General features: G+C 40.6%; 1 protein-coding gene and 1 long non-coding RNA gene across 9 annotated transcripts; one reads left to right on the top strand and one right to left on the bottom strand.

The window, feature by feature from the left end:
• Positions 1-58,542: 58,542 nt before the first annotated feature.
• LOC141937861 (uncharacterized) lies at positions 58,543-74,577 on the bottom strand. Of its 7 annotated transcripts, XR_012627095.1 has the most exons (4): positions 74,504-74,577; positions 62,880-73,317; positions 62,193-62,291; positions 58,543-62,060 (listed from the first exon to the last, which is right to left on the bottom strand). It is a non-coding gene; the product is annotated as an uncharacterized LOC141937861 (long non-coding RNA). The 7 variants fall into 7 exon arrangements; XR_012627093.1 differs by having other exon boundaries at positions 62,193-73,317; XR_012627094.1 differs by having other exon boundaries at positions 58,543-64,292; positions 64,777-73,317.
• FAM174A (family with sequence similarity 174 member A) lies at positions 74,574-96,912 on the top strand. 2 transcript variants are annotated; one of them, XR_012627091.1, is made up of 4 exons: positions 74,574-74,944; positions 90,967-91,101; positions 91,208-91,320; positions 96,449-96,912. XR_012627091.1 is itself a non-coding variant. In XM_074856130.1 (3 exons), the coding sequence occupies exons 1-3, from the start codon at positions 74,667-74,669 to the stop codon at positions 96,468-96,470; spliced, it is 435 nt and encodes a 144-aa protein (XP_074712231.1). In that variant the 5' UTR covers positions 74,576-74,666; the 3' UTR covers positions 96,471-96,912. The 2 variants fall into 2 exon arrangements, 1 of the variants encoding a protein (XP_074712231.1); XM_074856130.1 differs by lacking the exon at positions 91,208-91,320 and having other exon boundaries at positions 74,576-74,944.
• The last annotated feature ends 47,267 nt before the right edge of the window (positions 96,913-144,179 follow it).

The raw sequence follows: 144,179 nt of genomic DNA, 5'->3' as shown, positions 1-144,179 counted from the left end.
TTGTTGTCAGTGGAAAATGTGTCAAGGGTTTTATTTTGCTCTACTGGTTACTGTCTGCTTATAATGGGCTCGTATCGCTGCTTGTGGGGGTGAACCGGTACCTGTTTGCTGCCTGGGCTTTTGTTTGGGGTCTCACCCCCTCTATGGGTGAGCCAGGGGAAGAGATTCTCTCAGTTTTTGAGAGCTTCAGCTATCCCTGGAGCACCCAGGCCAGTGTGCTTGCAGCAGTGTGCTTTCTAAACGTCTGCCAGATCTTGTTTTGGGCCATGCGGTATTTCTCCAACAGTAGCACACCCGGAAACCTGCCCCGAGGGCAGATAGTTATAAATGGCAAGGTGTGTGGGAAAAGATGGGCAAGTACCTGAGTCAGTGGTCACCCCCAATGCTTTGGGATTTCACTCCTGAACAAGTGCAGAGTCCTGACAAACTGGTGGAGTGTTTGGAAAAGGTGTGCTGCCAATCTGACAAACCCCGGGAGACACAACTCGCTGCGATGTGCTGGGGGCTTGTCCATGCTTACCGCATCACCGTTAACACTGATCACTGCCCTCAAGGGGGAGAAAGCGCTGCAGGGTCTGAAAGTGAACTTACTGGTGCAGCAGCTGGGCCAGTACCAGTCGCCTCCACCAGCACAGCAGCAGAGCCAGAGGCACAAGCAGTACCAGTATCAGTTGCCCCGATACGGAAAACCAAATATACCAAAAAATCCCCTCGCAGTGTACAGGGTGAAAATGAACCAGGCCCATCACGAGAACAGGAGGAAGAGCTGGAGGTAACCATCCGATCTCTATCCCTGAGTGAATTGCAAGATATGCGGAAGGATTTCAGCCGCATTCCAGGTGAGCAAATTTGCACCTGGCTGCTCTGATGCTGGGATAGTGGAGCTGCTGGTTTGGAATTGGAGGAGAGAGAGGCCAAGCAGCTGGGACCTTTAGCCAAGCAGGCTGGTATTGACAAGGCAATAGGGAAACAGGCTCAAACCCTCAGCCTTTGGAGGCAACTCCTGCTCGGTGTGAGGGAGAGGTACCCCTATAAGGATGATGCTCTATGTCGGTTAGGCAAGTGGACTGACATGGAGAAAGGCATTCAAATCATCAGGGAAATGCCTGTGTTTGACATGGTCTATGGTGATCTGAATGATGAGCAGGCACCCCTGGATCCAGATGTGGCGGAAGTTCCTGCAAAGTGCACATTCCAAAGCATTAGCAGTAGCGTCCTGGTGGTGAGACACCCAGACTCAGACAGTGGACGAAGTGATTGTCCAGCTCCGGCAATATGAGGGAAATCTCCCTTCCTCCCAACATGCTTTGGTTTCAGCCGTAGAGGAACTGTCTCAGAAGCTCCAGAAAGTGGAAGAGGATATGTCCTACATTCCACCTGCACGGGCCAATGTCTCAGCTAATAGAAGCAGACGCTTCCCCACCCAAGAGAAGCGCAGTGGAAGACACACACCGTGGGGCACGCTGTGGTTCTTCCTCCGCAGCCATAGGGAAAACATGAGAAGGTGGCATGGACAGCCCACTTACACCCTAGCTGCACAAGTACAGCAGCTGAAAGGGAAGACCACCATGAAAGGAGAGTCTTCCAAAAGAAACGCAGCTCCAGCGTCCAGTCAGAAATCCCCCAGACAGAATAGAATGGCCAACACTATGCTTGACCCTCTTGAGGGGACCAGGAAGTCATTGTTGCAGGAGTCACTCTTAGGACAAGTGAGTGATGGTGAGCAGGATTAGAGGGGCCCTGCCTCCAGCCAGGTGGAGGAAAAGGATAATCGGATTTACTGGAAGGTGTGGATCCGATGGCCTGGCACATCAGACCCATAAGAATATAAGGCCTTGGTAGACAGTGGCGCACAGTGCACCCTGATGCCATCAAGCCACAGTGGGGCTGAACCCATCTGTATCTCCGGAGTGACAGGGGGATCCCAACAGCTGACCCTATTAGAAGCTTAAGTAAGCCTAACTGGGAAGGACTGGGATAAGCACCCCATTGTGACTGGCCCAGATGCCCCGTCCATCCTAGGTATAGATTACCTCAGGAGAGGCTACTTTAAAGACCCAAAAGGGTACCAGTGGGCCTTTGGTATAGCTGCCCTGGAGGAGGTTGAACAATTGCCCACCTTACTCGGCCTCTCAGAGGAACCCTCAGTGGTGGGGTTGCTTAAGGTTGAAGAGCAGCGAGTGCCAACTGCTACCAAGACGGTGCACCGGCGGCAGTACCGTACCAACTGAGATTCCCTGGTCCCCATCCATCAGCTGATCCGTTGCCTAGAAAGCCAGAAGGTGATTAGCAAAACTCATTCATTCTTCAACAGCCCTATATGGCCAGTGAGAAAACCTAATGGCGAATGGAGACTGACCGTGGACTACCGTGGCCTGAATGAAGTTACGCCAGCGATGAGTGCTGCAGTGCCGGACATGCTAGAGCTCCAGTATAAGCTGGAGTCGAAGACAGCCAAGTGGTACGCCACAATTGACATCGCTAACGCGTTCTTCTCCATCCCAATAGCACCAGAGTGCAGGCCACAGTTTGCGTTCACTTGGAGGGGTACCAGTACACCTGGAATCGATTGCCCCAGGGGTGGAAACACAGCTCCACCATTTGCCATAGACTGGTCCATACTGCACTGGAGAAAGGTGGGGCTCCAGAACACCTGCAGTTTATTGATGATATCATTGTATGGGGGAACACAGCTGAGGAAGTCTTTGAGAAAGGAAAGAAGATAATTGAAATCCTCCTGAAGGCTGGTTTTGTCATCAAGCGACAAAAAGTTAAGGGGCCTGGAAGGGAGATTCAGTTCCTCGGAATAAAATGGCAAGATGGGCGTCACCACATCCCAATGGAGGTGATAAACAAGATAACAGCCATGACCCCACCAACCACTAAAAAGGAGACTCAGTCCTTCCTGGGCGCTGTGGGGTTCTGGAGGATGCACATCCCAAACTACAGCCTGATTGTGAGCCCTCTCTACCACGTAACCCGCAAGAAGAACGATTTTAAATGGGGCCCTGAACAACAACAAGCCTTTGAACAAATTAAGTGTGAGATTACCCAGGCAGTGGCCCATGGGGCCAGTCCGGGCAGGGCAGGAGATTAAGAACGTGCTCTACACCGCAGCCGGGAAGAACGGCCCTTCCTGGAGCCTTTGGCAGAGAGCACCTGGGGAATCCCGAGGCCGACCTCTAGGTTTTTGGAGTCAGGGATACAAAGGCTCTGAAGCTAACTATACCCTGACTGAGAAGGAGATACTGACAGTGTACGAAGGAATTCGAGCTGCCTCAGAAGTGGTCGGCACTGAGACACAGCTCCTCCTGGCATGCCGACTGCTGGTGCTGGGATGGATGTTCAAAGGAAAGGTTCCCTCCACACATCATGCAACAGATGCCACGTGGAGTAAATGGGTTGTGTTGATAACACAACGGGCTCGAATAGGGAACCTCGACCCCCCCAGTATTAGTAGAAATGATCATAAACTGGCCAGAGAGCAAAGATTCTGGGATGTCACCAGAGCAACAGGTGACACTTGCTGAGGAGGCCACACCATATAACAAGCTGCCAGAGGAGTAGAAGCGATTTGCCCTGTTCACTGATGGGTTTTGCCGCATTGTGGGAAAACATCGACGATGGAAGGCTGCGGTGTGGTATCCCACATGACAAACCTCTGAAGCTGTTGAGGGACAAGGTGAATCAAGCCAGTTCGCAGAGGTGAAAGCCATCTAATTGGCTTTGGAGATTGCTGAGCGAGAAAAGTGGCTGAGGCTCTATCTCTACACTGACTCGTGGGTGGTGGCAAGTGCCCTGTGGATGTGGTTGCAGCAATGGAAACAGAACAACTGGCAACGCAAGGGCAGACCTGTCTGGGCTGCTGAAGTATGGCAGGATATTGCAGCCCGGGTGGAGAACCTCGTTGTGAAGGTGCGCCATGTGGACGCCCATATACCCAAGAGTCGGGCCACTGATGAACATCAACATAACCAGCAGGCGGACCAGGCTGCTAAGATGAAAGTGGCTCAGGTGGACTTGGACTGGCAGTGTAAAGGTGAACTGTTCATAGCCTGGTGGGCCCATGAGACCTCGGGCCACCAAGGCAGAGATGCAACATACAGGTGGGCTCGAGATCGAGGGGTGGACCTCATCATTGACACCATCCCAGAGATCATCCACGGATGTGAGACGTGTGCTGCAATCAAACAAGCCAAACGGGTGAAGCCCCAGCGGAATGAAGATCGATGGATGAAATATAAGTATGGAGAGGCCTGGCAGATCGACTACATCACACTGCCACAGACCCGCCGAGGCAAGCGCCACGTGCTCACAATGGTAGAAGCAACCACTGGATGGCTCGAAACTTATCCAGTGTCCCACACCACCGCCCGGAACACCATCCTGGGCCTTGAAGAGTGAGTCCTGTGGCGACACGGCACCCCAGAGAGGATTGAGTCGGACAATGGGACTCACTTCCGAAATAACCTCATAGATGTCTGGGCAGAAGAACACGGCATCGAGTGGGTCTACCACATCCCCTACCACGCACCAGCCTCTGGGAAGATTGAGCTCTACAATGGACTGTTAAAAACTACATTGAAACCAATGGGGGTGGAACCTACAAACACTGGGACACACATCTGACAAAGGCCACTTGGTTAGTCAACACAAGAGGATCTGCCAACTGAGCTGGCCCGGCTCAGTCAAAACTTCTACGTGTTGTAGACGGGGATAAAGTCCCTGTGGTGCGCATGAGGGATGTGCTGGGAAAAATGGTCTGGGTTAGTCCTGCGCCGGGCAAAGGCAAACCCATCCACAGGATTGTTTTTGCTCAAGGACCTGGGTGCACCTGGTGGGTGATGCAGGAGGATGGAGAGGTGCAATGTGTACCACAAGGGGACTTGATTGTGGGTGAAAGCACACCATGAATTATACTGTGTTTTTGTTAATTTTTCTTTGTTAATGCTAATTGCTAAATGGCAGCTGGATGTGACACACATGGTATAGAATGAAGGGGTGGATTATGTCCTGGTTTAGCCAGGATAGGGTTAAATTTCCCCAGCAGTGGAGGGGGGAGCTCTAGCCGGGTTATTCAGATACCATGCGGTCGTCACATCCTGGTGCCGAAGTGAGACCGGTCGGTTAACATGTGTGTTATGCCATTGCACTTCTCACTGCTGTATTGGTAGATATTTTGCTCTGTTCATTGTTATTACTGTTATTCTTATTGTTATTGTTGTTGTTTTTTGTGTTGCTGTTGCACTGTTGTATTATGCTGTATCATGGCATTCGCCTGGGAATTTCCCCCATCCTGTGTAGCTGGTCATCCCTATTGACCCTCTGGGGTATGTATTATTGCAAGTTTGATAAGCCCCCTTTTTTGTGCCTAAGAACTGGACCGAATTACTTCCCCTGTTTCGCATCATTATTGGTTGTCAGAGTGGCCATGTGCTTTTTGCCCACATTTGTTCAATGGCTTTGGATTCATTATACAAGCCATCATTTCGGTCAACTTGATCTAATATCCCTTGATATTCTAGCTCAATTTTAAAATCTAGTCCATAAAGACAATACCTGTTATAATTGCCATCGGGTGGTCTCCATACTCCCGTCAGATCATGAGGGGTGGGTCCCCCTACCCAACCTGTTGTATTTGTAAACCGTGGGATGTTAAATTTGGGAATACCTAGAAAAGGAAATTGACCTGATTTTGGTAATTCTGTGCATACCCAGCAATCTGACAAATTATATCCTTGAGCCATCCCGTGAAGAAGGCTTACAAAGAAATTCTGATTCCATGCTACCACAATGGTATAGATGTTGACAAAAATTATCATGAAAAATACAATTTTCCTGGCCGAATTTGTTTAACCTTCCATGGAAATCTATGGGCCTTCTTCACTCTGGTATGATGGATCCAGGTGCTCTGCTTCTTGATCTTAATTGCCGTAAAGGAGGTGAGGAGTACTTGGAATGGTCCTCCCCATTGTGGTTCCAGAGACTTTTCTGCAAGAGACTTAACATACACATAATCCCCAAGCTGTATATTATGCACAGGTCCATCTAACCCTCTACTTCGGGTTCCAAACATATGTTTTCCAATTTTATTGAGCTGTTTACCCAATGCCACCAGATATGAAGTTATAGTCTTATCCCCTGCCTGCATGGATATGCCCTTTTGTATGCTATAGGGTTGTCTGTACAGAATTTCAAAAGGACTTAACCCCTCTCTTGCCCTTGGCTTAGTTCGTATGCGCAGAAGGGCCACAGGAAGAGACTGAGGCCAAGCCAAATTAGTCTCCTGTCTAAGTTTCACAATCTGCTGTTTGATTAAATGATTCATCTTTTCTACTTGGCCACTTGACTGGGGATGATATGGGGTATGAAGCTGCCAATCTATACCTAAATGGCGGCTAATTTGTTGTACCACCTTTGAAATGAAATGTGGCCCTCTGTCAGAAGATATTGTTTCTGGAACCCCAAAGTGTGGTATTATTTCTTGTATTAATATTCTGGTCACCTCCCGAGCTTTGGCAGTTCTGGTAGGAAATGCTTCCGGCCAGCCTGAAAAGGTATCTGTTAATACCAATAGGTATTTATACCCTCCTTTTCTTGGAAGTTCTGAAAAATCAATCTGCCATTGTTGCCCAGGCTCATTACCTTTCCCAATTTGGCGCATTTCCAATCTGGGGGTATTTTTAGGATTAGTCTGGAGGCAAAGATCATACTGTTGAGTCACTTGTCTTACTGTACTATATAAATTTCTAGCTCTAATATCTTTAATTAAGTGTTTATATAGGGCCTCTGATCCTCAATGTCCTTTCTTGTGTTCCTCCCTTACCAGGGACCATGTTAAAGAAGAGGGAATGACTATCTTTCCTTGTGGGGTGAGGGCCCAACCTTCCTCATTATATGATCCTTCCAGATCTGTGATAAGTTTTTGGTCTTCTTTAGTATAATTAGGCTTACCCTCTAGGGAAATTCGCCCATCAGGGATTAAAGCTCCTTCTACTTCTACCTCTCCTTTGGCTGCTCATTTTGCCTCTCTGTTTGCCAGCTCATTTCCTTTCTCCAAATTCCAGTTCACCTTTTGGTGTGCCTTGATGTGCATGATTGCCACTTTTTTAGGAAGCTGGACTGCTTCTAACAGTCTCAAAATTTCCTCTGCATGTCTGATGTTTTTACCCTGTGAGTTCAATAGTCCTCTCTCTTTCCAAATTGCTCCATGTGCGTGTACGACTCCAAAGGCGTATTTTGAGTCCGTATAGATATTCACAGCCTTGCCTTGGGCCAACTCCAAAGCGCAAGTCAGGGCAATTATTTCTGCCTTTTGCACAGAGGTATTCATGGGCAAATGCCCTGATTCTATTATTTCCTGTCTGGTAGTAATGGCATACTCAGCATGTCTTTTACCACTTATGACATAGCTGCTTCCATCCGTGAACCAGTTCTCTGTGTTCTCCGTAGGGCTGTCTCTCAAGTCCGTGCGGCTCGAATATGTCGCTTCAATGGTCTCTAGACAGTCATGTCGTACTGGTTCTCCTGTGTTCCCACTGAGGAAAGAGGCTGGATTGACAATGTTAGTAACCACAATCTCTACATCATCTTGTTCTACCATTGCAGCCTGATATTTTAAGAATCTTTGCGGGCAAAGCCAATGTCCACCTTTCGCCTCCAGCACTGCAGACACTGTGTGGGATACTAACACAGTCATTTTCTGGCCCAAGGTGAATTTTCAGGCTTCCTGGATGTTTAATACCACAGCCGCGACTGCTCGCAAGCATCCAGGCCAACCCTTGGCAGTTGTATCCAACTATCTGGAAAAGTAGGCAACCGCTCGATGATAAGGGCCCACGTCTTGTGCTAATATCCCCAGGGCAATCCCCTGCTTCTCGTGAGAGAAAAGGAAAAATGGCTTACTTACATCTGGGAGTCCCAAGGCCGGAGCCAACATCAGAGCCTTTTTCAGTAGTTCAAAGGCCTGTATAGTTTCTTTATTCCATTGAAGGTGTTTTTGTTCAGTGGTCGTCAATGCATATAAGGGTTTGACAAGCAGTCCATAATTATAAATCCATAGTCGGCACCACCCAGTCATTCCCAGGAAAGTCTGTAACTCTTTCACTGTTTGTGGCCTTGGGGTCTGACATATTGCTTCTTTTTGAGCTTGTCCTAAAGTTTTTTTTCCGGCACTAATTTCATAACCCAGATAAATAACGTCACGCTGCATTACTTGGGCCTTTTTCTTAGACACTTGGTATCCCTGAAGCCCCAAAAAATTTAGCAGGCTTACCATCCAAGTCATGCAAGTGTCTTTTGGTGGCAATCAAGATATCATCCATGTATTGTAACAGTTTCCCTTCCTCAGGTGGGGTTGGGGCTTCCCACGACTTGAGGTCTTTTGCGAGTTGATTGCCAAATATAGTAGGGCTGTTTTTAAACCCCTGTGGTAACACCATCCAAGTCAGCTGGGTTTTACGTCTGCTTTTAGGATTTTCCCATTTGAATGCAAATATTTTCTGGCTGGCTTCGTGGAGAGGGAGGCAAAACAAAGCATCCTTGAAGTCTAAAACAGTAAACCAGGTTAGTTCAGGGGTCAATACAGTCAATAAAGTGTATGGATTTGCCACCACCGGGTAGAGGTCTTCAGTTATCTTATTCAGTGCCCACAGGTCCTGAACCACCCGATATGACCCGTCAGGTTTACAGACAGGTAATATGGGAGTATTAAAATTACACTCACATTCTTTCAGTAATCCTAGTTGTAGGAACTTCTCTATAACTGGCTGAATCCCTTCCTGATCCTCTCTCTTCAGAGGATATTGTTTGATTCTTACCGACTGTTGTCCTTCTTTAAGTCTGACCTCAACAGATGGGGCATTCTTTGCTTTCCCGGGCACATCAGTGGCCCATACTCTGGAATATACCTGGTCAATAATTTCTTTGCTGATTTTTCCTTCTGTGGGAACACTAGTTAGGGATAAGCTCATTATTTGTATAAACTCTTGGTCATTTACTTGCAGAGTAATCTCTCCTTCTTTAATTATTGCACCCAATTGTTCTAATAAATCTCTCCCCAGAAGTGCCTTCGGGAAGTTAGACATATATAAAAATTTGTGTATGCCCCATTGTTTTCCTAATTTATACCTTAGGGGGTTGCAAAAATATGCCTTTTTACTTTGGCCAGTCGCCCCCTTTACCATAATATAGTCATCTTCTAAGGGTATTAGGTCTTGATTTAAAACTGAGTATGTTGCTCCAGTGTCCACGAAAAATTCTACCTTCTTTTGTTCTTTCCCTAGCTTTATTGTAACCAGCAGATCCACTAGGGTAGATTCCTCAGGTCCCCGTCAATCCTCCTTCATATGGGCCACTGCCCTTCCTTTCTGATTACTTCGTCCCCTTTCCTTAACTTTCCATTTTTCCGGACACTCATTTTTCCGGTGCTCAAACCATTTGCATATTGCACATTGATTTTTTCTTAATCGAGGCAGTTCTCACCTAGGTTTCCTTTCTTCTTCTTCCCTAACAACTGCCAGTACCCTTCTCTGTCCTCGTTTATAATCTTCTCTATTTCTGAACACTCTCCATGCTTCATCCAGTAATACTTCCATGTTTCTACTTTCTGTGGAACCCAGCTTCTGAAGCTTGTGTCTAATGTCCCCTGTAGATTGTCCTAAAAACAGAGAAAGTAATTGTTGTATTCCTACCTCTGACCCCTAATCCAATGGTGTGTTGCGACGCATTACGTCCCTCAGTTGATCCAGGAATTCTGATGGTGAGGCAGAAGGGCCTTGTTTAATTACATATAATATTGACCAATTTATTGTTTTGGGAATAGCCCTCTCCATTCCTTTTACAATCCACTCCTGGTATGCCTGCAATCTTTCCATATGTGCAGACCTGTTTGCCTCCCATTTTGGATCTTAGAGGGGGAGATATTCTTTAACGACTCTTCCCATAGTTTTATAATAATCCTCAGCCAAATTCCCTGCAGTTTTTAAAACTAGTTGCTTTTCCGTCTCAGTCAAATGATCTAACAATAGCTGTATAACATTCCAATCTGGATTATGTTGTTTTACAATAAACCGAAAGTATCCGGTCACGCTTGTCGGATCGTTACGGTAATCCCTGGCAACCTTTTTCCATGCCTCTAAATCAGTAGTAGAGAAAGGTACCTTAATTAACATTGTCCCTCCGTTAGGTCCTACTGCCTCTCAGAGAGGTGCCTGCAAGACCATTGGAGCAGACTTTTTCCTGGTGTGGGAGGATACTGGACTACCCGGGTGGGGGGGGGGGGGGGGGGGGGGGGGGGGAGGGTCCATCCGAGTCCTTATCCTGTTCCTGTGGTCGAGGGGGAGGCTTAAACAAATCAGTTAGATCCTGCTCTGGTGCCTGATGAATCTTATCTGTTCTAGTGCATCTTTGCCCAATACTGCACGCTGAACAACACCGTTTCAGTTTGCCTTTAAATTCCTTTTTATTATCTTGTTCAAGGTCGAGTACCAAAGGGTCCTGTGATGGTACAATCCCGCAGTCCCTTTGCCACTCTGGATGATTTCGGAGAGCGAAAAACATGTCTGCATACGATACCTCATCCCACTTCCCTTCTCTCCTCAAAAACAACACTGGTTGTAAAAGGGTGTTATAATCAAGAGTCCCATTAAATGGCCACTTGGCTTCATTCTCTAATTTATATAGTGGCCACCATTGATTACAATATTTAACAAGATTTCTTTTGCTTTCTGTGTTTCCTGTCCCAGCAATATCTTTCCAGTGGGCTAATATGCATCCCAGAGGGCTGCTCTTTATAACTCCCCCTTGTGTGTTTCCCATTTTTTTAAAAATTATTTGCTTTTTAATTTCCACTTAAAGCATTTCTTACACTGTATCTTAACTCTGTCCCAGTTCTTTTCCCATATGTCCCAAAGCTCTGGAATTAAGCTACTCTTACCACATACAAATTTTGTTATTGTTGACTCCTGGCTAGCCCTTTCCCAATTATAAAGATTCGGAAGTGCCGTTTTGGGTAAGCATTTAGGGCATTCAGGCCTTCACCTATCAGATGCACAATACCACCTTTGTTTACAGAGTTTACACTCCAGCAATACCCAGGCTTGATGGTAACCCCCTCTATTATAAAAGTTATAAGGTATTAATCCACAAACAAAACAAGGAATTCTGTCTTCAATTGGGGGAAGACCGATTTCAGAGGGTTGTTCCCAATCTAATGCTACAGGTCTCGCTAGAGGGGTTACATATAATCCCTCCAATCGATATAGACCGTTTTATCCACTCACCTTCTTATTCACTCACTCTCATCATTCAAATAATCACTGGGTTCCAGCCCAAACCACCGGAGGAGAGACTCACTATTCCTTCTCCTCCTACTCATTCATTCATTCCTGCATGCTTCAGAGGCATTCAACACAAAGATCAGATTATAAGAAAAACCTCAGACTTGTATATGGGGGCACCAAAAATTAATCACAGGCTCAAATAACACTTTTTACAATCTGACATACACTTCGTTCGCTTCATTCGTCTCCGGCCGCTCTCCTTGTGGAGAACATGGAACCACGGATCAGAACTCCACACTCGCTTCGCAGCTGTGCTGCGTCTCATACACACACACAGATACTCATTCACTTGTCTAAAAGCTAGCTTCATATAATGTTGTTTATAACTGATCTGAGTTGTTTACTCTTGGATCCACAATTTGCTGATGTTATATCTCAGTACCGGGCACAACATACAGACGTTTTTAGGTGGTAATATGGTTTCCTAAACATACATAAAATTCCTAGGCATTTCACAAATTAAATACACAGTTACTACATTCCAGTTGATATCCTTCCAACAGCTGTTAATGTTTTACCAAAACCACTCAAGAGGTTCCGCTTACCCTTCTCCTGCTTCTTACACAGTCATTAGCAGGTCCATCCTGGCTCCCAAAACTGGGATGCAGCAGTGACCTCATATTCACTCGATCTACTCCCAAGATTGCTAGCGGCCGCTCTATCGGTCAGCGAGTCCCCTTTACCAATATACAGGGTACCCTCTTCCCATACGGGGACTATGCTGTACGCCAGACGTCTCTGTGTGATTTATCAGCAGCCCCAGCCAAGCGTACGACTTACTGGCTTCCCTCGTTAAACATACCGTTTGTCCGCAGCTGTAGATGGTCGTTGTTTGTCCCCGCAGTGAGTGGCTGGGAGTGGAGTTCCTCCGAGAAAGGACTCAGGGCGCGCCTAGGATGTCCGCTCCTCAGTCTATCCTGCAGCCGAGCAAAGCACGTCCCATCTGGGTCACCAAAATGACTTGCGGAAACACGACCCCACAACCTATAAGTTTATAAAGTAGGTATGTTTATTCAGCGCTGAGACGCACAGGGGAACGCACCTCTCATGGCACCTTGTCTTGGCTTTATGCTACAAAGCATCACATATTCATAATACATTTGCATGACCTATTCCCGCTTTGTATTATAATGAGCCTGAAAGTGTTTTTCATATGTTCCACCCCGGTCTCCTCCTAGTCGCGTCTGCACAGTGTGTCCTGGTGGTCGTGGGCTGGGGTCGCAAAGATGAAGTAGCTCCTCTTCCTCACTTTTGAACTTTTTACCTCCGTTCCTTGTGCAGTCTCTGTAGTCTCCTGGACTCAGGCCGGACCATAGGGTTGGTTTTGACCAGTTTTTAGCGCTGTCTTCCTATTCCATCAGGAAGCATTCCCTTGCAGCTTCTGTTAATCAAGGTTTCCATATTGTTCTGTTCTATGGCCCATCGACTATGATCTATTATCCTATTCAATCTTAGTTATCTTTTAAGTAATGGGCCTCTAGCCCCTAGCCTGATCTCTAAGTCTTCCATCTTTATCTCTAAACAAAGTTATACCTTCATTTCTTGAGTGCCTAATTTCTATATCCTATTTTAATTTCCTAGCTCCTCATCTCACATGCCTCATTTCTTTAGATCATCAAAAAAGAAAATGTTTTCATCCCACTAAAGTTGGATGTTGCAAAATTGTAAATTGTAAAATCTGAGGTGTTATTTACTATGTTTTTTTTCTTCAGTTAGACACTGCCTTTCAGGATGCATTTACAGAAGTTAGTATTATGATGAAGAGAATAAGGAAAAAAATATTTGTCATGGTATAGGGTAGAAGAGCATACTGGTGTTAAATTATATGTTCTTCATTTTATACTTCTAAACCTAATTTTTATCCATCCTGCACTATATTGTGGGTTAAGAAATAGTTTAAGGTTGAGAAGATCTGATCTGTCCAGGTCATTATACCCTCAAAGTTCTTCAGTGAGATTTTATACAAAAAATTCCAGAAGAAGGTCTGTGTGTCTTCATTAAAAAAACAAAAAACAAAACCCAAAAACTTTTATAATTAAGGGCAAGTGTGAGAGAAGATAAGAGATACGGTATTATCTTACTTTCAAAGGTTTTTCCTGTGTTGATTTTTATCTGTCTCTTTGTAGCAATGACTAAATGATTCTCAAAGTGTTTTCTGATAACTGTTCTGTTTCTAGGAAAAATGCAGCAGAACAAGTGTTTGCAAATGAGTGACAAGATCTCAATGAGATACATGAAATAAGAAGCATTTACAGTAATTAAATACTTCTTGTAAGGAAATATTGGAAGGTCTAGCTAAACTAGTGGGGCCATAAACAAAATGCTGGTTACCTGACTGCTGTTAAAATGGTACACTCAACAGTATAATTGACAGTCCTGTGGCATTTTTAAAACTCCATATGTACATCCTTGGGCATGCAAGGTCTACAGGGTAGAATAGAATAATTCACATCTCTTTCAGCAGTTTTTGTAAACTCAGGAAAAGAGTATTGCATCTGCTTTACATGAATCCATTTGAGGGCAATATGGAAGGATCATTATTTGTGTGCAGGTGATTCTTGCTCTGCTGTTCTACCACATCTCCAGCATCTTGTTCTAATGATTCTTACAATCTTTACTGTCCTATTTGTGTCAAAAATTTTAACTGCTTTTTAATTCCAGTTCCCTTTTTGGGGTAAGTTATTAGAATTATATTGCCATTGGATTTCTGTGTCCACAGTCATATTCCTTTTGTGAGTCTTATCTTTTTCTGTACATTTATTAGAGGGTCAATAATTATGTAAATTGGTTTTGGTCTGTAAATGAATAAATAATCTATTACGTATCCAGGTTTCACCTATTTGCTTCATAGACTTGTTCTGCCTGGCTACACTGCTGCATTGCATTTCTGCTCATTGCTGATATAATGTTACCTTTTTATATTTTAGATATGAGTGTGACTAATTTATATACTTTATAATTATTTTATAAAAATAGTCTAACAATTGCTATTAATGTATCTGGATCTTCCACGACTATGTCATTAGAGGATATTCTGTGGAATATGTACATAAAACAGAACTGAAGAGAAATTGGACTGAATAATTTCTCTTTCTCCCAGTGGGAGAAATATCAATAGAAAAAACTAAGGTGTTCATCTTGCTCCTATGCTCACTATCAGCACCTTTATTCACAGAATGACAGAAATTCTGCCAGTAAGGGACCTCTTGGTCCTAACTCCCTCCTGAGGAATGACCGTGAATAAGTCATCAAATTGTATGCATGTTCCATGCCATAAACATACACATTGCCTTGTTAAAAGCACCTGGTGGCTATAATATGAAGTAGGCAAGAAAAGCATAAACATATTGATCAGTGTATATAAACAGCTGATAAATGCACTGACCAGCAGAAAACTTGTGCTTTGACTCCATTATGAGAAAGTCTAACGTTTGTTTATAATGTGTTTCATAAGATGATGACACAGTGTCTTCGGTCCTAATATAGACAGACAAACTATTTTAGTAGAAAGCCAGCATAAGGAAATAAAAAAAAATAAATTCATATGTTCTCAATAGATTTCAACCAATATAGAATTTGATTCTTTAAGAAAGAATAAAATTATGTTTGATATTTTCAATCTATGAAAAAAATACAGTTCAAGAATTTATTTCTAATATTATGCAAACATTTCATTACCTGTAAAGCTCATATTTTCGATTAAACTTTATATAATAAAGTCAGACAGGAAAAAAATGGCTCTAACAGTTTAATGTCTTATTTCTCTTTCAAAGTAGCATTTATATAATAAACTCAACCCAGTCAGTGATGAAGCAATCAAAGCCGTAGATTTTCATAATCTGTTTTTAGTGTTTAACAGATTAATTTCTTTTTTTGTTTGCCTCAGACACTGAATTTTAATGGTGTTTGATGACTCAATAAGTGCAGGAACATAGTTTTACTACACCATATATCTATGAATAACATATGAGCTTCTACAGCATGTAAAAAATGACTGATCATGTGAGAGACAACTTGTAAAAACAGGTCCTGAAAGAAACAGGCCTGTGAGAAACAAGGACGGAGAAAAACAGCCTGAGAAAGAGATAAAGGATAGCGAGGGGAGTGGAGGCCCTCTGAGCTAAGGAATGTCTCAAACACTCTCAGGTAATGAAACTATAGTCATGGGGTGGACAGTGTGGAGGTCAAAGCTGATAAGGCTGCCAGAATAACACAAGATGCAGCTGGAGGAGGGAGCCCTGTGGAGACAGGACGGTTCTGCTCTGGTGCACCTGGACAAATTTCAAGGGCCATCTGTCTGGTGAATGACCTTTGCTTCATTATCCACAAATGCATATTAAAGTTAACACCCCTGAATATGATAATGAAGACTAACAAGATCATGATATCATTCATCATCCCATGAAACACCTTACCCCTCCCCATACATGGGATACGTAAGTATGTGGATCAACCTAGGGACGGACCCAAGGCAAGTGTGTATAAATCGAGGGGAGGCAAAGAGGGCAGGGGCGGGGAGGGGAGGCCTGGAGAGTGAAGTGAAGCAAAGAAGACGGATACATCCTGGAACTCTTGCTGGCAGGATTGATGCAGGAACCCAGACTGGTGATCTCTATTCCTCTTTTCTCTCCATCTCCCTTCTTTCCTTTTCCCCCTTTTTCCTTCACTACCATTAAGAAATGCAAGGCATACTGTATTGCTTCCACAACTCATTATATACTTAGCCAATTATCGAGTATACAATTAGTACATTGTGGGAAGTTAATAAATGTTTGCAGTTTGAGATTTGTCTCACTGTTGTCTACTCTGTGGGGGATTTACGAATCTGAGTCACTTGTCTCCCTTGTCTGAGTGAGATGTGACAGATCACAATGTGTTTTGCCATATTTACTTTGGGTTTTGTTTTCCAACCAGAAAGTACCCATAGTGTTTAAATCCCACATGCTAGTAGCTTATGGTTAGCAACTGTGCATTATTATATTATTCATTTTGGATGTAAAGCATGACTGAACTCTTCTTCTAAGACCTGAATGGTTAGTGAGTTTTTTCACTTTACTGAAGCAATGCAAACAGCTGAGGCCAGTCACATGAGGGAACAGCCATGATAGAAGTGACAGAGCATTTGCAAGAATGGGTGTTGCTAAATTTTGTCTTACGCTTACTAGTGTAAGAATGAAGACACTTGCAGTGGAATATCCCACATTTTTCTGGGGAGTGTGTGATGTCAGTGGAGAATTTGGTGTCATCCAGGTGCCAAGACACCATGTTGGTCATCCAATAATTACTAAAACTGAGTGAAGAATGATCATGGTCAGAATATGTTGTAAACATTTGATTCAGTGCATCATCTCTAATATCCTTCAGATCTTTACACTGAAACAGTGGGGGCTGAACTGCATAGCTTGCACATAGCCAGATGAGTGTATCAGTGGAAACATCTCCATAAAAAATTATATCACCATTTGGAAACATATGAGAACATGCTGCTATTGAGAGATGTAAATTGTCACAGTAAAGTTCATCTGAGCCATCATACAGTTCATGGGTTATATTGTCACTAATGAGTTGTGAGGCAGTATACAAAGCTTTCTTTATATATGAGCATGGCCAGCTACTGAAAAAGCAGTTTTCTTCATTTTTACATAGAATAATCTCTCCTTCCTGACTGAAATCTGAGGTGGAGTTTTGATAGGCTAAAACCTAAGGTAACTTTTGTAACTGACAGAACCATAGGTTGACTGCTAGTCAGACTAAAGGCAGAGTAAGATATAATAACTATTCCAATAAAAATTTGTAGTTATCTCAACAGATAAACACCTCGACCAACTTCCAAAAGTTGGTTTTTTTAAGGATTGCAGGTCTTTATAGTGATATTGTCATTAAAAGAATCTTTAAAAAAAAGGATAAGGGAATGTTTTTGAGGTATTTATTCAAAAAACCAGTTCACCAGAAAAGACTTTTGAGAGAGAAAAATACAGGTACTTATTAGAAATCACAAAGGGTAAACCATCACACCACAGGTGATAGTAGTGCAGCTGCACTTCCCATGACTACTACCTGGAAATGAATTATTTTTAGAACAGAAAGTATAAAAGTGATAATTTTAATAAAATGCATTTTTTTTAAGTTATAATTTTCAGTACGTGCTTGGTATCAAACTGTCATTGTTCCAGATTTGAATGCTTTGATATTTACATGAGAGCAATGAAATTATGGAGAAAATACTCAATGACAATAGGCTGTGGTGTGGTTTTTTTATAAGTGTGAACATGCAGGCTGATGAAACAACAAAAACCACTATAGTTGCAGCTAACAGTCTGTGATTAGTATTATTTATTATAAGATTATGTAGCTTAAAGACAGAGTATCTATCTCATACATTGTATGTAAGCAATGTGTAATATTCAATACTAGCATAAGACTACTTTGGTTTTCAAACTACTGTAACACTCAATTTTGAAATAGTTTTGGCAGATCTTTTGCTTGTGGGAGTCTTTTTTTCACTCAAGAAATACAATAAAAATGGAAGAAGCTATCATCAGTTCATAAGCACGGCTTTACGTAGAAATACACTGAGTTATTTGTACAGCAGTGTTTTTTGCTTAGGACTGGTAGTTGATACACATATCATTGTGGTGGTTTGACCTTGGCTAAATGCCAGGTACCCACCAAGTCACTCTATCACTTCCCCCCCTTTCCCCCTTTTTTCTCAACATGGCAAAGAAGGGAAAGAAAATAAGATAGGGGGGAAAAAAAAAAACCAACAGCCCTTGTGGGTAAAACAAAAGCAGTTTTAATATAAGCAAAGCGAAGCAAAGGTCCGCGCGTGGAAGCAAAAAAAAATAACCCAAACCAGATTTATTCTCTACTTCCCATTAACAGGCGATGTCGGGCCTTCTCAGGAAGCAGGGCTCCAATACGCGTAGTGGTTGCCTCGGAGGACCAAGGGTGACCCCACCCCCTTCCTCCTTTTTCCCAGCTTTATACTTGAGCAGACGTCATATGGTCTGGAATATCCCTTTGGTCAGTTCAGGTCAGCTGTCCTGGTTGTGTCCCCTCCCAAGATCTTGCCCACCCCATCCCAGTGTGGGGGGAGAAAATGTTGGAAAGAGCCTTGGTGCTGTGTAAGCACTACTCAGCAGTAGCCACAACATCAGTGTGCTATCAACACCCTGCCAGCTCCCAACATAAAACACAGCACTGTGAGGGCTGCTATAGGGGAAAACCAATTCCGGCTCAGCCAGACCCAGTACAATCATTAATGCAATTGTTTTAACTGTGTTTTCTTGGGAATAGGATTTTGTTTTTAGTAACAATTGAAAAGTTATCTATAAAAAAGTGGTTGAGAATAGCTACAATTACACTTACAAATCAAGTAGAAGTGTTGTTTGAATGTACAGATTTTTCTCTCTTGGAGCCACACAATTCAAGCATCCAGTATACAGCGTTAGATGGTAATACCTTTACACATTTTGAAATTGAAATCACCATAGTGAAGCTAGCAGAGCTTGAAGTGAAGTAGTATTCCTTATGAGAAAGTGTAGCAGTCAAAACCAACATTAGTTTCATGTATTCTTGGCAGAGACCGAGGCAAGAATCCTTATGATTTGTACTACCTGGTCTATGGCTCGCCTCTCTCATCATTTAGCCTGATATCTTGGGCAAATTGCCCTGATTATTCACCTCTAAAGCTAACTTGATATGCATTATGTGCATTAGAAATTGCTTATTTCTAACTGTGTAATTTGGCTTAAAACCAGCTTCAGCCTTTACAGTGTAACCCACAAAACATCTCTGCTTTATGCTGTAGAGCAGAGGATTTGAAATATCCCCAAAATGCTGAGTCACATTATAATGCTACTTCTTTTGTTGTAAGATTGATAGAAATGTTATGTTGTTTCTGTTCTTAAGTAAATAACCTATGCCAGGAAGGAGCTTTATGTGAGCTTATGCTTAGCTGTGATTAGCTATTACTCTTTGTTTTATAATTTTACTGTGAAATGTCAGAATTCCTAATTAAATTATGAATAAAATAAGCATGTTCAGTCCTCAGTAATACACTTCTGAAATATCTATGGCTAAGTATATAAGTATATAGAGTAGAGAATCCTGTTTCACATGCTAGATCAAACACTGCAAAAATGTTAGAAGACTAGAGAAATTCTCAACAAGTTGCAGAATTGCTAGCCTTCATCAAATTGTGGCCTGTATGACAGACATCTTGTTTAGTAGAGTCTACACCTTTAGAGTGATTCTGATGCTTAAACATGTCTCATCCCACGTGGTGGGTTATGAGGGGGGTGAATTTGAATTCCCTGAGAGCCTGAGTGCTGATGGAAGAGCCAGTCTCTGCTTGGCAGGGCTGCAGGGCAGGCCGAGTCACCACAATGACTCAGAGGAACAATTGTGCTGGTGACTTTATTAACTGACCACTTTAGTAAGTGAATGGAGACAATTTGGCAAGCATCTACTAATAACCATCTGGGGAACGAATAAAGGCACTTTGGTGATGAGACTATTTTCCTAATAACCCATCAATGATCAACCAATCGCAATTCAATTCCTACAAAACTTATATATTGATTATACGTAAGAAAGAGAGGGAGCAGAAAGAGGAAAGAGAAAAGAGGAGGAGGGGATAGGAAAAGGGGAATTATCACCCTTGGATCCTGCATTGTCGCAGAGTAGTCAGCTTAGTCAGTAGGTGGTGGGTTGAACAAGATACATGTAGGGTGTTGCCTTTATATAGTCTTTCTTATGCATGTGCAATAGGTTGTTCCAGAAGGTTCTCATTTTCTCTGACTTGTATCTGCACAGTTAGGCAAGTTCTGTCTCTGAGCAACCACAAGAGGGAGGGGGAGAGAAACGGCCCACTGGCCCACCTCCACAGAGCTTACTCCGCTTCTCCCCCACAGGGCATCCCACACAAGTTGTTTGAGACATTCTTTTTATGAACAGTTTCTTGTTTATGAACAGTACGTGACAAAACATATACATTAGAGTCGACATAGTGCTTAGGGATATGGTGTAGTTGGGAACTGTCAATGTTAGGTTAATGGTTGGACAGGATGATCTTCAAGGTCTTTTCCAACCTAGACGATTCTGTGATTATTTTTAGTGTTAGTCTAATTATCCTGCCTGACCTCTATGAAGCACTGAGGCATATTAGTCCTTTGTCATATCTGTCATACTTGTGTGGATATCTAAAACCTCTAAAGTGACACAGAGCACTTGTGTTTTGCCAAATTAATCAGTCACGTGCTCCACAAGTGAACATAAATGAACTCGTCTCTCCTCTCCTCTCCTCTCCTCTCCTCTCCTCTCCTCTCCTCTCCTCTCCTCTCCTCTCCTCTCCTCTCCTCTCCTCTCCTCTCCTCTCCTCTCCTCTCCTCTCCTCTCCTCTCCTCTCCTCTCCTCTCCTCTCCTCTCCTCTCCTCTCCTCTCCTCTCCTCTCCTCTCCTCTCCTCTCCTCTCCTCTCCTCTCCTCTCCTCTCCTCTCCTCTCCTCTCCTCTCCTCTCCTCTCCTCTCCTCTCCTCTCCTCTCCTCTCCTTCCTTTAATATTGAAAGGCCACAATAAGACCTTCTCAGAGCTTTCTCTTCTCCAGGCTGAACAACTCCAACTCTCAGACTTTCTTCATAGGAGAGATATTCCAACCCTCTGATCATTTTCATGGCCCTCCTCTGGACCTGCTCCAAAAGGTCCATGTCTTTCCTGTACTAAGGACTCCAGAGCTGGATGCAGTACTCCAGGTGGGATCTCACCTAGGTGGAGAAGAGGGGCAGAATCACCTCTGTTGACCTGCTAGATATGCTTCTTTGATGCAGCCCAGGATACAGTTGGCTTTTTGGGCTGTCAGTACACATTGCCGGCTCATGTCCACCTTTTCATTCACCAGTATCCCCAAGTCCCTCTCCACAGGGCTTCTCTAAATCCCTTCATCCCCCAGTCTGTATTGATACCCAGGGTTGCCCCAGTCCATATGCAGGACCTTGCATTTGGCCTTTTTGAACCTCATCTGGTTCACATAGGCCCACTTCTCAAGCTAGTCCAGGTCCTTCTGGACGCTATCCCCATCCCTCAGGCATGTCAACCACACCACTCAGCTTGGTGTCATCTGCAAACTTGCTGAGGGTGCATTTGATCCCACTGTCTGTGCACTGATTAAGATATTAGATAGTTATTGTCACAGTGCAGACCCCTGAGGGACACCACTTGTCACTGATCTCCATCTGGACATTAAGCCACTACTTTTAGGATGCAACCACCCAACCAATTCCTCATGCACCAAATAGTCCATCCATCAAATCCATTTATGTCCAATTTAGAGAGAAGAATGTTGGGGGGGACTGTGTCAAAGGCCTTTAAGAAGTCCAGAGAGTAGCTCTTCCTTTATCCACTGATGTAGTCACTCCATCATAGAGGGCCACTAGGTTTGTCAGGCAAGACATGCTGACTGTCTTGAATCACCTCCCTGTCCTCCATGTGCCTTAACATAACTTCTAGGAGGATCTGTTTCATGATCCTTCCAGGCAAAGACATGAGGCTGACAGGTCAGTAGTTCCCAGGGTCCTCTTTCCAACCCTTTTTAAATATGGGTGCAATGTTTCCCTTTTTCCAGTCAACAGGGACTTCACCTGACTGCCATGACTTCAAATATCATGGAGGGTGTCTGGGCAACTACATAAGTCAGTTCCCTCAGGACTCTGGGATGCATCTCATCAGCATATCTAACACAGATTTTAACTAAGCATGCAAAACTTGAATGCAATGTGGTCTATGTGCCACAAAAGATGAGACACAAGGAAAATGCATGTGCATTTATCTAGGAAAAGAAAAGAAGAAAAACCCCAGAAAAAACCCTGAAATGTAGATATACGTCAATTAAATAGCAGATGTAATATATCCACATATCCATATCTGTATGCATACACAAACCAACTATTTTTTTCAGTGTAGCTTCTGAGACAGTGTGGAGGATTATTTGTTTTCATTATCCCAGGTAGGTAATATTGGAATTTTCTCCAGATAAAAATATCTTTCTGAGACTCTTACTTCTTTTAAACTCAAACTCCTGTAGGAATTAAAAACACTGCATATTGAAACTAGGTTTGAGCAGACTGCAACCCCAAAACACAAATTGAGACTTACAGGAACATACACCTTTGCACAATGTATTTGTTTCAAGCTCCGTACTTTTTTATTACCAACATTGAACCTTTTTTAGGGATATGTTCATAAAGCGGTAGAGAAAAACAATCATCGTTTTTGTCATCCACTCTTTACTAATGTCTATAACAAATCTTATGTTTATATACAGCAAATGAATGAAAAAATGAATATTATCTTCTATTTTGTCTTTGATCTACAAATCCAAACACATTACCAGTATTATGAGTCATATGTTCCCATGGCAATTTATTTGTTTTCTGCATTCCCTTTGTGATTGGGCTGAATCACAAAATCCCTTTTGCAGCAGTGGAAAAATTAACTTGCGTGAAAAATGTGACTAGTTGCAAAATATGGGACATCACCACTAAAACTAGCACACAGTCTCAGTTAAGAGACCAGTGATTCTGAGGATTTAGAAAATGAAACAATCTACTTCTAGATGGCTACTTCTGGTCAGATTGGAAAGCTGTTAACAATGACCTTATAAAGGAAACTGAAACTGCTTCCTGTTCTGTATTTCTGGATACAACCTTTTGGTGCAAAAATTCTTCAACATGATGGCAAATACTAGGATAATCTCTATAAAATGCACAGAACCTCCTTCAGTTGAGATAGTCATAGTGTCTGTTAATGTCAGCTAGTTCATCTCCTAAATCTATTACAGAGATCTGCAGCATTTGAACATGTTTGGCTTGGTTCTGTTTCAAGAAATAGCCAAGTTGGGGAGGCACTTGCAGAACTCTGTTTGCAAGAACTGAATTTATCTGCTAGGGAAGGTTGAAACCTAGTCTGAAAATATTAAGCCTTGTTCCACTGAAATGATTTCAAATTTATTTGAATTTTCAAAGTGCATAGCAGTATTCTAGTTCCTGCACCAGGCTCTGTGTATCTAACCCAGCTGAAGGCAACTTCACGAGTCATGGAATTGGAGACATTTTCAACAATCATTTTTTTCCCATTTCTGAATCCATTAGAAATGTGAATACTCACCTGGGAACTAAAAATATTAGCATCACCGCAGCATCTTCTACCAATGTAAAGGCTGTCTACTCTCAGCATTTTCTTTTGAAAGCAAGAGTAGAATAGGGTAGAACTGTATTGTTCCTTTAGACAGATTTAAATTCTCTCAGTATTTTCAGTTGCAAATTTGTCAACAGCAATGAAGTGATGCTGCCAGACTCCAATGAATGGAAAAATAAGTTTTGGTGTCAAAAACCCTAAAAATATATTTTAAAATGTTCGTTGGATTTGATTGGATGCAGCTATGTCTAGTGTATGCTAGATGTTTTCCTATGTGTCAGAAGCCACTGTTCTTGACTGGAAAACAGACATTCTGAGAACCCTCTTACATTGCTTTTTTGGGGTACCATAGCCTAGAATGCTGAAATAATGGATTCTAGATCTGAGCTGAAAACAAATTTTGTGTAAGACACCAGATCTGTGTGATACCTGTATAACTAAGGCAAAAGAACTTGTCACTGATTTTTTTAACTGTATCACTCTTGATCTGTACTGATGTTACACTGTATTTTGTTTTTCAAATTACTTTAAGAAACAGTGAAGACATAGTTTGTTCCTTCACATTTTCTGAGTGCTAATATGACCCCAAAAAGAGTTGGAAGGCTTTTAGACACATTTAATCTGATCTGGTATTGAGACATTACAGTTGATTCTAGTAAAGAAAGTAAGAATGGTCTTTCTACATCATAAAAAGAAAGGTGTGCGCTTGTTGTAGGTCTACGCCAGTCAGCAACTGAGAACACACACAGCAGCTTGCTCACTCATACACACACACCCTGCAGTGGGACAAGGTAGGGAATAGGAAGAGCAAAAGAAAGAAAACTCATGGTCGAGATAAAGACAGTTTACTAGGTGAAAGAAAGAGGAAAAAACACATGATGCAAAGGCAATCACTAGTCACCTCCTACAAGCAGAATTATGCCCAGCCAAACTCCAGGCAATGGCCACCTTGGAAGCCAAAAAGTCCCCACCCCTTCTTTCTTTACCCCAGTATTTATTGCTGAGTTTTATTATATGGTATGGTACATCCCTTTTGCCAGTTCAGGTCGACTGTCCCAGCTGTGTGTCCTTCCAACTTCTTGTCAACCCCCAGACAACTCACTGGGAGGTCAGAGTAAGAAACAGAGAAAGCCTTGAAGCTGTGCAAGCACTGTTTTAACTCCTCTTACAAATCACAGCACCATATGAGTTGCTATTAAGAAAGTTAGCTTCATCCCAGGCAGAGCACAGTGCTTAATTTGAATTGATCCTTCACTACAATGGATTGAATTTTCCTTGGTCATGTAACTGAAATCTGAAAAATGTGTCACTCATTCTCTGAAGTACTTTGGGGTACAGGCCTCCTTTCAAAGACTCCTTACGGGCAGATTTGGCTGAATTGAGTGCAACTCTACATCAAGTTTGCATGACTAGCCTTGGTCTGTCAGTCCCTCACGAGAGCAAACCTTCTCTGTCTCAAATGTTGTCCCTACTCTTCTGTGGCTTTTCTCTGAAAGAAGACAGAAACTCCTCTTCAAAGTAACTTGTTGCCAGCCTGGTAGTTGACTCCAGAGAAGTACTTTCTACCCTTGTACTTCCATTTTTCCATTTGGCCTATAGGGACAGTCTCGGTGATCTACTTTGCAAAGGCTTCTCACATCGAAATGAAAGCTATAAAAGAGCTAGGCTTTATTACAAATAGAACATGCTATCTTAGTCTCTTCTCTGTGATAATGCATTGTGTGTCAGGACCAACCATGTCTTTCAAACAGCAGGTCTTATTATTGGCCCTAGTCCTGGCCAGCAGGACTAGGGAAGTAATAATCTCCCTGTACTCAGCACTGGTGAGGCTGCACCTTGAATACTGTGTTCAGTTTTGGGCTCCTTGCTACAAGAAAGACATTGAAGTGCTGGAGTATGTCTGAAGAAGGGCAATTAAGCTGGTGAAGTGTCTAGAGAACAAGTCTTTTGAGGAGCAGCTGAGGGAACTGGGTTGTTTAGTCTGGAGAAGAGGAGGCTGAGGGGAGACCTCATCGCTCTCTACAACTACCTGAAAGGAGGTTGTAGCAAGGTGGGTGTTGGTCTCTTTTTCCAAATAACAAGTGATAGGGAAAGAGGAAGTGGCCTCAAGTTGCACCAGGGGTTTAGATTGCATATTAGGAAAAATTTATTCACCAAAAGTGTTGTCAAGCATTGAAACAGACTGCTGAGGGAAGCGGTGGAGTAACCATCCCTGGAGGTATTTAAAAGATGTGTAGATGTGACACTTAGGGATATGGTTTACGGGTGGACTTGGCAGTGTTAGGTTAACAGGTTAACTCAATCTTAAAGGTCTTTTCCAATCTAAATGATTCTATGATTCTACAGTAACAAAAATGCTTTCAACACCTTTGACTTTTTGAAAGCCTTAACAAGAAAGTCTCCAAGAATTTGAGTGTCTTTTTTTTTTTTTTTTTTTTTTTTTTTTATATATGAAAGAGGTATCTACATTTATTACTGCTGATTATCATTCTGTGTTCTTTCAAATGAAATTCTCTTGAAACTCATTCTTAGAAACTGCTATTACTTGCCTGTCACCTGTTTGGGTTTTTGGTTTTTGTTTGTTTTTTTTTTTTTTTTTTTTCCCCTTGGCAAAAGACTGCTTATAACAGGATGGGGACACAGGGTCACTTTTATCTGTCTATAAATCATAAGATGAATGTCAGATTTGTTCACTCATCCCTGTGTCTGACTCCTAAAGAAAGATGAAAGTGAACATACAGGTTTCATTAAAATAAGCTAGGAACTTGATTATATCTGTTCTGGTAGTCATGCTGTGGTAAATATATTGTCAGTTTATATTATAAATTAAGCATACATTAAAGCCTCTGCATCTCTCTGCATTGTCAGAGAGCTTCTAAACATTGCATTCTAAACACTGTGTGTGAAGATCTTAGTCTACAAGAAGGGCTCCAGCTGCAAGTTTTAGCTGGACAAACTTGGAAGAATCAAGGGTAGCAATCTGAAAATGAAGTCATTGGTTTCCCTGCAGAATATCTGCTTTCACCTCTCACAATGATCTTTGGTTCCTGACTTCATGGGTTTTTTTACATTTCTTAATGCACTCATTCTAAAACATTAATGTTTTCTTTAGTCATTTTTATCAGTAGAAAAAGGGTGACACTGTGAGTTGGAACTGAGTGAAGACTGCAAGATCAGAGACCATTATTAGCCTCCAAAACTGTAAGATGATTAAATTTTCATTCATTATATATAAATTACTGAAGCAATTTCATTTCACTTATTAATTATGTTCATTTTAGTCACTGAATGGCCAATAACTTCTGCTTATATTTTACTGTGTAAACTCATCCACTTACAAATATCAAAATTTTCTATGAAGAACAGATAAAACTGCAGCACTTTTATTCCTGGCCTAATTAGAAAAATGCTAACATTGAAGTCTTTCTAATCCTCCAAGGAGACCTCTAGGTTTTCAAGGCTTCTAAACTTCAGGTATTGATACACATGCCTAAAACAGAGATACAGAAAAACATTATATGCTGAAGTTTGAATACTACACAGCAAGTTCCTTATGTGAAATTCACTAGGAGACTTCTATGTCAATAGACTACTCAACAAGGGAAAGTTGATGAATTTATGTCAAGAGCACTGACACTGGCTGAGATGAATAGTAATCCTCTAGTTCCTTGTCTACTCACTCTCTCCCATGCTATTCTGTTATCCAACTTCCAAATTGGAAAGTTAGCTCTCATTCTCACCACTAACCATTCACTTTTCAATGGGAGGTGGAATTTGCCAGGAAAAATAAATAACCTATTGCTATTAAATTATTGATTGGAACTTAAGTCTATTCATTATGACTGAAATATATGCATTACAAATCAAAACAACAAAAACAAGCTACAAAGGGTTACTATTTAAAAATATGAAAACAAGCAATTATAGACAGCTTTTGAATATTGTAAATGCCACCTGAATTTGTGCACTCTCTTAAATCTTACAGTAAAGTATATTTTATACCATTGATACTATTAAATGTCTTGCTGAACAGGATCGCAAAGAAAAAAAGATAAAAGAGAAACAGGAAAAAAGTAAGAGAAGAAAAGCCACGTGGAAAGCTCTTCTGGCATCCCAAGGAAATTTTATAAAAAATAAGAAATACTATTTTTAGAAAAGATGAGAAATATCAATGACTGAGATGAGAAATGCCAGGGGTAAAAAATGCTGCACCTAGTTACTGCACAATCCATAGAGGGTGGGAAACTTAAATTAGTATGTGTAGTGGAGTAGGAAGAACATGGTTATTTTGAGGTGTCATAGTCCATACATTTGTAGAATATAGGTGTGAAGTCTCCTATAAGTTTCAAGCAATCCAGCTTTGTTCAACAGAAGAAGAATCATCTTCTATCAGTCTTTGTTTTACATATAACAATGATGTCATAAATATGGAAAGTGAAACATGAAATAAGGGTTGAGAAAGAAGATTGAATAGACAGCACCATGTAGTTTTCTTGACAAACTAGGCAAACTATCAAAATTATGGCTGCAGAGATCTGCCAGGATTAAATCCAATTAAATAAAAATATAGTTTTGTATATAGTTTATTTTCATTTTCCACTAGTCAAAAAGAAATGTTGCAGCACCTTACACTCACACAGGTTACTTCAGTTATGATAAGTATCAATTGAGCAACATCTGTGTTTCTAAGGAGAAAACTGGAGAATTTTTTAAAATAAAAGGAAAAGTTTAAAATTTACACATGAAAGTAGCAAAACAAGTAGTATGATAAAGGACTCAGTCACATGTTAGCAAGAAGCCATGGACTTTGTCTAGTGTCTACTTTTTGTCTGTTATATGGTATACCTTGAGAAATATTTACATTTGTATGACTAATCATGAACTATGAAGATTCTCTGATCCTTGATCCATGTTTAGCAGGCAGAAGAGGAATGACTGGCTGACTAGGAAGAAGGGAAGAGAAACCCTTTCTGAAGTGGCAGAGGTGGATTTTCCTTGCTGGGTATTCTCTTACAACCTATAAATCCAATACAGCATTTTCTCTACTATAATTCCTTGCAATCCCTAGTTTAGAGGTGTGTCAGGGAAAGGAGGTGCAGTGTGTGTGGAATGAAGTATCCTTGAGATGTCTTGGATATGACATATCTTTAGCTGCTGCTTAAATTCACAGTGGAGTGAGACAGGGACCAATGCAATTACTGTCATGCAGAATACATTTAGGTTGCTGGACCAGGAAAGAAGGGAAAGAAATGTAAAGACAATTGTGATCTGATAAGCACAGTTCAGGCAATAAACCCACCTGCATAATGTGGTGAGAAATTTCACAAGAAAATCTTAACTAACTGAAAGAGACTTGAAAAGCCAAAATTTTAAATAAAGCTATTTTAAATATTTAGTTTCCTTGCTTGGACATCTATTTCAGCAGCAGCAAAATGTACCTATGTAAAATGAAGGGGTGGGAGTAGGTAGGACTTTGGGAGCATTTAGATCAGCTTTGCAGTACATGTTAGAAAAGTGCTGATGCTTTAACATTCTACATAATTTTGCTCACAATCCACAGAGGATTTCTCATGCTTGTCTGCATAAGTGGCATATCTCTTCCTCCCAGTCAGTTTCCCTTTATACAGATATTCTGTATCACCGTTAACATGTTCACAGGGACTTGTTTCCTACAAGGTATCAAACAGGACTTGCAAAACACTGCTCACATTCTGCATATTAACATATATCTTTTAGATGTTCTGCTAGTAACTCATACCCCAGAGAGTTCCCTGTGATTCTGCATATTATTCTTCTCCCATGAGCCTCATGACACAGATCTGTACCTCACTTCTAACCATTACCAACCCTACAGTGCCAGTATGCCATATGACAAAGGACTTCTTAATGGTCAATTCTGACATACCACATAGCATAATGTCATGGCTCTGTCATATATTTCAGGCTTCCATATTCCTCAGATTACCTACTATTTCCATGCTTCCTAGTGCAGTGCAATACTTTCATATCTACAACACATCCACACCACTTCCAAGGACACCAAGGCCAAATTGCCTAGTTCATGGCTCCTTGCTCCAATGCAGCAATTCCCCCTAGCCTTTCACAGTATCCTCAGCAATATTTTGTGTTCAGCCCTTAATATCCTGTAGTGCAGAGCTTTCCCAACACAGAGCATCTTGGAACCAATACCCCTTTGACAGAACTCCTTCTCAACACACGAACTTCAGTAGTTTATGTGGGAGTGTTGAGGAGAAGGCCCAGAGTAAAATAGGAAATGCAGAGAAGGAGGCAAAGTTGGTTGACAAGGATTGATGAGGACTTGAAGGAGAGGAAAATAAAAGATGTGCTTGGACAGAGAGGGAGCTTCTTTGGATCACAGAAAACTGATATGGAGATCTATATGTTGGCTAGAGGCCAAACAGTCCCTGCTTTTCCTTCCTTTTGAGAATGTGAGTAAAATCCTGACAAATTCTGACAACATTTAAGCACACAAGTACTCTCTACCGCTCTGTAATACCACCACTGTCTAGGAAAGAGTTTGAATGTATTCAAATGTCTTCACAAATCAACTGCAGATTTCATGTTTGAGCTCAAAGAGAGTCTTCATCGCTGCAGTACACAGCCCTGAAAATCAAGATTTGCATGGTGAAAAGCTGTACATATCACTTGTTGCAATGGTCTTGCAGAGCACAACTATAATAAATGTTTCTGTTACAGTTCAAGTCTGCACAGGCAGTTGTTGGCAGAAAACCACCAAATATGTATTTGCTGAGACTAGTTTTAATGTTATTACCCATTTTCCTTTTAGGTACTCAAATACACTGTAAAATCCACTTATAATTAATGATCTCTTGTCACTCCCTGTCCCCCTTCCCTGTTTTATAGTAATTTATAAAATAGGAGTTATTTCTCTTTAATAGTTCTCATTTCCAACATAGACTGTGAATTGAACTAAATTATGGATCACAATGTCAAAACATAACTAAGTTATCAAAAACACAGTATTGTAGATTCAGAAGTGATTTTGCTTGTTATATGGGTTCAGTTTACACAGCTTTCATGCTGTTTTCAGAATTTTAAGTTAGATCCTTACCACTGAGCTTTACTACATACCTGATATTCTCCAGTGCTTTGTCCAGTCCATTTTTAAAATACTTGAGCTTCTAGGATTTCCCAATAACATTACCTGATAGCTTCATAGCTTCAGATACCTCATCCATGTAAGTCCAAGAACTTCTGTTGATTTCTGTAGGAGCTGTATTGGCTGTCTAGACCACAGCTGGAAGACATGTTCTTGACCATCACATTGCATTTTGCTTTTTTTATAATTCTATTACTTCTAGTTCAAACATATATTGATCATGCCAACCAATGAAGAAAGCATGTTCCTCCTATTGAAGTCAAATGGAAATTTGCCTTGAGTCATTTTTTTTTTCTCTCTGTTGGGAAATCTCATTGTCAAGTTTCTGTGCTGCCTCATCTTTTCTACACATGCAATAATTAACGTTTTCTTATTTATTACTGTTTTCTAAAAGTGCTCTATGGTTTATGATTTTTGGGGTGTGGGAGAGGAAGAAAGAGAGAAGAAAGTTGATATGAGCTCCTTGCTCTTGTGTGGTTACCTAGGAGAATGGGAAATACAATTCAGGTGTCAACCATTCTTTCATCTGATCTACATTTCTGTTCCAGTTGTGGCAATACAGGAAAGTGCAAAAAAAAAGGAAATTGGTTAAAAATACCTTTAATGTTTTTCCCTAAAACCTGCTAGTAAGTAACTCTTGCTCAATAACTAACTCCCATTGTTTTATATGTGCAGACCTTTACTACATATATATGCTGCAATCTTAGAAGCAGCTATGAATACATATTTTTTTGATAATAGTTCTTTACTAAATACTAGGTTCTTCATGTCAGAAACATTTCAGACTTTTACTTTAATGGAATTATTTTTGTTTGGGCAGGTTTTTAATACTTTTTAAACTATTTTATCTTAAAGAAGCCCTTTCTTTTCATGCAGATCCAAGTCAGTGTTATAACTCTGAGGCTCATTTCCAGTGAATTTGGATGCCTAATTAAGATACCTCCGTCTATTATATTTCACATACTTTCTGCTCTACTTCCTTGAGTTTTAGTGTGGCATCCTAAGAATTTGCAATTTTCACTGGATGAATTCCACTAGAGGAATGTACATTAGAATCTTGATTTTATTTTGAACATTGTCAGCTTTTGATACCTTCTTTATTACACATTTAACTTTTAGCATTGCTAATCATATGGGTAACTGTCTTCATATTGCAAGAATTCACTTTTCACTTGCTTGAAACCTTGACAAACTTTAATCACTGGAGGTGAGATTTTTCATTCTGAAAATATGTGGTTACATTCGGTATGTAACCACAATGTAACAGGAGGTTAAATACAGTGTTAAGCTCAGACAAAAACTACTATGAGTTTATGTCAATTATGGGACAACACAATCACTCTTTTTACACCATAAAAAACTTAATTCTGACATATGTTAAATCAGGTGTCATCTGCTACCTGGAACTGATTTAGAGCAGTATAAATGTGTAAAGTGAACATAAGTTCTATTATTTCATGCTCTGATGGAACAAAAATATCATCATGTGCCCATACCAAAACCAAATCACATCTGTACTATCAGTCTACTCAGTAAGGTCTTGGAACTATAGACTAAATCTTATTAATGCAGTTACTGCTGAAAATGAGATCAGAGGCGAGAAGTTTCTCCCATTTACAAAACTATGGAAATTTCTACTTTGAAATAATATAGAACCTTCATTTATAAGTCTTAAAATTTGGCATGGGTGACCTTTGTGTCAGCCATGCTTTGCCAACTTTGTGAACATTTTAATAAATTTGACCCATTTATAAGACTTTGAAATACTGTGCAGACAGAAACCCGCACATGCCCCTTAGGCTTTGGTTGTTAAATCTCAGCATAATTCATCTTTACCAGTTGAACAAGAAGCTTAAAAAATGACATGGTAGATGAGAAAGGTAAAGGAACTGATAATTTAAGGCTACTGGAAGACAGTTGGTTAAGATGAATCACTAAAGTGGGTTTGCTATATAAGGCTTATGGTGCTGGGGCTATGACTGAATGTTAGACAGGAAGCAGACAAGCAGAACTAAGATTGGCAAGAGAAGAACTGAACTGGCCAAGCAAAGATACTGAGATAAGATGTTGATGATGGTGAGAACGACTGAGCGGAGAGCCAGCAGTGAGCAAGCCAACAAGCAGTGTTGAACTCTCCCCCTTTTGCAGTCTTGAAAAGAGCTGAAGATTGTAACATTTCATCACTCTCTTGTTTTTTATCATATACTGTACAACATGGAAATCCCTTTACTTCTTAAAACCCCATGCACAGCTGTGTGCTCACACATTAGACCAAGTATCTGAGATTAGGAAATGACAAATGGATGTTGCCTTGCAACTTGAATACACAAGAATTAAACAATTTTGAAAAAAATAATTTATTTCCCATAGGACTTTGTCTCAGTCATGACATAGACTGGATGCTCAGGAGATGAATCACTCATTTTCTTCATTTATTGAAAAACTTGAAAGGTGTCTAGTGAATGAGGAGACTTAAAATGGATGATCTCAACTTTAGGGAATGTTAAGTTTTGATTGTGAACAAATCTACAATAATATGAGCGCTTTTGGAAGGGGAGATAAGCAAACATTTTACTGTGGTATTTTCATATGTCATTTTTTAACTCATTCACTTTGTAAGATACTACCAATTTTTTTTTTTTTTTTAAAGAATGTTAACATACAAGGTGCTTTTGTTACTTGAAACCAGTTTTTTCCACAAAAAGCTGACAAGAATTTAATTTTGGTTTAATCTGTACGGCTATTTTTCAAATTTTAATTCTTGAGCTCTGAAAAATAATCTATTACAAATCTCAAAAAGATGTATAATACCTTGGAGTATCATATTCTACAGTTTTCTCTTGCACAGGTTGTATGAAGATAGGCAAGTCATTTACACCACATTTTTCTAAGGTGTTCCATAGTTATATATTCTTTATTTTCTGAGTGTTTGACATGAGACCTGGAGTCTGATTTGAAAAATTGTTGAGCAACAACTTTACTTTGAACTTTTATTTGAATTTGTAAGGTCTATAAAATGCAAAGTGTTCTGTAAAATCAAATCCTACATCTCAGATGTAGACGTAGTCTTACATCTTCCACCCTCATCTCTGTGTCTCAGATTGACATCAGAAAATAAGCATAATACAATGCCTTCCTCTCACATAAGTTTTGTGAAGATAAATTAATATAGAAGTACAAAAGTACCATACAAATAACCTGTTATTATGAGTTATTATGTCATGAATTCATGAAAACAGTTGAATATTTGATTCTACAATGAGAAGCTTCTAGTAGTTTGTCTTAACGAATGCTTAGAACCATTAAAAAAAAAAAAAATTCAAAAACCCTCTGAGTAGCAGGCCAATAACCATTTATATCAGTCACACTGAATATGAAGGAATCCTGTAAGGAAAAAATATTGTGCTGAGCATTAAATGAAGGCAAACTTACTGTTGCACAGAAAACTTTCTCTCTGACGATTCCCTGTGTTTGAGTTTTTGCTTACAAAGTATTAATTATTACTGCTGCGTGCATATATGAATATTGTTTCCTTTCTTGTTTAAATCTATTTTCTGAGTAAATCCTAGTCCAGTCCACTAGAAAATCCTTCTGTAATAACATTTCAGATTTATTCATAATTCAGGATTCTTAGTTAACAGATGTGTGTATTACTAATCATCTAAATGCAAAGAATAACAATAATGGTCTCATATGTTAAAAATATTTTTCAGAATGCTATTGAACTGGAGCCACTCAAAATATGTGTCATCCTTAATTGTTGTTAAAATTTTTAGATGCTTTATATCTCTATTAAGCCATGATACATCTGCGTAATTAAAAAAAAAAATACATGCAATCATTTTCACTTCTTAAGTTGTCTCAGTTTTAGGATTGCAAGACTGTGATAAAGTGGAGCAATTAGAATTAGCATATACACTAAAGCAGTGAAAATAATGGCTTGGCTGCTTTGTGTCAGGTGCTGGGGCAATGAAAAGACTATGTAATCCTTTCTATTCGCTTGTATAAATTGGCTTCAGGGGAATATAGTTAAGTGGGAATTTCTGTCACTAGCCTAGGTTACACAAGTGTGACAAAAAACTGTTACAGTATCATCTGAAACTCTGAAGACATACCCACTCATATCAATTGAAACACACCGACCAATTAAAGAAAATGTAAAATAGCTGTACATTTAGGCTTTGTTATACTTGCAACAGGGAATTATCTCTTGTATCAGCAGATGTACAAGGTGAAATTTCCTCCCAGAAAAAGACAAAAAGAAGGTTCCAGGTGAAAAAAAATTTTTATGAGTAGGATTACCATATGTTTATCCATGATTTTTCAGATAGAAATATGCTTGCATGCAGTCTACAATCAAGGTAAGAGGACATATACAATAGTAAATATTGCATATAGAAATAGTAAATATGGCAGATGGATCAAATTTATGGGCTGTGGACCATATGAACTGATTATCTATGCAAGTGCAATTGTTATTTGTCTGGAAAATCCTAAAGCTCTGCTTGTATGAAACAACAAGACAGAAATTTTCTTTTTCTAAAGGGGAAAAAAAAACTGTCCAGAGGAAGCCAAATTTAGCATCTCCCTCTTTTGGAGGAATTCCTATGAAGCTTGAATGTTATACACTAGAGCTCTAAAGCTTCTCCCTTCTACCACCAGGAGCTAGGTTAAATATATCAAAGAATCTTTAATGAAGTTACAGATCTAAATGGTGAGAAATTAAGATAAAAAATCACTGAGGAAATCTCAAGAATAGTGACAGTATTGTGACATGTGCAGATGAGGTTCTAATGTGGCTGTCAGGTAAGGACCCAGATGGTTTTTATTTTGAAAAATGTATGTTGAAAAGTGGATTTAAGATAGTGTGCAAAGTCAGTGACCTTGTCATAAAATATTCTGAAAAATCAAAATAACGGTAATGCCATTTGAATTCCATTAAATTCTGGACTATTTCAGCTTGGAATTTGTCTGACATGTTATGACAGTGTAGCAGGCAATTAACCAAAGTTTAGGGACACTGCTGTGGGATTATTCACAACTGTGGTTAAGGCTGAGAAGTAACGTTGCACTAAATGGCAGTTTAGTTGCCTGTGAGAAGAAGTCAGTTCCAACGTTGTTCAATGTTTTGAGGCCACTCCTGTTTAACATCTTTATTGATGATATAGACGAAGGGATTCAGTGCACCCTCAGTAAATTTGCAGATGACACCAAGTTGGGTGGGAGTGTTGATCTGCTCGAGGGTAGGGAGGCTCTGCAGAGAGATCTGGACAGGCTGGAGCGATGGGCTAAGGCCAACTGGAGGAGTTTCAATAAGGCCAAATGCTGGGTGCTGCACTTTGGCCACAACAACCCCCAGCAGCGCTACAGGCTTGGGGAGGAGTGGCTGGAGAGCTGCCAGTCAGAGAGGGACCTGGGGGTGTTGATTGACAGCTGGCTGAACATGAGCCAGCAGTGTGCCCAGGTGGCCAAGGCCAATGGCATCCTGGCTTGCATCAGAAATAGCGTGGCCAGCAGGGACAGGGAAGTGATCTTACCCCTGAACTCGGCACTGGTGAGGCCGCACCTTGATTACTGTGTTCGGTTTTGGGCCCCTCACTACAAAAAGGACATTGAATCACTTGAGCGTGTCCAAAGAAGGGCAATGAAACTGGTGAAGTGTCTGGAGCACATGTCGTAGGAGGAGCGGCTGAGGGAACTGGGGTTGTTTAGTCTGGAGGAGGCTGAGGGGAGACCTCATCGCCCTCTACAACTACCTGAAAGGAGTTCGCAAGAGAGATGGGGATGAGTCTCTTTAACAAAGCAACAAGCAATAGGACAAGAGGTAATGGTCTCAAGTTGCTCCAGGGAAGGTTTAGACTGGATATTAGGAAGCATTTCTTTACAGAACAGGTTGTTAGGTTTTGGAATGGGCTGCCCAGGGAAGTGGTGGAGTCCCCATCCCTGGAGGTGTTTTAGAGTCAGCTTGACATAGCACTGAGGGATATGGTGTACTTGAGAATGGTCAGTGTTAGGTTAATGGTTGTACTAGATGATCTTCAAGGTCTTTTCCAACCTTGATGATTCTGTGATTCTGTGAACACTGTCTGCATCCCCAAACAAATTGCCATTCTATTGTAGTTGACACCATGTTAATACATTTTATTTAAATAATATGTGTATTGAGTTTTGAAGAACTAGTGTTTTGTGTAGAAGAGTAAATTTGAGGAAAATATTCAGAATTATATGAAGGAAACAATTTAAAACTGCATGAGTAATGGATTTAGGTGTTACCTATTGAGAAAAAGAATTAAAACAGCTCCAGCCTTGTTTCCAATTAAAAGTAACAAAACCCATTTGAATTTTGAATATTAATTACTTCCAGTAAATTACTTTTATAATCATCAATCATTATTTCATAAATTATTCTGAAAATAAATTAAGCAAATCAAGCAATAAATTACGTTTGATATAATCAGAAAATGTTTCATGGTGGTTTGCAAAATAAAGCCTATATTGTTTAGATAAATCATTGTTTATGAATTATTAGCCCAGATGTTACTCCTTTAAAGCTTAAACATTATAGGGGTTTCCTCAATAGTTCCAAGTTTTGAAGATGCCTTTTCTCAAGCTATTTGTCATTTATATGATTTTGAAGAAAAAAAAGTTATATATAAGTTATATATCTATATATCTAAGATATATAGATAAATGTATTCTACTGATGTAGCATTTTGAGACCTGTGTCCTTGAATTACCGGTGGAATTCATTGATCTCTCCTGGAATCCCTGAAGAAAGAGCCCCTGCAGAGATATGCAGTGACAGAAAGTGGAGATTCACTGGAGATAGGAACTATCATCTTTAAGTGTAGTGATCTATACTACGAAGAATTATATCATTTGACCAGAGGTAACTCACACATAACACTGATGGGGGTTACCATATGCCATAAGCTGTGCCCTATGACAGCTGGACCCATCAAAGACTATCAGGACCCATTAGGGAGAAAATGTTGAGTGTTGTGTTAGATGTAGATTAAAAATGCTGAAAGCCACAAGTATCCGTCTGCAACCACCAAAAAGCCACAGAAGCTCATCGGCCCTGTCTGACCTAACCTGTCCAAATGGTCTGTGTTTATTTGCCTTCCTTAGCTCTTATATTTTATGTCAATTTGGTATTGTTAGTACTTCTCAATATACAGTCGTTAAATAAACCAAAGCCACTACAGTTAATCTGAGTGAGCGCAGGCCTGTGCTGTGCTGCACTGCATGTATGCGGCGGCCTTCAGGTCAGTGTTGTGCTGCACAAATCCCTTGGCCTCAGAAAAAACTCGGACAGCTCACTGTAACAGAGGAGCATGCGGACAGCACCCACTGGGTACCAGCGATCACGCCTCCTGTGTTACCCTGCCTTTATCGAACAGTGCAGCAAGAAGTTCCAATGTGAACAATCTTTCTGTTTGACAGTAAAAATGATGAATAGGGTTGTTGCCTTCTTAGAAAATCCCATAATAGCTCAAGCAGTCAGAATGGGAGAATTTCTTCTATTGATGGTGGCTGCCCAGGGGGGATCAGAGGCCTGTGTGAGACTACACCACCTGGAGTACTCAGCATCTAAGGGGACATACGTTACCTATACTTTCTCTCCTTATACTGTTAGATCTAACAAACAGCATTTGAAATTTTACATTACAGATTCCGAGAGCATTTCTTACTGGGATTATAATGGACTAGCACCTCCTGCTGCAATACACCAGACCCCTGTGATGTCCGCTTGTGCTGACTAGCTCTGCATCTATGTGGGCATGGAGTGTTCATAAGTGCATGTCTGTTTGTAGGCTACTCGTTCCGCCTTCAGCTATAACTCACCCTTATTCTAGAAAGCATCAACCTTCCTTAAGTATAATTATTCTTTTTATTTGATACACTGAGGTTCTTGAAAACAGAACTTGTAAGAATTTCTTCCTGTTTTTTGGCTTTGTTTTAGTTTTTTTTTTTTTTTATATCAGCTAGCACTTCAGTGAAAAATACTGTGAGTGTAGCAAAGTAGCACCAATAGCCAGACTATATATATAACATGTTTCATTAAAGACTCCCACATCTTTCTTCATCTCTTGTTAATCAGCTAGTCAGAAAAAACCCTACAGCCTAAAACAAGCATAAATGAAAACTCATAGGAATTTCATGTTTGTTTGTGGATAGTTTCAGGTGCTAGTGAATCTTAATTCAAGCTTTTTAGACAGAAATAAGGCTTCGGAGCTCTGCAGGAAAACTGACCTTACAGCACGTAACTGTTAAATAATTTGTTTCCCTCAATTCTCAGTATGTAACTTTTCTTGTCAGTGGGGTCTAAATAAAGGATTATAGAATAAATATCTCTTGATATTCATGACGGTGACAGATCAGGTTCTCACTGGTGGAAAATATGCCATACACTTTATTTTTATGCAGCACCACAGCCTTCTTTCAGGTGCAATTCAGGGAATAAAAAATCCAAATATCTACTGGTAGATATTTGGTATATTATAGACAGAATATCTAAAAAAATATTTCACAAGGGTTCTGTAGGTATAAGCAGAGATTTATCATCCATACGGCATTGTAATTGTCATGACTTTCTTGTGTGATTATCTGTCCCTCAGCACTATATTTCTCAGATCAAGAATGCGTAACTGAATCAAGCCCTGCATCTTTCTTCCAAAATGAAATGGTCAGAATTTCAGACTGAGAAGTTGCTGTCTGAAATTTTGAAGTTCTCTGCACCAATTTAGTGCCTTATTCTCCAGGATTTGATGGGATTTTGATGCCTAAACTTTTTGACAAATCCCACAAGGCACCTACATAATCTTTACTTGGATGTTTGAAACTCTTCATATATGCAAATAAAGAAACACCAGATTACCCTGACAATACAATGTGTAATGACACAGAATTGGAGAAATTTACAAAATGCTACATATGATTTTTACTTGCAGAACAGGAGAATTTTAACACAGAACTGCAAATAGAAAGAGATCATACTAAACAAAGTTCTTGAAAACTAACACAGGATATTAGCAGTGTTACAGTATTAAAAAGGACCAGTAAAGAGTTTTTGATCAAATAGCTACACACTCTTTCTTCTGCAAACATGTGGAAATGCTGAGGTTTTAAAAATACTCTCATGGTGCACTTCAGTGAACAGGATACAGCCATATTTGTAGAATCTTCATTTTATGAATCTACGGATGACTTACCTATTTTCCCATGTGCACAGGGACATGTTCAGACAGCTTACAGGATGCCCAGAAAAACAATGTAGATATGAACCGTAGATTTGCAGAGAGGTATTTTATGTTATGCTTTAATAATTTTGAAATTTGTTTTTGCAAGTAACATATTCATTAGATTCTTTAAAAGGGCCAGCCAGCATGTCAACTTTTATTTAGTTATTAAATAATTACAGAAACATTATTTTGGTTCAGCATATTAAGTAAGAATTGAGAAAATAAAAAATGTAAGAAAAAAGTCAATGCCTGAAGCATTCTCTAAGTAAAAAGGTTTATGCAACACATTGTCATTGGTCAGACCCTAAATACTGGTCTGAAATTTCAGTCACCATTAAAAAATGTAAAATGGAACCAATTCTGCTAATTATGGACTTTCTTTCTTTTATATCGTTTAGTCATGCAGATTGGTGGCTAGTAAATTTTCCAGAGTAAATACATTCTAACTTTTCTTGAAGGAAATGAGTTACACATCCAGGAACTTTGGGAATATTTTATTGGATTTCATTATTGGTGGATACACTTAGGTGTCTGAATACTTTAGAGTATCTATGTAAACAGTCATGACTTTTTTTCTATTTCTTTTGGAAAAGGGAACAAATTTCCATTAACAAGAACATGAAAAAGAAGTTTCAAAAAATTTCACGTATTACAATGCTTTTCCTTTTCTGGATTTCCAGATCCTGTGCATTTGCCACAGAGTGAAGGAAAACGGACTGGCCATCTGACACAGAGTTGACTCTTTAAACTTTTAGCGAAATGGTTGGATCAGTTTTGATCTATTTCTAATACCAGCTTACTGAAAAGCATGGCAACTTTTCTCTTAAAAGACCTGTCCCCTATAAGAGACCTTATAGTTATGAGTTCTGACTGATATTTTACATCAACAACGTTGAAAGACCGCTGCAATAAATCAGGCAGAAGTTTTGGCTTATTCTTGCCAGGTTTTTTTCTGTCACAATGCAGGCTGCAGTTTCATGGCAGCCAAAGGTAATACGTCATTTTTGGCCTCACGTTCCTGAAAGTACCCGTGCTTGTATGACCCTTCACTGTCCTATTTTAGCACACAAATTCAACAGAAAACTATTTGCTTTTTTTGGTAGGTTGGCTTTCTGACAGAGCACTGATGAGTAAATGGTTAGACAAGTGTTAGAGACAGCACAGGAAAGGTGGCAAGAATCCAACACTGGGACTAAGAGAAAAGTCAGGACTACAACAGCCAGATGCTACATTAGCTTAGACTATGAATGGCCTATATCCTTGGTATGCTTCAGACTGAAAACAGCTGCTTATTCCACCTTAGACCAGCCACACATTAAGCAGAGCACTATCTAAATCAGGAAAGGAAAGGCCAAATGTTCCAATTGTCTACCTGGCAGCAGATTGCTCAGAAAGAGCACACATTTCTTCAGAGAATAATTTATGTGGTACAGACCATTAACTGAAATTAATAATTCATATGGAATGGGTGAGCTCAACATGTCATGTTACTTTGTCAGTTCTTGGACTGGATGTTATAAGCACAACACATCAGAACAGCATGAAAACTTGTCAATTTTATAATCAAATATATAATATAAAATTCATTGTAAGGATATCTTCAAGCAGCCAAGCTTAACAATTTCTTTTTATGGGTATTTATGCAGTTAGATCTCAAGCATTTCAGCATTTCATAGCTATTGAACACAAAAGGGTTATGAACACAGTCAAATTAAACTTTACTTTTAAACTGGAGGAATGTTTGCAGAAAACATACTGTGGTCAGTACACTGTGGTATGACTTCGCTAGTGAAAGAAATAACCTGGAAAGTAAAAATATTATTTAGTGTCAACCACTATATTCTTCTGTAGAAGTATGAAAAGAGGAAGAGTGTGGGATGATAATGGAAATAGCTGTTGCTTCTCCAAAGAAATGCCTGGAAAAGATTGAGTGGCTGTTTCTGCTGTGTAAATTTGTAATAAGAAGAAATATAAAATATGAGTTAAGCACAAAGAGGCTAGTTAGCCTAACTAGAACTAACACAGCAACTCTATGTAACAACTTGAAAAAGATTTCTCTTTTGCACAGAATCTATTCTCCACAATGAATGCTCTTAACAGCTGGCTAATTTTTCAAATTTAGGAAGTGTCACATCAGTTTGGATCACCTGCAAGCAATTGAGTATCAATTTGACAAATTTGGGTGACTCAGTACTTCTGAGGGTTTGTGAGCCTATATACAAGAGTACAATCTGCACTTTCTAGCCACAATATTATCTACATTTATGCCCTGTCTTTGAAAGTACATTTGCAATTCATTTGTACCTCTCAAAATACAAATTGTGTTTATAAAATTCATAGATTCTCCTCAGCAGAACCTTGAAAGTGTTTTCCAAATCTGAAATATAATTTGATTTCAGTGTTTACTGTATGTTTTTGTTCTTAACTAAATGTGAGAATTTTTTTAAAGTAAACAAAATGTTTTAGCAGCTTAAGAAATCATTCACAACAGGTATTCCTTACTATGTCAAAATCGTTCTCCAGAACAAAATTAATATTTCCTTTAGTGGTTATTTCTTCTGTGGCATACTAAATATATTCAACTGCTACTGATGTAATAAAAACAAATGAGAAAGGATCAGCTGCTACAGCAACTACAGATCGCTTTAAAAAGAGCATCTGTGTGTCTTTTGTACCTGTTATCTTGAGCTAGGTAAGAAGTTAGACAGGACCTCCTTTGTTTAGACCTGTGTTTTAAAGACTGCAAAAGCAATATTCTTAGCTGAATATTTCTTCACTATTTACAACTTAATATTGCTAAATTTGACTCTGCATCTTTAATGCCAATCAATCTCATGTGCAAGTATTGTGAACTTCTTTCTTTAACATTCCTCAATTCTGCTCATTTACATTGTTCTTGAAAGTTTTTCCCAGTCTGTTAATTTGAATGAGGTCACCAGAAGCAGACAGACTCTCTATATCCTCTGCTTAATGTTTATTTTGCATACAATACATATTATTGTAGATGTTCAGCCTTTTGTTCTTAGCAAAGTAAAAAAAGGTCTCAAATTATTTGAATTGTTGCTTGTGATGTAGTGGGCTGTATAGTATCTCTAACTTTAAACCATTTGGAACAACTAACAACACTGGTTCCATCAAGAACTTCTAGTGATCATTTCAGAGGCAGAAACTGAAGATTCAAAATTTTAATATAAAATACATTTGTCACACCTCTGATTCACTAATGAACATGCAAAATAGTACAGTAATCAATGAGGGATATGTTTAGAATTATTAGAGCAGAATGTGAATATTTATTTTTTTTTTAGATTGGAAAATTTAATTTTGTCAAAACAAATGTAATAGGAAAATACCAGGATTAATAAACATGACACTGTGAAATATCAAGTTTCTGAGATTTTTGTTATATGAGCATGAGATCTTAGTGGCCAATGGCATGGTGCTTTCTTTACACATCAAGTTCTTGCTTGATCAGTCTCTTTTACCCTAGAGAACTTTAATGATCAAATTATTAGCTATTTTGCAATATTACTCTTTCTGAATTTCCTTTAAAAACTTTGAAAGGTCTCAGTTTTATCCTGGTATAAACAGGGAAATATATTTTTCAGTCTCAGGATTTCAAAGCCAGTAGAATACATTTATGACCAAACCTAATAAGATATATCAAGAACAGTGGCTAACATTTCCTTACATTTTTCTTTTTACCGTCCTAAATACATTGTCCATTTTCACATCATATGTCAAAGATCAACTTTTGTTAATCAGCTGCCATATCTGGTGCTAGCTATTTCTCCAAAGTTGCCTCCTTCTGAATCTTATTGATTTATATTTAACTTTTTTTTCTGTTTCACTTACACAAATCTGTTTATCTTTTCCTGCTCTGGTTTTTTTTTTTTTTTTTTTTTTTTTTTTTAGTGCTTGATTCACACTGGGTATCTCTGGGAAACAATGAAATATGTATTAAAATAAAAAAAAACTAGAAGGAAAGTTAAAAGTAAAAAGAATTATATTAATGCTGTACTGATTGTATTGATAGACCGATTGACAAAACCTTTCTGAAAAACAGATTTCAAATGTAAATATACAGCAGTGTACAGTTAATTGCAGTTTGATTTTTTTTTTAAAAACTACAAATCTAGCTGGCTAGAATGAGGGTCATGTTTCAACATCACAGTGTCTGTATAGTGGCAAGAGCCACTATTTATTAAAGTAACTCTCATTTTGAAAAATGGGTAAAGTGGAACGTAGATGGAGAGAGTGGTTGATATATGTTCCATCAAATGTCCTGTGTTTTGCAATGTCTCTAAGCATTGCTGAGAAAAGAATTTCAGGGTTTTTTCCCTCAGGTTTTAACGGATGGAACAATTCAAAGAAATGAGTAAATGACCATGTGTAAGTGACACCAGTGATTCGCCACACCTTCATTGTCTTCCAGGCTGAAAATAGTAGCAGAACCATTTTTTTAATGTACAGTATTACCACAATAAAGATCAATACTGAAATGATCCCTAAAATCAAAAGAGTATATTATCATGCAGTTAGGAGAGAATGATCACTATCCAATAGTATGAATACAAATATTCTCCAGGACTGTAAACTGTCTTGGAATTATAGTTAGTTTTACTTACTAGAGAGTAATATTTGAAATAAACAACTCTGTATTTTGTGGGTTGTTGGTTTCATAGAGATAAATGGGCTTTGATGATGGGAATAAATTGGATATTTGTATGAAAACTGAAATGTTACAGTTGACAACTCTCAAGGATGTGCTCTGTGATGACTTGAACAGCAGGGTCTCTGAGGACTTAGCTCTAGGAACCCAGCTGCAGTACACTTTAGAGAGGCTTCAGGGGTGCTGTAAATTATACCTCACTGGCAAAGGTCTTTGTCTACATTCTGCATCTAGGGAACAGTGCGCAGTATCCACAACATCTCTTACTTCGTGTTTTTCCCCATTGTATAGATTAGCAGTACTGATGATACAGTGCAAGCCAATTCCTGAGAGTCTTTGGCACTCATTGAATGACAAAAAGATTACAGTGGTAGGGTATGGTTCATCTGGGAAAATGGGGTGGTGCTGGGTAGTATTTTCTCATCAGGACGTTTTGCAGCTACTGTGCAATACCCAAGGCTTTTGTTAAGGGAAGCGATAACCCTAGGGACTGAAAAATGTGTACAGAAGAGAAAGTCTTTCCTGTGGTCTCCATACAAGTGCTGTTATGGAGAGTAGCACAGAGAAATCATAATCAGTTCAGTATTTCCTCTGTAAATCTACAGACAGCCTGAAACAAGAGGTCTGAAGAGGAGTTACATACTCTATCCTCTAAATAAAGAGTTAAGGGGAAAATAAGAATTACAATGCAATGCCTGTCTTAATGATGTAGTTGGTGAGTATTCTAGTAAAACCAGCCAAAGAAGATATTTATATTACAACTCAAAAGCTCCCTGATATCATCTCTATTATGGCCCAACTTTCCCTTACATAGCCATTAAATCTTGCAGATCTGAAGGAAAGATGCTACAAGTATAGCTGAGATTGCTAATGTACAGGGACCTGTAAAATAAGACATTTAGTTTTAACGTTAGACATCACTTATGTTTTACTAGCTTTTTTTTTTTTTCCTGTATTTTTCCTGTATTTTACTGTAATATATAAAATTTCATTTATACTTTTTCCTAACTACCCTCTGCAGTCGTTACCCAGTTACCCACTTATAAGATGTTTTAAAAGCTTTAACTCCTTGCCTAGTAAACATAAGACAGACCTTGGACAGTCTGAAAAAACTCCCTGAGTACATCCCTAATAGCAGACACCTAAAGAAAACAATTGCATAAGAAGACACCAGTGTCAGGATAAGTGACTGAAAGCTGGAACAAACAGGAGCTGAAGGACGGATGAAGTAACTCTATGACCATATATGGACACAAGAAACCTAAAGTTCACTAACAGACAGTGTGCAAAAGTCTATGTGGTCCCCTAAGGAGGGGAGAAGACCCTCACTCTATTTTTACTATGCATGCTCAGACTATGTAAATGAATTCTAAGAATCCATTAGCATAAGACTGCCTTTTCTAAGAAATCTAATGCATATGTATGCTTTTTTGTGTATATTAGTCAGAGTGTTTTGTTAGTAAGCGCGGCACTTGTGGTGGAGCGATCCCCAGTGCTGCCCAGTGCTGTGAATAAAGAAAACCTGCTTAACAATTATACTCAATTCTGACTGCTGAGTGAAGCTCTTTGTTTCAGATTTGTGGTCCTTATCAGTGCAGCTTTGTGTTACCAGTCCAGAAACCTCCAGCATACAAAAAACTGGAAGTGTGGTGATAGTTTAAGATAAACTGAATTTAATCTCAAAGAAAATAACACAGGAAGTACTGACTGATGAAACAAATAAGAAAATGAAAAATACAATCAATTTCTACTTTATAGTGTATTATTGTCCCAGTCTCTTTAGTCTGAGTCAGTATGCAGCCAAATTTAGTTCTGATGCTTTGCAGCATGTAAGACATGAGTATGACTTGGCAAACTTAACAAAATACTGAGGCTTTGTATTAATAATGATGATTTTCAAAAGTTAACACTATAAGAGACAAGAAAAGTTCTGGCATAGCAAATACAATGAGCCAATTAAGGTTCTATAGATCAAATACTCATGTGTAATTCTGACAGCTCATGGTTTCTTCCTGAAGTTAGGTAACCGTCTGCCCCTTTATTTGGCACAGATAAAAGTTTAATTAGTAAAACCAGCCTTGTTTCCAAGCCAGCTTGTACTAACATAGCCATGTATTAACCATATTATTAAAATCAATCTATTAAAATGCCTTTTCCCCATTATTTGATAAAAGGATACTACAGCTGATCACAATTTCAGTAGCTGGTGGTACTTTGAATGTCCCCAAATTCCTTACCTCAGATATTATTTTTGATGGGTTTCTATCAATCTTCCAGCTGACAACTTTTCATTCTTAAGAGGACCATCATTCATTCACAAAAACTGACTTTTTGCATTAGAGAATGGAAGGACTTGCAGTGCTAATATTAGCTACTGTTTAATATATCTTTTTCTCTTTTGCCTAGTTTCAGCTTCTATTATCTTTTCTCTTATGTTGATTTTCTATTTTTATTACCATACCTATCTCTAGCAGCTACTGCCTTTGGAAGTTTATAACTTCCACTGAGATTAATTTACATAAATTTATTTAACCTTTAAATGACTGTATGTCTTCAGTGATCATTACCAGTGATCATCATGATGAAGTGGGGCTGTAATTAATCCTACTATATTATTCTTTCATTGGCTTTTTTATTCTCCCCTCTTTCTTAATCAAAATGTATACATACCTAATGCTTGTCTAACTTTTACAAATTATTTTAATTTCTCTGGATTTAATTTTTAGCCCTTACTTGTGTTGTTTTGTTGTTTTTTTTTTTTTTTTATTTCTGTCCTGTAATAAGGTTTAAATAGGCCTTGTGGAAGGATTCACTGAGGAGAAAATGTAATAGCTATGTATAAAAAGTAAGTTTATAGTCTGTATGAATAAATGCAGAAATCTTAATTTACCAGAAATGAACAAAAAAGGATGACAAGGCCCAGTGTGGTGGACAGGGACTGGCATAGTAAGAGGGAAAAATAAAAAGGAGAAAAATAGCAAGTAGGGAGTGGGCACAAGCATCAAGATTTTGAAGGCAATCAGAAGATTTAGTGTATTGCAAGGAAGAAGGTGTTTCTAGCGAAGGAATTCAAAGAACACAAAATAGAGCTGACTGAAAGTCCAGGTGGGTGTAGCCATGTGTCCGGCGCATTTAGCTATCCAGGTCTGGATGCAGTCAGGGTGCATCCTCACTCCATATTAGGTCACAACTTATACTACATCTAGCCTGTGAGGTAGGTGTGCTTCATGGCTGTATTTATTTATTCACAAATTAAAGCAGCATTGAGAATATGGGAGAAATTGAAAAGGAATAATGCATGTTAAAGTGGTTATAAAGAAGGATTTCTGGAATCCCTGAGCTAGTGGAAAGGAAAAATAACAAAGCCTTCATTAGGTATTTCCAGCAGAGTGAAGAGAGAGAGCTGAGTGGAATACCATAACTGCATTGCATAGCATGGTATCCAAAATAGTTGTTCTCAGCAAGACAGACACCTGTTCTCTAGCCATTGATCTAGCTTCTCTAATGTAACCTCTGGTATTTTTGTAATTCTTTGTCAGATTTTGAATTGGACCCCATGAAGTATCCTGTCCCTAACAATGGGCAGCAGCTTAGGAAAAACTGCATGAGAAAGAAGTACAGGATATTCTTTTTCTATGTATGTCTTCCCAGTTCTCATCATGGAGCTCCTGACCCAGAGACTACAGAATGCACCTTTATGACTGAAAGACATATTCAACAATGACTGAAAGACAAATTCTTAATGAATTTGTCTAACAGTTTTTTTAACTTATTAATATTTTGGGTGTTTAGAATATACTGCAGCAATGAGTTCTACAATTTAATTATGCACAGCAGATCTATTTCTAGATATTCTGAAGGAGAAAAGCAGATCTGAATGTTTCTTGTAGGTGAAAGCTGAGTGAGAGAAAAGTCAAGTATTGAAATCCTTTCAGTTCTCCCTCATGAAAGGTCACACAATCATGAATGGTCCAAAAGTGACTAATAATGGAGGAAGAACCAGACTATAGACACCTGAATACTGGCAGGAGGAGAAATGATCAAATAATGTAGCGTTTGGGATAACAACAATATGACTTTTCTGCCTTTAGCAACCAGGCAAGAAGTCAGATGCGATATGGAATAGTTTAGTACTTCTAAACAGTTCTGAACATTAATTTTTTTCTGTGCTGTAATGACTAGAGAGTTTTTACAGTTATGATAAAATGCATATATTTCTGATCCTCTGTGAAGTAAACTAAACTTTCTTTAAGGATTGATTTGTTAAAGTGGCATATGGACATCACAGATTGTGTGTCTATATCTTAGTGATTTAGTGAAAGAACACTGCATAAGAGTGAATTCTAATAATAAGCTACAGAGTAAGAGACTAAAATAATCAGTGACACTTTAAATCTGGTAACATACCCAAGATAAGAGACCAAGGGGAACCATCTCAATTTAAAGTATTGAAGAGCAACAATTATTACTGTATCAAATCACCATTTTTTGAAACTTCAGATAATTGAAATTCTAGGTATAATTTTAAAGGAATGTCTGTAATAGTGGAGAAACATTACAGTCATAATTCATTTCTTTAGCATATATTGCTTCATTTAAACTTAGAGATGACAAACATTAAGCTTTGAAAAGGACAGTACTCTTCATTTGTGTAATGCTTTTGATATGATTAGCTATCTCCTTTTGTCAATAAACCAAGCTTCAGTTCATTCTTCTGAGTGATTTTAATTCTTTTTATAAAAAAGATAGATCATGTCTATGAAACTGATGTGCTAGAGAAAACTATGTTATTTGCTAATGAACTTTTTATGATCGCATAATGGATGCAGAAGACAGTGCTTTTTTAATGACACACAGAATGTGACAATTATGAAGTGTTTGCAATTTGTAAGATTGCATGCCAGAATGTTTTAAACAGTATATTTTAATATGATGGGTTTACATGGAAATAAAACATGCTTTTTTGGGACAAATGAAAAGAGGGCACTTTATAATCTAGACTTTTTGATATTTTAATTTTAAATAGCAGAAATATATTCAGACATTTTTAAAATTAAAACCTGTGGAAATGTGACTGAACAACCTGCTATATTGTCAAATCTTTTTTTTTTTAACTTTGTCTGAATACAAGGATACCACGTGATCTGTGCAATCCCAGCAAACAGTTCAGTGATAGCTGCAAAGCTTCCTTAACAGATAGTTGATATTGTACACTCTCCCCACTGCCATTTATGTGGCACTTTTCCTATTAAAACTACAAGTTTTAGCATATCCTAAATGAAAAGGAAATTAAAAGTTGGCTTACTGGAGAACCTTTCTAAAATATAAGCATGAACATTTCTAAATAATTCATCTAAGTATTTCCTTTGCTTGGATCAGCTAGCTTAGAGGTCCTTTTTGCAGAAAGTTCAATGGCAAATAGCAAAACAAAAACATTTTGAAAAATTATGTACTGTGTTTTGCATTCACTCCTCTGACTGCTAAAATGTATAATTTGGGGGAAAAAGCAAAACTCTCAAGACCCTTTATATTGCAGAGAGCTGGATACAATAGCTGTGACAAGGAGCTTTTTCACTGGAAATCTTTTCCTGGCCTTTGACTGATAAGCAAACACACTACAATTTTAGAAAGATCTCCTCCACTGCTCCTCCATGAATAGCACTGACTCTGAGCAGAACCACAGATCATAGCAAAGAAACATATTGATCTGCTATGAGAAAGGGCAATAAGAACACCCTGTTTCTTCCTCCCTCAAACTGTCATGGTCATCAACAACAAATAACAGTACTTTTATTATTTCTTCACTATTTATGTATTTAACAGATTAATCTATAACACTTACTTCATGATGAACAATTCCCTCCTACCCATTTGCCAGTGATGTCTCATTTCCATCTCTGTTTTTTTGTTCTTTCATTTCTTAAAGCACTTACCAGAAAAAAGAAATTGAAATCACACAGAACGTGAAGATCTGTACTGCAGATCATCTGGTGCCAGACAGATTTCCCCGTGAGATTCTTAGACTTTGGTGGTGCAGGTATGCCATTCTGTTTGCAGGCTCATGCCTGTGAAATACGCCTGCCTCTCAGCAGCCTGGCAGCCATGGAGATAAAAGGTGTTTTGGCTCCCATAAAAAGCTAATAATCTTTAAAAAAAAATTACTCTGCCAAAAGCTAAGCAGAGTTTAGCACTTGAGCCAGAACTACTGCTGTAGCTGTCTGATTATTTGTTGCTTATTTAATAAAACACTAAGGGTGAGACTTTTCTGATGCCTTTCTAATATGCTTCATGTTTTGGGTTTTTTTTGTTTTGGTTTGGTTTGGTGTTTTTTTTTTCCATTTGAATGCAGTTTTTGAAAAGGTTACTATTAAAAAGATAATTTCTGCTGCTACATTTGACATCTAATGAGCTCTTCTTTACTTGGCATGTACAATTCTTTAAGGTAATGCTGTAAGGGGCTTCTTGCTATAAAGAAAAACTCAAGTCCTGACTTTAAGAAGAAATACCAAACCACCTTATCATGTATATAGCCAACACAAAGCACTGGATTACTTTTCAGAGGTGTTAGAATTTCATGAACAAAAAACCATAATTGTATTTGAAGCACATTACAGATTTGGACTTTATACTCCTTTCCACCTTCTTGTTTGTAGGAGATAACACCTGCATGGAAATAAGAGCAAGAAGATAAGCATAAATGAGAGAAAAAGATGAAGAAACTGCAGTATGTTCTTTTTCAGCCTCTGTTCTCCAAAGCTAGGGTTCACAGGGGTGTATGGAGTCACACTGAAGTGCTGGGAAGGCAAGAAAGCTTCTGACTTTGTACTGGCAGTCTGAGGTACGCCTGCATTTTGACCACCAGAGATCTCACTGCAAATTACTCAGATCATAATCACTGCTTCCAGAAACATACACTCCTCAGAAACATTAAAATTCTCATTTCAAAGTGCCCACACTTAGAAAGCAGATAGTAAGTGCACACTAGAGGGAGTACAAGGATACTCCTCAGATAGCTGAACACGCCTCCAGGGGTTACCTGGTAGAGAGGAGGCCATGCTTTACTTAGCCTGCATCATGACCTCTGATATCTGTTGGTGGTTTATCTTTGCCTCATAGAGCAAAATTCAGAGAACATTTCAGGAAATGGTCTCAGCATTTTCCAGAGCAGAAGAAAACTGCAACTTAGACTTTCAATTTAATTTAGAGTAATTCACATAAAGCATATGACTTAACTAAAAAAAAAGAAAAAATTTTTTGCACATCATCATTTTATTTTCTCAGTCAAAATTCACTGGGGCATAAAATCTATTCCAAGTCAGATATAAAAATTGTTTTACAGTCTTTCTGGAGAAGCCAAGTATATTCTTCTTTCAGCCTCCTGTATCAGATAAATATATTATTTATAATATCTCTGCAGGCACTCAGCAAGAACTCAAGAACTTTCACCTTGATTCTACAACCTATAAGAATTTAGGAAAGTGCTAAAGGTCAAGCATGTCCTTAAGTACTTTAATGAAAAACACTGGACATGATGTGGCTTTTGAATAGAACTTCACTGAACAAATAAATAATTAAAGGTTTTCCTTTGCAAAGTAAGTATTGCAAGTTTTATTATCAAACAACAAATGTAAACTACACATTTACAACTATCAGTTGAAAAAATCCTACCTTTTTCTACAAGTTGATGGAAGAAAATGAGCTATATTAGTTAAGTGAAAGAGAACCCAAGCTGAGAATAAGACACTGACCTGAATTCATGCAAATACCAGTTTGTAATTTTTAACTATTAATAGAAATCTTACTATTTCTTTAGCTTTATTATTCACCAGAATAAGCTTTGAAATTGCTGGGTGTAACTACCTTTCACATCAGATACATATAAAATGAATTGTCTGCCATTGTGTAACCAGGTATATGAATCAATAGCATATTCTATACTGTAAACAGGCACTGAGAATTTCAGAACCTTTGAAAATTTGATTGGAAGGGACTAATAGAGATCACTTAATCCAATCTCTCATTCAAACCAGGAATATGACCAATACTAGACCAGGTCAGTTATGTTTTTGTCTAGCTGAGTCATGGAAATGTCCATGGATGGAGATTCTACAAACTCTTGACTTACCTGTTCCAATTCTTACCCTTTTGGTACAATGGTTTTCCCTGACATTCAATCTCAACTGTCCAAACAGCAAATTGCAGGTGTTGCTAAACCATCTTATTATACTGTCCACTACCAAAAAGTGTTTGACTCCATTACCTTTGTAATTAACCTTTAAGTAGCTGTAGGTTGCTATTACATTTTCCCTTTGCCTTCTCTTTGCTAGACTGAACGAGCCCAGTTCTCTCTTCCTCTCCTACGTCATGTGCTCTATGCTCCTAAATATTGACAGTCCTCTGTTGGACATACTCTAGCATCTTAAATGTACTGTTTGAACTGGTGACCCAAAATTGGACCAGCATGCCATTGGTAGTCCCACCACAGTCAGGCAGAATGGAATAATTACTTCCTCAATATCTTAGACCATCCTCATGTACTCCTTGATGAACTTCACAGTGTTGCAGTTGACCTAATCCTCAAGTTTATCAAGGTCTGTCTGGATTGAAACTCTGCCATTTGCATGTGTCAACCATGCTCCCATAATTCAGTACCATCCACAAATTTACTAAGAGAGCATTCTATCTCATTATCTATACCACTGATGATAATAACAGTATTTGCCCTAGCACTGACTCCTGTCTCCGTTTACTGCCAGCTGCCAATCACATATTGCTGTATTGGTTATTAACCTTTGAACCAGGTGCTAAAACCCATTTTTATCCCATCTGACAGTCTGCTCATCTAGGCCATACTTCCAAATGAGAATGCTGTGAAAGATGGCATCAACAACTGTGCTAAAGTCAAGGCACATGACAATTATTGCTTTCTGTTCAGCTGTTTCATCAGTGACAGCAATCAAGTTGTCAGGCATGATTTACCCTTAGCACATCTGTGTTGACTGTTCACTATTACCTTCTTGTCTTTCACATGTGTGGAAATGGATTACAAGAAGACATACTTCATAATCTGTCTAGAAACTGAGATGAGACTAACTGGCCTATAGGCCCCAAATCCTCCTTTTTAATTTTTCCTAAAGATGGGTATAGCAATTGCTTGTTTCTATTTATCAGGGACCTCCTGTGATTTCCCTGATTTTTATTCAATGATAGACAGCCACAGAGACACCAGATTGCTCCATCAGCACCCTCACCTGCATCCTACCTGGTCCAAATACATTTAACTTCTACAGAAGATCTGTTGTTTCCCAACTGTTAGCTGTCACACTCCTCCCAAACATTGGTAATACATGTAGAAATCAGGAACAAGGTTGTCCGTGAAGTCTTTGGCAAAAATGGCATTGGGTACTTCAGTGGTTTTTATGTTGTCCACCCTAAAGTTGTCTTCATGTTCAAAACCAGATCAGTTTTCGCTGAACCACCTTTCATTATTAGTGTATTTGTAGAATCCTCTTTACTTCCCTAGCCATTTCCTGTTCAGCTGGCTTTCTTGATTTTGTCCCTGAGTGCTTCTGTGATCTTCCTTAGCTGGCTGTCCATGTTTCCACTTCTTGCACACTGTCTTTTTTGCATTTTAGTTAATTAAGAAGTTCTTAACTCAGACAAGCAGGTTTTCTGTAAAAATTCCCAGTCTTCCTGCATAAGACAGTTGTTTCTTCTTGAGATTTCAATAAGTTCAATCAATTTGATCTGAGCACTCCGCCTTTTAGGACAGCTTCCTAAAGGAAGGGTTTGCCTAACAATTTCCTAAGGAACACAAAGTCTGCTCTTCTGAAGTCCTAATTCTACTGCTTGCCTTCCTCTGAAACTGAAATTCAAACATCTTGTCATGACAATCCAAGTTGCCTTTTATGGCTACTTTTGTTACCAACTGTCCCCTGTTTGTAACAGGTCAGGCAGAGGATGACCCATTCTTTGCCCCTCTATCATTTCCATTAGGAAACTGCCACTAACAGAGATTAGGAACTTCCTGGATTGCTTGTGCAAATTGTTGTCATCCTGACAGATATCTGGATGGCTATATCCCACATGAGAACAAAGAGGATGAGCAGACTTGGGTTATTTGTTTGTCCACTTCCTCCTAGGTGGTCTGTAACAGATCCCAACCACATTTTTGTATTACGTCCCCCTCTAACCTTGACCCAGACATCCTAAGTAGACATGCCCTCAGTTTCAAACCAGAGTGATGAAGACACAGAGCTCCTTCACATATAGCATGAAACTCTCCTCTCTTCTTCCCTCCCTATCCTTCCTATACAGCAACCTGTTATTCGCTGTCAATGTGTTGTTGTGGCATGTGGAGAACCTCTGAGGGTGCAGGCTGGGAACACCAGCACCAGTGCCAGCCCATGGTTAGGTGCTGTGGGAATCTGAAAACGCCAATCAAGATTGCATATCCTCTACCCAATCTCTTGACGAAGTTGTCTGTCATACCAGAGAGACATCTATAAGAGACCTCAAGACACACTGCAGTCAGAGAATGGGGAGATGTCACAGGCATCTGAGATGGAACAGAAGGAACACCCAGCCCTGCCCTAAGACAATGCACTGCAGAACTGGAACTGCCTCCCTGGCGTGCCCCAGCCTGCCCTGGCCTGTGCCATCCCATAGGACAGGGAAGTCTTATAATTAGTAGCACTGTGCATCCATCTGTGACTTAGGTATCCATGTCCAAGTCCACTTAGTTGCATTAAGTCACAACACCATCCACCCCCACAATGAATATAACTGAAAGCTCTCCTTACCAAGTTAGCAAGTGTTCACATTGGCATCATCCAGTAAGAAGAGCACATGTGAACTGTATGAGTCTGATACAAAAAACTTACTTCTGACCATCAGCCTCATTCATGTCTTTAAATTTCCACAGCTAGAACGAAGTACTGCTACACAAAGTAACACATTCGGTATATATAACAAAGAAAACTGACAAGAAACAAACAATGAAATATTTTAATTAAATGCCAGCAGTATGAAAAAATGATCACAGAAAAGACTCATAAATATTTTGACTCTAGCCACAAAGATCAATTAGTCCAAGACTGGAAGTGAGTGGAAAGCAAATGGAAAGATGGGATATGCAAGAATACACAACTGCTCTATTTAGTCTAGGGCACTTGCACAGAAGTATGGAGCATTTAGGTATTATAAGTACAATGGGATTTTTTAATAGAAGAGAATTAACAGATGCTAGCTCAGTCATAAATTGTTAGGTCAGATTCTCTAAGGCAATAGGTCATCAAAAGTCTTACTAAATCTGGAGGCTTATGACTGAGAAATTTGTTTCCAATATTGGATTTCTGGAATTGGAGCTTAAAATTCTGGGAAGCTGAAACTGTGCAGGAACTAGTAATTTGCTTGGATTTAACTTCATGGCATTATAGTTGGGTACTAGAAGCTATAAACAGCATATTTCCAATCTGAAGAAATTCCCTTGGCTCATGATAATTTGTACAAAAATCTTTTTCTAATTGTACAGAAAAAAAAAAGGTCACATGTTCAACACAGAAAATGACAATGATTGGACAGACTGCCAGAAAGGATGGGAACTGGTTGAAATGTATTAAGGGAACTGTTAAGGCTTTTTTCTTTTCCTGTATATTTATTCAATGTTTCTGAAAAGCAGAAAATAGCAAACAAGGAACTCTGGTTACAAAATATTAATTAACGGCTTTAGAAAAACTAATCTGCAAGAAAACTACAGAGACTTTGCATTTAACTTACCTACTGGCAACTGGATAGTGCTCTAAATTTAAATGGAGAACAGTCCAACACAGAAGGTAATCAAACTTTAGAGATCACTTCAAAATTTCCTTCCTTTCCCATATACATAGTCATACAATGTACCCTAAATCAATACACTGCATCCCTGAGTCTTTATCTGTAGGAGTTCACACTACCTAACCTACACCACCCTTGTACCATAAGATCTAGAAAAGCCATCCTCATCCCTGTCCTACTAAGCATTTTCCCTAAATCCTTGACCTCCAGTCCTGTCCTACATTCTCTTAGTCACTTTTAGCTATAGTACTCTCAAAAAAGCCCTTCTATTCTTTCATCATGTGTTAATTTTCCTAAATTCCTGTACTCTGCATCTTCAAGGACTCCTTCCAGAAGAGTGCTTTCATAGAAATTAAGCTTCATAATACTTTTGAGAAACATTAAATATTCAGGAACATTATGGACAGTCCTTTGCCCAAAAAGCAAGGAGAAATGTCTCACCGAGATAATGCTGAGCACTGAGATGAGTTATTCAGAAGAGGTCCTTTTTCAATCCAGCCTCAGTCTCACTCACATGGAATTTGTTTCTTATGTTACACTTATTTGGTCCAGCAAAAAAAACTCCTTTGGGGAAAAATAAGTGTTAATGCTATCAAAGCATCCCAAAAAGGCAAGTGCTACCTTTACAACTTAAAATTCAATGTAACTTTAGAATTCTCTAGAGCTGATTTTGGGCTAATTTTAACAGCTTTTCCTGTAAGGCTTTGTTTCACTTTTCTAAATTAGCTGCACCATGAAGGTGGCAGGCCATCACTGCTTAACAGCAGTTACTAGGCTTGTGAGGAGGAAACACAACTAATACAGACTGTGTTGTAACAGGCATTACAGCACCCAGGCAAGTCTGTACTCTCAACATTCTTCTTCCTTACCCTTCTGCACCCCTTCATCCCTCAATCATGACTTGGCTCGATATACCCAGGCTGTCAGTCAGGCACTTGTGATGAGGACATACAGGAGGTAGCTCTTCTCTTTGGAGGTCTCTTCTTTACCATTGTTGCCTGTACTGCCACCAGCATCTTCCTCCACCAGCCTCTCAGAGTTAAGGAGCAGATTGCTCTTTATTCACCTCTGTGGCTTCTCTGTCAGAGACAGGCACAAGGACCTGGTCCCAGCCCTCTGAGGCAATCAGAGAAGGGAAAAGACAGAGCTGATAAATGAGGTATGCAATATGCACACCATGTAGAGGAAAGGAGAATGAATGATGTGTTACTGATTTGTTATTAATTTGAGCTGATTTTAATGATTTTTGATGATTTGGATTTAAATAAGAAATAATTTAGAGTAACTATATAACCAGTTATATACTGCTACAAAGTTCTTCAGTCCCAGGTTGAGGCCATGTAGACTAATGATAATCATTAACTAGATTTCTATACAAAGAATAAGACTCTTGATGAGGTACCATTATTAGACTGTCTGGTAAGGACGATTTATTGCCCTGTAGACCAGGTACTGTAAAAGTTACATTGTGAAAGGGCCTCAAAGCATGTTAAAATTGCACTGTAAGCCAAAAATCCTTGGGTCAAGGGCATTGGAGCGTCTTTCTTTTAGGTCAGTAGTCCGTGGTGGTCGCAAAAGCAGCCCCCCGACTCATTTCAGGACTCAAGTGCACATGACTGGAAAGAGGTGGAAATAAGAAAATGAATTATGGGAGTTAACATGTTTATGAATGAGAACTTGATTAATATGTATTACTGTATCAAATACATCCAATCATCATGTTACACGAGTTAGGTGTGCGTTGTTGGTGAGATGACTCCCCTGTGCACCCAGCCGTTAATAAAGGAATGTCTGCTTATCTACATCACATTGGTGTCAAAAAGTTCTTTTATCCAGTTTTGGTGACAGATGCATGGAGGTGAAGAAGAACCAAAGACATCATCACCATCTACTCAGCTTTCCTGCAGGCAAAAGAGGCAACAGCAGTGGGGATTTGCCTCTCATACCAACCCAAAAAATACTTTTCAAGTCTGTATGTTAGCAAGTATTGATGGCGAATTATATTGGCTTCTAGTAGGTTCCTGATTGCTGCAGCACTAAATTTTTTTTTAGGATGCTGTTCTTTCCCTTTTTTGTTATTCGAAGCTTTCATTAAGAAACACAAACTTCCAATTATGTTTTAAAATTATATATTGAAATTTGTATCATGAATGTTATACACATATATAAACTGTCACAAGTTTCTGAGAGGCAGACATTCATCTGACAAAATAAGGAAGTAAAATGGAAATTCTGACTTCAGTGTGAAGTATGGTCTGAAACACAATTCTACTACAGGCATCACTTACAGTCAATATACTTTTATATTTCCTCCAGCTGACTTGCGGAAAACAGACTCTACAACTCGAATAGAGTTATAAAGCAGGTATGTTTACTCTGGCGCCGGGGTGCAAGGGGATTTCTCCACAAAGCTTGCACACCCACAGCACATTTTACCAAAAACTTATAGAGTGTGGATATACATATTCATTGGATTACATAACACAAACATACATATGCATGAGTAAGGCTGGGTTAGTTCTAGAGGCTGGTGTCAGCAGTTTATGTTATCTTTGCACCTGCGCATTGCCTCGTGGTGGTCGTCTTCAGGGATCTTTGGGAGGAAGGCTCGTAGTCTTTCTCACCTTGTTTTTCCCCCGGAGCATGCGCAGATTCTCTTAGCCAATTTCTTGAACAACAAAAATGTTTTTCAGCCGGTTTACTCATCCTATCTTATTTAAGGGAACCAATGAAACTTCTACAATCCGTATATGGCTTTCTTTACTCATTACCGAGGTCCAACTAGTTAGAGCACACCTGTTCCTCAAGGACAAAAACATGGTATTTTGCTGAACACTGCAGTTCTTGGTAGATTTTCACAATAAACTGCTTTGTTCTGATGGACAGAGTAGTCCTTGGTAAAATTCCACAGAACAGTCTGGGCAAGCAGGATTCTTAGCAATATTAAAAAATACTGTAAGTAATACTGTAACTTGCTATAAGTAAGTAAATAAGTTGCTAAGCAGTTTTCTATAAGTAAATAAGTAAATAAGTCTTAAAACAAGTAATCATTTCTCTGTATCACAGCCACAGAGAAAACTTATGCAAGATGTCCTCTCACTTTCCTCCTAAATCTCCTCTGATACAACATGATCTCTTACATAGGAAGAAGTAGGTATTACAATATTAATTTAAATGTGGCAGATAATTGTTAAAAGGTTGCAAGCTTCATTTTCTATCATAAAGTATTAGATTCAAACACATGGACCACTATTCTCCCCTGACGTTAAAAGATTACTAATACATTACAATTTTAAAGGTACTTTCAACACTCCTGTGAGGCACATTTTTGGAATAAAATTGTACATAAGTATAGTTTGAATGTGTTCTTTTTTTCCCCCCTTTTCGTAAGTACTCTGCTAATCTACTTTAGGTGGAAAAGATGGATGTTATCACTCTAAGAACCTAATTTAGCAACGTCACCTGTCATCTGCCTCAGCTGGTTTTACTCATTCTATCTTATCTAAGAGAACCAATGGAACTTCTACCATCCATATATGGCTATCTTTACTCATTACCAAGACCCAACTAGTTAGAGCACATCTGTTTCCCAAGGACAAAAACATGATATTTTGCTGAACACTGCAGTTCTTGGTAGATTTTCACAGTAAACTGCTTTGTTTTGATGGACACAGTAGTCCTTGGTAAAATTCCACAGAGCAGTCTGGGCAAGCAGGTTTCACTGTAAGTAATATTGTAAGTTGCTATAAGTAAGTAAATAAGTTGCTAAGCAGTTTGCTATAAGTAAATAAGTCTCAAAACAAGTAATCATTTCTCTGTATCAATTCCCCCCTTTTTTTTCCCTAAGCAAATTCTTTTGCAGTCAAAAGGGTTTAATTATATTTTACTACTCTTTGTAAGGTCCATATCTGTTTTGTTAGGTTCTCCAATTTACACCAAAGATAAACTTTACTGTCGTTAATATTGTTGTGATTATTAGCAATATCAATATTGGGTGAGTCAGTATATTTAAGATTTTGGTAGCTCATAGGGAATAGCCCATAAACACATCCCACCAATAGTGTTCTCCATCTGACTTCACTCGTTTCATGATTTGGTGTATTCTCTCTGTATCATGCTGAACAATAATTAAAGTCTTTTGTCCACTTTTGGACCTGTTCATCAATCTTTTTAAATTTTCATGATGCAAAAGTTTTCTTACTAGGGTCAGATCCATTCCAATAGGAGTGGGCTGCCAATCTTGAATTAACTCATAATTAGATTGTAACAACTGATAAGTTGTGAGAGGAACAGTATAATTGAAATCACACCCTGTAAGACTAATGAAATTGAATCATAGAATCATAGAATCATTTAGGTTGTAAAAGACCTTTAAGATCATAGAGCCCAACCATAAACCCAGCAGTGCCAAGTCCATGTCCCTAAGTGCCACATCAACACATCTTTTAAATACCTCCAGGGATGGTGACTCAACCACTTCCCCAGGAAGCCTGTTCCAATCCTTGACAACCTTTCCGTATTTTTCCTAATATCCAGGCTAAATCTCCCCTGGAGCAACTTGAGGCTGTTTCCTCTTGTCCTATCGCTTGTTATTTGGGAGAAAGGACTGACACCCACCTTGCTACAACCTCCTTTCAGGTAGATGTAGAGAACGATAAGGTTTCCCCTCAGCCTCCTTTTCTCCAGGCTAAACAACCCCAGTTCCCTCAGCCGCTCCTCACAGGACTTGTTCTCTAGACCCTTCACCACCTTCGCTGCCCTTCAGACATGCTTCAGCACCTCAGTGTCTTTCTTGTAGTGAGGGGCCTAAAACCGAACACAGTACTCAAGGTGTGGCGTCACCAGTGCTGAGTACAGGGCAACAATCACTTCCCTAGGCCAGCTGGCCACGCTATTTCTGATACAAGCCAGAATACCATTGGCCTTCTTGGCCACCTGAGCACACTGCTGGCTCATATTCAGCCGGCTGTTGACCAACACCCCCAGGTCCTTTTCTGCCAGGCAGCTTTCCAGCCACTCTTCCCCAAGCCTGTAGCATTGCACGGGGTTGTTGTGACCCAATTAAGCATAAAATTATTAATTAAGCATAAAGAATACAGAAGATAATGTAGTAATCACACTTATCTAGGTTACGTTTGGCAGGTTTTTTAGTACCTAGGCCCATGTACCCAAAAGGGAAAGTCACCTGCATTTGGCTCACTAAACTAAAAATATGATGCAGCTGAAAATATTGCTGACAACAGCTGTAAACAGTACTAGGGTAACTTTTTGGATCTGTTTGTATCAAAATGTGTATGACAACAGAGCAATGATCATTTTAATTCTCCAAATCCTCTTTCTTACACTATTACAGAACTGTTTTATTTGATAAGTGGACTGAAAACATTCAGAAATACATAAAATTTAGCTGTGGTTGGGCAAATAAAAAAAAACAAAGACATCTCAACACACACTTACTATTCAGAAATCTCCACACTTGGCAAATAAAACTCACCAAACCTGTACATTCAAGGAAAGGTTGTGCTAATTGAAGTAATGAATGTTTGATGAAGTAAAGGAAGTAATGAAGAGCCTTCTTCAAAGGTATGAAAAAGAGGGTAAGATGTGTTGCTGAACACCAGTCTTCCTCTAGCACTAAAGAAAACAAAAGTGTGCAGAAAGAAGTTTATACTGAGTCTTATGATAAAAGTACTACTTTAAACTGTGTGGGAAACATGTATATGAAGGATTGCAGAAGAGATGTGGGGACACATTTACATCACTTACAGGAATGCTGATGCACACCAATGTATCTGTTCCCTTGTTCTTTTTCTGTGAACACTACATTTAGAGCAGAGGGGACGTTTTCTTGTTTGGCAGCCATCACTAGCCCAGCAGAGATAAGCAGAGGTTACAGATCTGACTGTAGTTAGGAAAATATCATCCTTAATAGAAAACACTGCACTTATACTAAAATGCTAGTTGTGTTTCCCCCTTACAAAGTGTGGTACTTAGCACCTCACATTTTAAAAGGGAGAAAAAACCAAAAAAGCTAGCCCCACAGTGCTGGCAGAAACCAGCACCCCCAAAGGAGCAAATCTAGGTTACAGTGAGTATTTGCTTACAAGACAATGTAAGAAATGGTGCCTGCATTCCACACATTCGAATGATTACTTGTATCTATTATAAACTCATCTACTTGTACAAAGTCACACAGGCTTCTTAAACAAATACATCCCATACCCATGTAAATTATACTAGTCTCTGGGGTTTCATTAGGGTGAATCTCAAATTGGCAGACGTTTTGTTTGGTGTCCAGACAAATGTCATGTTGTCATATATTATAACAGTTGCTAAATTCATTTCCTATAGATTCTTTCCCATAATGCCTGTATGTCCAAAATAAGCATCTGTCCAAGGCCATTCCCAAGCACTTGTTAAATTACAGTTCAGCAAAATTATAAGCACCCATACCCGTATCACCGTTTTTGGATGCGAAGCTTTAGCAGTCCCACAGGTGTCGATTCCCATTTTGGCTTACGGGCTTTCTTCACCCTAGTGTGGTGTATCCACAATGTCTGTTCCTTAATCTTGATTGCTGTATGGGAAGTTAATAACACCTGACACGGAGCTTCCCATTTAGGTTCCAGAGGTGAATCTGAAAAAGATCTGATATATACATAATCACCAGGTTTAATGTTGTGTACAGGCCCATCCAGACATCAAGCCCTGGTCCCCAGGACCAATTTCTCTATTTCTCGCAGCTGCTTTTGTAGACTTATAACATAATCTGTTAGTATTTCATCTCCAACCTGGGTTGATATTCCTGCTTGTATCATATATGGTCTCCCATACACTATTTCAAAAGGGCTTAATCCCTCCTTAGTTCTGGGTTTGGTTCTGATTCTTAGAAGGCCTAAGGGCAATGCTTGGGGCCAGGACAATCCAGCTTCCTGGCCTAGTTTTACTATTTGTTGTTTAATTAAATGATTCATTTTTTCTACTTGACCACTGGCTTGTGGATTGTACGGCGTATGTAATTATGTAATCGCCAGTCTATTCCTAAAAGTTTACTAACCTGCTGGACAATTTTTTTGCCACAAAATGTGATCCCTGATCTAAGGATATTGTTGCTGGAACCCCAAACCTTGGTATTATTTCTTGTAACAATACCTTTGTTACTTCTCTGGCTTTATTAGTTCAGCAAGGGAATGCTTCTGGCCACCTGGAAAAGGTATCTGTCAAGACCAAAAGGTATTGAAACCCCCTTTTCTTGGGAGTTCAGAAAAATCAATTTGTATCTTACCATCTGGAACCAAAGACTGCACTTCTACTTTACCTTCTTTACCACTCTTTTGGCCTCATGATCTGCCATAGCATTGCCAAGTTCGTGGGTGGAACTTTCTCTTTGGTGAGCCTTACAATGCATTATAGCCAGCTTTTCAGGTAGTTGCACTGCTTCCAGGAGTTTGAGGATTTCTTTGTCATGCTTTATATGTTTTCCCTGTGCAGACAGGAGTCCTCTTTCTTTCCACACTGCCCCATGAGCATGGACCACTTTGAAAGAGTATTTAGAGTCCGTTCATATATTCATTTTTATACCCTTGGCCATTTCTAGTGCCTGAGTTTAAGCTATTATTTCTGCCTTTTGTGCTGAGGTATTTGCAGGAAGAGATTTAGACTCTATTACCTGATCTTCGGTGGTTATCACGTATCTTGTCTTGCGTATACCTTTTCAGAACAAACTGCTCCCATCTGTATACGAGGATTCATCACCTTCCTCTAATGGCTCCTCTTTGAGGTCTGGCCGGCAGGAATAAACTGCTTCAATCGTTTCCAGGCAGTCGTGTGTCACAGGTTCTCCCGTGGTTCCACTAAGAAAAGAAGCTGGATTGACAATATTAGTAAATTCTATTTTTATATCATCTTGTTCCTCTAGGAGAGCTTGGTATTTCAGGTACCTTTGGGGTGAAAGCCAGTGTCCTCCCTTCATGTTGAGTACTGCAGACACTGTGTGGGATACTAGTACTGTGATTTTCTGGCCCAATGTGAATTTTCGTGTTTCTTGGATATTTAGAACTACTGCTGCTACTGCTCTCAGGCAATTAGGCCATCTCTTGCTTACTTCATCAAGTTGTTTAGAGAAGTATGCCACTGCCCTTCTATCTGGTCCCAAATTTTGGGCCAGGACCCCTAGGGCTGTTCCCTGTTTCTCGTGGGAGAATAACCAGAAAGGCTTAGTGATGTCTGGTAAACCCAAAGCAGGGGCATCTATCAGCTTCTCTTTTAGCTGACAGAATGCTCTGTTCGCCCCTCCATTCTAAATGAGGGTTTTCAGATTTGATTTTAATAGTTCATAAAGGGGTTTTACCATGAGTCCGTAGTTATATATTGACAGGCGACACCATCCGGTCATTCTTAGGAGCGGAGCTCTTTAGCTGTCTGTGGCCGAGGGGTCTGACAGATGGCCACCTTCCTTCCAGTTCTAGGGTCTGTTGACCAGCTGTAACCTTGTATCCAAGGTAGGTTACTTGCTGCTGAGCTACTGGGGCTTTCTGCGGAGAGACTTGATAGCCATTAAGTCCCAAAAACTTAATAAACTAATAGTCCATGTTATGCACATTTCTTTAGTCTCTCTGGCTATTAATAAATCCTCTACATACTGCAGAACTTTCCCGATTCCATGTGGTTGCTCCCATTGCTCCAGGTCTTTAGCTAGTTGGTTTCCAAAAAGAGTGGGGCTATTTTTAAACCCCTGGGGTAGCACAGTCCATGTTAATTGCATCTTCCTTCCGGACTCTGGGTTTTCCCATTCAAATGCAAACAATAACTGACTACTTTTGGCACTCAAAGGCAAGCAAAAGAAGGCGTCTTTTAGGTCCAGTACGGTAAACCGAGACAATTCTGGTACTAATCTAATTAATACTGTATATGGGTTTGCTACAACAGGATGCAAATCTCCTCCTCTCTTATTGCTATATACTCTCTATGCTCTGTCCAACAAGGTCTCCAAATTCCTACTCTCTGACAGTTTCAGCTTTTGTAACTTCTTTTGAATGTCACATGCTGGTTGCCCTATAAATAATGCCACTAACTGTTGTATTCCCACCTCTGATCCTGGATCTAAGGGTGTGTGTCGTCTCATGGTATCCCGGAGCTTCTCCAGGAATTCTGATGGAGTATCTTTAGGTCCCTGTGTATAGGGCCACACAGTTAATTGCTTTCAGTATAGCCTGCTCCATGCCCCTTACAATCCAATCTCTATATGCATTTAGCAATCCCATATGGGCTCCTCTGTTGGGGTCCCAGTGTGGGTGTTTTATTAGAAACTGAAAATGCTTGGTCACCCCAACAGTCACTGCAATACCCCTTCGCTGCACTTTTCCAAGTTGCAAGATCAACGGAAGTGATCGGGACTTTTATTCTGACAGGGCCCCCCCTATCCCGCCCTGCGGCCTCTCTCAGAGCAGCTGGCACCACCGCTGGCTTCTCCCCAGATACGGGGCTGTGAGGCAGGGAGCCTGGCTCTGGCTCTTCCAAACTTTCACTCTCCTCCTGCTGGCTTCCTACCAGTGGTTTAGGTAAATCCTTTATTTCGGCCCCTTTCGCTCTCCCTTCCTTCTTATTTTCTTTTTCCAGTGCCAGCACCAGTGGATCTCGTAGGGGTGCCAGACCACAGTCTGTTTGATATTCAGGATGGTCTTGGAGGGTGAAAAACATGTCTGCATAGGAGACTTCATCCCTCCTTAAAACAGCATCACTTGTAACAGGGTGCTATAATTCAAGGACCCATTAAGGGGCCATTTTCCCCCTCATCCAATTTATATAGGGGCCACCACTGATTGCAATATTTGATTAGTGTCTTTTTATTCACACTTGCGCCTGGAGGTCCCCTATCTTCTTCCAGCGTTTTAAAATACAGCCTAGGGGACTCTTTTTGACTATTCCCCCACTCTGGCTGCTTCCCATCTCATCTACTTTACCTTAAAACGCTACCCGATTAAGCTGACAATATCCCCCGCAGGCAGATGGTACAAGGGTGCACTCTCCCCACAGAGTGTGCACCTAAATTCAAGACAACAATTAACAGAGAATTACTGCCTTCTGCTAGAGGAGATATTTCACCTATGACACTTAAAACAGGCAGCACTGATGACCCAGCGGGCGGGCACTAGGGCGCTCTGTACTAAGGAATGTTCACTCGTCCTGCACTACCGCCCACTGGTACAGAGTCTGCCCTGCGCTGTGGGTCAGAGAACTCCGCACTCCGCAGCTGCAGCTGGGCTGCGTCTCACACCCGCAGAACAATCACACAACCACACAAAGAGGCCTCTTACACTTATTTACTCACACAACATAAAATGACAAATACTGCAAACATCAAAATACCAATTACAACAATTGCTAAATCATAAAAGTCATAAATCAAAGTCAAAAGCATAAATCATATACCATGAGCTGTTTGACGTTTATCATTTACCACAGATCCACACCTGATGGGTATCGACTAAATTTTTATAAATGGTACCAGATTTTACATTTGATGGTAACATGGCAATGCCACACCACTCCCGTAACCCCGTACTGGGAGTACCCAGGTCGACCTAGGATACCAATGTGTTCAGAGTGTCGAAACCGCTCTGTCACCCATGGGCCCACCACCACTTAGGGACTCGCACCTGTGGCAAGTGCATGCACCCAATGAAAGCAGAGCTTCTTGGCTGCTGAAGTGTAGCAGCTCCTGGCTGTCTTTGTTCTCAGGGCTTCGTGGTAATTTGGGCCTTTGGCCAATGGGCGCCGCTATTGACTACAGGTCAGATTCAGCCTGGGTATAAAAGGAGTCTCCTGGGGGAGCCATTTGGAGCTCGTCCCTGGAGCAGCACGCTTCGGGCAAGGACTCTCCCCTTGGGTCAGGACGCTGCCCAAGGAAACTCCTCTAGGGGCCCTGGGTCGGGATGCTGCCCTGAGCAGGTTGAGAGCCCTCACTTGTCAGGACGTGAGTGATAAAGTGGTTTAGGTTGCCGTTAAACCCTAGGGAGTGGGGTTTTGTTCTGCATTTTGGGTTGCTGTTAAACCCTATAGAGTTCTTTGTTATGCATTTTGGGTTGCCGTTAAACCCTAAAAAGTTGTTCTGTTCTCCTCTCATAGACATTCGAATCTGTAATTTACGGAGAGCTAGTTAACTGTGTTAATAATTAATTTTTTTATTTTTGGTGATTGGTTGTTTGAGAGCCTCTGTAACAGCACTCCAACCCCAGGGGCGAGCACAAAGGCTCTTTACCTTGTGTACGACGTCTCCTCACAACTTACAGTGGTCCCCTTTCTCTAACATACCTGATCCGCCGATAGATGTTCCTTTTCTGCCCCTGCCGAGATTGGGAGAGTGAGGGAGGTTCTCCGAGAAAGAAACCTCGGGGTGCGCCTAGAACATCCCCCTCTCAGCCGGTCCTGCAGCCAGACAGAGAGGGTCCCATCTGGGGTGCCAAATGACTTGCGGAAAACAGACTCTACAACTCGAATAGAGTTATAAAGCAGGTATGTTTTACTCCAGTGCCAGGGTGCAAAGGGATTTCTCCACAAAGCTTGCACACCCACCACACATTTTACCAAAAACTTATTGAGAGTGGATATACATATTCATTGGATTATATAACACAAACATACATATGCATGAGTAAGGCTGGGTTAGTTCTAGAGGCTGGTGTCAGCAGTTTATGTTATCTTTGCGCCTGCGCATTGCCTCATGGTGGTCGTCTTCGGGGGTCTTTGGGTGGAAGGCTCGTAGTCTTTCTCACCTTGTACTTTTCCCCGGAGCATGCGCAGATTCTCTTGGCCAATTTCTTGAATAACAAGAGTGTTTTCAGCCAGTTTTACTCATTCTATCTTATCTAAGAGAACCAATGGATCTTCTACCATCCATATATGGCTATCTTTACTCATTACCAAGACCCAACTAGTTAGAGCACATCTGTTTCCCAAGGACAAAAACATGATATTTTGCTGAACACTGCAGTTCTTGGCAGATTTTCACAGTAAACTGCTTTGTTTTGATGAACACCGTAGTCCTTGGTAAAATTCCACAGAACAGTCTGGGCAAGCAGGATTCTTAGCAATATGCAAAAATACTGTAAGTAATACTGTAACTTGCTATAAGTAAGTAAATAAGTTGCTAAGTAGTTTTGCTATAAGTAAATAAGTCTCAAAACAAGTAATCATTTCTCTGTATCATTATTGACAGGTAACACCTCCAAATATGTATCAAGAATAATAAATAAGAAGTGTTATAAACAAACAAGTGTTCTTCATAATTTGTTTAAATAGAAGTCAACTTTTACCCAAATATGGTCTGCTCTTCATTTCCGTCTTTCACTCAGTGTGTCTTTGAAGACAGAGAGTAAGGAAAGATAAAAACATTTCTTAAAGTCCAATTTTAAAGCTGTGCTTTCTGACACCCTGATTCATGGGTGTAGGTTGTATATGAAAACATTTTTAACTCCCCTTTATGTTGAAAACCAGTTAGGTATTAAACTATTCTTTTAACATCATTATCTGTTCTAGGATTACAGTAGAATTTGATACTTTGTGCATCTAAGCTTATGAGTTTTAATGTAATTTATGTGTGTGTAATGCTGAGAATCTAACCCTTTGAGGTTTGAGTTTATGAACAGTCCACGCAGCTCCAAGCAGAAAACCGTGGTATCATTTTACAGAGGAAATAAATAAATCAGTTACAGAAATCCATTTTAACTGTTGTATTTTTATTGTTCCTAAACCAAACCTTTTTTGGAGATGTTTACAACACAAGAAAAACTGCAGAGACTTTATTTTTGGTTTGATTTTTTTTTCCCCCTCCAGTTCACAAAAGTCATCTTTTGGGAGTGCACTAAAGCCCTAAACAGTATACTTCTCCACTGAGGCAACATATTGAATTCTTGATGCTTTTGCAAGAATGAATGCAAACAAGCAAAACAAAAGTTTCAGAAACAAGCAAACATAATTTTAAGATGTAAATAATCATGCAAGCCAAGAGAGTACTCATGCATGTGAAAATTCTTGACAAATTTCTGGCACCTAATGAAACAGTCGTGAACATAAATCTCTAAAACAGATACATCAGATTTTTAAGAAGTAATTAAAGTGGTACTGTTTACTTTGAGGCCCCAACCTCCAACTCTTCTCAACAGCAGACATCCTACATGCTTTCAGCATCAAGAAACAGCCACAGGCCACTCACACTTTTAGAGAATAGTCAGTGCTTCCAGGAAGGGACAGGACTACTATGGGGGCATCAAGGATGCGTATCATGTGGACATATTTTGCCAACAGTAGCACATCTGTGCAGGTGAGTCTCTGTATACAATGAAGCAGCCCACAAAAGAAATGAGCAGCTGTCATGAGAACAATTAATATATCACGTTCACTGTGGCTCTTTCTACTGGGGCCTTTTTGTCCTTTTGCTCATCACTTGGCCAGGACAGCTGTGATTTATGGGGGACAGAGCAGAAGATTTTCAGGAAGCACTGCAGCTGACAGTGTCTGGTAGCAACACTTTTTTACTTCGACCGAGACACAGTGTGCCTCTAGGAAGTTTACAATGTCTCTGTGACAGAGGAAGGGGCTGCAATGTTCCATAGGCTCAAAACATGTAGAAACCACAACTTTAGATCAATTTAGTTAAGAAAAAATAATCAGGGGACTGTGATAGAAGGTCACATATAACAATGCAAGATACAAATTATGAGCCCTTCCAGTTTTCATCTGTAGGTAAACAGCCTAGATTCTGCTGGAAGCTGTTGGATGTAAAAATAAATGTGAGAGTAATGAAAGAAAAATACTGTTCACTGGAATACTAGAAGACACTGATGTAGATGAAAACCTTCCAAAGAAACATTTGTTCAGACCAGTAATAAGAACTCATTTTAAAATCTTTAAGCCAATTTATTGCTGCTATAAACTACTGAATTTTTTATAGTTGTATATAAAACGATTTCTTCTTTGAAACAAATTAAAGTAGCTTGTCTACCCTCAGCAATTTGCCATTATACTAAAAGCAGACTGTACTGGCAACCCAGTTTTACAAAAGCACTGTAAGTGACCAACATTTATTGTTAACTTTTATATTTCTCCTGCTTAAAATAAGAAAGCAAAACACAGAGTGCATAAAATGCTGAGATTTTATTAGCAAATATCACCCCAATCTATTCCAAAAAGAATTTAAACTTATGTGATATATTCCTAAGTATATGCTAATGATTTACAATAAAAAGCATGAGATATTTTTTGTTGCAGTATTCTTTTGTCCTCTTAATTGCTTCATGTTCTTGAGCACAAGAAATTGATCCTGGCACTACCAGAGCCTTTTGGTATTACAAGGACAAAAGGTAACAAACAAACATGAAAATATAATATGAATAAACAAACATGAATATATAATACTAAACATGATGAGATTCCTCAGTCCCTTCAAGGCATTTTGTCAAAAACTTACACAGAAATACAATCAATTATTTTAATTATGATAAACATTTTGTGCAGGAGTACCATGACAAGAACACCATAGAATTGTTCTACTTCAATGGTACTAGATACAGTAGTCTCTGGCTCTGTAATTGCACATGTACAGGAAGAGCCATTCCATGTCTCTTCTGGGGTACATCTCCTTGCACCACCAGAATACCATTCAAAGCCTGATTTTAGGCAGTATTTTCTCAAACTTTGGAAATATTCCTTACCTTCAGATTCTAGATACCATTTTTACATCCAGGAAATCATACTGTCTTTGTCACAAAGTTTTCTTTAAATACAATAGCTTTATTAGTTTGGTCCACAGCTAATGTACACATTTAAAATAACAATTATGTAGACCAAAATAGCTAAATTTTTAAAGGTATCTACCTAAAGAGGCACTCAGCTGCATTCTAAAAAGCATTCAGGGACCAAGCTCCAGCTGATCATACATAAATGTAAAATGCATCACTTTTTCTTTTTTTAGAAAAGTTATATATGTGGTTTTTTACAAAATGTATCTGTAAATCCTTTGCAGAGTATATTCTTCTGCAAACCATTGCCACAGCTCATCGTTACTTAGTTTGCATATTATCATGGGAAGAGTCATTAAAAGAAAAGGGACAGATTAACCTATGGGCTTCTTTTAATTGATTGCTTGAAAAGATTTACGATCTATGCAAGGGTAAGTATAGATATATTTGGACAATGATGTCCTCAGATAGCATAAATAATAGTGACTAGAATGTGGTTTGGAGACCAATAGAACTGGATAGTGCTATTCAGAGTTTAAGAGCTTAATAGGGCTTATATGGGCAGAGAACAGTTTGTACGTGAGTGGCCTCCTATCAGAGCAGAGAAGCATGGTCCCTTCTGGTTTCTTTATTTCTCAAGATCACCTGAAAGTTGTTCCACAAGGACTTTGTAAAAGATGACATCTACAGACTGATAGGTCTGAGGGAGAAAGAAATAGATGTGTTCTATACTGTGCCATTTATCTCTACCAGTATCAGGAAGCACACAAAGGCATTTTAGTTGAACTAGCAAAACAAGAAAAAGAAAGAATATACAGAGCTCCAAGTGCCTTTCTCCGAATTACCACTTCATTTCCTGATGAAAAGGCCCCTTCCCAGGCATCCTTGACACTCACATAATCTTGCAAAGTAATTTCTCCTATTTTAAGCAACTAAAAAAAATGGCCAATTTTGTTTCTCTCAAAGGTGAAAGTCAAGTAAGCTCAATTAATTTTAATGGACAATTTAGTAGTCTCAGGGTCTTTCACTGGCACTCAAGTTCTTTCACCTTTTGCGTGTAGGATATTAAAGTGAATGTTCATTACTTCTTTTGTAAGTGAAAAAAGTTATGCAATTTACACACGGAACGGGGGAATACAACCCTAAAACACCTCTTTCATAAGCTGCTGTGTATCAGGATGATTGCAGAATGTCACCATTTGTTTCTAATTCTCTTTCCTGTCTTTGGCTCCAAGCAATAAATTAGACAACAATTACTAACAGGCAGGTACACTTAAAAAAACTTAAATATGACTGTCAAATCAATTTCCACATGCAGGCTCAAAGTTATGTCACATTTCATTGAAGAACTATCCTATAGCTCTCTCAAAACAAATTTTTGCTTACAAACTTGAAGTTTATTTATACCTTACTTGAATACTAAACAAATTTATGCATTCCAATGACTAAAAAAACCCCAAAGAAATCTACAAAGACTTCAGTAATTGTCTTTTGTTCAAAATAATTAAAGAACACTAATTGCTGTACTTTGATTTCTATTCTGAAAATTGAAAGACTATCTTACCTTGCTGAAATAAGAGCACTTGCTTCTCATTTTAGAAGAAACTTCAAAAAACAACTTTCCCTAGCCATACACCGCTAGAACCCTCAGTTTTAAGGATAGTTTCACAAATATAGACATTAAAAAATTAGAATATTAAGTCATGCCATAGTCTTCACTGACCAAAACAATCCCCCTTTTTACCCTCACACTTTGCAGCTGACATACTGTTTGCCATGCATTTGTCACCACATTCCCCTGAGCAAGTATCCCAGCACTGTTACACCTTAGAAAGTCCATGCATCACTGACATTTCTTTAGGACAGTTTAACATCAATGACTGACATTCTAAAAAATATTTCTCCTTGACTTTTGAATATAACACTTTCCGCAGTCATAAGCCACTGTGCTGGAAGGCAGTTGTTTGGACTTGTCAGGAAGAAATATACCTGAAGGGAATTCATAGGGAAGAAGAAGTCTGATAGATAATGCGGGTGCAGGGACCTCAACCAGTCAAACTCTGTCAAACTTATAAACCATGGAAAAAGCTATCAAGAAAATTTACTCACATGCTTCCTTCAGCACCTCCAGCAAAAACTGTTGTTCAAAGCATCTGAAACAATATTCCCATAAAAATTGTGATTTTTCAAGGGGAAGACATACAGATGACAGTTAAATGGCACACATGCTATTTAAATCAGTTTCACCCTTTCCAAATTGTCTCATGGTTTGTGTGACACAAGACCTTGAACTTGTTTTCCCAACTAAGAAAACAGCTAAACTTAATAGTTCATTAACTAATCACTGTTGAAATTATCTGTATGTGATTTTACATGACCTGATATGATTGACAAACTGAAAAGCTTAAGGCTCTGGGACATCAAAATAAGTCTCCAGAAATATTATGGTACAAGGCTTCATTGCTACTCTGGCATTTTATCCATTTCCTTCTACACTGTAACAAATGAAAAAGAGCTCACTGCCAGTGTGGATTTCCTCTCCTTCTATATGCACATCTGACCCCTGAAAGCCATGCTGTAGTTTACTGTTCACAAAGAATGCGCTAAAGAACATAATCTAATAATGGACACTAACTATTAAAGGATTATTTTACCAGACACATGTGACAAGTGTAATATACATTATGGCAGATTCACTCTGTACAAAGCATTAATCTAAGTCAGGGTCCTGTCTCTGAGGTTCATGAATGTCCACTAGCTTCGTAACGTATCAACTATTCCACCACCTTTGGTTGTGGTTCTGCTGATCTTTCCATCACTTGACCTCAATGAAGTAAAAAGTGTAGTCTGTGTCTTCAGGCCCTAATTATTTTTCAAAACCCTCCTTTTGCTTATCTTTCCTTAACCATTTCACAAAACGCTTAATATAGGAAAAGCTTAGCAGATCACAAAGCTGGCACCTCATCACCAGATCCTTAACGTCTGGCCATTACAACTGAGAAAATGAATATCCCATACTAGCTCGACCTACGAAAGTTATCTTCAAGCTTTGAAAGCCAGAATACGGCCCAACAGGCAGAAAGCAGAGCAGGCTGCTGTGGATGCCACCGTCTGCAGCCACCCCACCCCACCTACCCAGCCAGCACACGCAGCCCCTGTCCCGCAGAGGCCCGCGGGGCCCCCCGGGGGCGGCGGGAGGAAAGTGGGCCCCTTAAGCAGAAGTTTGCACACTGCAGGGTCTACAACTCGGTCCCCGGCGGGCGTGGGGAACCAACACTCCCTCCCACCTACCCGCGCTCTGCCTCCCACGCAGCCCCACTCCGCCCAGCTCTATCTCACCGCAGCCGAGAGCAGGACTAGCTGTCCGGCTCGTCAATGGCAGCGTCGGGCGACAAGTGCTTCCGCTTCCGGCGGCCAGATGGTGGCATGGCCCGGCAGCATTTAGGCTGCGCCGGGCGGCAGGAGTCATAGGTACCCGCGGCGGGCAGGAGGACAGGGAGACATGTGGCCGCCGCCGCTGCTCTGGCTGCTGGTGGGGCTGCTGCTAGCTGCCTGTTGCGGGGAGGCTGTGGCGGCAGCCCTTTTCCTCCAGAGTGCTGCCACCTCCTCCTCGCGTCCCACGGAGGTGGCCGGCGGGGGCGCCACGCGAAGCAGCAGCAGCCGCCTGGCCGAGGTATCGGCACCGCCCGAGCAGGGCCAGCCCATGACCCAGCGCGCCCTGTCCGTGCTGGTAGTGGCCAGCGCCGCCCTCATCGTTTACTTCGTGATCCGGACCGTGCGGTGAGGGCGGGAGCCGCGCCCGGTGGAGCGCTGTCGCGGGGAGCGGGCGGGCGAGGGAGGCGCTGCTAACCCCTTCCGGGACACCGTGTGGAAGCAGCGCACCGCCGAGGGGCTGAGGCTGGCCCTACTTATACCAGCGCCGCGCCGGGCCCGGCCGGTTGTGTTGGCTGTCATGGTCCACTCAGCTGCTGGCTGACTGAGGGCCAGCGTGCAGGGCCGGTCTCCGCTGCCTGCGGAAAGTGCTGGTGACTGAGACATCTGGGAAACTCCTGGTGCTGCCTCCCTGCCACATGTGGGCGGAAAGGTGCTTGATCGGGCTCCACTCACAGCAGGGATGCCACTCATCAGTGTCGGGCCTTTTCTGTCTCCCTCCTGTTGCCTTCAAGTGGACTTGTCACTACTGACATGTCAGTCCACCTGAATTTAATTTTATACATTCTGTGGGTTATTTTTGTCCCATTTGCAAACTTCAGTCTCACTGAAGTACCGAATTTGTCTATCTTCTCTTTATCAGTAAACATCTTTCATGTTTTCTTTTTCAGTAAACTTAGCTATTTTGCACTTTCTTAAGGAAAGGGCCCTTAAAAAGCTTGTACTACCAGTGAACTGCCTTCATGTTTCTCATGAAAACTATTGGCTGCATAACTGCATATGCTTTTACAGATAATGACAGTGTTTGTCACTGTGTTTTGTTGTCCTTGCGATTTTACTTGCTCTCTCGCATGCTTAACCTGTGAACATTTCTGCACCAGGCCCAAATGTGTGATTATGCATGAAGCACATTCATTATGCATCAGATTCTCTATGTACTTTTCATTACAGTTGGATATACTGGTGGTTAGTGTGTCCAGTACCTTCATCATTTATTCCAGAAATGTGGTTGAAAGATGGTCTATGTGGAGCACTTACTAAGACATGAAGTGCAAGTAAACTAGGATATCCTGATTGCTCCATAGCTCCTACAGATTACTCTTAAGGGGTCTTCAGTCCTATTTTCATTAGAGTGCATATCTTGATGATATCATATCTTAAAGGAAACAGCATAATCTTTTAAGCATGTGAAAATGGACAAGAGTACTTCTCAGTGTTCCTGTTCCTCCTAATAGGAGCCTGTTGGATGTGGAGTTCTGACAAGTACTATGGAAAGGCCAAATAAATAAGTAAAAGCCTCTTACTGCAGGAGCTGGAGAAGGAAGTTCTTGTCTACTGCCATTATTTTCTGGATAAGTGGCAATTCTTTGATATTCTGGTTTTGGCACTAGGAAGGTTGCTGTTCTGCATGTTAAACCTCATGTTACTCTGTAATTCTGCATCTTTCTGTTGCGTCTTGCTTCTGAAGTTTGGAATAGATGAAGCATATGCTTTTCAATTTGAGCTTGTGACTGAAATATTTTTGGCAATGGTTGTATAAGAATTTTAAGGGTTAGGTACAAACATACTAACTTTTGAAATATTTTCTTGGGATGAAACAATGTATATTGTTATCAGACATAAAAACTTCAGGGCTTTTTACAAACTTTCAACTAGATCATCTACCTAGCTTATGAAGGGAAGGCAGTGGATGTAGGTTTTCTGGATTTTAGTAAGCTTTTTGATACCATCCTCACAGCATCCTTCTGGATGAGCTGTCTAACTGTGAGATGGGTAGGTATGTGGTGCACTGGGTGGTGAACTGGCAGAATGACAGGGCTCAAGGTATTATAGTGAATGGGGCTACATCTGACTGATGGCCAGTCACCAGCAGTATTCCTCAGGGCTCAATTCTAGGACCAGTTCTGGTCAATATTTTTATCAGTGATTTAGAGGTAGGAGTTGAATGCACCATTAGCAGTTTTGCTGATGATACTAAACTGGGCGATGCTGTTGACTCTCTTGAGGAACAAGAGGCCTTGCAGAGGGATCCAGATAGATTGGAGCATTGGAGATGATTAATGGGATGAAATTTAACAAGTCCAAATGCTGGATTCCGCACCTAGGGCGGAGTAGTGCCCGCACAAGTGTAAATGGGTAGAGGAGTGGCTGGAGAGCAGCCCTGCAGAAAGGGATTTGGGTGTGCTGGTGGACAGCAGGCTCAGAATGAGTCAGCAGTGTGCCCTGGCAGCCAAGAGCGACAAACCTCTGCATCCAGGGGTGCATCAAACACAGCACAGCCAGCCAGTCAAAAGAGGTTATTATCCTGCTGTGTTTAGTGATGGTGTGGCCTCAACCTTGAGTGTTGTGAGCAGTTCTGGGCCACACAATTTAAGAAGGATGTTTAGGTCTTTGAATGTAAGCAGAGGAAAGCAACAAAGCTGGTGGAAGGACTGGAAGGCATGTCCTGTGAGGAGAAGCTAAGGACTGGGCTTGTCTAGCTTGGAAAAAAGAAGGCTGAGGGGTGATGTCATTGTTATCTACACCTTCCCGAGGGGGGCAGAGTGCAGAGGGAGGTGCTGATCTGTTCTCCCTCATATCCAGTGATAGGATGCATGGGAATAGTTCAGAGCTGCACCAGGGGAGGTTTAGACTGGACATTAGGAAGCATTTCTTTACCAGCAGGGTGGTCGAACACTGGAACGGGCTTCCTAGAGAGGTGGTTGATGCCTGATACCTCTCAGCATTTAAGAGGCATTTGGACAATGCCCTGAATAATATGCTTTAACTTTTGGTCAGCCCTGAATTTGTCAGGCAGTTGGACCCAGATGGTCATTGTAGGTCCCTTCCTACTGAAATATTCTGTTCTGTTCTATTCCATTCCTTAATATATACACACCCTTCTGCTTCATTTATTCAGAGGAAAGATCTGTAACTTTAAAAAATAATGTTTTTCAAGTTCTGTTAGAGACTTTACCTGGAAAATCTAGGTACTCTGTGTTGAGATACCTTTAGCCAAAGCTTTGCCTGACTCAGGAAGGTAGTAATCGTTTCCTTTATGAATTTTATACATTTTGATAAAGGTATGACTTTTCTGTTTTGAGAGCCATGTGATTTTCTTGAAGATGGTGCCCTGAAAACACATTTTCAAGAAAAACTTGTGCAAGCTGATGCAACTTTGCTAATATGGCTAACGCTTAACTTCTCTTCATACGGGAGATGAATTTTGATTGGGAATGGTTATGTAAGATATAACAATCTCCTGTCAACTTTCTCAAGTGATACTGCTGATGATGCAATTTCTCCATCAGGAAAAAGAATAATCTTAATTTCATTTCTAGCTTTTTATGGGGTCTTGCTGTTTGAACCCCCTGATTATAAAGGTTGGTCTGCTTGCACCTCTCCTCCTGATACACTAAGAAGCTTAGTTTGGGAGGCATTGTTGATAACGGTGACAAATGAAATGGACAATCAGAGTGGCAGGGTCACCTACAGCAAGTTGGTCAGCTCTTGTCCAGTTGAGTTTTCAATATCTAATGATGCAGATTCTACAACCTCTCTGGGCAACACATTCCTGTGTTTTACCACTCTCACAGTAATTTTTTTCTGTTGATGCTGTTACTGTTTTTTGGGTATCTCCTATCGCATTGGTTAAAAAAAGTTTTTATTGTAGTGAGACGTTAGTCTTTTTCTAGAGTCACTTCAACCGGAGGTCTTGCTTGCGCAGACTTGTTTTACTGCAGTAGCTAATTCTGCCAATTACAATAAAAGTTTTTGTCTTTTATGAATTTTTATTCTGGTATATATCAAACTCCTTTTATAACAGAAGTATTTAGCACATCCATCAGAGCTAGGAATAAGAAAACTGAGACACACCGATGCCTTGTTCAGTCTACTGGTGTAGTTTTATTGTCTTTTTTGCTTCTTAGTTTTGATACTTACATAAAATAGCTTATGTGTGTGATTGCCCTTCATGATACATAGAAAGGGTAAATTTAAAATTCATACATACTTTTGGGTTTTCTGCCTATTACTCTGGAGAGTTTTGTTTTTTTAACTTAAAGCCTATAGCAGACAAAGGTCTTATTCCACATTTATGTAGGAAGAAGTGCATGCCCTTAAATCTTTAGCCTTTCTGAGGTGATGAGAAAAAAGGTGTAGCAGATGAGGTGAAATAGCTTTTCAATTTAGATAAAAGTGTGCTACATAATTTGTCATGCTAAGTAAGACATCCAAAATATGTTTCGGTTTGAACCGAAATCATGATTTTAATTTAAAACAGATTTCTGGGATGTAAGCCTTTTGAAAGGTGATTACTAAATGTCTTTCATGGGTGTGAAATCTGTAGCTCAAGCATGCCTTTTGCAGAAGAAAGGCTCAGTTAACTTCAAATAATAACTTTATGAGAATACTTTTTGTAACAGACATAGCTCATAGTTCAGGAAAAATAAATTTAGTTAAAAATGCTCATTAATGGAGACTATGAATTAACTATACTGTATTTTGTAGCACAAGGTATGAGAAAACTTCAGGGTGGAACTTTCCCAGCATTGGGTCAACTCTGGGACAGATAAAACTTAGTTGTGTCACACAGACTTTTACCAAACTCTTCCATGATATTTTTGCTGAGCTGTGAGTGTTTCTCATAACTTATCCACCTGTTTGAAAGTAGTCTGTCTTTGGAACTATTGAGCAAGAAAATCTCGAGTTTCACTTTTGCAAAGGCATATACTGGCCCATAAGTAAGACTTGTCTGTAGGTTGAGGTGGTGGGAGAGCTGCAATTTCCTTGGCACATGATTCTCGGAATCCTCTAAAATATTGTGAAGCTGAAGGGTGATGAGTTGAGGAGGTTGGTTTATTGTAGAGTTTACTAACAATAAAAAGCTTCTAGTAGAAGGGCACTTTACCTAAGAAGATAGGTGATTAGGAATTGCTACTTTATTGAACTGATCCTGTTTAAAGTGTTTGTGGTTTGCAGCAAGAGTAGTACCTTACACATGGACAAATTAGGATAGTGTAATATAACTTGTTTGTTCTCCTCTTACACAGACGGAAAGGACTACAGGAAAATGTTATTTTGTGCTAACATTTCTTTTACCGTTTAGAGACATTTGTATGTTAAGCTTGCAGTTTGCAATGAGTATGCCATATACGGTGTATGTAATCATGATAGAAATTCTAGATATGTATTGTGAGTTCTGTTAAGTCTTTTATTAATCTAAGTAATTCTGTTAGACCAGTGCCGCTGTATTTGTCAGTCTTCTTTTAAGAAAAGGTATTGCTGATTATGCTGCTAGTGTGGGACTTCACTTATGGCACTAAAACAGTATGGATTTGCCCATGCTTACCGTGTCATCTTTAACACTGTTCACTGCCCTCAAGGGGGAGAAAGGGCTGCAGGATCTGAAAGTGAACCTACTGGTACAGCAGCTGGGCCAGGGGGACAGGCAGTGCCAGTACCAGTCGCCTCCACCAGCACAGCAGCTGGGCCAGAGAGACAAGCGGTGTCAGTACCTGTCGCCTCCACTACCACAGCAGCTGGGCCAGAGGGCAAGCAATGCCTGTATCAGTCGCCCCGATACAGAAATCAGCCTTTTAAATTTAATTTAAGTTGCTTGAATTTGCATGGAGTGGAATCATATGACAGTATAATGAGGAAGTCTTCAACTTTTTGGAAAGCATTTACAGATTTCATTAATAGCACTAGCTTCTCTGTGTGATTATTAGCATTGAAAAGCCATGTCATTTGAGAAAAAAACAAAAAAACCCCTATTTTCTTTCTGTTTGTCTAGATTTTTCTCTAATGCATGCAGTGTTGGTTTTTCTTCTCTGGTACAGTCTAAGGACAGAGTAGGTTGTTTCAGGCCATGTTTAAATCTCCTTTGTTCAGGATTTCCCTAAAAGAAGTTGAATGTTATTTGAAGGCTGTTTAAGTTATGTCAGTTTGTAAGCAGCCATTATTCTGCACATTCTACAATCTTATGTTCTACACAGAAAATATGTGGAAATGTCCTTGAAAAAAATATTTTACACCATTATCATGCTAAATTAATTTTCTCCATAAAATTAAGGACAAATATTGCTGTGACCCTTTTATTTGGTATCATATTCAGGTAAGAATTGTGTTTGAACCATCTTGTTTCTTGAAAGAAGTTTGCCACTTCTAACTGAAGTGGTATTTGACACTGAAAATACCACAGTTTCTCAAGATATATCCTATCAATGTGTTGATATACAAAACTAAATAAATAAGTTGTCAAGACTTGATGTAAAAATGAAAATTCCTTCATGTAAAGGTACCTTGTCTTTTTGCTTTTTAATGATTCTTCTGTTGCTGTTTGGTTGTATTTGATACAGCTGATGAGCATTCAGAAAACTTACACATATGTAATTGAAAATACTTTTTTGTACAAGGAAGTTCTGGGATCTATGCTAACATTTAACTGCCTGAGATGACTGAGATTTTGAGATTTCTGTCAGCAGTTGTCCTGGTTCAGATAGGATAGGGTTAAGTTTCCCCAGCAGTGGGGAGGGAGCTCTAGCTGGGTTATTCAATACCATGCTGATGTCATGTCCGGGCACCCAAGCGCAGAAAGACGGGTAGACGGCCTTTGTTGGGTTCGGTGCCCTTACTGCTGTATCTGCACGGTATATCTCTTGTTCTGTTCATTGTTATTACTGTTATTGTAATTGTTGTTGTTCGTTTTGTTGCTGTTACACTGTTGTATTAAATTTTTTCCTTATCTCAACCCCCGGGTTTGTATTTCACTCCCTGCCCCGTCCGGTATGAGGGTGGGGGAGGGGCAGCGGCAATGTGGTCTTGGGTCCCGGCAGGGCCTAAACCACCACAGCCTCTTTTGGCACCCAGTGTGGGGCTTGAGAGGGTTGAGATAAGGACAAAAAGAGAAGGTGTGTTAGAGCAATCTGTTAGGTGCAATTTTTCTGTTTCTATTTGTATTGTTTGATAAGGAACATTTGCAATGCTGGCCAACTTGCTTGCGTGGTGGGGCTGGATTAATCCTTATGTCCACTGTGTGTTCCCAGTGCTGGTGTTTGTTGGCGGTGGAAAATGTGTCAAGGGTCTTATTTTGCTGTAATGGCTACTGACTGCTTATAATGTGCTTGCATCACTGCTTGTGGGGGTGAACCAGTACCTGTTTGCTGCCTGGGCTTTTGTTAGTGGTCTCACCCCCTCTATGGGTGAGCCAGGGGAAGAGATCCTCTCAGTTTTTGAGAGTTTCAGCTATCCCTGGAGCATCCAGACCAGTGTGCTTGTGGCACTGTGCTTTCCGAGTGTCTGCCAGGTCTTGTTTTGGGCCATGCGGTATTTCTCCAATAATAGCACCACCCGGAAACCTGCCCTGAGGGCAGAGAGTTATAAATGGCAAGGTGTGTGGGAAGAGATGGGCAAGTGCCTGGGTCAGTGGTCACCCCCAGCGTTTTGGAATTCAACTTCTGAACAAATGCAGAGTCCTGACAAACTGGTGGAGTGTTTGAAAAAGGTGTGTCGCCAATCTGACAAACCCCGGGAGACACAACTCGCTGCGATGTGCTGGGGACTTGCCCATGCCTACCATGTCATCTTTAACACTGATCACTGCCCTCAAGGGGGAGAAAGGGCTGCAGGATCTGAAAGTGAACTTACTGGTACAGCAGCTGGGCCAGGGGGACAGGCAGTGCCAGTATCAGTTGCCTCCACCAACACAGCAGCTGGGCCAGAAGGACAAGCAATGCCAGTAGCAGTTGCCACGATACAGAAAAACAAATACACCAAAAAGTCAGCTCACATAGTAGGGGATGGACATGAGCCAGGCCCAGCACGAGAACAGGGGAAGGAGCCGGAGGTGATCATCCGATCTCTATCCCTCAGTGAGTTGCGAGATATGCGGAAGGATTTCAGACGCCTTCCAGGTGAGCAGATTTTCACCTGGCTGCTCCAATGCTGGGATAAGTGGAGCTGGTGTTTTGAACAGGGGATCTGTTCAACAGGGGAGAGAGGCCAGGCAGCTGGGATCTTTGTCCAGGGAGGCTGGCATTGACAAGGCGTTAGGGAGACAGACTCAAACCCTCAGCCTTTGGAGGCGACTCCTGCTCAGTGTAAGGGAGAGGTACCCCTACAAGGATAATGTCCTATGTCGGTTAGGCAAGTGGACCAACATGGAGAAAGGCATTCAAATCATCAGGGAAATGCCTGTGTTTGATATGGTTTATGGTGATCTGAATGACGAGCAGGCACCCATGGATCCAGATCAGGCCTCTCGCACACAGCTGATGTGGCGGAAGTTCCTGCAAAGTGCACCAGAAGCACATTCCAAAGCATTAGCAGTAGCGTCCTGGTGGCGAGACACCCAGACTCAAACAGTGGATGAAGTGGCTGCCCAGCTCCAGCAATATGAGGGAAATCTCCCTTCCTCCCATCATGCCTGGGTTTCAGCTGTAGAGGAACTGTCTCAGAGGCTCCAGAAAGTGGAAGAGGACATGTCCTACATTCCACCCGCACGGGCCAATGTCTCAGCCATTAGAAGCAGGCGTTTCCCCACCCAAGAGAAGGGCAGTGGAAGGTACACACCACGGGGCACCCTGTGGTTCTTCCTCTGCAACCATGGAGAAGACATGAGGAGGTGGGATGGACAGCCCACTCCCGCCCTAGCTGCACGAGTACAGCAGCTGAAAGGGAAGACCACCATGAAAGGGGAGTCTTCCAAGAGAGACGCAGCTCCAGTGTCTAGTCAGAAATCCCCCAGACAGAATAGAATGGCCAACGTTATGCCTGACCCTCTTGAGGGGACCTGTGAGTCATTGTTGCAGGAGTCACTCTTAGGACAAGCGAGTGATGCTGAGCAGGATTAGAGGGGCCCTGCCTCCAGCCAGGTGGAGGAAGAGGATAATCGGATTTACTGGAAGGTGTGGATCCGATGGCCTGGCACATCAGACCCACAAGAATATAAGGCCTTGGTAGACACTGGCGCACAGTGCACCCTGATGCCATCAAGCTACAGTGGGGTTGAACCCATCTGTATCTCCGGAGTGACAGGGGGATCCCAACAGCTGACCCTATTAGAAGCTGAAGTGAGCCTAACTGGGAAGGACTGGCATAAGCACCCCATTGTGACTGGCCCAGATGCCCCGTGCATCCTAGGTATAGATTACCTCAGGAGAGGGTACTTTAAAGACCCAAAAGGGTACCAGTGGTCCTTTGGTATAGCTGCCCTGGAGGAGGTTGAACAATTGCCCACCTTACTCGGCCTCTCAGAGGACCCCTCGGTGCTGGGGTTGCTTAAGGTTGAAGAGCAGCGAGTGCCAACTGCTACCAAGATGGTGCACCGGCGGCAGTACCGTACCAACTGAGATTCCCTGGTCCCCATCCATCAGCTGATCCGTTGCCTAGAAAGCCAGAAGGTGATCAGCAAGACTCACTCACCTTTCAACAGCCCTATATGGCCAGTGAGAAAGTCTAATGGTGAAAGGAGACTAAATGTGGACTACCGTGGCCTGAATGAAGTTGATGAGTGCTGCAGTGCCGGACATGCTAGAGCTCCAGTATGAGCTGGAGTCGAAGGCAGCCAAGTGGTACGCTACGATTGACATCGCTAACGCGTTCTTCTCCATCCCAATAGCACCAGAGTGCAGGCCACAGTTTGCGTTCACTTGGAGGGGTACCAGTACACCTGGAATCGATTGCCCCAGGGGTGGAAACACAGCTCCACCATTTGCCATAGACTGGTCCATATTGCACTGGAGAAAGGTGGGGCTCCAGAACACCTGCAGTTCATGGCCAATATCATTGTATGGGGGAACACAGCTGAGGAAGTCTTTGAAAAAGGAAAGAAGATAACTGAAATCCTCCTGAAGGCTGGTTTTGCCATCAAGTGAAAGAAAGTTAAGGGGCCTGGAAGGGAGATTCAGTTCCTAGGAATAAAATGGCAAGATGGGTGTTGCCACATCCCAATGGAGGTATCACAGAATCACAGAATCAACTAGGTTGGAAAGGACCTTGAAGATCATCTAGTCCAACCATTAACCTAGCACTGCCAGTTCCCATTTACACCATATCTCTCAGCGCTATATCGACCCTACTCTTAAACACCTCCAGGGATGGGGACTCCACCACCTCCCTGGGCAATCCATTCCACTGCCTAATAACCCGTTCTGTAAAGAAATAGTTCCTGACATCTAGTCTAAACCTTCCCTGGAGCAACTTGAGGCCATTCCCTCTTGTCCTATCACTTGTTACTTGTTTAAAGAGACTCATCCCCAGCTCTCTGCAACCTCCTTTCAGGTAGTTGTAGAGGGCGATGAGGTCTCCCCTCAGCCTCCTCTTCTCCAGTCTAAACAACCCCAGTTCCCTCAGCCGCTCCTCATACAATATGTGCTCCAGACCCTTCACCAGCTTCGTTGCCCTTCTCTGGACACGCTCGAGTAATTCAATGTCCTTTTTGTAGTGAGGCGCCCAAAACCGAACACAGTAATCGAGGTGCGGCCTCACCAGTGCCGAGTACAGGGGTAAGATCACTTCCCTGTCCCTGCTAGCCACGCTATTTCTGATACAGGCCAGGATGCCATTGGCCTTCTTGGCCACCTGGGCACACTGCTGGCTCATGTTCAGCCGGCTGTCAGTCAACACCCCCAGGTCCCTCTCTGACTGACAGCTCTCCAGCCACTCCTCCCCAAGCCTGTAGCGCTGCTGGGGGTTGTTGTGGCCCAAGTGCAGCACTCGGCATTTGGCCTTATTGAACTTCATACAGTTGGCCTTGGCCCATCGCTCCAGCCTGTCCAGGTCTCTCTGCAGAGCCTCCCTACCGTCGAGCAGATCAACACTCCCACCCAACTTGGTGTTGTCTGCAAACTTACTGAGGGTGCATTCGATCCCCTCGTCTAGGTCATCAATAAAGATGTTGAACAGGAGTGGCCCCAAAACCGAGCCCTGGGGGGCACCACTCATGACCGGCCTCCAACCGGATTTAACTCTGTTCACCACAACTCTCTGGGCCCGGCCATCCAGCCAGTTTTTTACCCAGCAAAGCGTGCGATCATCTAAGCCTCGAGCAGCCAGTTTCGCCAGAAGAATGTTGTGGGAAACGGTGTCAAAGGCCTTGCTAAAGTCAAGGTAAACAACATCCACAGCCTTTCCCTCATCCAATAAGTAGGTCACTTTGTCGTAGAAGGAGATCAGATTTGTCAAGCAGGACCTGCCTTTCATAAACCCATGCTGACTGGGCCTGATCCCCTGGTTGTCCCGCATGTGTTGTATGATGGTACTCTGGATGAGCTGCTCCATCAGCTTCCCAGGAATCGAAGTCAAGCTGACAGGCCTGTAATTTCCCGGATCATCCTTCCGACCCTTCTTATCGATGGGCGTCACATTGGCCAGTTTCCAATCTGTCGGGACTTCCCCGGTCAGCCAGGACTGCTGGTAAATGATGGAAAGCGGCTTGGCGAGCACCCCAGCCAGCTCCTTCAGCACCCTTGGGTGTATTCCATCTGGTCCCATAGACTTGTGTGTGTCTATGTGGTGTAGCAGGTCACTGACTCTCTCCTGGATTGCGGGGGGGTCGTTCTCCCAGTCTCTATCATCTGGCTGAGGGGGCTGGATTTCCTCAATACAACTAGTCTTGTTATTAAAGACTGAGGCAAAGAAGGCATTAAGTACCTCAGCCTTCCCCTCATCACTTGTTACCAAGTTTCCTTCAGCATCTAGCAGGGGATGGAGACTCTCCCTGGTCTTTCTTTTGCTATTGACATACTTATAGAAACATTTCTTGTTATCTTTGATTGCTGAAGCCAGATTAATTTCCAGCTGGGCTTTGGACCTCCCAATTTCCCCCCTGCATAGCCTCACAGCCTCTTTGTAATCACTGTGAGTGGCTAGCCCCTTCTTCCAAAAGCTGTAAACTCTCCTTTTCTCCCTGAGTTGCAGCCAAAACTGCCTGTTCAGCCAGGGTGGTCTTCTCTGCCGCCTGCTCCTCTTACAGCACCTGGGGACTGCCTGCTCCTGAGCCATTAACACTTCCTTCTTAAGGAGCGCCCAGCCTTCCTGGACCCCTATACCCTTCAGGACCATCTCCCAAGGGATCCTGTCAAGCTGGTGCCTAAACAAGACAAAGTCAGCTCTTTGGAAGTCCAGGATGTCAGTCCTGCTTAGCCCTTTCCTGGCCTCTCTAAGAATAGAGAACTCTATTATTTCATGATCACTGTGCCCTAGTTGTCCTCCAACCGCCACATCATCCACCAGTCCTTCTCTGTTCACAAGGAGGAGATCTAGCAGGGCACCTTCTCTGATTGGTTCTCTTACCAGCTGTGTTAGGAAGTTGTCCCCTACACATTCCAAGAATCTTCGGGACTGGTCCTGCTCTGCTGTGTTGTATTTCCAGCAGATGTCTGGGAAGTTGAAGTCCCCCACAAGAACAAGGGCAAGCGATTGTGAGATGTGCCCCAAGTGCCTATAGAATATTTCATCCACCTCTCTGTCCTGGGTGGGTGGCCTATAGTAGACTCCTACTACAACATCTGCCCTGTTGGCCTTCCCCCTGATTCTAACACAAAGACACTCCACCCTGCCTTCACTGCACTTGTATTCAAGGCAATCATAACAGTCCCTAACATACAGTGCTACCCCACCGCCTCTCCTCCCTTGTCTATCCCTTCTCAAGAGCTTGTAGCCATCAACTGGCACGCTCCAGTCATGGGAGGCATCCCACCATGTTTCTGTGATAGCCACAACATCATAATTTTCCTGTTTCATCACGGCTTCAAGCTCCTCCTGTTTGTTACCCATAAACAAGATAACAGCCATGATTTTGGGTGAGAACATGCCATGAATTATATTGTGCTTTTGTTAATTGTTTTTTTTTTTTTGTTATTTTTAATTGCTAAATGGCAGCTGGGCATGACGCAGATGGTATAGAATAAAGGGGTGGATTATGTCCTAGTTCAGCTAGGATAGGGTTAAGTTTCCCCAGCAGTGGGGAGGGAGATCTAGCTGGGTTATTCAATACCATGCTGACGTCATGTCCAGGCACCCAAGCGCGGGAAGATTGGTAGACGCCCCTTTTGTGCAGTCACTTTTCCTCACTGCTGTACCTATATGGTATATCTCTTGCTCTGTTCATTCTTATTACTGTTATTGTTATTGTTGTTATTCCTTTTGTTGCTGTTACACTGTTGTATTAAAACTCTCCTTATCTCAACCCCGGGGTTTGTATTTCACTCCCTGCCCCGTCCGGTCAGAGGGTGGGGGAGGGGCAGCGGCAACTTGATCTCGGGTCCTGGCAGGGTCTAAACCACCACAGCAGTCAGGATTGGAATTGTATACCCCCAAAAAGGAGATCACATGTTATGTAGTGACTGTTTTTTATCTTACTCCATGTTTATTTAACTCATCCCAGCCTCCCAAGTCCCTTGTAGTTTTATGTTTCTTTAGGTACTGGGTGTTCTTTAAACTTGACCAATGGTTTTGCTTCAATTCTCATTTTCTTAACATACTTTCTGCTTCTTTTTTTTTTTGTACCAACATTTCTGAGTTTGTCTTATTTAGCTGTCCTCTTAGTTTAACAGTTTATTATCTATGCCATCTCTGATGTGCATCAGATAATATCTGTTCATATTTGCTTGTGGATTCCTCTACTGCTGTTACCTGTATTTGAGGGGGGATTGGGACTGACCATGTAGAAATATAACATTAACTTTTTGTGTACTTTTAAATCCGTTTTCTTAACTTTATCTTATTAGACCCTAAGGTATCCTTAGTACCTACGAAGATAAAAATTGTCCCTGTTAAATTCATGAGAGGCATAGAGAACTCTACTGACTTTAACAAAATTAGGATTTTGTCCTATGTTTTCTTCCAAACAATCACAGGGTAAAAGGTTTAAAGTTATCTTTTGTTAACATTCATAACACTTCTCTAATGTCATAGTTATGACCATACATGCATGTTGCATAAGTATTCTTTTAGCTTTAGTCTTTTGACTAATCTGTATATAGAGAAAGTTTTCATATCACAAGTAATTCTTTTATCCCTTTTTCAACATTAGTTTGAATCTAGCAATTTGTGCCAGCCTTGTGATAAGATTTTTTTGCATTATCTGTAATATGGACATTTCTATGACTGTCTTAGGTTATTCTCAACTCACAGTAGCAACTCATTTTCCTTCTTACCCCATTAAGTAAAAAAAAGTAAAGCGTATAGTGAGATTGATGGAAATATTGACTATACAGATATCACGAACTGCCTCTCCTTCATTTCCTGTTTTGTGTTCAAAATAATTTCTAATCTGTTAGAATATCTGGGAGTCCTAGTGCCAGTTGCTTAGCTTCTGCTTTAGTAAAAACAAAACAAAAGACACAATATGTATGAAACAACCATATTTTTCATCATGCTTTCATCTTAAAGCTTTAGAATTTTCTTCTACTTGGTGCTTTGAAGTAAACAACTTCTTTCTATGTTGAGGACTAAAGGCCAGATGAAATGAACGAAGAAAATGGAAGGAACTTTGTCTTGAACCGAAAGGTGAAATTTGTGTCTTTTGTTATTAGCCTTAGCTTTAAACAATGAAGTTAGGTACTTTAAGTTGTGCTAAAGCACTGAAGTGGCTGGCACAACAGTTGCTGCTGTTTCAAATCATAGTTGAGGGTGGAGGAAATGATCATGCTGATTATTTCTTTCTATATCAGAAGTTGGAGCACTTTGAAGAAAGGTTTTATACGCTTCCCATGCTAAGAAGCTCACATTTGCTTCCCAATTCCAAAGGGAGGTCTAATTCACTGGTGTGTAGCCTAAACCAAGATTGGATACTGCTGTGTGTTCTTTCAAAGTTGCCCTAGTGTGAAAAGGTGAATGTTTTCCAAGAAGCATATTTTAAAAAATGATTTAAACACACCAGAGATCACAACAGAATCTGAAGCTGAGAGTCTCAATATCATATTTGATATCTCTTACAAGTTGATTAAGTGGTGCCTCAGTGTGGGGCAGAGAGGTGATTATGCACAGTATAATAATAGTATAATATATTGTACATAGTATGATAGTATATACTATAGTAGCATAATATGTTACACATAAATAATCGTTGTGATTAATAGCTCTGAAATATCCAGTATTGAAGTTCCTGAATGTTGTAAACACCTCTCCTAGGCACCTAGCTTGGCTTTTTAAGTTTTGCAGTTTCTAAAAGGAAAGGCTATTATCATCTTTGAGTTTAGCACTAAATGCCTAGAAAGCAGATTCTTTTTTTTTTTTTTAAGTCCAATAGCTTTCCTGTAACTGCTGTTTGCTAGTATACAGTAGCTGAAAGTGACTGTCAGCATTTTGTAAACAGATGCCTTCGCATAGTGTTTGCTGAGTGACTAGGGATCTGAGTTCCTGATGCAAAAAGACTTGAGCAAGGCATATTCAATGTGTGTAGGACTAGTTCTGCAAAGCCAAATGGAGCGGGTTCAGTGTGTGTATGGCTTACATGGGACCAAGGCCCATGCAGAGAAGCCACAGAAAGTGAGAAAAGCAGATGCAAACAGTTCGTCTGTGATAAGTGCTGTGTCTTAATCCTGAAATGTGAATTACTGCCTCTTCCTTCCACATTTTGTGAAACATACAAGACATTGACACTACAAGTTCTCCCTTATTCCAAAGTGTAATTATAAACAATGTTTTTAACTTGATAGCTATAAAAGACCTCACAAATGATAATAAAAAGTTTTAATATCACCCATGACTTGTATTACTCTTTGCTATAGCTTTGTTGAGTTTCTCTCTGATTTGATCTGCTGTGCTATAGAGATGCATAAAACACATAGAGAATATGTAGCAAGTCAATTTTTTTCTTATTGTAAGATCTGCTAGAAGTATGCTTTTGCAAGTATTTTTACCTGGTTCTTGCATTTAGCTACCAAGTGCCTGTATAGGCTTTTTGTATTCACTACAGTAATTCTGCATAAAACTACAGATGACATTCTTATTGGCCTTAATCATTTCATGTAAACTCTTGACACTTACAATTGTCTGACCTTTGAATTTCATAGAGCTAAATGTGTACACTTTACATATACTAAGTTTTTTAAAATTTATGATAAGCATCAATATAGCAGTATTTTAAGTGATAGTTTTCTTACATTGTTGGAAAGCAAAGTAGAGAAGAACTTACAGAACTTAAAATGTTTTAAAATACATTTCAGGCTCAGAAGGCGAAATAGAAAAACACGGAGATATGGAGTTTTGGATACAAACATAGAAAACATGGAGCTGACCCCATTAGAGCAAGATGATGGCGATGATGACACAACAGTATTTGATGCCAGTCATCCTCGAAGGTTTGTATATAGAAGCCAAATGTACTTCTAGCAATAGAAGTGAAGGAGCATGGATGATAAGCAGTTTCACTGAGAAAGCTCACTACTGTGTTTCATATGCATGTAGTTGGAGAAGGGATGTCAAGATCACTTGAATTTTAAATTGGCAAGAATTTAGTGAGCAAGAAGATAAACACCATTTGTCTTCAGCATGTGAGTTCCAGAGAAATGGAGAGGAAGGTAGGATATTTTTGTTATAAATACAGTGTCATTACTGAAGCTTATGTTAAAATTAACAGCTAGCTTTTACCTTTCTCTTTTCTTTCTTTTTAATTTTTTATTTTGGTGGCTCCTCAATTTTTCCTCTGTATTTTCTCCTATGAGTTCTGCTTCCAGCAGCTTCATTCTGCTTTCTCATTGCTAAAGTAGTCAGCAGTTGTTGATGATGAACCTTCACCGAGTTTTAGATTTGGTACTGCTGCATAGAAAGGTACATATTTTTAAGTCACTATCTGAAACTATGTGGATACAGGAAACATTTTTTATATTTCCTTATTGTCCATACACTTAAACATTATGATCAATTCAAACATAAACATATGCAATTCAAACTTAAAACAAAGTACTCCTTATTGAGTAATGCCATCACACTGCACATGCAAAGACATAGTAAAAAATTTGGAAGAATTGTCGTAGCGAGAATTAATGTTAAGTATCAGAAGAGATAAAAAAATGAATTCTGCCATCACAACCAGTAACTGTTTCAACACTTTAATGTGAAACTGAATTAAAGTCTCAAGCAAAACAGTTCAACAAATGTGATACATAATGTCTCAAATGAATTAAAAGCGGTGAGTGAGTGGTGAGTCAGATGTTTATCAGGAAACAACTTTGGATGCAGTTCTGGAACTTGAAGTGAAAGGTTCAGCCTTTTTTTAACTTTGTCTCCTATGGGGGAATCTTTCAGATTAAATTTTTTTCCTAAGACAAAGTCAATCTTTCCTTTTTGTCTCCCCCATACATTAGAAGAAACTAGTTGGAATCTCTCCACTTAGCGCTCCTCTGTATTAGAGAGTTATGTGGCACTTACAGTTACTCCACATTACTGGTCTTGTTCCAGTATAAATTATGGTTATTATGTAATAAGTAGTTGTCACATTATATCCAGGAATTCCCTCAATGTCTGTGTTAGATCTTTTAAAGTCTCTTGCAACTCAGCATACTTATTAGACTTTGAGGTATTTGATGACCACTTAACTTGATAATCCTCATAAATGTTTATTTACAGGAGTATCAGGTAACCTTCTTACTAGGAATGAACATGATAATGTGGCTAGTCATCATTAGCAAACTATTATACAATTAACATTGGTATTGTATTCATGTTATAGAGGTTAATTCATTCTCTTGTATGTTTATTTGGAGATTAAGCATGGTTGTATTTGTTGTTAAGCTTTAAGGAGCTGATAATGTCTCAAAAGCAGTATTTTATCTAAAGGGACTATACTATTAATATGTTAAATAGCTGTATGCGCTATGTCTTCTAGTGCAGACAAGGCTGTGTCAATAAGTGGTATTGAAATATATCTGTCTTATGCATGTAAATAGGTGTTCTGAGTTTTTTGACTGCTTATAATAACTTCCAATTAACCTATTTTGGGAGTATTATATTTAGCTTTCCAGACACTGAAATGGCAGCATGTATCTTTTAACCCTACTCTTTTACTTTAGTAGGTTGCTCTATATTTAATTCACATTCTACAGATAAATCCAACATTCCTAGCTTGAAGCTTACTGTATATTAAGATAAACAAGATTGTATTTTTGAAGTCTGAAGCTATAAAACCACCCCAAAGTGTCAAAGTGATTGTGTCTGTTTTCTTTAAACTTCTTTGAGTACCCTAAAATAGAAACAATGAAAACTCTAGAGGGAAAGTCCACTAAAATAGTGTCAGAGGTTTTCAGAGGGTGGATTTCTGATTTTTTTTTTCCCTGTACGTCTCTAAATACTTCAATTTGAGGGAGAAAAAGTTTTCATTCAAGTGTCTTACTGTAGAAGTATCTAATATGTATAGTACTTTTAAACTGTTACAAATCCATTTTGCAATCAGTCTTGCAGTGGCTTATGGAGTAACCAAAGTATGTAAAACAGATACTTTTCCTACCTGGTTTACATACTTCAGTTATTTCATTCTTGACTATTTCATTCTTGTCCCTGACAGGATGTGTAAGGATGAAACAGAGTGAAAACAGTAAAAAAAGGATGTATGGTTTAGACTGAGACCCTTATTTTTATTTTACTTTTCCCTTTTTGCCACACAAACATGGTAGGGTGATCCTGGGCTGTATATATGCTTGTTAAGGAGATAAAGCTGAGAACTCCTAAAAACTAAAGAGAGCTGTACTGAGGATCCAATATATTTCTATCATGGTTATTTAATCAGGTAGAGAATATTCTATTCATTCTCCTTCAAAATATTCCCCTTCAAAATTTATCTTGGAAACTCATACTCAATGAAGCGGTTGTCTTATGGATTGCCCTACCTCTGGTCCCAATATGGATTTTGTCAAATTATGTCCTAAATTAATGTTTTTGCCAGTACACTTTCTATGGTTCTGTGGTTGAAATTAATTTGGTTTATGGTTAAGAAATTAACTTGCATTAAAGCAAACTCTTCATAACCGTAGAGAGCAGGCTTTAAACTGCACTTGCCCTTAACTGTGGTAACTACAAAAAAATTCACATTATTAGTGTTGTAGTTGGAAAAAAACAAACCAAAACAAAACAAAACCCACAAACCCCCCATCCTAATTTCAAAATATTCAGCCCCTCTTTAAATTGAACTACTGCAGCAAATCATCATCTAGTTTAGCTATACCAGGCAATTTGGGAGTATTCGAAAGTAGATTACTGATTCAGCCCATTTTAAAAATAGTCCTTTGGATGACATATGTTACAGTTTGAGTCCATTAGTAGTGTTTCATTTATCTGATGGAGTAGCTATTGTAATATAAATCAAGTATTTATTTTAATAGATACAGTTCCTAACACACTGTGCTCTGTTGTTGATGAAAGAACTTCTGCTAGATAAGTAGTATTTGATTTTACAAGCATCAGCTTCAGCTGAAAAAGCAATACCTGATGTTTTGATCCAAGTCTAAAGAGCCCAGAAGCGGAGAGAGAAGTGCTGTGTAGTGTTTGAGCATGTCATAGTTTGGAGTAAAAACATAGAGTGATGTAACTTGTGGTGTAGACATACCTTTATTTCTGCCCTATGGGGCTGCAAAATGACCTAAAATTTGATGTTTGCTCACAAAAGAGATGATAATGTCAACCTCTCAGTCAAACTGCAAGAAAAGTAATAGTATTTGAGTAACTGAGTGATGTAACCAAACTTAATTTCAACAGATGTTTCTGTTAACTTGCTGAGGAAAACTGGCTAAACAGATCAGAAGTAGTACCTTCAGAAGAGAATAGCTGTAGATAATAAAGATGTTACTGTTGGTTCAAGATAGCACTTACTTTTTGAGCTATCACGCTCAGTCGTTATTTTGATATTAGGAGCTTGAGAAAACAAGGACTTCAGTTATGTTTAGTAAATAATGTGAATATACTCCATTTATATATAGAGAGCTTGCTCTGTTCTCCATTATGGGGAGAGGCTCTCAAAATTTTGAAAGTTACTTTTTATCTTGAAACAGTACTTGTGTGTGGGAGGAAAACAGTGCTGAACAATGTGAATGCACTGCACGAATGTCTATGGAACAGCTTGATAAAATGCTGTCCCAACTTTGCAAAGCAATGGCATTGCTGGGAGGGAAGTTTGAAAACTAATGTAGAGTACTTAAAAAAAAAAAAAAAATCCTAAATTGGGAATGTACTTTTTTCGGTTAATTTCTTTCCCCTTGTTTCAGCTAAGTCTTTTGCATCTGCAGTGAAGCTTAGTAATCAGTGTTCATGTCACTTCTTAACCAGAAATGATGAAAGGGAGTACAAAATGCATAAGTAATCTTAAGAGTCTCTGAGGACAGCTTGATGATAATGATACTCAGATGTTCTCAGGAGATGTCATTACACTTTGTCCTGACATTTGCAGTAATTCAGAGGTATGGTTGGTTGTTTTCTTTTAAGGTAGCATAAATATGCAGTCAGGCTTGGAGCAACTAATTAGGGAACAAGGAAGAGGAGCCTTTAATGGTTTTTGAGTTTAGTCCTTTTTTAAGTAAATCACAGTTGCATTTTTTTCTTAACTACATTCCACAGTCAGCTTATTCAGTTCATAAGTTTTGTGCCCTCATAATGGAAGGCACCAAAAAACTAAACAGTTACAGGAAATTCTGATCTACATGTTCTGGTGGGTTCATATACATTTGTTAGGGACAACAGATTATGTAAGTATCATTTTATATAGGAAAAAAAAGTTGTCTTTTTTCCTTCTTTCTTTATGACTTGTTAATAGACTGCAGTAGTATCCACTCTGCTTTCATTTTTCTTGACTAAAACAATCAAGCTTTTTTTAAGGTGATCACACCAAGACAGGCATATGTTAGAAATCCCTATAGGCTTGTTTTGTGTTAGCTGGTAAGTCTTTCCAAGGCTGGCAGAGAAATTGACTTCTTCCCTAAAATCAACATAGCAGTGTTACTAAGTTACTGGTGTGGTGATGCAATTATTGGTATTTTCTTTCAGAACTATATGAAAAAAAAGTCCACAGTAACCTCTGTTGTAACATAGATGCAATTTAAGTGTACTCCCACTGTGGTCATCACCCATGTAGCTAGTCTCTGTGCCTCTTCAGTTTGCGGCAGCTTACCTGAATGGCATGTTTTCGCCATTTTGTTCAATAGCATACTATTACTTGTTGGAAGTCTGAAATTCTAACCTTTGATTTCTCACCATGCAACTTTACCTACATGTCAACCGAAGTACAGTATGCTAATATCACATCTTGTTTTTCAAAGGTATATCATACTAATAGTTTACAATCTTCATTAGATCACTTTACACACAAACTACTTGCTGCACTACAAGGCACAAGGAAAAGCACTTATCCTATTTTTGATAGCATTCCGGCTGCCAAAGTTTGAATAAGAAGTCAGGAGCCCTGGAAGTTTAAAAATATATCCAACATGGTAAAAACCCAGGTTTTTTGTGAGCAAGCCATCTCTGTACTTGGGAGGTTTAAATGAATGGAGGTTTATGGCACTTTGCTTCACAGTAATATGGTAACTGAGTTTTTACAGGCAAATTTAATAATAAAATGTTACATCTCTTTTTTTTTGTAATGTTTGATCTGCAAAAATGTAGGCTAAAGTTCTCTTTGAAACATGGCATTTCACATTAATGCATCTGTTTCTTCTGTTGTAGAGAAGTACGTGCCTTTCAGTGAAAGAACTTAATCTTAGAACCGGAGGAGAAGACTGCTTCGAGGGAGGAGTAAGAACCAAGAGGGTATGCAAGTTGGGAGGGCTAATTTAATCTGTGTATATTATGGCATCCTTAATTTGTTGCAATAAATACTGTACCAATTTGTTGTACCTTTTTGTATATAGAGAATTCTAAATGTAAAGCCTACAGAGAGAGCGCACTAAAATAAAAACCTATTTGGAAGGGAGATTACTTTTAAAACAGGGTATTTTTGCTTGTTACAAATCTTGTATGGCATAAGTGTGGTATACACTTTTTCTACAGTAATCTGGAATGTTAACAGATTTTTTTGCTGATACTAAATTGTAAATAAACATAGCCACTGTGGACCCCTCAGAATTCTTAGAACTTGATTTTAGTTGAGGAGATGCTTTATCCTTTATGAATAAAAAGCCAAACTAGTGCCTTTTGTGTTGAGACTTTTTTTAAACTGGATTAATACATTTTATGTAAACTTCAGTGAATAAATAAAAACTGTTTACGGTGTTCCTAGCACTATAGATTTTTAAGGATATTAATATAATCTTGTAAAACACTGCAACGTCTTTTTGCTATTAAGACTACTGATTACAACTATTGAGTCAATTTTATTGTGACGTTCATCTTCAGCTTGTGTGAACAGATGTTGCTCACCGACATTAGGGTGCTGCTGGTGTAGTCCACGTGGTGTCAGTGTTCAGACCTGTGGTTAAGCAGAGATAAGCCTTTGGGTAGCCTTGTTAAATTTTTTTACTCTTTAAACAATCTAGGTCAAATACTAAATTTGCTGTAACTCTGAAATGAAAAAGTGACATCAGAAGCAGCTGTTGCTATGAAGTATGCAGTAATATTCACCTGAATGTAGTTGGCATCCAGCACTTACATTTAGTTTTTAGTTAGTGCCGTTAATAGAACAAGCTTTAAGACCTGAAAGCCCTCGTTTTTTAAAAAAATGTGTTGCCATTTCCACAGGAATCTTGATAATACAGACAAGATGTTCAAATTCCAGTTCATTAAAATTATTGTGTAAATTTATTGCTAATTCTGTAAATATCTAGTATCAAGGCATAAACTTGTTATAGCAATTTTGGTGTATTTCCTGAAAGTTCCTGTGTTATGGGCTACAGGGAAAGAGGAATTATTTCTCCTGATTCTTCAGTTCCCTCTTGGTGTTTGAACAAAATCAGAATACCTTATTTGTCTTTGAGGTTATTTCTACAGTGATGTCTGCTGTAGACTTTTTTAACCCTGTACCAACTGATGTGCTGTACTGAAACCTACTTCCTTGCCCTATTAACAACTCAGATGGGGTCTGAAGTAACGGATGTCAGATCAACCTCCCAAGGTAATTTTCACCTACAGTTGCCCATGTGCCGCACACAGCTGGGAAATACATTGTATTTACAATTAATCCAAGTTTTTATTTTGCTTCCTATCCTCTTGTAACCAACTTTTTCTGCCCTTATTTAAAGGTAAAATTAAAATAAAAACACAGCACTGATTCTCAGAGAGACTTAGTTGGGGAATCGAGACATAGAGCATGTCGCAGACTGCAGGTGAGAGAACAACGAATGACAGAAGGCAAAGCATGTTGCTTCCATACATAAAGGGGACCATCAGTGTTAAACCTGAATGTAATCGCAATCTTTCTTTAGATTTTAATTTCTTAGCAATTCCACATGTAGGCCCTAGCAGTAAAGACTGTCTTCCTGACATCCTAAAATTAGTTGTTTAAATTCTGTAGAATCTTTCTAGGCTTTGAGCTTAATATATCCTGAGGATCTGTTATGCTTGATAAGCATAGGTATTTGAACTGTTTAAGTATGTTAGAAACCGTGGAAAGGCAAACACTTAGTTTGAAAGCTCTTGTGTCTCCTGAAAGTAAATCTTGAAATTTTCCTGAAAAAAAAAAAAAAAACCCACCAACAAATCAGGTTATTTATGTTTCTAAGCAAATTTCCTGGAGGAATAAAAAACCAACAAATTTTCAAAAAAATTGCGTAGGCTTCTTGGATTCATGCCTCCAAAATTATGAGGATCTATTTTATAGGATAAGCATCTATAAAGCAGTCATAAAACTGGTAATAAGTTGTGACAGTTTTGTTTTCTGGTATGCCAGATACTATATGGTCCATGGTGCAAAATTCCTTGGCTTTGTCCAGACCATGTCTAATTTCAGCAGCTAAATTGGCTTTCATTGCTTTTGCAGACACAAAATTAGTCAAAAATTACCAGTATTGTATGTGCCTTGGTCTCAACAGTTGGAAATTTGCTCTGAATTGTATGCAGCCTATGTTGATAATGTGCAACACCATCAGTCATATTTCCAGCTGTGGCTGAAAAGCTGTTCTTATGGTAGCCTAACTTTCTTTCAAAAATTTCAGGAAGAGTATGCCACCCCAGAGGTCAGTAACTGACCTGTGTATAAATGGGACTAAGGCTCGTATCGTGTTTATATCAAGTGTATTTATCACTTTACAATTTGATCTTAAACACAAGATTAAAAAGATGAAGACAATTAATTATGAAATGTATAACTGAGTAGCCATGTATGGAAAGTTTTATTCCCATTTGAGTTGAGATGTTAATAGGCCAGTAAAGAATGGGATCTAATCTACTGAAATAAAGCTCCTTAAAGATACAAGATAGCCTAAGTTTAATGGGAAATAAGCTTGAAGAGAGATTTCTTCAATAACTTGAATTTCTGGAATGTGGAGAAAAAGCTTGGAAGACTCAAAGAAAAAAGGTTGTTAAAACTTATCTTTACAAATTTTACAGTATTAAAGCTATCATTGTGTATCTATTAATGATTGTTAGGGCTTTGTGACTTTTTCTTCATTAGTGCAATTCAAGACATAGCATGTACAAGAATATGTAGTTCCTGATCAAATCTGAATGTATTAGTTCAGCACATTGACAGGATAATGGAGTATACACCCTCGGATACTATGAATGGGTTGGAGAATGAGACATTCATGAGTGAGAAGAGGCAGAAAGCATTTTTACATTTCTTGTTGACCAGTAAGAGCCAGGAAGGGACTCAATATATAAGCCAACTGAAAGACCCAGGTCTCAGAAGACCCAGTGTGGCTGGCCTGTTTCATAGTTTTAGAATAGACTGATGTTTGATGCAAACTTCTTGTCTCATGGTACTTCTGATGATGTTGTTCCAAGTTGTTAGCTACTAAACCCCTCCAAGATTGACCCAGATCTCTGGAGTTTTTGCATGATTTTTCTCTCTCCACAGTTGCTCATCTGTTCCAGGTGGCTTTCACTCTGTTTAGCTTACATCTTGAAGCATTCTTATTTTAAGACACAGTAAAATGAGAAGATCTTAAAGATGTTATCAAGATGCATGTATAAGTTCAAGATTTTATTATGAGATACGAATGAGGTTCTTAAATCACGAAATCTTTTGTATCTGATTTCCAGATTTCTTCTGTTGGAAGAGTATGAGCCAAAAGAGTATGAACTTTTGGCATAAGCCTTTTGGATACTTATGACTGTATGCTTTGCACAATATGCAATACGTATAATGTCTTATAAATCGTCTGGACACGGGAATCAAATGTACATTAAGTAAGTTCACTGACGATACTAAACTAGGAAGAGCTGTGAACTACCTTGAGGGTAGAGAGGCCCTACAGAGAGATTTGGATAGACTACAGAGCTGAGCAGTCACCAGCCTTATGAAATTTAACAAGAGCAAGTGCTGGATTCTCCACCTGGGATGGGGTAATCCTGATTATACACACAAACTGGGGGACAAGAGGTTGGAGAGCAACCCTGCAGAAAGAGAGCTGGGAGTTTGGGTAGATGGCAAGTTGAATATGAGTCAACAATGTGCCCTGGCAGCTAAAAGGGCCAACCGTCTCCTGGGGTGCATCAAACACAACATAGCTAGCTGATTGACAGAGGTGATTGTACCTCTACACTGCACTGGTGTGGCCCCACCTCAAGTACTGTGTGCAGTTGTGGACACCTCAATATAAGAAGGACATCAAACTATTGGAGTGTGTCCAGAGGAGGGTGACTAAGAGGGTGAAAGGTCCTGAGGGCAAGACTTATGACGAGTGGCTGAAGTCACTTGGTTTGTTCAGCTTAGAGAATAGAAGGCTGAGTGATGATGTCACCACAGTCTATAACTTCCTCGAGGTGGGCAGGGAAGGGGAAGGTGCTGATCTCCTCTCATGACCAGTGACAGTACATGAGGAAGTGGTATGAAGCTGCATCAGGGGAAGTTCAGACTGGACATAAGGAAAAGGTTCTTCACTGAGAGGGTGATCAGTCACTGGAAGAGGCTCCCCAGGGAAGTGGTCAGGGCACCAAGCCTGTCAGAGTTCAAGGAGCACCTGGACAAACTTTCAGTCATTTGGTTTAGTTTTAGGTAGTCCTGTGAGGAGCAGGGAGTTGGACTTGATGATCCTTATGGGTCCCTTCCAACTCAAAATATTCTATGAATCTGTATATGGCAAGGGCATAGTCTGAGGTTAAACCCAAAAGTTATGCCAGGGAACTGTTACTTCACAAGGGAATTTATTGATATTCTTCCCCAAGCCTCATTCTGTTTAACGGAAACAGATGAATTCATTATAGCTTCAGAAAACCTGATCCATAGAGGATGAAACAATACACATTCTCACCCAAGCTTTTTGTTGTTCATGTTCTAAAGTCAGTGTCAGTTCAACAGCTACCCAGCTGGATACAGAGAATTACTCATTTCTAATGAATAAACTCTTTATTCCTTCCACAGCTTTTTCTTAAAAAAAAAAAAAAAAGAAAATCCTGCAAAAAAAAGCTTGTAAGTAAGGTAAATGGTATTTATGAGGAATCCTTATGAAACTCACAGTTTTAGACTAGCAGAGACTTCTGCAAGAGATGACGTCATTCAAAAGCCTCTATGCCACAAATGTGTTGAAACCTTTGGATTCTGGAGGAGAAGTGCAACATGTTTCCACTGATCTTACTCCCTTGAATCTGCTTTGGCCACTGCTCAGGAAAAGATGCATCGCTAGGTGGATTTCTATTCAGACCAAATAGAGATGTTCTTATTCTGTCCTCTGATAGAGTCCAAAGGCCCCTCATCTTTCTAAACACAGAAAACAATTTTGTGAAGATACACATTAAACCTACTGATCAAAGAAGGAACAAATATACCAACGTTGTTGTGATATTTCTGAAGGTTGGTCTTGCACTTCCAAGTATGAAGATTGTTTAGGTAACTTGAGAAGTCTAATTCAAAGCCTAACTATTCTTTCTAGTAAACTGGGGTTTAATTTTGTTTTTTCCTGATGTGTAATCTAAATCTTGGTTTTAGTAATTTTAAGCCTATTATGCTTAATTTACAGTGAATGGTAGAAAGAGCTGTGTTCAACTGCAGATCTGCCATATATTTCAAGATCATTATATTCCCCCTCAGTCTTGTCTAAACAAATCACTGTCAGTTTCTTTCCTATTAGTCTTATGGGGTAAGTATGTAATGCATTTGTCGCGGATGAAAGTATTGACACGGTAATGATTTAGTAAGAAATCTACGTTTATTAATAACTAACAGCAATTTATTATTATTACAAATTAATTCAGAAATGCTGAAAGGAAAGCGACTTATTCACAGATTCTAAAATGACAAGATTCACATTAACTTACTTAACAGTACCTTAATTTATACATATATACATGCACATACACAAAACGTACAAACACACACACACAGACAAAAGTATTTGGATCCAGTAGAATGAACACAAAATGTACAAACACACATAGAGAAACGAAAGTATCTGGATCCAGTAGAATGAAGTACGTACCCACACACCAATAAACAGAGAAAGAACGGGTGAAAGAGAAGCTAGCGCAAAGGAAAATTTCCCTCTCGAGTTTAGAGTAAATACTCACAATGCCTTGGCATTCCTCAACAGGCGATAATTGAGACTCGAGCGGGTGGACTTCGCCCTGGCCTTCCATCAGCTCTGGCAGCAGACGACAACTTAAGGGTTTGGTACCTGAGAGGCATCTCAGCTCAGGGGTGGTTCTGGTCACAGGCCCACTCCGATCCAGGAGAGCTCAAAGGGTCTCCCTTGTGGTCGCCATTTATAGGGTCCAAGATAATTGACTTTTGTCAGATACCATCTGGTGCCTTCCAGTAGTTGCACAAGAACTTGATGAATGTGCAACTCTGTTATTGTTCCCATTTGACCACATCCCAGGCACAGGTGTGCCAGGCCCTTAGGAGATGATGGGCCATTTTAACCATTTCAGAGCAATTGGGAGGGGCAGAAGCCAGGCTCATTAACATTATGTAACGGTTTAGCCCCTGCCGGGGTCTGAGACCACGCGGCCACTGCCCCTCCCCCACAAAGGGAGTGAAATACAAAGCCCCAAGACTGAAATAAGGAAAGGTTTAATACAACAGTGCAATAGCAACACAACAAACAATAACAATAACAGTAATAGTGATAGCAATGAACAGAGCAAAATATCTACCAAATACAGCAGTGAGAGGAGCAGATGTACAAAACCACGCGTGCACCGCGCTCCCGCACCAGGAAATGTGACGCGCCAGGATGTGACATCCGCATGGTATCTGAATAACCGGCTAGAGCTCCCCCCCACTGCTGGGGAAACTTAACCCTATCCTGGTTAAACCAGGACACATTATCAGTCGTTATCTCTACAGATTGGTGTATAGCTCGGGGGATGTGGGTGAAATCACACCTAGCACCAAGCAGCCCAACAAGGAGGGGCAGGGAGGGGTAAGAATTGCACCACCACAGCATTTCATTCTGGAAATGAACTAGCTGGTTCACACACTCCATGAAGTGCAGTGTCCAAAAGAGAAAACAGTGAAAGCTGTTTATGAGATGGCAGCAATGGAAAGTATGTGTGCAATATCAGTGTACATAGATTTTGCCTGTTATCCGAGAAGTGGATTCATGCCTGGCATGCAATAAACCAATCTTAACACACTCAGGAGAGTTGCTGAATTTATTCAGGCCTGGGTGCTCGGTGTACCTTTCCACAAATCAAGCACCCTAAGCAGGTTTTCATGCTCCTTTCATACACAAAAATCAGAGGTTCATACTTTTCCAAACACACCTATTAGGTACTGATTGGTTAGTGATTAACATATAATTACAATACAGCTTACATAATGGTTCTACTACTATGCATGCTTAGGGGAAGGGCCTTAACCTGGGCAGGGGTCTCTTTGATCTATGGGTGTGTTTTTTAGTATTATAATGAAAGTAGTTCACTTTAGGATAATCAAAAGTTAAGTTTCATTGCCAAGTGAAGTAATCATATAGTCACTTTGCCAGGTTGTCAAATAACTCATCCTCAACACAATCCCAGACATTGTCTTTGTGGTCCAGGATGTTCTAGCTATTTTATAGGGTTTGGAGATAGAAGCTTGTTCTTCTTGCTCCACCAAGCTTCAAGATCTCGCAGTTCTTCCCATATGGTATGGTAGGTGTTGGAAACGTGAGAAAAGCAAAACAGTGAGAAATCTGTAAAACACACATTTCCTTGACACAGGGTGCCCAGAGCAAGCACAGGATGGGATGGAGGTCCAGTGATTTGTGTTTGTCGTGGCGCCAAGGAGGAATGCGAAGCGGAGCGTAGGCTGCGCGGTCCCATTCTTTAACTCATTTCAAGGACAGATTTATCTCCTGCTCTACTCTTTTCTCTCAAGGGATGATTTTTGCAGTAGCCTGCCGGCCTTGTTCCTCATCCTCCCTTTTTTCTTACAAAACTCAGCTGCACCCCTTGCATTGAGCCAACCTTGTTTCCCATCCTCCCTTTTTTCCCACAAAAAGCAGCTGTACCCCTGGCGCCAAAGAATATACTGTGTCATTACTCAAAAGATAGTGGCTTGACTGCAGTCCCACCCACTCACACATACATACTTAGATAAATACTACCCCAAGTTTTTACCTAACTTGGAGGGACGATAATCCGACACCAAATTGGAGGGACAGAGCGATGGATTTGTGGTCTCCTCCCCCTCACACCCAGAAGGGATGCCTTTTGGTAAGATTTCCTTGGCTATGCCGAGTATATACCCGGAAACTTAGTGTGTGCGATTGCAATCATTTTTCTTTTGTGTAGTGCTATATAGCCAATCTGCAGTTTGTGCATTTGTCATAGGCAGTCTTAAAGAATCTGTAGATGTTGCATAAAAATAAACCGTATTATTTGTGAATATGACTGCTTCTTTTGAATGCAACCGGACCTACAGCATAGGGGTTGTTCATACATCTGGTGTCAGGTCTGTAGACACAGCCCCAATTGGCATACCTATTAAGAGGGAAGTCCAGCCGCCCCTAGCCCCTCTAATCTCTGAGGACTGGCTAGAACGCAAGGGGATTCATCTCTTACCAAATTTGTTCTCACCCTAAATGCAACATTTAATCGGTGTCATGGACAGGATTGCCATGGATAAACTGCTTCAGGATCATAAGTGTGCTCCATTCCCGGCACGGGTGGAATGGGCCCAGAAATTTTGGAAGGATGAGAATAAAGTAGTAGAACAAATACCGCAGTGTAAGAATCAACGAAAGATGAAACTAGGAAAAGGTAAAGGAATTATGTGTGCCATCTTGGGGGCTTGTTTATCATGTGTGCAACAGGAAATCAAGAAGTCACACCCCCCCCCCAGACAGATTGCAAATGTAGAATATGACACTATGGAATCAGAAAAAAAGGTCCTTAAAGCATCACTGGCTTTTGAGAGAGACACGGGGAAAATTGGAAAAACGAATAGATGAACTTTTAAGTAAAACAAAACTGCTGGAGAAGCTATTGGCCGAGGCTGGGAAACGAGAGGAATGGCTGCAGGAAAGGTTCAATAAATTACTTGATCAAACATATTCCAATTTCAAGTCAGTCCAACACATTCACAAAGTAGCCCGCTGTGATGATACTGAGACTTGGACAATTGGTGTGATGACAGTGATTTAGGAGAAGACACTGACTTTATTTCAGAGCCTATAAAGGTTCAGCCAGTAATTAAGACTGAGTTAATTAATGATGGAGATGAGGAGGCACAGACTACCACACGTGCTATACCTTGGCCCCCCGCTGAGTTAGCTAAATTACAAGAAAAATATTCTAGACGCCCAGATGAAACGGAAACAGAGCATGTGTGGCAAGTTTCCCTCACGGGCAGAGATCGGGTCTTGTTAAGTGAGGAAGAGGCAGAAGGCTACTGGGGACCTGGAGTTTTCCTAACTACCACTCCAGCTGATCATAATTATTCAGTAACTACTCGAGCTGCTTATTGGGCTGGTGGCATAGACCTGCAGGAGAGAGGATTACAATTTCAGGGTTTTCAGATCTGGTAGCCTCTGTGCAAAAGGCAGCATGCATACAAGCAGTGTATGAGAGAAATGTATTATGTCAATCCCCAATCCTGGCTCCTATTGATCTGACTAGATTGACCCTTCTCATTCGTGGCCTTCCAGACAGTCTGAAAATATATGTATCAAATGTCCAAGATCTTATTCAGGCACATCAGGCTATGAATGATGTGGCTGCAGCAGCCCAAACCCCTAGAGAGCAACTTCACATACCTACCTGGAGTGAATTTGTTCAGGAATTAGTGAGCTACGGGTGCCGCATGGGGTGGATTGGACCGACCTCAGGGAAACCACCCGAGGGTCCCCGATGAGTCCATCAAATTCAGGCTGATACACAGAGGTCAGACTTTAAGAGGCAATCCAATCCAGATCGGAATGCTTTATGGCGACAAGCTCTAACCTTAGGAGCACGATGCTACCTTTTAAGTGGCATGACTACATGCCTCTGAGCTCTGGTTCGAGTATTAAAACAAAAATCAGAACTAAATAAATCTAGCTATCAGACTGAACGCAGGTCTGTGCCTGCCAGAGCTGCACCTTCAGCCCCGCAGCAGGACTTGATTGATTTAAAAGATTCCCCAGCAAAAAACGTGCATCCCTGGGAAGGACAGTGAGCCACCCTCCCTGGCAGGTTTTAGCTTTACAGTGGCTCCCGAAGGAACGTCAGGACCCAATTACTAGTATCCCCATTGGCCCAAGGAATATTTGTGTAGGTTTTCTTATTGACACAGGTGCACAAGTGTCAGTAATTAATAAAGAAACTGCAAAATATTTAAATGTGAAGCCTTGCTGTCACAAAATAGCTATTACAGGAATTGATGGCGTCATAAAGAAATGTCCCACTGCAAAAATTACTCTGTGGCTTTCTGGGGAAAAAAGACTGACGCGAGCTGAAGTGCTAGTAGGAGCTGCCAGCAGTAACATTTTGGGATTCGACCTACTGTATGGCAGAGTGTGGAAAGTCCCTGATGGAACAGTGTGGAGTTTTGCTGGGAGAGGTGAACCTAGAAGTATCAATTTGTTAGAAATAGCTATACCTCTGCCCCCATCAAAAATTACTAATGTCAAACAACCTGCTGTCAGCTACACACTTCGATATTGATGGGGTGGTTGCAGACCTAGAAAAAGGAGATATTATTACCCACACTCATTCCCCCTACAGCTCTCCAGTGTGGCCAGTGAGAAAACCAAACGGACAGTGGCAACTTACAGTCGATTACAGATGACTGAATGCTAACACTGCTCCGCTGACAGCCGCTGTGCCACAGAACTAGTGACTCAGATACAGGGAGCATCTCATTCCTGGATGGAAACCCTAGATATTAAAGACACGTTTTTCATGACCCCACTTCGGGAACAGAGTGCAATTATCAGGGGACCTTTCCGCCTTTTGATGTAATCCGAAAAGGCACAGCGCCACCCGCTGGCATTGCTCAGAAGCCAAGTCCATAAGTGGTATGCTTATTTGGAAAGCATTAATGAAATCATGCCTATTACAGAGGGTAACATCAAAATATCTAAACTTCAAAAAGGTATACATAGCAATCTGCTATTTCAAACCCCACCAAGCAGACCATCTCCCATTAAGGAGGCACCTTCATTAAAGGAGAATGCCAACCTTAAAGGGGCATGGTTCACTGATGTCTTATCCTACAGACAAAACAGTGAATGGAATTACAAGGCAGTGGCACTGAATGTGGCTACAGGAGACAAGCTAAGCGAAACAGGCAAAGGGAATGCACGAGTAAGAGAACTCAGGTCAGTTCTACTAGCAGCACAGCAGGGTGTCGATGATATTTACACTGACTCATACACAGTCTTTAAAGGAGCAACAGAGTGGATAAGCCACTGGGCAGTTAACAATTGGCAAGTGAATAGAGTCCCACTCTGGCAAACTGACAGCTGGAAACAATTGTTAGAAGTAGGAGAACAGCAAACATTACATATTGGATGGGTGAAAGGACATGATCAATCAACATCAATAGCTGCTCGATTTAATCAGCAAGTTGATAGCCTTACCTGGTTGCAACAAGTGGACATCGTAAATAATGATCGTGAATGGGAACATTTACTCAAGTGGCTACACAGAAAACGAGGCCACACTGGACGAGCCGATCTATATTGGGAAGGTATAGCCCAAGGATGGACTGTTTCTGTAAAATTATGTGAGCAAATACTAACTGCCTGTTCACACTGTCGCTTACGGCTCAGCAAAGATCGTCCAGGTAAAGCATCTCCCTTACACATCTGGGACAGAAGAACGCTGTGGCACACTTGGCAAATAGATTACGATGGCCCTTTACGACCCTCAGGAGGAAAAAAATATATCCTGGTGGAAGCAGAAGTTATTTCAGGAATTACCATTGCCACAGCTGTTACTGCTGCCACTGGAGAAAATACAGTCCATAGTCTGAGAGAATGGTTTAGCACCTTACCCCTTCCAGAAGAGATTCAAAGTGATAATGGGACTCACTTTTCTGCTCCAACAGTACAAGAATGGGCAAAAGAGGAAGGTATCCGCTGGGTATTTCACACTCCATATTATCCTCAGGCTAAGGGTATCATTTACGACTCTCTAATGCCATCTATCAGTTAAACAATAGATGGAGTGGAAATGGCTGTCCCAAGATGAAAGCTTATTGTGTTACTGCTACAAATATAGCACCACAAATGCATAAGAAACCTGGAGAATACCCTATGGGTTTCCATGCAGGACAATCTGTGTTAGTCAAGCTACCACAGATTGGAATGGTAGCAATGGTACTAACCACTCCAAAGAATCTCTATGCTTGGGAAACAAAAGATAGTTCTGGGAAAATCCATCAAATCAATACCAGATGGATAATGCCCTCTTTCTAACCTACTGTGCGCTGGTCAGATAGAAGCCAAGCGATTCTTCCTTTTGTTTTTGCAGGTTGCCAGTACCCCAGACTGATGATGAACAACTGCACCTGGAACGGACTCTCCTCTGCTGATCTTGAGTGTCTGCAAGGACTATAGATTTTTATGATTGGTGTGATTCTGTTTCTGATTTGTGTACTTGCTAGTAAACCAAATGTTTTTGGGGATGTGACCCTTGGTTGTGAACAAGGATGCCAGCTACAAGCTACCTGTTCACAGGATTAGTTAGATAACGCTTGCAGTTAGGATTAGCAAACATGACACTTATAACCGGTGTTGATAAGATATGCATTAGTTTACCAACCTTTTGTGTATTATGGATATGGATGACCCCCCACCGGAACCAAGAGAGTATTCAGAATAGGAATAAGTGAACTGCACCTATCCAAACCACCCATGGCTTAGAGGATAATCTGGTTTTAACCTTGGTAAAGGGATTTGCAATTGCCCTCAATGAATCCAGCATTACTGCTTGCTTGCCCCTACCCAAATCTGTGGAAGACTCCCTTCCCATGGGTATTCTTCCCACAGATATAGTAGGAAGTCTGCTAAGACTGTGGCACACAAGTGGTATCATCCACATAATAAATGCTTATTCCTCAAATAAAGAACAAGTGGGTGTGCAACCTGACCAGCCGTTCCATTTCTCTACCATTGACAAAACATGGTGTACCTATTATACAACGAACAATGTAACCCTCCCCTGTAATTGGATCATATGGGGTACCAGAGATTTGCAGCCTTGGGGACGAGCAACCAACACACTACAATACAATCAACCTATAAAAACCTCCTGGTGCATACAGTGGAGTGGAGGGCAAAGTTGCTCTGAAAAAAACAGCCATAGTCATGATTGTTCCTGGTTTGGGTCTGACCACAGTCTCCAAGGTTATATACCATTGGGTCAGAAACCCTCTTTTGTCTCAGTATCAAATGAATCAGCATTGTGGTCCTGCCAACACGTGATAAATTGTTTATATTGGAAACTACATAATTGGGTTAAATACTACTGGCCAGTTTATGTCACCCTGAAAATGGGCTGTCTGTGCTGAAATCGTAGGATAGCTTACAAACTAGTCAGTGCGGATTTTGCACCTCGTAGTGATTGCCGCGTTGTCTCTGGTGATGCTCCAGCTGGTTTGATCTGGGCCTGTAATGATGGCAATATGTACACCTCTTTATGGACTGGGTTGCCTGAACTCCGATCCACCTTGGGAATCCCGACTTTGTGTCCTACTTGGGAAAGGATTCCTGTCCGATCACACTGGGTGATGTGCACAAAGTGGGCAAGAATAACTATAGAGAGAAACATAGAGGGCTGGCAAGACTCAGGGTCAGCCACTCACCTGGCCTGGGGACTAGAAGGGTTTTGGACATTTGGATATGCCACTATGAGAACACAAACATGGTTAAGCAGATTAGCTTATCAAGTAGAGAAATTAGCTAATGCTACCGACGCTAGTCTACATCTGCTCAACAATCAATTACAAGCCACCTCGATGTTAGCTCTGCAGAACTGCATGACACTAGACATAATGCTAATACATCAAATTGGACTCTGTGGCTATTTAAACCTCTCCAGTACTGACCTCTGTGTTCACATCCCTAATGTTACACAGGACCTCAACATCCAGCTAACAAAGATACGGCAAGTAGCAGAAGACACCCACGAGCTATGAGAATCCATGAATGACAGCTGAGTTTCAAAACTATTCAGTTCGCTTGGACTTGGTGTTACCGGTTGGATCCAAAATTTGATATAGCATATATTAATGTTCATTGTGCTTATATTTGTCTTAGGCATAGCAATAAGTTGCATAAAATCAACCATAATGAAAACTGTTAACATAAGAATAATTCAGTAAACTAACTATATCCCTTTAGAGGGGGAGAACCCATTTGACGTTCCTGGTCCTGACGACCATAATTAGAGACCACATTCAAGAGTGTGGGTGTGACTGTAGTCATGGAGTGTGTGGGAGACATCGGCCTGTCAGCCTTGCACAGCGTCTAAATCAACAGATAGGCTTTGATGAGAAACAGGCCTTGGGAGAAAAGAAACACCTGAGTTGTGCCAAGGTGGCAGGGGAAAACAACGGACAGCTGCAACACTGAACTGTGGAAAAGTACTGAACTGTGAGAAGTTACCGTCGAGTGAACAGCGCGTGAACAAGAAGTTGATTGGTCTGCACAGCGCGTATTAGAGTGGTCTTATGCTGATAGGAGAAAAGGTTGATAACTGTCTAATTGCTGATTTGCTAATTAAAAGTAAGAGCTTTGGTGAGAGCATAAGTATGTACTATTGGAAAAATAAACGGCTTTGCCTGAGATAACTCTCATAGAGTTGTGCAGGTCCAATATCGTCCTGCAACAAATGGTGACCCCGATGTCCCAGGACGGAGCGCAGAAGACGCCATGGGAGGATCCCTGATTGCAGGTACTGTCTACAGTGGGGCTGTGACAGGGAGGATGGAAAACAGTCAATCGACGGAAAATCACCTGGGAGAGGTGATCAATCGGGGGCAGCATGGGGCAGAACATGTCCGCAGAGGCGATGGCTACTGTCAGACTCCTGCTGCATAGACTCTCTAAGAGAGGGATAACTTATAACGAAACTTCTGTACGATGGTTACTTAAATGGTGCAGAAACCACGGCTATTCTGCCGATACCGTCACAGCCTTTGAACCAGCAAAATGAGCTGAATAAGGTGAACAGTTGTGGGATGCTATTTCCAAGGGGGATCGGCATGCCAGTGAGCTAGTGACCACTTGGAAGTTGGTTTCGGACACTCTTAAAGCGCGGTGTTGGCAGCGGTGGTCCTGGGCCTCCCCTAGCCCTGCCACCGCGGAGCGACTGCCTGCGGCCATCTGGCACTGTGCGATTGTCCATCCTGCCTCCCCCAAACACCAAAAGCGGCAGTTTTTACAGAAGGTGCTGACACTGTGATGCGGTATCCCTTGTCCATTCTAAAAGGACTAACTTTAAACCTTTCTGATGGTCAGTACACTAAAGGCCTTGATTTAAAAACAAAGAAGGGGAAATTTTCTGGACGCACCACATAATCAACAAGCAATGGCTTTATATATTCTTAATGGTGTTTTGATGTTTGTAGTATTTGTCATTTTATGTTGTGTGAATAATAAGTGTAAGAGGCCTCTTTGTGTGGTTGTGTGATTGTTTTGTGGGTGTGAGATGCAGCCCAGCTGCAGCTGCAGAGTGCGGAGTTCTCTGATCTGCAGTTCTATTATCCCACAAGGGAAACGGCCAGAGAAGAACGAAGTGGAGGGCAGACTCTGTAACAGTGGGGGAGTAGTGCAGGATGAGTGAACATTCCTTAGTACAGAGCGCCCTAGTGCCCGCCCGCTGAGTCATCAGTGCTGCCTGTTTGTTTGTGCTAAGTGTTTTAAGTGTCATAGGTGAAATATCTCCTTTAGCGGGAGGCAGTAATTCTGTGTTAATTGTTGTCCTGAATTTAGGTGCACACTCTGTGGGGAGAGTGCACCCTTGTACCATCTGCCTGAGGGGAATATTGTCAGCTTAATCGGGTAGCGTTTTAAGGTAAAGTAGATGAGATGGGAAGCGGCCAGAGTGGGGGAATAGTCAAAAAGAGTCCCCTAAGCTGTATTTTAAAACGCTGAAAGAAGATAGGGGACCTCCAGGCACAAGTGTGAATAAAAAGACACTAATCAAATATTGCAATCAGTGGTGGTTTATAATAATTTAGTCACTATCGATCAGGCCTGAACCTAGCAGCCTCCAAGTCAGTAACATTATTAGATACCATGGTATCCTTGATACCAACAGGAGTATATGGACCGTTGGGAAATGGAAAAAGTGCATTATTACTGGGTAGACCATCTACAACCCTACAGGGGTTGTTCATTTTACCAGGGGTCATAGATGCTGATTATGAAGGGGAAATCAGAATTATGGCCTGGACCCCTGGACCCCCATGTTCAGTAACGAAAGGGTCAAAAATTGCTCAGCTTGTTTATTTTACTGCGGCTCCCCCTAATAGTATGCCGAGAAGCCGGGGTGACTCAGGATTTGGATCAGCAGGTACTCCTCAAATATTTTGGGCTCAGACAGTGACACAAGGTCAACCTCTGGTAAAATGTGCCTTCACTAAAGCAGAAGAATCTGTTGAACTGACAGGCATTTTATATACTGGTGTGGATGTGACCGTAATATCTGTGAGCAGATTGGCCGTTAGCTCGGGTAACTCAAGTGCTTTTCGGGGTTGGTGGTCATGCTGTAACGTTTCAAAGCAAAGATCTCATTCATGTAAGGGGCCCAGAAAACTGGGTAGCAAGTATTTGTCCATTTATATTGGAAACCCCTCTTACATTATGAGGTCGTGTCTGTATGGCTCAATGGGGAACTCAAATTGGATCAAATTTGTCTTAATCGCCACTGAAGCACAACCCACCCCTAAACCCACCCTGAAACTAACCTGGAAAACAGAATCACCTGTGTGGGTGGATCAGTGGCCCTTGCTAATAGAAAAGTTGTGCCACCTTGATGATTTAATTCAGGAACAGTTAAGTGCAGGACATATCGTACCTACCACCAGTCCTTGGAAGTCCCTGGTGTTTGTTATTTTAAATAAAAGTGGTAAATGGTGACTTTTACATGATCTCCAACACATTAATGATGCCATGGAGGATATGGGTACGTTACAGCCAGGAACGCCCTCCCCAACAATGATTCCCCAAAACTGGCATCTTGTAATAATTGATCTAAAGGACTGTTTTTTTTACCATTCCCTTGCATCTGGATGATGCACCTAAATTTGCCTTTTTTGTTCCCAGTATTAATGTTAGTGAACCTGCAAGACTGTACCACTGGGTTGTTTTGCCACAAGACATGAAAAATAGTCCCACGATGTGTCAGTGGTTTGTTGCAAAGGCTTTGAGCCCTGTTAGAATGCAGGTCCCCCAGGCTGTTATATATCATTATATGGATGACATCCTTATAGCAGCAGAAACACAGCAGATTATGGAAAAGGCTCTTGCTTTAACCAAAGACTCGGTATCTCTAATGGGGTTGCAAATAGCACCTGAATAAGTAAAGTGATCATCACCGTGGTGGAACCTGGGGTGGAGAATTTGTGAACAAGCCATTGTCCCACAACAGGTTAAACTTAAAACTGATGTTAAGACTTTATATGATTTACAGAAACTGTTGGGAGCCATAAATTGAATACTGCTGTTGTTGGGCCTAACTAATGATGATCTGCATAGCTTGTTTGATATTTTGCGAGGAGATCCTTCACTGACATCACCCAGAGTACTTACAGAGAAAGCGAAACAAGATCTCCACCATGTAGCTAATGCCATCTCAGAAACACAAGCATCTCTACGTGTGCCCAGCCATCCGTATCAACTGGTATTATTTAACCCTCCAGGGCAGCCATATGCTCTGTTGTTTCAGTGGGATGAAACACTTAGTGACACTCTTGTTATTGTTGAAAGGACTTTTTTTGTGTCACACCAAATGCACAAGATGGTCGCTACTCATCCAGAAATGTTTGCCAAACTGATCATGAAAGCTGGGCAGTGCCTACTATTACTTGCTGGTCAGGAACCTGTGTGTATCATTGTTCCGGTTACTATGCACATGTTACAGTGGCTAATACAAATGTCTTCAAGCAAGCCCAGCGTTCACATGCATTTTTTCCACCAAAACACCAGGGCAATACAAAACCAGTTTTCTTTATCAAGGTGTCAGGCTAAAGACATCATTGCGACTTGCCCTGAATGCCAGAAGGACTCCCTCTCTTCAACAACTAGTGGTGTTGTTATCGATTTACCAATAAGTAGAAGAAATTGTGTTTGATTTAATAGAAATATAAAATCATAAGAAATATTTAGTAAAATTTGTTTGTTGTGGTTTGTGTTGGCAACCGATTGCTGCTTTAGAGTTACCTATACAGTCCCATACCAAGGCCGAAGAGATTGGTCACAATCATTTAGTAGAAACGTTTGGAACCTAGGTAACCAAATACAAACTGATCTGTAAGTTGATTTATAATATATAGATAGGACCAGGAGAATACAAGTAGTTGTCAAAGTCTAGGATTAATAGAAACTTGGGGAAACAACCGTAACAGCTTACAAGTACTTGCCAAGGAAACTGTGTTTGTGTATGAAGCTGTGTCCTTGGGAATTGTGTTTGTGTATGAAACTGTGTCCTTGGAAATTGTATATGAAAAGTTCTATATAAGATGAGTGATTTTAGTGCTTGGCGCGCATTGTTGGTGAGAATACTCCCCTGCGCGCCCGGCCGTCAATAAAGAAGTGTCTGCTTATCTGCATCAAATTGGTGTTGATAAGTTCTTTATTCTGGATTTTCGGTAACAGTGTCAACCCTCGGAGACTCACCTCCTTAGAATTATGGCAATCTGACCGTCACTCACTTCACTGCATTTGCAACATTAAAATATGTACATGTGTCTGTTGATACCTTTTCTGGAGCAGTGTTTGTGTCCTGCCATACAGCGGGGACTCAAGCATCTGACCAGCATTCCCCACTCACCGACCGGACAGGCCATTGTGGAGCATACGCATGGCACACTAAAGCATTTATTACAACAATAAAAAGGGGGAGATGGAAAGTGCCATCAATATTGTGTCACTTCTCATCACAGATACCAGATCAACAAGAAGTCCAGGGCAAGGCTCAAGTGTTAGCAAAAAACCTGGAAAGTGGTAACTGAGAAGGACCATATCCTTTAATAACCTGGGGAAGAGGTTGTGTTTGTGTCTCCACAGGTCACGGTCCCCGGTGGTTACCAGCCAGGTGTGTGCGACCATACCTGAGGCATGAGAGGCAGCTTTTGGTGGACACTCAGGAGCCACCTGTGGGTGCTGTGGATGCCCCTGTGCCGAGAGTTTGTGGTCTCTTCGACTGATTATTTAAGCAGAATGTATGCCTCTGAGCATGACTAAGATGACAAGCTTCACACTAACTTACTTTATAGTATCTTAATTTATACATACGTACATGCGTATACACAAACACAAAACATACAAACACACACAGAGAAACAAAAGTATTCAGATCCAGTAGAATGAAGTATGTACCCACACACCAGTAAGCAGAGAAAGAGCGGGTGAAAGAGAAGCTAGCGCAAAGGAAAATTTCCTTCCTCTCGAGTTCAGAGTAAATACTCACAATGCCTTGGCATTCCTCAACGGGCAATAATTGAGACTCGAGCGGGTTGACTTCACCCTGGCCTTCCATCAGTTCTGACAGCAGATGACACCTTAAGGGTTACCTGAGAGGCATCTGAGCTCAGGGAAGATGCTGGTCACAGGCCCGCTGCAATCCAGGAGAGCTCAAAGGGTCTGTAAGGGACTGTGTTGGACTGTGTGTGTGTTAACATTGCTGCTGCACCACTACCACGTCTTGGCCTCAACATCCTGTCACCATGGAGGAGTACACTCTGAAGGAGACGAATTGTCCCTGAAGAAACCACGATATCTGCCCAAAGCTAGAGCAACAACATCCTTGGCAGTGCCTACCAAGCTGCACCTGCACGTGAGCTGTGTGAAGAGGACCATCGTGAACACCTGGGCATGGGCTCATGGAGCAGCATGGGGCAGCACGTATTACAATGAGCTCCATGGAAATGGACAGACTTTTCAGAGAAATCATGGGGACTGGGGCAATAAAAGGACTACGTACTCCTCTCTCGGGATTCTTGATCTTAATCTTCTTGATTTTGATGATTCTTCTTCCTTCATCCACTCGGAGCTGGGACTTTGGCAGAGCTTGGACCTTGGAGCACCATCACCTGCACCAAGACCAAGCCAATGGAACATCGCTGGATTCGGTGGTGGTAATTAATCTTGCTGCATCTCTACCGTTTGCTTGCTTAGGGATTCTGACTTTTCCTTTCTTCTTCTCTCTGTCCTATCACTATTATCAGTTGTTATGGAAAATAAAGTTCACAAGGTTTTATGGCATCTGACCTCGTTTGTGTCTTAATCTCGCTCTTGGGATCATTTAAGAACCCTCCCCGATATTGGATCGGGACAGGGTCTCCCTTGTGGTCGAATTCATAGGGTCCAAGATAATTGACTTTTGTCAGATACCTTTTGCTCACGCCCAGCTCAAACAATGAAGTATTCTGGTGCTTTCCAGCAGTTGCACAAGAACTTGATGAATGTGCAACTCTGTTATTGTTCCCATTTGACCACATCCCAGGCACAGGTGTGCCAGGCCATTAGGAGATGATGGGCTGTTATAACCCTTTCCGATCAATCGGGAGGGCAGAAGCCAGGCTCGTTAAGGGGGCACCTTAACATTAGCAGTCCTTATCTCCACAGATTGGTGTATAGCTCAGGGGAGGTGGGTGGAATCACACCTAGCACCAAGCAGCCCAACAAGGAGGGGCAGGGAGGGTTAAGAATTGCACCACCACACCTGCACAATGTAAAAGGTTTTCAATCTACTCCAGTAGTGTTGCAGTGAAAGTTTTTGATTAGAGAGTGCTTAAGCATGCTAAATGATATAATCTTAAAAATTCTATATGCTTGTTGTATCTGGGTATATGGCAATGCTGGACCATGCAAAGAAACTAAGCCAGGAATAAGCCAACTTAAATCTGAAAGGAGCTTATCTGCATCAGCTCAGTATTCTATCTTGCCTATTTAACATGCCTATTTCTTATCCTGGTCAGCTTATTTGATTGGATCAGATATTTGTGAAGTGCTGTTTTATGTCATGTGTGTTTAGTTCTTAGACAGCAGTAGTTACACTTGCTTTTTCATGCTGAAGCAACACTTGGCCTTAATCACTTATGCAACTTACCTGAGTGCCACATGCGTGTTTGAGTTTTTCTGCTAATATTCACAGCTGTCAAAATAATGGTTGGTGTTTCCCCTTAGGCAGAGTTTTCCCCCATATGAGATGGAAGGGGATGGTCTGAAGTCTTAGCTGTTAGCTCAGTGATTGGAAGTTTATGTGTAACTTCAGTGATTTGCATTCAATTAATTTTCTGAATTTTACAAACATAAGAAATAAAAACCTTTTTCCTTCTTCCCCACCCACATAAAAGATAAGAAGTTACTTATTTTCAATTTTAGTGTTCTAAATAATTTTTATTGATTCAGGGCCTGAGATTTTGTAGCAGCATCGGAACCATCCAACGCCAGAAAGTAAACCTGCAGAAAACAGGGTTCTAAATTAAATATGAATAACTACACATCTGCTTTACATCTGCAAGCAGGATGGAGGTTCTAGAGCTTTGTTCAATCTAAGCTAGCACATGACATCATTCATTTTCCCAGAGGTGCTATGAGAGCAGGACTTATTTGCCTGAGCAGCTGTGGTGCTTCCAGCTGCAATGTTGTATGACCTCTGCTAACAAAATATAGAAATATCTGACCTCCAATGTGCAATATTGATGTAACTAAAGTGTTTATAGTCTTCTGGATATAAATAGCAGAGAGTGATTTAGATTTTACTTGATTGACTTGCAGAAACATGACTCCACAACCTATAAGGTTATAAAGTAGGTGTGTTTATTCAGCGCTGAGATGCACAGGGGATCGCTCCACCACAAACGTGCGCACCTCTCGTGGCACCTTGTCTTGGCTTTATGCTACAAAGCATCACATATTCATAATATGCCTATACATATGCATGACCTATCCCTGCTTTGTATTATTATGGGCCTGAAAGTCATTTTAATAAGTTCCGCGCCGGTCTCCTCCTAGTCATGTCTGCGCAGTGTGTCCCGGTGGTCGTGGGCTGGGGTCGCAAAGATGAAGTAGCTCCTCTTCCTCACTTTTGAACTTTTTACCTCCATTCCTTGTGCAGTCTCTGTAGCCTCCTGGACTCAAGCCAGACCATAGGGTTGGTTTTGACCAGTTTTTAGCGCTGTCTTCCTATTCCATCAGGAAGCATTCCCTTGCAGCTTCTGTTAATCAAGGTTTCCATATTGTTCTGTTCTCTGGCCCATTGACTATGATCTATTATCCTATTCAATCTTAGTTATCTTTTAAGTAATGGGCCTCTAGCCCCTAGCCTGATCTCTAAGTCTTCCATCTTTATCTCTAAACTAAGTTATATCTTCATTTCTTAAGTGCCTAATTTCTATATCCTATTTTAATTTCCTAGTTCCCCATCTCATGATTACCTTGGCAACCCTAGGTGTCCTTAAGAAAAAACCTTAAATTTTGTTGATATAAGTTTAAAGAAAACGAAAGTTCAAGTAGGATATATGAAAAACTTGTTAATTATAAAACGTATGATTCTTTATTTTGCTATTTGAATATAAAATATATTGTCCTTGTCTTCAGCACCTGTGAAGTTGAAATATTTTCCTCAGTTTATAACACTGTAGATACTGTTTTACCCATTTGCATAGCTAGATACCATAACTCAAATCGCAAACAAAATGTGGTTTATTTAGAAAAGTTAAATCTGTAGCTTCTTAAAATATGTTTCTAGTTAAATGGAAATGCAATAGTAGTTTGATATTTTCAGGATTCAATTTGAATATTTGGTTGAAGGATACTTTTCATTTAAAGTATCAGATGACAGTGGACTACAGTCTTGTATGTAGAGGAAGCAATATAAACTTGTCTATGATTCAGAATGAAGTTGCAACTCTAATCTAACAGTGGAAGGAAGAGAGCACATGCTTTGTACAAGCTTAGCCCTTGACCAACTGTTCTGGATAACAGATAGATTAATTAATTAATTAATTAATTAACCAGGATAGAGTTAACTTTTCTTGAGCTGGGAGGGAGCACAGCCAGAGTGTCGGACCCGGATTGGCCAGTGGAGTATTCCATACCATGTGATGTTATGCTCAGTGTATAAAGGAGGTGGGTACTCTCTCGCTTCCAGGTTATGCAATGGTGGGATCTTCGTTCTTTTGGGATTGCTGGCTGTTACCAGGCTGGGTATCAGTCAACGGCTGGTTAGCAATCGGATTGTGCATTACCCATTTCTACTTCCTGTTACTGTTTTGTTTTATTACCATCACAAAACTGTTTTTTATCTCAACCTACTAGTCTCCTTTTGTCCTTCCCCTGTTTCTCAGGTGGGGGGGAGAGTGAGTGACTGGCTTCATGGTGTTTGGCTGTTGGCCGAGTTCAAACCACCATAGTCCTTTTTGCGCCCAATGTGGGGCTCAAAGGGTTGAGATAACAACAGATCTGATCAGTATATCATAATGAATTTTTTATAAGCATTCATTATATTGGCTTATCGGTGGTCATAATGTCGATAGCTTGGCTCCTTAAAATTTCATCACCCCACTTGTTTTATATAGTCCCCATGCTGCTGATTACCACCTGTGGGAGTTGGATTAAGATTTTTGCTTTGCTGTACTATGTAACACTGATTTATGGCATGTTTAAGTTGTCGGTCCTGAGGATACTTACAATTTTGTTTGAGAATTTTGGGAATTTTGAATATCCTTGGAATGTTTACCCTAACATGGTCATCTTACTGCTGGGAGCCAGTGTGTTCTTGCATGTGGTTCAGGTTTTGTTCTGGTTAAGCAACTGTTTAAGAGTATCACCTGGAGATCTACCCCAAGGTTGAAGAATTGTGAGTGGCTGGGGGTGTGAGATAGCATGGGAAAGTACCTAGAAGAGTGAGAACCTCAGGTGTATTGGAACTTCCCTCCTGAAAAGGTGCAGAATCCCAAAAAACTAGTAAAATATTTGGAAAATTATGTTGCCATCCTGGTAATTCCAGAGAGACACAGATCACTGCAACATGCTGGGACCTGGCCCATGCCTACCGAGTGCTATTAAACACTATTCAGCACCCTCAAAGGGAAAAGAAGGTCTCTGGATCTGATAACAAAATGACAGACACTGCAGCCACTCCAACTCCGGCAACAGGTATTGCAGCTAATCTGACCCCGACAACAGGCACTGCAGCTGAACAAGAGGACCAATCTGTGACGGTGTCAGTTACTCCTGTACATAAGACGAAATATACAGAAGAATCACCTCGCATTGTAAAGGATGATGATGAACCAGAGCCATCATGAGAACAGGAGGAGGAGGAGGCAGAACCAGTGGTAGTCACCCGATCCTTATCCCTGAGTGAGCTGTGAGACATGCGAAAGGATTTCAGCTGCCATCCAGGTAAGCACCTTGCTAATTGTATGCTCCGATGCCAGGATAGTGGGGCCAGTAGTGTGGAATTAGAGGGTAGGGGGACCAGGCAGGTGCGGGTCTCTGTCTAGAGAAGGGGGCATGCCAAGGCAGTTGGAAAAAGGACACAAAATCTCAGTCTCTAGAGGTAACTCCTGTCGAGCATGAGGGAGAGGTATCCCTATAAGGAAGATGTTATATGTCATCCAAGTAAGTGGACCACTATGGAGACAGGTATCCAGTACTTGAAGGAACTAGCCATGTGGGTGTTAATTATGATCCAGATGATGCACAGCTACCCACAGATCCAGATGAAGTCCAATACACCTGGCCCATGTGGCAGAAGTTTGTATGGAGCATGCCATTGTTGTATGCCAATGCATTAGCAGTAATGGACTGGAGAGACAAGGAGGGACCAACAGCAGATGAACTGGCTCACCAACTCCAGCAATATGAAGAAAGACTTTTTCTCCCTCATCGTGGCTGTTGAAAAACTATCCCGAGAATTCCAGCAACTCAAAGAGGACATGTCCTACTCCCCACTTGCATGGGCTAGGACCTCAGCTATTAGGAGCAAGTGTTTTCCTACTCAAGAGAACTGGTATACACCACAGGGGAACCTGTGGTATTTCCTGTGTGACCATGGAGAAGGCACGAGAAAATAGGATGGAGAACCCACCTACCTCCTAGAAGAGCAGATATATGAGTTAGAAGGAAGAACAACTACAAATTGGGGTTCTTTCAGGAGAAATGGCTCTCCAGTTTCACATAATCAGTTGCCCAAACAGAGCAGAAAGCTTGACTTTACTCCTGGTTGCTCCTGATCCTATGAGAAGAACTTCTGATTCATATTCATGAGAAGTGAATGACCAAGACGAGACTGAGACCTGCACATACCACACTAATCCATTCATCAATAGTGGATACTGTGACCAACATTAGAGAGGCCCTGCCTCCAGCCAGGCGGAGGACAGGGACAATCGAGTTTACTGGACTGTGTGGATTCGATGGCCTGGCACATCTGACCCCCAGCAGTCTAAGGCTCTAGTGGACACTGGTGCCCAATGACCCTAATGCCGTCAAATTTTAAAGGGGCAGAACCCGTTTGTTCTGAACGAGCTGTAAACACACCAGCAGTCACTCGCCGAGGAGACCAGCTCCAGTGTAGGTAAGCCCGCACTGGGGGGGAATCGCGGCAAAAGGGACGAGCAAGGAGCTTTTTGGGGGGCTTTTGAATCTTTTGGAGCCAAGAAGGCGGCTAGCCGGCTCTAAGGAGGCTGGCAGGCTGGTGGGCGGGCAGCTGAGGCGGCGGGGCTGAGGGCGGAGCCAAGGGCCGGTGCCGCCTGTTCTGAACGAGCTGTAACCACACCGGTGGTCACTCGCGGGGCTCACACCCCACACCCCTCTCCTCGGTAACGAGCTGGGTGGGCTGCCGGGTTACCGTGGGCGGAACCAGCACCACCCACACTTGATCAGGTGATAAGAACCCTGTGGGAGTGCTGCCCACAGAGCTCAGGGTGATCAGATAGTACCTGAGTGTCAGTGTCCCGAGGTAGCTTGTAGGGCAGGGCTGAGTCTCTGCCACTGGATGAGGTACGTTCGATCGCTGTCCAGTGCCGGGGAGGGAAGGAACAGCACTGCAGGGATGTGAGAGCACAGCGTGTGGGAAACAGCACCCAGGGATTTGTTCCCTCCTGGCCAGAGAGAAGACCATGGTCACAACAGGGCCAAGAGGCAGAGTGATGAGGAATGTGGGAAGCCAGAGAGAGGTCCTGCACGAACAGGCAGCTCTGCAGGTCTCTGCCTGCCAAGAGTGCCTGAGCCTGGCACTTGAACTGGAGGGAGTCAGAGGCACCGTTTGTGTGCGGGGTGATCAAGTAAACGGTCTGAAGAGGTAGAAAGGGGGTGTGAAAGTGAGATTGACTGGTGGAGCCACACTTTGAGACAAAGGCAGCAGGTAGAGGCTCTACAAGAAATGCATGACCCTCTCCCCTTGATTTGCGGAAAAAAGACTCTACAACTCAAAATAGAGTTATAAAGCAGGTATGTTTTACTCTGGCTGGGGTGCAAGAGGATTTCTCCACAAAGCTTGCACACCCACTACACATTTTACCAAAAACTTATAGAGTGTGGATATACATATTCATTGGATTATATAACACAAACATACATATGCATGAGTAAGGCTGGGTTAGTTCTAGAGGCTGGTGTCAGCAGTTTATGTTATCTTTGCATCTGCTCATTGCCTCCTGGTGGTCGTCTTCGGGGAGTCTTTGGGAGGAAGGCTCGTAGTCTTTCTCACCTTGGTTTTTTCCCCTGGAGTATGCGCAGATTCTCTTGGTCAATTTCTTGAATAACAAGAGTGTTTTCAGCCGGTTTACTCATTCTATCTTATCTAAGAGAACCAATGGATCTTCTACCATCTGTATATGGCTATCTTTACTCATTACTGAGGCCCAAGGACAAAAACATGATATTTTTCTGAACACTGCAGTTCTTGGTAGATTTTCACAATAAACTGCTTTGTTTTGATGAACACCGTAGTCCTTGGTAAAATCCCACAAAACAGTCTGGGCAAGCAGGATTCTTAGCAATATTCAAAAATACTATAAGTAGTACTATAACTTGCTATAAGTAAGTAAATAAGTTGCTAAGTAGTTTGCTATAAGTAAATAAGTCTCAAAACAAGTAATCATTTCTCTGTACCACTCTCCTCTCACCAGGCAGAAGGAGGCGATGTGGGGGACAGGGGGGAATGGAGAGAGGTCCTTCCTCAGAAAGGCAAGTAAAAACCTTCTTGGCCCCCCTCACCTTCCCAGTTGTCATTGTACAACAGGTATGAGGCTTTGGAACTAGACGGCCAGCCGAATTAAGATGGTCGCCATCCAGTGAGTCACCCACAGCTTGTCCCTCAGCCCCACGACTTGTGACTTCTTCCAGTAAGAAGGAAAGGAGGGTAATTGTAGTGGGTGACTCTGTTCTGAGGGGTATGAAGGGGCCCATATATTGACCAGACCCATACCATAAGGAGGTCTGCTGCCTCCCTGGTGCTTGGGTTAGAGAGATTAAAAGGAAGGTCACTGCTCTGGTGCAGCCCTCTGATTACTACCCTCTGTTGGTTATCCAGGCAGGTAATGATGAGGTGGTAGAGAGAAGTCTAAAGTCACTCAAAAAAGACTTCAAGGCACTGGGGTGGCTAGTTGAAGGCTCGGAAGCTCAGCTGGTGTTTTCATTAATCCCTCAAGTGGAAGGGAAAAACAGTGAAAGAGGGTGGAAAACACATCTGATTAGCACATGGCTCAGACTGGTGTGCCACCATCGGAATTTTGGCTTCTTTGATCATGGTGAGGTTTATAAGGCACCTGGTCTGCTGGTTACAAATGAGATAGGTGGGATGCAGCTGTCCCAGAGGGGGAAAAGGATTCTGGGGCAAGACTTAGCAGGGCTTATTGACAGGGCTTTAAACTAGATATGAGGGAGGAGGGGGAGATAACTGGGCCTGTAAGGAATAAGCTCAAGGGAAGCATGCCAAGGCTTGAAGGATGGTGGACTAGTGAGGGCTCCCTCTGGCATGTCATTTGAGAGAAGGGATAGATGTTTAGAAATCATGGAAGCAGCTAAGGAGGGTCTGGTAGGGAATGGGACCCACACTCACAAAAAGGTGTTGGATTCATTTGCTCATCTCAAGTGCATCTATACCAATGCATGTAGTATGAGCAACAAACAGGGGGAGCTTGAAGCCATGATGCAACATGAGAACTATGACATAGTAGCTATCACAGAAACGTGATGTGATGCTTCGCATAACTGGAGTGCCACAATCGATGGCTACAAGCTCTTCAGGATGGATAGACAGGGAAGGAGAGGCGGTGGAATGGCCCTGTATGTTAGAGAATGCTATGACAGCTCAGAAATCAAGTATAGTGATAACGGGGTTGAGAGTGTTTGGATTAAGTTAAGGGCCAATAAAGCTGGGACTGTTTAGTTTGAAGAACAGAAGGCTAAGGGGAGACCTCATCACTCTCTATAACTCCCTGAAAGGACATTGTAGAGAGGTTGATGCTGGTCTCTTCTCACAGGTAATTAACGATAGAACAAGAGGGAATGGCTTTAAACTGCAACAGACTGGCATTAGGAAAAATTTTTTTGCTGAAAGAGTGGTCAGACAGTGGAATAGGCTGCCCAGGGAGGTGGTGGAGTCACCATCCCTGGATGTGTTTAAGGGACATTTAGATGAGATGTTGGGGGATATGGTGTAGGGGAGAACTTTGTAGAGTAGGGCTGATGGTCGGACTCGATGATTCCAAGTGTCTTATCCAATCTGAATGATTCTGTGTGTATTTCAGGAGTGACAGGGGGATCTCAACAGCTGACTGTGTTGGAGGCTGAGGTTAGTCTAACTGGGAATGAGTGGAAAAAGCACCCCATTGTGACTGGCCTAGAAGCTCCATGCATTCTTGGTGTAATTATCTCAGGAGAGGGTGTTTTAAGGACCCAAAAAGGTACCGGTGGGCTTTTGGTATAGCTGCCTTAGAGGCAGAGGAAATTAAGCAGTTGCCTGGTCCCTCAGAGGACCCTTCTGTTGTGGAATTACTGAGAGTTGAAGAACAGCAGGTGCCAATTGCCACTACAATAGTGCACTGACAGCCATATTGCACCGAGACTGTAATTCCTATCCATGAACTGATTTGTTGACTAGACAGCCAAGGAGTGTTCAGCAAGACTCGCTTACCCTTTAACAGCCCCATATGACCAGTGTGAAAGTCTAATGGAGAGTGGAGATTGACAATAGACTATCATGGCCTGATTGAAGTCACACCACCATTGAGTGCTGCTGTGCCAAACATGCTAGAACTTCCGTATGAACTAGAGTTGAAGGCAGCCAAGTGGTACGTCACAATTGATATTGCCAACGCATTTTTCTCCATCCTTCTCTCTGGCAGCAGAATGCAGGCCACAGTTTGATTTTACCTGGAGGGGTGCCCAATATACCTGGATTCGGCTGCCCCAGGGGTGGAAACACAGCCCCACCATTTGCCATGGACTGATCCAGACTGCACTGGAACAGGGTGAAGCCCCGGAACACTTACAGTGCATTGCTGACATCACTGTATAGTGTAATACAGCAGAAGTTTTGGGGAAAGGGGAGAAAATACTCCAAATCCTTCTGAGAGACATTTTTGCCATAAAGCGTAGTAAAGTCAAGGGACCTGCACAAGAGATCCAGTTTTGAGGAATACAATGGCAAGATGGACATCACAGATTCTGATGGAGGTGGTTAATAACAGCTATGTCCCCACTGACTAGCAAAATGGAAACGCAAGCTTTCTTAGGCATTGTAGGTTTCTGGAGACTGCATATTCCAAATTGCAGTCACATCATAAGTCCTTTCTATCAAGTGACATGGAAAAAGGATGATTTTGTATGGGGTCTTGAGCAACAACAAGCCTTTGAACAAACCGAACAGGAAATAGTTCATGCAGTAGTCCTTGGGCCAGTTCGGACAGAGCAAGATGTTAAAAATGTGCTCTACACCACAGCCGGGCAGAAAGGCCCTGACTGAATCCTTTGGCAGAAAGTACCAGGGGACACTTGGGGTCGACCCCTGGGGTTTTGGAGTCAGGGATATAGAGGATCTGAAGCCTGCAGTACTCCAACTGAAAAAGAGATTGGCAGCATATGAAGGAGTTTGAGCTGCTTCAGAAGTGACTGGTACTGAAGCACAGCTCCTCCTAGTACTCTGACTGCTGGTGCTGGGCTGGATGTTCAAAGGGAGTGTCCCCTCTACACACCATGTAACTGATGCCATGTGGAGTAAATGGGCCACACTGATTACACAACAGACTTGAATACGGAGCCCCAGCCACCCAGGAATACTGGAAGTAATCACAAATTGTCCAGAAGGTGAAGATTTTGGGATGCCAGAGGAAGAGGAGATGCATGCTGAAGAGGCCCCACCATATAGTAAAATACCAGATAATGAGAAGCACTATGCCCTGTTTACCTGGCACATCTGTGTGAAAGGTGAACCTTCTTGCATAGGTATCATTCATAGGTGGCATTAGGACACAGTGGGTATGTATATATGAAGTGACTGCATTTTGCTGGACCATGAACAATTCCACATCACGCCTTTCCTCTTCTGCCTGCCTTCCTCTTTCAACAAATCCATCCTTTTCTATTGTGTAATAAGAGTTGGCAAGGAGACATAGTCTTCCTATGAGATGCCTTCCCATGGAGGATCACTGTCCAGAAACAATGTCTGAACCTGCAAGCCACCAGTTTGGATGGGTTTGCCATTCCTTCTGTGAATTACAAAGTGTTCAACAGATCATGATAATCCTGCCAGTGCAGAAGGCAAAGCTGGTGTGTATGGAGATGCCTGAAGACCTAGTACATGGTCACCTGGTAGAAGTTAAAGACCTGCTATTTCAAATAACTTTGGTGATTGTACAGAACAATGTTAGGCATCAGAGCAACAGAGGTAAGGCAGTACTGCTGACAATGTAGTTGTTGCCCCATGTTTGTAACAGGTGCTAGCTTATCACAAGAGACAGTTACTGGAGTTCTGATACTGATACACTTCAGTGTTGTTTAGAGGCAGTAGACAGTGTAAGTATGCATGAGTCACTTCTGCTAAGACACTGCTGTCATTTTACCCTGTTCTTTTGATTATGACAGCAGGCTCCACATGTTAGTCACTGTATTTCTCATCTATGCGCTGGCAGTGTTGGACCTGATATGTGTTCTGAATTCTGTGGCACCTACTCTAAGTATTTCAGGTGGTGCCACAGACCTTGATTATAATTATGTTAACTGTGCAGTACCTAACTGCTGTAATGCTTATCCCTTGAAGCTTAGTGTTGCCTGCTGCTGGATTGCAACAAAAGCCCAGGTAATGCAGGTTACTGAATTGAACATAGCACCAGCTCCAACAACGGGCTCAAGAATGTAACCTCCTGCATCCAGAAATTTATGGGTACAGAAGTTGAGGGAATCAGCCTGTATACCTGTAATTTTTTAACCATGGTGGATGTAGGCTGAAAAACTGCCAACTCAAAATTATACAGACAACAACTTACTCTTTGTTTCTGACTAAATTGTTGCAGATTCAGTAGCTGCCTTTCATGCTTTACTAGGTATCTCTTGAAGTTCTACTTGGTAAAAACTCTGTCTTCTCTAACTCCACCATGTACATACTGGTTCGATGAAGTTTCTGTGGACATTGAAGGTAAACGGCAGACAGAGCTTAAAAAACCTACATGATAGGTGAGAGAGATGCTGATGAGTTGGTAGTGAGAAGAGGCCCAGAACAGGCTTGCCAAACTTAGACCAAATCTTGTAAGTTTTGCCTTAGGTCATGACTTCTTCATGTCTTAAATCTTGATTTAGTGGTCTCTCTGTGGTTTATTAGCGTAGATATGAGTGGAGATATTGTCTTGTGGGAATGTTATGTGCGTATAGGTGAAGCTGTGTAGCTTAAATAAACCCTTAGGAATAATGTGGCAGACTAACCTAGATATAGTCACTCAGACATGTGCAAACAGGACAGTCATGTAAAGTCATTGTCTTATATTTGTGACAGATATTTTTCTATGGTGAATGCATCTGGGCAACCAAGCTCATTTTACACAGATGTAAGCTCAAACAGGCAGCAGATAACATTTTCATTTCAAATCTAAATTTGATGTGAAGGAACAATCTAGGCATGATGGTTTTATACCTCATTACAATGTACTTAATTCCCTTTTAAGGAGCTCTAATTGTGATATAGATTCTTCTACATTCTCAACACAGTATACTAAGAGGAGAAACAGTTCATTTACAAGCAATGCATACGTTTAACTTCAGAATAACTGCACTACTCACAGCTCTGCCTTGCAATATTCTTACTACACATTAATATTGATGTTTATTTAAAACAAAGAAACTTATCAGGGCACTTAATCGTATGCTTAATTCCTACAGTGGTCAACTGGATTTAACCTATGTCTAATGTGTCTGCTTAAGCTAAGATTTTGAAGCATTGTAAATTATAGTAATGGTATTCCAGTTTGGACAAATCAGGTAACTACCAGGCTACTGGAAAGCCATTCCTGTGGAAGTATGCAGGCAGACACAATACTCTATTCATGTCAATAAATTATATGTTACTAAGCAAAATTTGACAGACCACAGAGTTTTGGCTCACTCTGAAGTAGATCACTTGCAACATATGAAGAACTTGCAAACCACTTTCATCGCATGTGTTCAACAACAGATGTTCAACAGGCTAGATGCTTCAGTGTATCAAGAAGAGGTGTACCAAGAAGAGTATGGCAGTATGCAATACTGAAAATTTAATGACATGCTGTGTTAAACATTATTCTTTGTTTTGTATTAAAGTAAAAATTTAATCAGGTTTCATTAGGCAATCAAATTCCTTGATATCTTCAAAAATAATTTCATTTGCTTGAAGATTTTTGTTTGATAGGAGTCTGTGTTTAAGACAGAAATATTTTGATGCATTTGCTAACATCTGTTCCAAGTAATCTTTAATTTTACTAACAATAAGGGGTTTTTTTCACTGCCTTCATGATCAGAAGTTTGGTTTTACCTTTTGCTGTTTTGCATTTGCTTAAAGTAACAATGGTCTGGTTTTACAAATCTCTTCTTTTTAAAATGTTAAAACCTTTTCAATAACACTGTTGATCTTAGTTGAAAACTGGTTGTCAATATTTATATAGGCAACATTTCAAATAGAAGTTCTCTGCCTATTGTTAGCTTCTTTCACGTCTTGTGTATGTGTGTGTCCACATTGCATACAAAGAAGTTAAAAATAGCTGAAGTTACAATAAAAGATCAAGTGCTTAAATGTTGAAATGTATCCTACAGGTTTTCTGCGCAACCTTAATTTAATGCTCGTGTATAAATATAGCAATATTATCATTATTACTGAATATATAACCTTTTTTCCACAAACTTTCCTTGCTTACTACAGGGTGAAAAAAACTCAATAAACAAATTTTCAATGTACTGTTTTCCTCAAACATTTGCATGATTTTGGCTTTATCCCTAAATTCAAATTTTTTCTACATAAACAATGACTACTTTCTTTTTAGCTTTCTTCCAAGACACCTATGTGACTTAGACCTTCAAATAAACCCAAATCAATTTACACAGAGACATCAGAGGTTCTTGTTACCATTTTACAGATGGGGTACTGAGACTGTGAGAGTCTAAAATCTTACTAATTTTAGTAAGTTTGCTACAGTTAAAATAGCTAGAAATGATTTTTCAGGGTGTTGAAGCACTTAACGTGTTCAAAGTACATGGTGTTTTAGTCATTGTTGTGTTGTAAGAACTTTAACAGATCAGAGCTGGAATCTTAATTTCATCAATCAGAAAATGAGAAATACATAGCAAATGACAAAATGGACAAATTTTGAGTTAAAATATTTGTTTAGCATCACCTGGAAACTCAGTGGCAGAGCCTGAAGTAGAATCTGTCTCTGTATTGTTCAATTTTGTTTCCCTTTCTTTTTCCTTTTAACCTTGTAATAAACCACATAGATCTTTAATCACCATGCATCCCTAGTTCACTCATTGAGTGTACTCCATCTGGTATGCTGAATGAAGCAGGGTCCTTTGGGAAAAATACTTTCTGATTATGTAATTAAGGACTTTATTGAAGTGTGTATGCACAAAGGGACAACTTTCTTCTGCTATGATTAAAGAAAAGTTATTTGTCTTTGGAGAACTGAGATAGTAATGAGGAAAAAAAAAAGGAGGATGAACTTGGGAACCGTTAACTTAAATTTGTGATTGTTTTGGAAGGGAATATTTTATTAAATATTCTCCTGAAGGAAGGAGGATTTCTTTGATGATGTGTTGAGAAGACAGACCACTCTGAAATATGCTTTCTGCAGGTTTCAATTTACTTCGTTCTCTAAGAGAAACTAATTCTGAATTGATTTGTTTTGAATAACCTGTCACAAAGCTAGATCTGTGAACTGCATGAATTATCTAGAATTCCGTAGTTATTGCTCGAGGATGACTGAGCAGGAATCTAGTGGTTGTCAGACTGAAAGGTTGAAGGAAACATTTACCTGGCAGGAGTAAATTTTAAATTCTGTCTGAGGATATGGTTTACTCCAGTTTGCAATAGATGCCTCACCAAGAGGCGGCATTTGACTTCCCACAGTCAGAGGTCCTGAAAAGTTTTCATCCCTCAGCCACACAAGGGACAACCAAACTCAATGGATTTCAGCACTGCTTGTCTCAGGTCACAGCAGCTGCAGGAAGTAGTGGATAGCCAGGGATTAATGTCACTAGTGACTTAATCCTTCTGAAAGGAAGCTGAATCCCTAAAACAAGATGTTTATGCAGAGGTCCACTTTGCAGATCAACCAAAGTGTATGGGAAAATTACAATGCATGTTTGCTAATACATAGTTTAACACACTTCAATGTTTAGCAATTTATGTTTTTTATTTGGTATTCAAGGTTTCCTTGCTTCTTTCCTTCCTTTCCCTTAATTATATATGCTTTAAATCTCTATGGGAATAAACACTCTTTTTTTTCCCCCCACATAAAAAATAGATCCTTGATCTTCTGTTATGCTGATGTGTAATATCTGAGAAATTTTAGGGATCATCCTTAGTAATTTTCTTGGCCACAGCGTCAAGCCCAGGGCTCCCAATTTCAAGGGATTCACCAGGACCTGGAAGGAAGAACGAGAAGTACCAAACCCTCCTATGAGTCCCAGATGCAACTGCAGGGCTCTCAATATCTCCTTTTTCTTTTTTTTTTTTTTTGGAGTTTCAGTTCCTAAGTGGAGTGTAAATTCTGATTTCAGGTTTGTTAACAAATGGAGTCTCTGACAGGTTGCTACAACTTGACATCAGTACCCAGAAACGATGGCGTTAACTTTTGCTGAAAGTGACAAGAAGTAAATAAAGGACTATTTTCAAGCTGTCAAGGAGGAAATCAAATAGGATACAGCAACTAATAGACTAGGAGAATGAGTTTTCCAAATTCGCTCCAGAATTTGTTACAGAATGGTGAATGAGTGAATACCATCAACCAGTCTTTCAAATATATTTCAGGTATGAAGGATGAGGAGAAAAAATAGTTTACATTACATTTAGATAAGATACATTTTGCTTACAAAATTATCTAATGTTCTCAGTTGAGTACAGGTTACCTTTATCTAAGAGATAATGCTAGTTTTATTGAGTGATGTATTACAATAATGTTTTTTAAGTATAGTAATTTTAGAAATGTGATTAAAAATGTAACAGAACTACTTATAAAATACACTGGAAAACATCAAATGCAAAATATATCTGAATTTTGGAGAACTTTGGCATTCCTGAGATGTTCTTTAGACCAGTAAAGTATGACCATACTTTTCCTCCTCTGAAGAAATACTTTCGTATTGTAAAGAAAGTATTTATTCTAAAATATGGCCAATATTGTTCTATCAAATGACTTATGTATTATCAAATAATGGAAAATATTTAATGGTTCTCTGTTTCCTCTTTCCTCAATCAGCCAGGGTTTTCTGGTTTTTTAGGCTTTCATTAGGACAACTAAATGATGACAAGGCCCATTTATTGAAAATTTAAATGCTGCTGAAAATGGTGTGTTTTGCTTGCATTTATTATGATTCTTCTGTTCTTTTAAAATCGTAGCAAGAATTATATCCTGAGTTTTATTAGTGTCTAGTGATTAGGAATCCTGGTAAGGACAAGTTGAAAATCCCCTTAAATGCCCTGTAAATATTCACTTCGATCCTATTTTATGTAGTGTGCCCACTGGCAGGAGTGATTTATAAAAGAAAAGACTAATACATCTAAATAGGAGCACCAAAAGGCACAAGCCTGCCACAGTGTGCAGAATGTACAGAACTGTATCCTGTATCTTATGTTATCTCAGATATCTTCATTTAGGCAGACTCAGTCAAATTCTCCCAGCTATGAATTATGAAAGACATAATTCTTTTCAGAAATCAAGCTGTTAGCACAATATCAATGGCGTTTCATCATTATGATTGTAAGTGGCCGTTTCACAACTTACAGAGCAACCATGCTTTCACATAGACTATTTAAACACTATCATCCTGAATTTTACAGCAAAATAAACTGCCTTGGTACTCATGATCTCCTGAACTCATGTTCTCCTGAACATTAGAAGAGACAGCTTTGTCCTTTGTACACCTATGAATGTCATCTTTTTAATTCAACACATGAATTGCATGTCTGTGTTAATATTATTTGTTTAAAGCAAGCACCCTACTTCACAGTACGTATTCAGACAAGAAAAATAGTACTCAACCAAGAAAAAAAGCATACTGTGGGAGAAAGTACAGTACGCAAAGGTGTTTCCATCAAAACACTAAGGAATATCTCTATATAATCACATTAATAAATTATCCACTGAAGAAGATAGATGAAGGTAAAGAAGGTGGAAAGTTAGTGTATAAATTCCACTGGGACAGGTACAATAGCCTCATGTGTTATTTCAGATTGGTTCAGTAGCCAATTATCTCTGAAGAAACCTAATCTAGCATTTTTTCAGTGTATGGACAATTTAATTTTATTTTTGTGGCATGTGAAAAATAAGAATAGACAATACACTGCCTGTCTTTTATGGTGAATTCTGAGATAGAATCTTAGGTCCAAGTAGAATGTGGCATACATAAAACAGCTTAATGGTGAATATATTCAAATACTTATTTTTGTAGGGAAAAAAATTCTATGCACAATTTTCCCCTGAAGTGATTTGTACTAGTATTAAATTGCATTTATTTTCCATATTATTAGTTTTTCAGTTTTATGGTAATTTCAACATGGAAATTCCTGTAGCTCAGCTTACAGTTTTGAAATAGAAAATGGAGGGTGAAGAAAAACTATGAAGATATGGATTTAGATCTGTCAGTTTGCCCTAAATAATGTAATGTGGCACTTGACCCAAAATCTTTAAAGAAATGAGTAGATAATTGTCAATAATAGGCTCCGTTATAAGGGGTTTGTTAGCCCTAAAACCTAATATTTTGTGATGCCCTTTCTCCAACTGATGGGTAGACATGTCTGAATCTTGCCATAACAGAGTTCCAAGTGACTGTAAGTACTGCAGGGATTGTTTCTGGCTCTGGTTTAACCGTTCCTTTTCAGGCTGTTAAACATTTCTTCCTGTTGCAAGCATGGATCTTTAATCAACCTGTTATTCATCCAGATTGCACCTGAAAAACAGAACATCCAACAAGCTGGTTATTGTGCTTGTGAAATAACTAAAAAGAACTATGTGAAATTCAACAGAGTACATGTGTCAGAAATATGGCCTTGAAGTTAAATATTTTTCCCTGTCTATATTCACATATGTTGTAATTCTTTATTGCGGGATAATGCTTTTTATTTATAAATATTATTAGTATTTTTAAAAACTGGAATACATTGTACTGATTCCTTTTGTTTCCATTGTGATAGTAAACTTAATGGAAATAATTTTTGCAGGTGCTTTGTCATTCATTCATGTTAAAGTCAAGAAAAATGCGTGTATATTCAAAATGGATGCGAAGAACTAAAATGAAATTAATCTTGCTGACATCCTAGATCAGGCTAGAAAAGTTAGAATCAAGTTTAAATTGGGATCATGATGAGATTAGGCCTTCTGTAGCCTTATTGTTGTAAGTACATAAGGAAATTCATTTACATGCAATATTTTAGCATCTGATGTCCTGCATCTCTTTAAAAAAGGTTTTACAGTCACAATTGTGGAATACATATTTTGAAAGTCCTTTTCTTCTCAGTAGTGTCCAAATCTGAATGACAATGTCATTGTATTTAGATTCCAACAGTGCATTCCTATTTAAAAATGTCCACCCTTATCTTTTAAATAATATGCTACTGTTTTTAATTTCCTGTCTCCTTTTGATCTAAGTTCATTGTTGAGAACTTGCTTCATTTTATGTTTACTCTGATAAGTTAGATCTTTGCGAACTATCTATTTCTTCACCAAAGCCTTTCTTTTAGAACTGGGAGACGCCAAGTGACCAGTACCTTTCTTCAGCGAGGATGAATACCTTCCATTTCTTCTGCAACTGCTGGCAGTTTGCTTGTATATTTGATCTCCTGTTATTCTTCTTCTTGTGTGAAGTATTTTTATAAGAGCAGTACTATTACTTTTGTAAAAGTGAGTGGAATGTACTGGTGGCTGTGCAACCCAAGACAATGCTAGGAATTCAATAAGCACAATGATAATTAATAAATGAAATTGTAACTTGAGTACAGTTAGTGCTGTATACAACTAGTGTACACTAGCATTCTTAAGTAGTGTGTAAATTAGTATATTCTGTAGTCGCAATGCAGGAAGTTAGCAATTATTTTAATGTGTTTGGTTATATTTCACACCAGAATATAATTTCTAAACAAACCATTATGATATGCAGGTAATAACTATTTCTGTGTTACTCTGTAGTCTGCAAATGACCAAACTTTGATTCATTTGCATCTTAAAAAGTTGGAAAGGTAAATACAACTAAACCATCAGAAAAAGGATTAGAACCTGATGAATCATAGCATATCTCAAGTTCAAAGGGACCCATAAGGATCATCGAGTCCAACTCCCTGCTCCTCGCAGGACAACCTAAAACTAAACCAACCTAAGAGTATCATCCAGACACTCTTTGAACTCTGATAAGCTTGGTGCTGTGACCACTTCCTCGGGGAGCCTGTTCCAGTGACTGACCACCCTCTCAGTGAAGAAGTGTTTCCAATGTCCAATCTGAACTTCCCCTGACACAGCCTTATACCATTTTCTCATGTCCTGTCACTGATCACAAGAGAAATGAGATCATCACCTCCCCCTCTGCTGCCCACCTTGAGGAAGACTTGAATGAGTCTGAATCCCTCAGCCTTCTCTTCTCCAAGCTGTGAAGGCTCCAGACAACAAAAATGAAGGGACAAGAAAACAAAAATGAAATTAACATAACAACATCACTGATTGCACATTGCATTTTTGGTCCAGCATTTTCAGTTTCATTACTGTTTTGAACTTGGAACTTACTGAAGCCTTTTATTGGCACTGGCATTCATTATTAATCCATTTCTAAATGGATTACTGCTTCTCACTTACCCCCTTGCTTCTCAATATTTAGCTGGTCTTCAACTCCTTTTACTCCTTCATTGTTGTTATCTTTTGGCCTATGGATTCTTGACTGCTTTCCATGATCCTAAGCTACCACCTAAATGGGATATACATGACTCAAAACAACATTAGATTAAATATTCTCTAGAAACATTTCTGGATGCTGGAATTTAACTGAATATATCATGCTCCTAATAGCCCCTGAGACATTTCTGCTCAGTTTATGTTCTCCAGACAATTTTAAAGCATAGATCAGGAGTCAATATGGGACAGAACAGCATGGTTGTGTTTCAAACAGATATTTTGCATGTCTCAAAGTTTTGTATGAGGGAAAAAAAAAAAGCATTTTTAACCCAATTTGATAGAAAATACGTCTGGGATCATTGGAGACACTTGTCGAGGTATTTCAGTATGATCATGACTATGGAGGATCCAACTGTCAGAAATCAATACCCATCACTACAGACTAAAAGTATTAGTTTGGAAATGTTGCTAGGCAAAAATATAATCTGTTGAAGGTAAACTGTTATATGCAACAATATTTATTTCAACAAAAATATTCTCTGTTTTTAGAAAAGTTTTATAACTCTTTTTTTTTTTTTTCCAAGCAAAAAAAGTTATACTTTTTTCAATTCCTGATATGAAGCAAAATTTTCTCTCAAGTGGGCATTTGTCCTACCATTTTATGTCTTTATTTCCTTTGAAATGTCATTTGAAACACTTAGTCAAATATTTTAATGCTGCCTTAAAGTAATAAAATGTTTAATTTTAATGAAAATCCTCTCCCAAACTCCCTCACCCTCCATAGTGTCCTTTCACAATAGATTTGGGGCCCTGGAACTTTTGAATGAAGAAGAGAAGGAGGAAGAAAATGAGTCAAACAAGGACGAAGACCAAGGTCCACCAAGGCAGGGTCGTTCTGGAGCAGGTATTAAAACCATTTCTAAAAAGAACACCAGAAGAGTCATTGTAGTGGGTGACTCCATTCTGAGGGGTGTCGAAGGCCCAATATGCAGACCAGACCTGCTTCATAGGGAAGTCTGCTGCCTCCCTGGGGCCCGGGTGAAGGACGTCACGGCAAAACTCCCTGCGCTAGTGAGACCCAAGGACTACTACCCTCTCTTGGTTTTTCAGGTAGGTAGCAATGACATTACCAGGAGAAGGCCTAAAGCAATGAAGAGAGATTTCAGGTCCTTGGGGAAACTGATTAAGGGGTCGGGGGCACAAATTGTGCTCTCCTCCATCCCTTCAGTTGTGGGGATGGATGAAGAAGAATACAGGAGAACTCAACAGATGAACTTGTGGCTCCAAGACTGCTGTTACCATCAGGGATTCGGATTTTTCAATCATGGGTTAGTATACAGGACACCAGACCTTTTGGCATTAGATGGGATGCACCTGTCCCAGAGGGAGAAAGGGATCTTGGGGCAGGAGTTAGCTGGGCTCATTGACAGAGCTTTAAACTACATTTGAAGGGGAAAGGGGGCAAAACATCAGCCCATCTGCAGTGCACCTATAGCAATGTACACAACATGGGTAACAAACAGGAGGAGCTTGAAGCCATGATGAAACAGGAAAATTATGATGTAGAGGCTATTACAGAAACATGGTGGGATGTCTCCCATGACTGGAGTGCACTAGTTGATGGCTACAAGTTCTTTAGGAGGGATAGACAAGGAAGGAGAGGTGGTGGGGTGGTGCTGTATGTTAGGGACTGTTAAGATTGCTTTGAGTACAAGTGTAGTGAAGACAAGGTGGAGTGTCTTTGCGTTAGAATCAGGGGGAAGGCCAACAGGGCAGATGTTGCAGTAGGAGTCTACTATAGGCCACCCACCCAGGACAGAGAGGTGGATGAAATATTCTATAGGCATTTAGGAGAAATCTCACGATTACTTGCCCTTGTTCTTGTGGGAGACTTTAACTTCCCAGATATCTGCTGGAATACAACACAGCAGAGCAGGACCAGTCCTGGAGATTCGTGGAATGTGTGGCAGATAACTTCCTGACGCAGCTGGTGAGTGAACCGACCAGAGAAGGTGCCCTGCTGTATCTCCTCTTTGTGAACAGAGAAGGACTGGTGGAGGACGTGTCGGTTGGAGGCTGACTAGGGCACAGTGATCATGAAATAATAGAGTTTGCTATTCCTAGAGAGGCTAGGAGAGGAGGCAGCAGAACTGCCATCCTGGACTTCCAAAGGGCTCACTTTGCCTTGTTTAGGCACCTGCTTAACAGAATCCCTTGGGAGATGGTCCTGAAGGGTATAGGGGTCCAGGAAAGCTAGACACTCTTTAAGAAGGAAGTCTTAATGACTCAGGAGCAGGTGGTCCCAGGTGCTGTAAGAGAATCTGGCAACAGAGAAGGCCACCCTGGCTAAACAGGGAGCTTTGGCTGCAACTCAGGGAGAAAAGGAGAGTTTACAGCTTTTGAAAGAGGGGCTAGCCACTCACAATGATTACAAAGATGCTGTGAGTCTATGCAGGGGGGAAATTGAGAGGTCTAAAGCCCAGCTGGAAGTGAATCTGGCTTCTGCTATCAAGGAGAACAAGAAACGTTTCTATAAGTATGTCAGCAGCAAAGGAAAGGCCAGGGAGAGCCTCCATCTCCTGCTAGACGGAGGAGGAAACATGGTAACAAGCGACAAGGAAAAGGCTAAGGTGCTAAATATCTTCTTTGCCTCAGTCTTCAATAACAAGGCTAGTTGTATTGAGGGAATCCAGCCTCCTCAGCCAGAAGACAGAGACTGTCCCACAACCCAGGAGGAGATAGTCAGTGACCTACTGCATCACATAGACACACACAAGTCTATGGGACCAGATGGAATACACCCAAGGGTGCTGAAGGAGGTGGCTGGGGTACTCACTAAGCCACTTTCCATCATTTACCAGCAGTCCTGGCAGACCGGGGAGGTCCCGACAGATTGGAAATTGGCCAATGTGACACTCATATGTATAAGAAGGGCTGGAAGGATGATCTGGGAAATTACAGGCCTGTCAGCTTGACTTCCATGTCCAGGAAGGTGATGGAGCAGCTCATCCTGAGTAGCATCATACAACACATGCGGGACAACCAGATATCAGGCCCAGTCAGCATGGGTTTATGAAAGGCAGGTCCTGCTTGGCAAAACTGATCTCCTTCTACGACAGCGTGACCTACTTATTGGATGAGGGAAAGGCTGTGGATGTTGTTTAGCTTGACTTCAGTAAGGCCTTTGACACCGTTTCCCACACCAATTTCCTGGCAAAACTGGCTGCTTGTGGCTTGGATGGGCACACGCTTTGCTGGGTAAAAAACTGGCTGGATGTCCCGGCCCAAAGAGTGGTGGTGAATGGAGTTAATTCTTGTTGGCAGCCGGTCATGAGTGGTGTCCCCCAGGGTTCGGTTTTGGAGCCACTCCTGTTTAACATCTTTATTGATGATCTAGACGAGGGGATTCAGTGCACCCTCAGTAAGTTTGCAGATGACACCAAGTTGGGTGGGAGTGTTGATCTGCTCGACGGTAGGGAGGCTCTGCAGAGAGATCTGGACAGGCTGGAGCGATGGGCTAAGGCCAACTGTATGAGCTTCAATAAGGCCAAATGCCGGGTGCTGCACTTCAGCCACAACAACCCCCAGCAGTGCTACAGGCTTGGGGAGGAGTGGCTGGAGAGCTGCCAGTCAGAGAGAGACCTGGGGGTGTTGACTGACAGCCAGCTGAGCATGAGCCAACAGTGTGCCCAGGTGGCCAAGAAGGCCAATGGATCCTGGCTTGCATCGGAAATAGCGTGGCCAGCAGGGACAGGGAAGTGATCTTACCCCTGTACTTGGCACTGGTGAGGCCGCACCTGGATTACTGTGTTCAGTTTTGGGCCCCTCACTACAAAAAGGACATTGAATTACTTGAGCGTGTCCAAAGAAGGGCAACAAAGCTGGTGAAGGGTCTGGAGCACATGTCGTACGAAAGCAGCTGAGGGTCCTGGGGTTGTTTATTCAGGAGAAGAGGAGGCTGAGGGGAGACCTCATGTCCCTCTACAACTACCTGAAAGGAGGTTGCAGAGATCTGGGGATGAGTCTCTTTAACGATGTAACAAGCAACAGGACAAGAGGTAATGGTCTCAAACTGCTCCAGGGAAGGTTTAGACTAGCTATTAGGAAACATTTCTTTCCAGAACGGGTTGTTAGGTGTTGGAATGGGCTGCCCAGGGAAGTGGTGGAGTCCCCATTCCTGGAGGTGTTTAAGAGTAGGGTCGACATAGCACTTAGGGATATGGTGTAGTTGGGAACTGTCAGTGTTAGGTTACTGGTTGGACTGGATGATCTTCAAGGTTTTTTCCAACCTAGATGATTCTGTGATTCTGTGAATTCTGAAAAATAATTTAAGAGCATATTTGCATCTGCAAAATGTCTATGTATTTCAATTTTGTCCTAATTTGAAAGAACAACAATTCTTGTGCTATTGAAATTTTTTAAAGAGCAAAACCGCACTTGTATAATCTGGTCAAGTTTTTGTTTAATTTCCCCCAACCCCACAAATCTGTTTCTTTTTCATGAAGTAGAAGTCTAGGTTTTCTTTAAATTCAATTACTGAAGGCAAATCTGAGGTTTTGCTTGCACAAGCTTGATACCATAGTTCCAATAAACCTGATTTTTAGACTTCAAGCAAGGTATTGTTGGGCCTAGCACAGCTGGAACTAGGTTTTAGGAAAATCCCCATTCCCATTTAGGTACTTAAATAGCTGATGGATTGTCAGAAAAATTCAATTTTTGTTGTGATACTGATGGTCAAATTTTTAAGAAAGAAGTAATTGAGGTTTGACAAGCATGTCCGTCTGTAACAAAAGATCTTCCTATTAAAACCAATAATTGTTTCTTTTGTTTCAATAATGTAGCTGTAGACCAGGTAACCTTGAAGGGGTTTAGACAGAATCCCAGTTGAAAAATGAATCTTTAAACATGTAATACTAAAATAGAGCTGAATAAGCAACCAAAATATGTGCTTGGCAGCAGCGATGTCTGCAATTTTATTGGTGTTTTTTTTGCCTCTTTTTCTCTCTGCTGCATCTGTCTGTGATGAGAGATGAGATGACCAAATCATTACAGAAAGACACAGTCAGAGCAGGGTAACATGCAGGCAAGATCTCAGCTTCCTCCTCTCTCTACCCCAGTGTTGGCCACACAGCCACCTCAGCTCTGATCACTGAGTAATTGAAAGATGGAGGAGGGTACACGTGCTGGAAACCACCTAGGAACAGGAAATATAAGGGCTGGCATATCTTACTCCATATGTGTGTGTTTTTACATACAGAAAGGGCATACTCTTTCTTATAGTGATCTTTTTGTCCTCTACTATTGGCCCTATAACTGATTTTGTGGACAACACATCCCTTTATAACGTATCATTTGCACTTCCATGTTTAGTGGCATTTCATAGCACTTTTTGCAGATCCTGCTTAATTCATATTTTTTCACCCATTCTTTTTCTCTCCCTCCTTCCCTCAAAGGGTAGAGCCCTTTTCTGTATTAATACAACTCTTCACCCTTCTTGGACAAAGCCAATTGCGTTATTCTTGAAATAATACATAATACAATATTGTATTATTCTTGAATACAATACATAATACAATATTGCATTATTCTTGAAAATATGTGATTGTGCTTGTATATTGTTTACTCAAGAACATGCCCAAAGATTCTGCTGCCACATTATGTCTGGCACACAAAGAATAAACCTACTCACCAATTACGTGAAAAACTTCTTGAGGAAATGTTAAGAATGGCTGTGCTATGACTGGTTCAAGGAAACAGGCAAAATAGGATACAACTGAGGGGCTGGGAAAAAATTGAAATTTCTTCCCTTCTGCCCCACAAAAAGCCAACTATATTTAGCAGTTCCAGCCTTCCAAATGTCCTTGTATCCTTTGATTTCTCCTATTCACTTTTGTCATCCCCAGATTCTTCTACTGAGGCTTACCAGTACTCTTCTTGCTCTTTGAATGTCACCTGAAAGTGAATACTGCTACCAAAGAATGTTCGCTATATGAAAATTCAACCTAAGTGACATTGCTGAGAAAGGTTGGTCAAACACTGGCTGTGACTGTGACTCAGTTCTGAGAGCTACTAATTAAACACTCTAAAACGGCAGATTAGTTTTGCTAGTTCATTGTGCTAATTCTTCAGATTGGCAGTGTCCTGACAAACTTCTCCTTTTCTTTATCCTGTCATTTCAGGAGATGGAACAGCAGATGAAGAGTAACACTGAATCTTATTATCTTATTTTAGTTGTTAGTCAGGTAGCAGAAATGAAGGTACTAGGACACAAACTATTGGTAAATAGACCAGAAGATATGTCAGACATCAGTGGACTACTTTCTGCCCCTATTGCAAAACATTGGAGATTGTAGAAATGACTGTAGGCTTACCTGTGCAATGTTCTGGAATGTGCTCTAATAAACGCTTGTTTCGTCTCCAGGATGAGCCCAGCATAATCATAATGAAAAAAACTAAAACCACAACCTTTACATCCTTTACATCAAGAGCAGCAACTCTGTATGCTGAATGGAATAGGAAGCTAAGAAATATATAGTTTAAAAATCATTAGGGTTTTACGTAAAAGGATTAAGCATTCATCAGTTTGAAAGGATGGCTGATTGCCTAAATTATAATTTTTACTCCAGCCTTCAGATACTTAAAATTTCAGTAGCATACATTGCTGCAAAGTTTTATTAAATTAGCTATTCTGGATGCCAGCTTCTCAAGCAAGAGGAAAAAACCATGCTGTAAACTTATTTTGGAATAGGTCAGATACCTGAAGACCTGTTCAAACCTTTAGCAGACTGTATTTATAGAATGGATGGGCAAATATTCAGTTGGCAAAGAGATAGGATATTATTTCTGCTCACCTGTTTCTTACTTCCCTCTGACACAGTTAGTCATTTCATATAAAGCAGTTGTGTTTGTTTTATAAATAAGTGGGTGGAGAGGAGGATGGATGGATGGATGGATGGATGGATGGATGGATGGATGGATGAATTGAACGACCCCAGACAGGAGTGGGAGTGTTTACCTGACTGCTCTCCTGGAAGAGATAAGGGAACAGTGACAACCAGCTAGGGCCATGGTGAAAGCCTAGGAATAGGAACATTTCCAGCCAGCAGAGTTGTTAATCTCGAAGAAGATGTCAGGCAACAGTTTTGTATTATTTTGTATGAGAAATTAAGTACACATCTGTGTAGCAGCCCAGTTTCACCAGGTCAGTTCTACCCGTCAGTTTGCAGGCACATTTTTGTGTTTGTGTGAAACACAAGTAAAAAAGAAAGTCTACAGCACAGCTTGTAGGCTGAGATACAAAACATGTAAAATATGATCAAATGCTTTGGGATGGTGATCAGACATGAAATACTCACGTTATTCGTGATATACTTTTACCTCACAATAGTTTCAATTATTGTCAGTGCTCTTTATAAATCTGATATATCTGATCAAAACAAAGAGGTGAGATGGGAATATCTGCCCTTTTGACAATTTTCTTCAGCTTTTGTTTTCTTTCTGATTCATGTGCTCAGACACCTTTACAACCTCACCTTCCAAAGTCTTTTTGCTCTTAGAAATGAACATTGCTGAGTGCATAGGTGAGATGCAGATTGCAAATTTTTGATGCAGTACATTGCATTTATACTTTGATCACCAGGTCTGTCATTTCCACAGGCAGATACTTGTGGTGTCAAAAGCAGTGACAAGGACTTATTGGTAATACCTGTAGCAAGCTTAAAATAATAAGACAAATGGACAGATTTGTTGCAACCAGTTTGGCAAAGATAAATCACATATTTTTTGCTAAATTATCTTTGTTTCACTAAGCAATACCTCTTTTACTGACTTTTGCATCATGAATAAAATAATAAGTCTTTAATTTTTTATTATTTTCCAGTTTTTTCTTTTTCCTTGTTAAGTATCCATCCATCCAATGGCCTTTCATGCTTCCCCAAGCTTTAAGAACTTTTTATATCTGCTCTTCATTGTCTTCTACTTGGCCTGCCTTAAGCTGGACCCCTAGGGAACAAAGTGCCGCATAAGCAATCTTTTTCAGTATTACATGGCTTATCATATATCCCATTTAGGACTTCATTTTGTATTTCTCTCCAGCAGGAAACAGTAATAGATTCTGTAAATGTCCCTTTACAAAGTCTCCTATTTATTATACGC

Source organism: Strix uralensis, chromosome Z, assembly GCF_047716275.1.
Source record: "Strix uralensis isolate ZFMK-TIS-50842 chromosome Z, bStrUra1, whole genome shotgun sequence".
Classification (NCBI taxonomy): domain Eukaryota; kingdom Metazoa; phylum Chordata; class Aves; order Strigiformes; family Strigidae; genus Strix; species Strix uralensis.
Note: the sequence above shows the minus strand (reverse complement) of the source record. Positions and strands in the feature narration are given on the sequence as shown.

What these genes read in the sequence shown, in the direction of transcription:
- FAM174A (XM_074856130.1), top strand. Translation starts at nt 74,667, where the DNA reads ATGTGGCCGCCGCCGCTGCTCTGGCTGCTGGTGGGGCTGCTGCTAGCT. An exon ending in TTCGTGATCCGGACCGTGCG is followed by an intron (nt 74,945 to 90,966) that starts GTGAGGGCGGGA and finishes AATACATTTCAG; the next exon opens with GCTCAGAAGGCGAAATAGAA. An exon ending in GATGCCAGTCATCCTCGAAG is followed by an intron (nt 91,102 to 96,448) that starts GTTTGTATATAG and finishes CTTCTGTTGTAG; the next exon opens with AGAAGTACGTGCCTTTCAGT.